The 112056-nt window shown below is 43.3% G+C and overlaps 1 protein-coding gene and 2 pseudogenes across 2 annotated transcripts; all 3 read left to right on the forward strand.

Annotated features, from left to right (window-relative positions):
- The first annotated feature begins 1588 nt into the window (after positions 1 to 1588).
- On the forward strand, positions 1589 to 61886 carry PPA2 (inorganic pyrophosphatase 2). 2 transcript variants are annotated; one of them, XM_090036766.1, is made up of 12 exons: positions 1600 to 1814; positions 3774 to 3838; positions 7112 to 7156; positions 19855 to 19908; positions 23831 to 23950; positions 27818 to 27904; positions 29435 to 29561; positions 40857 to 40984; positions 42855 to 42940; positions 48195 to 48264; positions 60478 to 60517; positions 61690 to 61886. In XM_090036766.1, exons 1-12 carry the CDS (start codon positions 1652 to 1654, stop codon positions 61716 to 61718), a joined length of 1014 nt encoding a protein of 337 aa, XP_089892892.1. In that variant the 5' UTR covers positions 1600 to 1651; the 3' UTR covers positions 61719 to 61886. The 2 variants fall into 2 exon arrangements, with proteins under 2 accessions (XP_089892893.1, XP_089892892.1); XM_090036767.1 differs by lacking the exon at positions 48195 to 48264 and having other exon boundaries at positions 1589 to 1814.
- LOC149870744 (U2 spliceosomal RNA) lies at positions 44991 to 45119 on the forward strand (annotated as a pseudogene).
- On the forward strand, positions 45186 to 45344 carry LOC149870745 (U2 spliceosomal RNA; annotated as a pseudogene).
- Positions 61887 to 112056: the final 50170 nt, after the last annotated feature.

Raw genomic sequence — 112056 nt, forward strand, 5'->3', positions numbered from 1 at the left:
CTCTGTGGGAGGAAGTAAGCAAGCACTGGGTACTTCCATCACCACAATCCCACCCCCTGCTGCTTTCCAGCACTTGGCACCCAGGGTGCCAAAATGCCTAGTGATGACTCTGCTTTTCTTGAAGCCCCAGTTCCTGTAGTCCTGGGATTAAAGGAGACTCTGGGCTCTTATTGCAAAGGACCATTGGCTAGGCCAGGGCTGTTGGAGTGGCTGGAGGCCACAGGCCCCATGACCATGTGCCACCTGCTCCCCTCCCCTCCATGTCTTACTGTGGGCAACTCCACTGCACTACATCGGCACCCCACATCCCACTGGCCCCAGCTGTGGGTTCCCTCAGCAGGGGCAGGCCTATTTGTCATGCATGCAATCTAAGGGCTAGGCCCACACAGAAACTACAGGCCCTTCCCTCTTTCTAGAGGAGGGGCACTAAGTATGTAACAACAAGGGATTTTGTAGGACAAAAAAAGTGAAAACAGGGATGGGCCTGGGGGTCATATGCTCATAAGGAGTGCTCCAGCTGGAGGGTGGGGGACACCACAGGGGCAAGGACAGGGGCAGGCCTACTTGATGCACATGGAGTTGCGGGCAAGAAATTGTTATGAGCCCTCTTTCGGGGGGCGGGGGGAAGGGGAGGCTATTAAATGTGAACCAACAGTCCTTGGGACAGCTAAGCAAAAGGGGGATAGGAGTGCAGTACCATAGCAAAGAAGTTTGGTGCTTGGGGCAAGTCCACAGTGGCAGCCCACCCTTGCCCTGTGCACAGATCTTGGGGGCCATGCGGCTCCCCCCCATGCTTGCCTGGGAGTGCATGTAGTGATGGGACTTCCCCGTCCCCCCAGACAAGTCAGTCATGGCTCTGTCCTGTGTCTGCCCTGGCTGGGTAGAGCCTTTTGGCACCCCTTTGCTTCAGTGCCCGGGGCAGTCGCTCCACAAATGAAAAGCAAAACAGGGACAGGAACGAGGTCCTAGGTTGAAAACAAGTGCTCTAAAGGGGGATACTGAGCAGAGCATACCAGGCGTTGCCCACCAGTCTTGGCACGAGTCTAAGGAGCTGGTGGACACTGTTCACAGGACCAGGGACAGGCTTATTGCCATTGCCTACCAAGCAGGCCCCCTAATGTGCCGCTGCAAATCACCTAGGGACCAGTAGGAGCACCTCAAGTGATTACAGGGGACGACTAAAGAAAACAGTGACAGGAGTATGGGCCAAAGGCTCAACAGCGACCAAGGAGGGACAGAGCAGAGCTCCTGCTGGACCAGAAGCAAGCACAAAGACCCAGCGGGCACTGCCCAGTGAAACCCTTCCCGGCAGGCCTCGGGGGCCCCCAAGACAGAGCCTCCTTCCTACTTAGGTGTATCGCCCTACTGGCCACAGGGGCAGGATGCGGAAGCGGGAGGGGAGCCCAGGACCCCAGAGCCGTGGGGTGCGTGGGGCGGGGGAGCAGCGGCCCTGGGAGCATGTGGGGGGTGCAGGGGACCCCTGGCGGGTCCGAGTGGAAGGGCCACGTGCCGCCCCCAGGCAGCAGCGGCACGGGAAGGAGCCGCAGGCGCCCCCAGTATCCCGGCTGCTCGGCCCCAGCACAAGGCAGGGCAGTGAGGGCAGCGGCTTCAGGGGCTCGCAGTGCGCACGCTCGGCCGGGCCGGAGGCAGCATGCGCGCGGGGCTGGGGCTGGCGCCGCGGCTGCTGGTGCTGCTGGCGCGGGCGAGCGGGGGTCGCCCCGCAGCACTGCGCTGCCGCCGCCTCGGCGCCCTGGCGGGATACGGCTCGGAGCCGCGGGGGCCGCCCCGCTCGGCCCAGCACCGCCTTTACTTCAGTGAGTAGCAGGGGCCCGGGGGGGGGGCGGCTGGGCCGGGCTGGGCACCGCCCCACGCCATCGCCGCTCTGGTTTCTGCTTCTCTGCTCTATCCGCGGCTCTGCTTTCTGCTCCCTGCCCTGTGCTCCTTGTCCAATCCATTGCTCTGTTTTCTGCTTCTTGCCCTGTGCTTCCTGCCCGATGAGGTGCTCTGCTAACTGCTTTTTGGAGCTGAGCAGCTGCTTTGCTTACTGCTCACCTGCCTTGCACTCCCTTCCTCATTGGCTGCCCTGCTGTCTGCTTCCCTGCCTGATCTGAGTGGGTGTCAGCCACTGGAGTACTCCTTAACTTTTGACCCACTCCCATCCCTGTTTTCACATTTGTTGACCCCTAGAATTGCTCATGCCTTCAGTAGCCTCCCGAATTAAGAGAGGATTAAAGTTTTCCCAGTGAACCCTGCCCTTCAATCTGCTGCTCTGCTTTCTGCTTTCCTACCCTGTCCAATCTGCAGCTGTATTTCTGCCCTGCCTGCCACTTCAATGCTTGCCCCCTCCCTGATCTGCTGGGTTGCACACAGAGGATGCCGTGCTGCTTGAAACACATGTATGTCACAGGTTGGTCACCCCTGTTCTAGCAGACATACCAGGGACTAGAATCTGCCTTGTGCAGTCACGCTTGTGCTCATTAGTGTTTCAGATATGCCTGTAGCAAAGGGAAATTTGCAACTAAAATGAGGATGTCCATCCAAAGGCGAGCCCGTTGAGAAGCCCGCAGTGAGTGTGAATGTGTGAACAGAGCTCAAAAAGACCTGTCAAAGCTGAGAAAAAGCTCTAGGTGTTTTGATTCAGAATTACACATTTTAATAGTAGCAAAGATACAAAAAAAACATTTCCACGTGTTTCTTGTCTTGCGCTGGTTTCATATCAGTATGATTCCAGTGACTTCAGGGGAGTTGCATCTGATTTACATTGGGATGAGGAAAATGGGCAGGTTATGTAAATTGTTAGTAATACATCATCATGAGGCTGTTGGCAAGAGGGCTGATCTAGGGAAAGTCAGTTCAGTTGGAGCAGTGAGTGACCTATGACTAAACTTTGTCTTTCTTTGCTGAGAGAGAGGCAGTGTTGCGTTTGGAAGACTTCCAGGAGTGGTGAAAAACTCCATTGTTCTTTCCTCATTCCAGGAGTGACGAGTGTAATTCTCAGTGGAAATAGGCCTATGTCTATACTTACGTTAAGTATGAATATAGGTAGCTGGATCAGGGACGTATGCAGGCATTCGTGGTCTCTGAGTACCGAATATCTGTTTTATCTGTGGTTTCTCTTTATGCGAGCTTGGCATGATCCTTGAGTTACCTGGAGAGTATCTTTGCAGGATTCATTTTGCTGATTGCATTTAGGAGAATGGGTAGGCAGAAGAGACGAAGGACATAGTGCAGCTGTCTGGTAGACCAGTGGTTCTCAACCTTTTTTCACACCTGTTAGCATAATTGTCAGCTTGCTGCGACCCACAGCCCCCTGATCCCGACCCACACAATCTTTCTCCCTCTCCCTCCCTCCTCTGGCTGCTGCCTCCGCCCACTCGCTCCCTCTTTGGGTCTTGGGGCTGCTCTCAAAATGCCGAGTGATTCCCATGCCCCAGGCTGTGAGCTGGCTCCATGTGGGCTGCCAGCGTTGCAGCTTCCACAGGAAAACCAGGCACTTCCCTGGGACCTCCCCATGACCCTTTACAATGTTTTCACAACCCACTTTTGGGTCTCAACCCATGGATTGAGAAATGCTGTGATAAACAGTATCAAGGGAAGATGTCCCTTTTTTGTAGTTAAGTTTGGAATTTGGAAAAAAAACCCTTAAAAATGGAATTGCAACATAAACCCCAGAAAATCTGTATTTAGATTGCTAACTTATTGTTTGTTAGTAAAGTGCTTGATTGATGCTTGCTTGTTTAGTTAAGATTTGTAACGCTTTTTTTGTCTTGCAGAGAGTGGAGAGGGCAAATATATTTCTCCATTTCATGACATCCCTCTGTTTGCTGCATCTGAAGAGGTATTTATTTATGAGTCTAACAATTACTTCTTAAAATGATGGTAATTTTTTTTCCATTTCAGTTGAAAACTTTTTAAAAAAACTAAATAGTACTGTAGATTTATATATGTTAGACCAGAAGAGTTATTGTGATATTAATAACTGTAAGTGGTTATTATAAGTGGTTATTAGGGTTTTCATAGACATCAGGGCTGGAAGGGACCTCGGGAGATCATCGAGTCCAGCCCCCTGCCCAAAGGGCAGGAAGTCAGCTGGGGTCATAGGATCCCAGCAAGATAAGCATCCAATTTACTCTTGAAGGTGTTCAGTGTAGGTGCTTGAACCACCTCCGCTGGCAGACTGTTCCAGACCTTGGGGGCTCGGACAGTAAAGAAATTCTTCCTTATGTCCATCCTGAAACAGGAGTTTGTGACCGTTCGACCTAGTCGTAGGATGCACTGATAAAGATTTTTTTGGCTGATACTGATAGTCTGTTATTAACCAGGCATATTGGCCAGTATTGATCCGATAGCCAGTTTTACAGGAATGCAGCCCAGCAGCTTGCAGGTCAATGCCCTGCAGTAAGTCTGTGGAGGGGAAAGGGCATGGGGGGTGTAGATTGAGGCCCCCACGGTGTGAGAGGGAGTGGGGCACGGGCAGGGGCAGGTGCTGCCCAGCCAGGATCATGAATGGGACCCTGGGGCTGGGAGCAGGATGGAGATGGAGATGTGGGCAGCTTGTCCAGGCAGTATGGTGGAGCTGAGAAAGGGCAGCTCCCTGCTGCTGCATGCACCCCTGGGGGAAGTATGTGCCCCATCCCCCAGATGTGTGTGGGGCAGAGGTAGGATGCCTGCTGTGGGTTTGGGACCAGGGGCAGTGCCAGACTTCCTGGTGGGGGTACTGGACGGGGCGGACTCAGCTGCATGGGGCAGGCGATGGAGGTGGTGCTGGGAGGGATGGCTGGGTGGGGAAGCTAGGGCAAATTTTGGAGTAGCTATAGCACCCCCCAGCACGGCTCCTGCTCGGGGCGGGGCATTCCACTTTTCTGACTTTCTCTCTGGAGCCCTGCACTGTCTGTGCGTACCCTGTCTGTCCTGCAGTGGGGGGCTCCCAAGGGAAAGGCAGCAGAGCAGAGCCCCAAGCCCGCTGAGGGCAGCCCGTCTGTGTCCCATGCACAAGTCCAGGGTGGGGAGACACAGACATGCCCCCCACCTCCCCCAGGGGCGTGCGCAACGGTTGGTATCCGCCTCCCCTTCCCACCTGCTGTGCCGCCTGGATAAGTTGCCCATGGCTCTGTCCTGCTTTTGGCCCTGGGGTCCCATTCACTGCCTTGGTGGGCAGTCCCTGCCCCACTCCTTTCCTCACTGTTGGGGCCTCAATCTGCTACCCCACACCCCTTCCCTTCTCCCACCCCACCATTGCCTTACCTGCAGGAAGGACATTGCTGGGCTGCATTCTTGGCTGCGTGCATTCATGTGGCATTTATCAGTGACATTATCAGCTACACTAGCCAGAAAAAGCTGATAGTTGATAATGTTAATTTTCCTTTTATTATTGCCGATCCAATATCAATCGATATATCGGTGCATCTCTAGTTATTATGATAATAATTAATTTCCTGTGTGGTACAGGACATAGAATGTCAGTATTTTTTCATAGGGCTTATTTGTATTAGAATTAGATTATAATGTGTAGAATGCTAGCCTTAATTTAAAGGATCTAAATGATGAGAAAGCTAACCATGTCTTTTGGCAAGATGTTCTGGTAGTTAATTAACTTCATTCTTAGGAGTTTGAGGTTATATGCTTCTAGAATACGAAGTTGTTATTCCTAAATCACATTTTATTTTGCAGAGCCCATATAATACAATATCTTTCTATATGTGCAATTAAATATATGCATTTCCTTGTACCTTCCAAAACTTCTGGCAGATTTGCTGAGGAGAAAGCATATATAATCTTTTTAAGAGGGTGGTATAGATTTATTTAATTCTCAAAAGGAGTGTTATAATTTGAAGCTGGCGATAATGCCCAAGAAAATCATGGTAAGCGCACCTTAGGACAATTACAAGGCAAGAGGTGTAGCTGAGCACTTACATGTCTTGTTAGACACGCTTCCTGGAGTTTCATTATGACCATAATGAAATGCCTGTTTCATGTGTCATTGGGAACTGCCAGTCTTTGGTTTAGTTTGAAGTTTGTTTATGGCAGACTTCCTAACCTGTTTATGTAAGAAGTGTTTGTCCATTTTTTATCATTTGTTGCCTGGGCCAGTTGGATGACCTGGATGCTGAGAGAAATCTACAACTTTAACACATGCTGTCATCAAGTCTATAGAAAATATCCCTGATGCCTTCCAGCAGGCAGACTAAACCTGCTAGTGAGAAGTAATGGAGAACACTTAGAATTGGGGGAATAAACTTGCCTGTGAAGTTCAGAGGTCATGCCCTGGTGAGATGCACAACATTCTTGCCATCCGTAGCTGCTACAAGAGAAGTAGCTGTTGCTGTTTCTGCTAGGATTCTGCTCCTGGATCCTCCATGCAAAGCTATTTTTATTTTAATTTATCTTCAAGTGCCCTTCCCAGTCTGACTGCTAAATGTGAGGAACAAGCTTTCTAATTTTAGTTTCCCAGTGGAGTATCTGAGTTGCTGGAATAGGTATGGGTTTCAATATTACCCTTACCCTCTCTCAGCATCCTGGAAGCTGCAAAAGGAAGAGCTAAGGAAGAGGTTGGTATTCCTTTTCTTTCCTCCAGGCTCTGCCTCCTGAGGTCTTCCTTTCCTGTAAATAACTCTTTTGCCTGCTGGCCTTTACGGTACTATTTTCAGCCTTCTCAGGCAGCAGTATTATGAAGTTGTCATGGTTTTTGGTTGTTTTGTGATTGTAGGAGGGAATTAAAACTCACCCTTTTAAATTTTACGTAGCTGCTGCCTAGCACTTGTCGAGCAGCAGCAAGGAGAAACTAGATTTTTTTCCTGTCTTGACTTGGGAAGACAAAAACCCATATGTGAGCTTTTGGAAGATTTTGGCTCTGAGAACTGTAAGATCTGGAAACTTTATGTGCAACTTTAAATCTATTCAACATAAATTTAATAGCTTAAGCTCTTACACTTACAAAGTCAAGCATTTTACTTTCTACCCCGTGACAGGATTTTTCAGACCTGCTTAAAATTAATAGTCTAGTCTGTATTTACATAAACATTGTAGTATTATCTTTTTTAGCAGGAGTATATTTGTGATTTGACTCATGTAAGTGAGCATTCTAAATTGCAATTTTCCTTTTTCTTTATAGGACAAAGAGATTCCAGCAAAGAGATCAAAGATTAATGGAAGTGAGGTACAGTTAGAAATTATTCTTTATTAAACATCACTTGCTAATACTCTGCTTGCAATGGTTAGGTTGTTATGGAACTTCCAGGCAAAAGCTGTTCAGTACTATGCATCTTTCATTGAATACAACTGACAAGCATTCAAGTGAAAAAAAAAATACTAAGGGAAGAGGGAGCTGAGTGTGATCTTAATGTTTTCTTCTTCAAATGGGTAATAAATGTTAGGTTTTTCTATTCATCAAGATGTTCTAAAAGACAAACATTTTTATCTTTCTGTAGAAGCTTCGTTATGACATTTGCAAAGTTGATCCATTAGCTTTTCTCCTATTACATTCAGAAGTATGCACAAGCCTACTTAATGAAATATTCGTTGTACCTTCTGACTGCAGAATGAACACACACAAAATATAAACTTTTTATTTTAAATGGGTCTTGAGTATGATGGGCTAAACCCCAGACCTACAGGTGTGTTTGGGATTTCAGGACACATGCTTTCTGGGTTGTGCAGATGGGCACAGGAATGGAAAGTGACACATTATCAGGTAGGCAGTGTTGTTGCTAGTGGCAGAGTTAACCGATGCCCGAGACTTTTATGTAAATATGTGTACAAGAGTCTTTATTATTGTTTCCTTCTGAAATTATAGCATTTCTTAAATAATGACTCGAAGAATAAAAAAGAATTAGTCTTTGTTCTGGAGCCAATTTTTTTTTGTTTTTGTTTCCACCAACCCCCCTGCTCCCCTCCCCCATATATATGAAAATATGGATTCTCATATACCATGGATCCTCGGTAAAGCTTCAAAGTAGCTGTTGAGCACCCAGCAATCTGCAGTCAGGAAGACAATACCAAATAACTATACTTCAAAACTCTCTGGCCCTTCTAAGCTGGCAAAGTGTCACAGATAGTTTAGTTTCAGGAAATGTCACAGTTGGTGTGTGACATTAGTTTGTGCATCTTGTTGAAGTCCAGTGCACTACCCCCGATACCTGCCCACTCACCCATACGCGGTAATTCTGTAGCTCATAATTAATTTAACCCACAGTGCCCAGTTACATTTCCTTTGATTCACTGCATTTTGTTAATGTAAATTTAATTGCTGAGGTAGGGGCAAACTTGTGCATGAACCTGCATGAAAACTGAAATGTTTCAGAGGAGCAGTATGATTGTTGGGAAGGGTGGTGAGCATGCTCTCTCAATGTGCATTCTTGTGCTAGAACAGGGGTTTTCAACCTTTTTTGGTTGGGGTACCCCCCAGTGGCCAGTCAAGAACTGAAGAGTCCCCTGACAGCTGATCGACAAGGGTGGGGGGGAACCCATGTGTAGCAGCGAAACTGGAAGTGCCACTGTCTGGGACCTTTCCAAGTACCTCCAGAGCTGAAAAGTACCCCCAAAATGTCTGAAACTGTGAAACTTCTAAGCAGTAATAAAGTTTTGTTTAGTGGAAGTCTTGTTAATTTTGAATAAAACAGTGTTGTTTTTTCCACATATGATGTATTGTCTGTGTCCCTGGTCCAGCAAGGATTTCCACAGGTAGGGGCCCATTTATGTAGGTGTCCTAACAAAATTGGAGCCTAACATAATGCCATCACTGGTTGGTTTGACCTCCTTTAGGTGAACATACATCAGGCTACTGTGTTGGGGCCCAATTCACTGGGTACGTGTTTTTTAAACATCTCTTGGTCTCAGTTAGCTGCAGCACTGTTTCCTTTCTGGGACTGCCTGGCACATTTCCTAGGCACAGGCTTTTTGGCTGTTAGCCCTTCACGGAAATAGAGCTATGCAGCCCAGCTTCCTCCAAGATAAGTTGGTAGCTTAGGCCTGCCTTCTTCCACAACGCAAGTTGTGTGGGCAACAAGTTGTATCTTCAGGGGCCTGTGATAGAGGTAAGCAACTAGAAACACCCAGACAATGCACAGGACTCTTAAAATACTATTGGGTTTTGCCTAAAACGAAAGCACAAGTGAATACAGATAACTTAGACAAATATCCTGAATGTAATGCTCCACACTCTAGTTTACTTTTCCTTTGTGGGGCTCTGTCTTTCCAGGACAGGAGAGTTTTCCCTGCTTCAGCAGCTCCTGCAGCACCTCTCCTCATCTCAAATGGTGAAAAACACGTCCCTTTCTCTGTAGCCCAGTAGAGCAACACTTGCACTTTTGTAAGCTTTCAGTCCCCTATGTTGTTATCTGTTACAGTATATGATAACAAACCCCTGTCAGGATGGCTTGGTCATGAGTAGGCTTGGAAGAATTTGCTTATAATTTTTTAATACTTTTGATGGATAATATCAATGCTTATCTTTAGGCATTTATTTTTTATTTTTATCAATCTAAATTTTATGGGATTGTGCAAAATAGGGATGTGAGGGGCAGTCAGTTTATTAAAGAAAAAGGTAACTACTGTAGGACTGCTGCCAGCTGAGCGGCAGAGCTGCCGTCAGTCCTGGCTCTGCTTGCCTATAGCTTTTTTGTCCACTTTGTCACTTCCTCTTCCTTTGTTCACTCACAGTCCCCTAAGGTTTTTGGGAGTTGTAGTCCAAAGTACTGCTCCCTCTGTCATCAAAGAATCTGTCAGCCATCATTTTTCTTACCTTTCTATAAATTTTGATTATTAACAATAGAAATTTTTTTGTCAGACTGTGAGTGTGAGGTGAAATCAACATTTATCTATGTTTACTGATAAAAATCAAATCTTGCCAAGCCTAGTCACGAGGAAACATTTCCCTTATAAACCATTTATCTTAGAACGGAGCCAGCCTGTTGTTTACAGCATGGGTATTAAGTTCACATTGTGCCACAGGCTAGATCTGGACTACGGGGTTCCTTAGGCTGGATCTGGCCCAGGGCATACAGCATCGGTGGCCAATGCAGCAGCAGTGGGGTAGGCAGTGGCAAGTCAGGTGGCCACGGGCCCTGCAGAGGTTTGTAAGCAATAGTGGTCCGAGTGGCCGAAGGTCGACTGAAGGCAGTGTTGCACAGCTGTCACTTGCCCACTTGCTGCTGCTGGCAGTGTCCACTGGGGCCCCAGATTCTGCAGGAAGTCGCACCCACTGCTAGCCATGTCCCCAAATTCCCTGGTCCATTGGTAGGCCAAAGGGCCAATTCTGACCTGTGGGTCCTTTGTTTGACACTCCTGGTTTAGAGTCATTACTTTTCAGTAGAGGAGCAATTAAGCAGACAGCTCTCTATTGCCAGCTCTGTGAAGCTAACCTTTGGAATTCCATTTTAGTTTAGAGGTTAAAAGGCACCTGGGAAAGCAAGTGAGGTGCACATTCAGAGTGCGGTTAATAGTTTTATAAAGCTGCAGCCAAGTTAATAATCTCAGAGAGGGTTTATGAATTGCACATAAGATTCCCCAAATTTTGTTGCAGTTATTGCTTATTGCATATTGAATGTTGTAGCACCTTTTGTTTTCTTTCATTGAAAGGGATCTGGGAATGGGAGTATGTAATAAATCACCTCAGATATATGTAGAGGGAAAAATTTTTTCAGCAACGAAACACAGCCATTTCGGGTGAAGCAGGGTGATGCTTTACCACCGCACCGTAATACATGAGCAGGATGGTATGGAGTGAAGAGGAACACATCCATTTGAAAGTGCAAGGGATGTGATGGACGTGACAAGTGCCATTGGTGCTCAAACTGGAATTCGGGTAGAATTTACTGGTCATGTCTCTTTAATCTTGTGAAAAGTGACGTGACATTTTTAATGGCCAGAGGTTCCCAAGTCCTTGGCTATACGGTGTTTCTGAAAGCCAGTTTTACATTAGGCTTACTCAGTCCTTATCTATTTAATTTTGTGTCTTTGATAACAGTTTAGATATGGAAAATAGACTGAGTAGACTTGCGCCAAATTTTCTCTATCTAATCTATTTCAAATTGTTCAGAGCCCTTGTGACATTGGAGAGGAAATTAAAAACGTTAGTATTCTGCCTCTCAGTGTACTTAATTTGCTTTTTGATTGAATGCATGCAAGACCATGACCACACTAACTGCTTTTTTCCAATGTCTGACGTCTACAAATCACTTGTAGTGTGGACAAAGCTGTGCTGCCTTTGCATTGGTATAGAGAAACCACCCTACCTAGGTGAAACAAGCTGTACTGGCAAAAGGGAAGTTTCACTGGTCTAGCTGAATCTACCTTAGGGACTTCTACTGCCTTGTCCATCACTAAGTGGTGTGAAGAGTTGTGATTCCTGGCTGATCTGTCTGTGCCAGCAGAAGTTTGTAGTGTTGCCGTGGCACAAGCTTGGGTGATACACATCTGGGTGATTAGAAAACTCAACTTGTTTAAGGGTATGGCCAGGGGCAGGTGCAGTGGTGAGGACACACACCCCTTTCAGTTGATCACAGAGGGAAGTAAGCAAGCAGGGACAGTTTTTTATGTCCCTTTTCTTCCATGCTCATCGATACATCCCCCCCTTCCCTCCTTCCACCTTGACTGCTCTTGCCCCTCAGGCTGTCCTGGGGGCAAAGAGAGCTCCAGAGCCACTCTTGTCTACTGCATCTGGGTTCTGCCAGGGACAGGAGCAGTGATAAGAGGGTGCCTTCTTTCTGCCTGGTCCCCCTAGGTGATCCTTCCCAGTGAGGGAACCGCCACACTTTCTCTATCCAAGCCTGGCTCATGCAGCTTGGCTGGAGTGGGGCAGGAGCTGCTCTGCGCCTGCCCCCCCCCCCCCCCCCGCAGTGCTGGCAGAGGAGAGGAGAGCAGGGGAGGGGAAGGAACATGCTGCTGAGCACAGAGGGGGAGGGAAGATACTTACCTGCTTGAGGGACTTTAAAAAAATAGTCTCCCACTCCTGCTCCTTCAGCACTGTCTGCCTGTCCTGGTGTGTATGTACTGGGTGAGAAGGGGCAGTGTGTACCCACCCCTGCTTCAGCACAGGTCACTGCTCCTGTACCTCCTTTATGAAATCCTGGATCTGTTTATGGGCATGGCTTCAGGAGCAATCTAAGGTAAGCTGAAGTATGGGAGGTAGCAAGAGCGATAAGCTACCACTCTTGCCATGGTGTAAAGTGTGTGCCCAGGGAGTGCATAGTAAATAAGTTCCTGGCTTTTCCTGCTGTGGATCACACCTGAGTGATGAAGCTATCCCTTGAACAGTCTCAGATTACAGACACTAAATTATGCTTGGCTCTGCAATCATGTTATCTTGGTGGCAGCTGCTGGAATTGCTTCCTTGGTTGTGGGGGTGGGGAGAAAGGAATAAAGGAAGCTATGTATTTTAACTGTTTAAGGAGTTCAGTGTAACTACTTAGCAGGGGGAAATTATACTTCTCTTTGGTCTTAAGTCATTATCGTTTGAATCTGTGCTTTGTTTTAAGCATTAGGAGCACTGAGAACTCGTTCTCGCCTCGGTAAATTACTGTGAAAGGCATCAAAAGTTTCAAATCTCCATCTGTGCTGGATGTTTCCCCCTGTAGCTGCAGTCAGAACTCCGTGAGGGGCTGATTATTGAGTATGGTCTGCAGTGTCTTGTGGTAGGAAGTTCCTTGAGGTCATAGTCTTCTTTTAAAGACAAATCTGAAATGTCGCTCCCTGCTGCACTGAAAGGATTTCTAATCCACTTATCATTGTACGTGTCTTTTGTGAAGTACTCACAGATCTACTCTGTGAGAGGAGTCACGTATTTTTGAAAACAGCATTTTACTTCAAATGAAAAGGTGTTTATTGGCGTTGGCAAGGAAATTATCCAAGCATGTCAAGTTTATCCTCATTTACTTGCACAGCTTTGCAAGGTCAGCTCTTTTAAATCAGGGCTTCCGTCAAGTGTGTTGCACGTGTCAGAGTGCCCTTGCAAATTCAAGTTGAATTGACTCTATTAAGTGAAAATTTCAGATAAGCTAGCTGTGTGAGCTGTAAGGGGTCATCTAAGTAGGCAGACAATGCAAATGAGTGATTTGACAAAGGGCTGGCACTTTGGGACAGTGTTAAAAAATAAAAAAGTGCATCAGTTTATCTTTCCTGTGATAAAACTAAGGCATTTCTGTTTGTAGAAAAAACTAATAGTGCTCATTCTTCAGCACGGTCCAAACAAAAAAGAAAAAAGTTATGAAATGAACTATTTTAACAGTTTCCATTGTGCAGGTCTTTCCCTTGTGGTCAGGCGCCCTAGTTTATTCTGACAGCCCATGGTGCTAAAAAGCAGCTTCTGGGATTGCTCACGTGCCATCTGTGGAGAATCCATTACAACGTTTCTACTCTTCCCACTTTCCTGGAAGGATCTGGCTAATATTTAAAGATCTTCCATTGCAGTGGTGCACATTAACAAAGGCTGAGAACAAAGGAAGTTGTCTTGGCGTTCATCAGGTTAATATCTACCAGAAGGAGATTGTTTGCAAAGGCAGCTACATCAACGAATCAATCAATCTTAGTTTCAAAGAAGCCATTTTCAAAACCCATGAATGTCGGTATTTTATTTTAACCCACATCAGAGGCTTTGTCTTGATACAGGATCTTTCAGTAATGTTCATGTGACCAGTTTACTTCTTTGGCTTGCCAAAGAACATCACTTGTACAATAATCATGAAACCTTTTCTTCAGTATTGTCAGAATTCCTCACTTCACAGCGCAAAGAAATGTAAGATAAGAAGCCAGTAAATCTTTAGAGTTTATAGAGTGGACATTGTATCTTCCTTTTGGCCATACACCTCTGTTAATTTATACTGAAAAAATTCCACTGTCTTTCAGGCCACAATATTTTGTTCCTGTGTCATTTTAGTACAAAGCTTTACTGAGGAGCATCAGCAACTCCAGAATGCTGTTCAAAAAATGCTGTTAAAAATGCATGGTTTTTGTTTTTTTTAAGCACTTTGCTATACAGGCGGCTAAAGTAATTGCAAGCTGCAGCATGTCTCTTCTGTCCTCTGGGTTACTGGTAATAAAGACACAAAAGCAGCACTGTATTTTTATCGTCTGCGGAAAACCATGCCATTCCCTTCTGTTCCTCTTTCTCTCTCCTTTCTCCCCCATCTATTCTGTTCTCTTCCTTACTAAGCTCCTGTTTCTCCCTTCCTAGTCAAAATCAGTTCACTCCTCCAATGTTCTTCATTAGCCCCAAACTCTCAGGTTCCCAGTCCACAATTGTCTTTGCACCTTCAGTCTCCATCCCCTGCCTCACAGTCATGGAGTATGGGGTTGGAGCTCAGCAGGACTAGGAAAGGAAGTAGCTTGGCAAGGTAGGGGCAGTTTACTGCCTGTTTATGAGAGGGAGCAAGGAAAGGAGTCAGTTATTACTGTTTGGGATATTTTATACTATGTTTAAGTAGAATGTTTTCAGTCCTGTTACCTTCCCCTGATTTCGTGAACCTAGCTCTGTGCATCTTTGTCAAAAAAAAATTAAGAGATACTTTTAAATATTGTTAAAATTATGTTCTGGCTCTCTTTACATTCCATCTTAGAAACTAGGGGTGTTTATAGATGTGCTCCAGGAGGTGTGTGTGGGGGTGGGGGGGTGCGCTTTAATTAGTGCAGCTTTGAGGGCCACGCTAATTAAAGTGCCCGGAGCATCATGTGTATCAGCGCTGAAAAATGACGGCTATGTGTTTTGAATTAAAGCATATTGAATGAGCTTTCAAGTGCCCCGCTGCCATTTGTAGTGCAGGGAAGCTGATGCACATGATGCTGGAGTCTGCTGGAGTGAGGTAATTACTTGAGATTAATAGAGTCTACTTTGACATGATATAATTACAGTTCATCAGAGCAGCCTCCCTGCATGTGTATAGGAACCCTATGGAATCAGTAGCATAACTAAGGTGGGACAACCAGGGCAGTAGCCCTGGGCATTGATTTGGGGGCAGGGTGGACTGATTTTAAAATGAGGTTGATTTAAATTATGTTTTAAGTCAGCAAGCAAGCCTGATTGAAATAATGGATTTTTATCAACTTTCTTGTTGTGTATTTTCATTTGTTTTTAAAATAAAGGTGTGTTTTCATTGATTGCTATAACAGAACATGTTGATTTACAACTAAATACAGTTTTTACAGCAGATCTGTTACATATGTTTCTTCGATACACAAACTAGATTGTGTGTGTGTATATATAGCTTAACATATTTTGATCGTTAGAAATCCTACGTTTTAGAATGCTATAAAGTGGTGAAATATGTATTTCTTATTCACTAGATGATTAACTTTTTGCCTATAATGTATCAAGTTGCACTATAATTAAACACACAAACTTGAATTTAATTAAAAGCACAAAACCACAACTTCAAATTTATGAAACAAAACTTTACGGTTTTGGATACAGAAACTTTTTTTATCAAAACATGGTGCACATTTGCAATTAATTTATTAAACACTAGTATTAACTGTTATAGTATTAGAAATATGAACTGTGGGTAGTTAATTAAACCATTTATTTCAGGTTAAATTAAACCACTTATTTCACCCTGGGGAAAAATTTCTAAAATGCCTAGGTGAAAGTCATTCGAACTTCCTAGTTGCCTAATTCTCTTCAAAGTGAGAGAGTCATTTTTTTACCTAGGCTGTGTTGAAATTTTTTACCCCTCTTCTTTCAAGTTTTTAGAAATCATAAATCTCATTCCCTTCCCTCTTTTTATTCACAGGCTAGAAAGAAAAATAAGTTTTCCTGCTTTTTCAACTCTCATTAGATGTATCAGCTTTGAATGAGCCAGTTCAGATGAAGAAAATGTTCTTTCTGCACCTGCTGCTAAAAGCTGTTTTAGCACTTCCACAAACTCTGCTTCTAGGTGCTTGGGTAGGGACTTCCACCAGTTCAGTGGTGTGACTCTCTTTAAAACATGCTCAGCAAATATGTACTGCTTGAATGGTTTACCTCTAGCCCTGAAATTTATTATGGTTGGCACGATTGATGGGTGATTTAGATGCCCGTATCATAACAACAGTTTTCTCTTTGGCAGTTAAGCCCTGGTACTTTGTTAAGAATATCAGCAAGAAAATGAGGTGGAGTAAGTGCTTGATCCATCCGTTTCATTACTTCCTGCAGTTTAACTTTGCTGTTGGGTATTTCTGGTATTAATGTTTCTTGAAGTTCTTTCCAAATTTCTAAACCATCTGCAGTACAGCAGCAATCTTTCTGTAGTTTGTCCAAGGCTATGGAAATAGGTTTTAGTGTATTCAGCATGCCTTCTACATTTCTCTTTAGTCCAATATTGACAACTCTAAGCTGTGATGCTTCCATCAGTTTTGTCAATTTTTGTTCACAGATGGTCATCAGAATAGGCCAGTTGTTAGTCAACCACTGAATTCCATCATGCATCTTGTGGGAGAGTTAGCTTGGATTTCCCAGGTCTTGTCAGTGTAGCTGAAGCAAATTGGTTGTTACAGAAGTATTTTGCAATTTCAGCAACACTTTCCTTTATACCTGAAGTACTTAAATCTTTGGGTAACGGAGGCAGAAAATAAGCATTGCACCCATATGCTACAAGTTACAGGTTTGCTTCATTATCTTCTGCTAAGTTTCTTCTCATCTTTGCTGCTTTTCCAGCATTAGGTTCCAACATTTGTGATGACTTTGCTGATCCTTTGCATCCACTAATAGAGACCCTGTATCCCCTGCAGGGTCAGGTCCCTAATACATGAAATATTGTGCCATGTTTTTAAAGCTCGTCATAAAAAATTAAGTGTTTTCTCCCTTGTTCCCATAAGAAGAAAATCAGCCTTTTATTCCACAGTTTTCATTGACTCAATGTATTTTATTTAAATTATTTTAGTAGATTGTACCGTATCCTATGCTGTATTAAATTTGGATTTCATTTTAAGATTAAGTATATTTTTAGAAAGAAAAACTTCATTATCACGTAAAATATTTGAATTAAAAATTGATTTTTTTTAAATGTAAAAAATAATCTTTTTTTTTAATCCACTGTGCTTGGGGTGAGGGGGAAAGGTGGAAAAGTAACAGCTGCAGCCATGCAACCATGCTGGTGGCACTGGCAGCTAGAAATCGTCATTGCCTCTGTATATTGCCCCTGCCTCAGGTGCTCAGTTAGCTTGTTATGTTTCTGCAGGGAATGTTATTTAGCTTTTCTTCACTTGACAAACTTCTTTCTTTCCTCTCTGCCTAGAGAGTACATCAGGGGTGGGCAATTATTTGGGCTCAAGGGCTGTTTAATGAGTTTTGGCAAGCTGTTGAGGGTTGCACACATATGTGCACTCGTGCACATACGTGCATGAGACCAGCATCCCCCACAGTGCCTGGGGGATGGAGTCTGGCCCCACAGGCCTTGTGCCGGCCAGACTCCATCTCCCAGGGCGCTGTGCAGTGCTGGGCAGGCAGGTGGGGCTGCTTCCACCCAGCATCCCCTGAGGTACCAGCAGAGGCTGGAGCTGGAGGCACTGACCACCAGTGAAGGCAGGGGTCCAAGCAGGGTCTTCAGGGCCTGCCATGTGCTGCCACTGCCCACACCACCTGCCCATGAGCCAGATAAAATGAATTGGCAGACTGAATCTGGCCCATGGGGCATATTTGTCCACCTCTGGCATAAGTAAAAATGGATGTCTCTGTGCTGTGGATTCATGTGAACAAGGAACACAATCTTGGTTTGTGTATCTGTGTAGAGCAGGGATTCTCCTCCCCCTGCCCACAGGCCAGATCTGGCTTACCTAGTCATGTCATCCGGTCCACAGAGCTGTCATCCAGCCCAGGGGGGCTCCTGGAAATGTGCTAGAGAGGGAACAGTGGCAGTGTTAATTCCTGCTGTCCTGCTGCCAAGTTTCTTGACCTCAGGGAAGCCCTGTAGGCTGGATAATGTTGCCCTGTGCAGCAGATTGGGCCCATGGACTGTCTCTGCAGAGGATCTGGCCCAGAAACTGACCCCGTGCCACTCACTCAGCTTGTGGGGCCAGGAGGTTCAGGAGGTTGGGCAGAACTGTTTTAGAGGATTATGTGCCCAATAGAGCTGCGCCCTCACCTACAATACACACCTCTAATTTCCACCCCACTTTGAATCCTGTGTCCATAGGGCAAGTGTCCTGGCTCTTCAATGCAAAGATTGACAATTTTTTGTTACTTATAAACATCAGCCCTGAGTGAAGAATTAAACTTGTCAATCCTTGTAGCACTAAGCTTTAGAGAGAGGCCTTTCCTCCCCACCATATGAATTAATCTGTCAGGCTGTCATATTTAAAGCTCTTGGTAATTCATGTTTGACTGATGCTACAAATTCTGAGGGCCAGAACCCCAGCTGGGATAAATCAGTGCCATTTATTGAAGTCTTTGGTACTGCACTGATTTACCCTATCTGAGAATTTGGCCCTCAGAGTCCTTATTGAGTCACTGAAGATTTCTGTAGTGCTTGCTCTATTTAATTTTAAAACCAAATCTATATTTTGCAGAAGGTGCACTCATAGATACATAGTCAGGAAAATGCATAGATGCAACACTACAAATCTGCAATCTCCTTTACAACAAAAATTAATTTCCAGTGGTGATGAAGGCATTGTCTGGCTCATTTCAGGAAAACTTTGTAAATCCTTTATCTGACCCTGAGCATCCACATCTGAGTGAATATTAATTTGGTCTTCTGTAGCCATTTTCACTTTTCCAGCCAAGGTTTATATACCCTTACCAAACTAACCCTGCTTCCTTGAGACAGGATCTGTCACATTGTGGACATGACAGTTAGAGAAATTAAAGTTAAAAAGGTTTTGGAATCTTTTTCTGGGAGAGGAATGTGAATAAGTTAAGACCTTTAGGAAGAAATCAGTGAGAGTGACATCACAGATTCTCCTTTTCTCCACTTACCTTGTTACTTACCCCACTTGGAAGTAGAGCTGAGCATGGCACTGCAAGAGCTGGGTTTGATCAGTCCATTATGCTAAACAGTATTTTCTTAGTTCAGGTACTATAGTGAGGGATCTTCTGGGGTCCAACATAAGGTGAGATTTAGTGATAAATCCAGTGCCTGATGCAATTGTGCTGAAGTTAGTAAAAACCTATTTTTGTAGAAAGATTGTCTTGAAATGAGTTGTTGCTCATCTTGTCTTGAGGGCATCAATGGTGATGTGACACAACATAAACATGAGATTTGCTGGGGTTGTTAAAGTATTTTAATCAGTAATACAACATATTTTCCTTTTTTCCTTTTGTTTTATATTTTCTGACTTATTTCAGTTACACAGTAGAAAATAATACACAGGAATTGCCATTTGGTCTATTTTGTTCCAAGTAGCCCGTACTAAGTACTTTAGAGGCTGGCACAAACAACAATTGCATTAGGGCAGTTATAAGATGACTTGCCTCCAAGGAAAAAAATTAACTTCCTTTCACTGGTTAGATTTTTGTCTGAGAGCATGAAGCAAAAATTCTCTTATTTCTTCCAAAAATCTTCCTTTTTTGTTATTGGGTATTCTTTATACATATCCTACATATCCAGTCTTTTTTGAATGCTGCAAAACTATTGGCTTCAATGGTATTTTGTGAGAATGAGTTCCATAGGCTTATTGAGCTGTTGGTGAAGAAGTGTCAGAGAACAAACTGAAAAGCATCATGCAGGTATCTCAGTCTTACCTAGCTAGCTGTTACTCTCTCTTTTACCACTGGAAAAGTAGAATTATGTGAAAAGTTTCAGGTTTGTGAACATGTTGTACGCAGTCAGAGTTGACATATATTGTTGTATCCATGTATAGGTTATGGGAGGAATAACTTGTATTGCCTCATGCACTGTTTTTAGCCGACCTACTTTTATTTAAAAATTTTTTTCTTTTCTTTTGTTTTAGGTCGTGTTTAATATGGTTGTAGAAGTGCCTCGTTGGACAAATGCGAAAATGGAGGTAATTCAATCAAGGAGATAAATTGCCTTGATTATGTAGATATTTGCAAAACTTGATGATGTTTCCCAAAACTTACAAAAAGTTATATCTTTTCATACAACATTTTTACTGCTGCGACATTTTTCAAGGTATGCTTAGTAGCGTTTAATTGCAAGAAATATAACTATTAAAGGGGGAATTTTCTATCCCTTGAGGTAGTACCTTTTCAATAGTCAGATGGATTTCAAGGTGTAGAGTATGATGTTGAGCAACATGAATGAGAGAGAAAACACAACCTAAAAACATTAGATTGCAGGATGATGTCCTGGGCTCGCTTCTACTGTCAGTAATTCATTTAATTTAGGATTTAATGCCTCCCTATGGGCTTTTCTAGTGAGGAAATGACAGCTTGCCAGTCCAGTTTTTGACTTTCTTGCATTTGCAAATGGCAAACATTGCCTTCTGCCCTGAACTGTTTAGTGGCACTTTGTTTCTTCTCAAGAAAAACGAGCTTTTGAAGTGTTAAATGCAGAGCCCAACTGGAGTGGTCCTCTGCTGTGTCACAATACAGAGGCTTGGGAATGCTTCATTTGTAGTCTAGGTAAAATGACTGTTAGATCTCGCAATAATTTACTTGATCCCTAGGTTTTATATTAATTTCAGGACTGCCTTCCATAATGTCTTGAGAACAGGGACAGGCTATTAATGGTTGTGGCAATGCCTCATCCAGAGCTTTAACATTTTTTTTTCCCTGATGCTGAAATAACAGTGAAGGTCATGTAAACTGTTTGCACTACCACAACTCATACATCTGGGAATCATAGCCCTGTTTTATTCCTCTTGGGTAATCTGCTTACATATTATGAGGGTATTGGGTGAAGGCTAAGTGTCCTCTTCCCCACAGCCCTAATTCATCTCCATTCTTCAAAGGTTTAACTGGTTGTCTAGGTTACCTTTACATTTATTTTCTTGTTTGACACCTTTAAGGCACTCTGCTGTCCCACTGGGAGCATGCCCTGATGTACTTCTTTTGACAGCCTTATGTGGTTTCTTTATACCTTGCTTCTTGCAAGGATGCAAGCAGTGGCTGCTTTTAGTTGACCCAGTAACTTAGCGGCATGCAGAAGCTCTTGAGATACCGCTGAGGTAGGGGTCGCCTTGCATCCTGCCAGAATTCTGACAGCATAAATAGTAAGAAGAAAACATACAAATATTTTGGCCCCAAAATATTTATTACACCCTACAAGTTAAAGCAGCTCAACAGTCTTGATTTTAAAGACAGAAATGAACATCAACAGGAAAACATTAACAGCAATATCAACATGCGGCTCTCCCAAGTGACATTGACCATTGTGCAGTTTGCACAATGCAAATTGCCGGTATCTCTCACTCCTGACTCGCAGCTTCCTGGGGCCCTGCCAGTGCCCCTCATTTCCAGCCTACAGCCCCCCACACCCTGAACCCTCCTGATACCCCTTACATACAAACGCTGTCCCACGCTCCCAGGCCACAGCCGCCCAATGTGTGGGGCTGCAGGTAGGTGTGTGGGGCAGGGGGTATGTGTGGGGGGGGTGCGTACCCCTCCCCTCCATTTGTACACCTACAGCAGGCAAGGGATTCTCCTAGCATGGGCATGAGCCACCTCTGCGGCCCAGTGGGTGGGACCTGGCACAGGGTGGTGAGACTCATTGCTGCTGCTGGGACCCCCACACCAGCTGTACCACCCGCAGTGTGAGAAGTAACAGACTGGGGGGATGAGGCTGCACTGCCCTCATCTTATCTCATTGCCAGCTGCTCACGCACTGGGCCATGGTTCTACTCTGGCACCCTGGTCTGGCCACTTTTGCCACCACTCCCTTCAGGCTGCCTGTGCTGCTTGCCACCCCCCCCCCCCCCCCTCCAGGATAGAGGCACAGTGTGAGGGGAGCGGCAGTGGCTAGGCCATGGCACGTGGCTGTGGCCTGGCATGCTGGTGGCAGGAGCAGGTGAAGGAAGTGTGACCCCCCTCCCATCTGTTTATTTTTCATGCTTCTGGCAGCACAGCTGGTGCAGGGCTTACGATAGTGGCAGCAGTGGCGGTAGCAATGAATTTTGGTCCTCCTTCCCATGCCGGCACCTGGCCACTCGATCATGGAGGCAGCTCCTGCCTGTGCCAGTCCAGCTAGGCTTCAGCCCTGTGTCCACTATAAGCACACAAATTTTGGGGTGCACGTGGCTCCCTGTCCCTCCAGTGTGTTGTCTGTTCCCCCTGCCTCCCTGATGCACTGTCTATGCCTTCCTCACCCCCACCACCAGGGACTTACCTGCGGGGAGCTGCTCTCCATCCTGCCTGCCACGTGCATGTGTATATGCACACATGCACGTAGTGCCCTCTGCCTGATCACCCTCCTCTTCTCCCTTAGCCCCAAGCAGCCCCTTGCAGGTTGCAACTCTGGCAGTCTGCAAAGGGAAACCAGTGCTTTCTTGTGTTTTTCTCCTTTAAAGTAGAAAATCCACGATTTCACATATTTTTTCCTTGTTTTTCTGTGATTATTTGTGACCCTTTCATATATTTTTGTGACTCACTTTTGGGTTATAACCCATGGGCTGAGAAACGCTCTAGATGAGGCCTCTCTGTATGAAGTTTTTCTTGTGTGGTTCTGAAGTTCTTTATACCAAAGTCACTGAAATCTGTCTTAAGACAATTTCTTCCCTGTTCTGTCCTCTCAGACCACATTTCTTTTATATTACTGGTTTTCAACCTGTGGTTGGGTCTGCAGACTGTCTAAGGGGTCCACAAAAGATGATTGTGATAAATTCAAAGTCTCTGAATACTCACACTTACCATTCAAAGGGGTCTGGACCTCCATGGAAATTTTTTAGGGGTCTGCAAATGAAAAAAGGTTTCAAACCCACTGTTTTATGTCATTCTGCCCTTTGAGCCTGCTCAGGCTCCTTGGACCTCACCCAGATTTTCCTAAAATAATTTTTTCTGAAGCCAGACTCTGCCCGTAGCTGGCAGGAGCCCAGCTATGTTCATTTTTGCACATCTGGAGCAGCATCAGTTATCTCTATGAAGCTCTTCCAGATTTCTAATGTCAGGATATGGTTAACAGTTGGTATAATCCTGACTGAAATGAGAGTTGTACAAATAATAATATCAACTTGTGGAGAAGGTTTTGCAGTTAAGTAATATACAAAACTGACTGCAGGCACAATATCCCGTTCAAATATTTTGTGAGAGGATGGAACTTCTTTAGGCCAGTTTCACTGTTGGTGTTAGAGGTGGTTTCAGGCAAGCACTGAGTATAATTTACTCAGAAAACAGATGTGGAAAGTAGCATAATGCTTGTCTGTATGGGTAAGCTGACTGGAACAGCTACTGTGGGATAAGATATTCTGCAGTAAATCTGACTAGGTCCCTGCAAAGTTTTTGTACTCCTTTTTCCTTGATTTACTTACAGATTTCTCATCTGTTTGCTGTTAAGTGGCAATGCACGAGAAGCTTCGCATGCATGTGGAAGCATACGTAGCAGGATGGCGATTAACAGTGGTATGATGCAGAAATTTCCAATTGCTGGCAGAGCTCCTGCTCTCTGATCAACTTGTGCCATCATTTATCTCACTGTTGAACTTGACTCATTAAGTGCAGAGGCTTCCAATTTAAATTTCTTTCAGTATTTATGACAAAACTCCTTATAATATGACTTTCCTTGTTTGGATCCAGGTTTTTTTGTCTCCTTCAATACTTCACGCCAGTGTTTAAAACATTAATAACAAGCCTGTTTTTGAACATGACCCTTGAGATTTACAGTGAGGCTATTGCACTTTTTTTAAAGCTCTACAAACCGCAGGTATACAGTTTCTGCTGCCCAGAAGGCAACTTTTTAACTAGTTGGGTCCAGGATTAATTGCCATCCATTTTAGAATTCTCTTCTCTCTTTCTCTTTCACGATCTGATTAGATTGCCACCAAGGAGCCGTTGAATCCCATTAAACAAGATATAAAGAACGGCAAGCTTCGATATGTAGCAAATATCTTCCCTCACAAGGGTTATATATGGAATTATGGTGCCTTCCCTCAGGTAACATTTTTGTTATAATGGTGAAACTTTTCTGTCTTCTGAGTAAATTGCCTTATAAATCCTGAGCACTGCCTGAATGCAAATCAGTTGCAAGAAGGATGTTTCTGTTTGATAGATTTGTAAATTAGGATTTTCTTTATGCATAGCTTTATTGTATCCATAAATTTTTATCAGAATTGCGGTGTGTGCGCGTAAATAAATATGCACTATTTCAGGAAGGAGTTAAATATTTAAGGAACCTTGAGCTTATACTTTATGAATCTCTGTGCTGTGTATGACAGGATTATATTGTCATCCGTGTATCATTCAAAAGTACTTAAGCCGAGTTGTATTAACATTTTTCCCTTAAACAAGATGGTTATAATAAATTCATATAGCTATTCATATATGACAGTGTAAATAGTAATTGGAATCTCTTAAAGTCTTTGGCAATGGGGAAAATATAAGGATAGTTCTTTTTCAGATTGATTCTACTTGTCTTTTTTTAACCTTTTAGATTTTTTCTGGTTCTATTGTATTTTTAAAAATTTCCATTATTAGTGTTAATCAGTGGCTGAAATTCAAAACTTGATAAAAATAAAGAATAAAATGAATGGTAATTTAACACAATAAGAGAATAAGAGTAGCAATACAAAATGTGTATTTGTGTGTACCCAGACTTAGTACTGAAAGATTTCAAACTAACTTCTTCAGAGAATGGTATCCTCTTGTTTACCCAGAGGACATCCACTGCATAAGCATTAACATGTCAACCCTGACCTGGAGATGCCTCCTCCAGTAATAGAGGATAGTAGTTCTATCTTTGTCCTATCTTCAGAGATAGCTGACAAGTTTCCAGTGAGTTAGGTGACAACCAACTCCATTTCATGAAAGATTTGGAAGTTTTAAAACTTGTTTTCACTCAAGTACAGAACGAAAAATGAGACCTTTTAAATCTTTTCATGGAAAAAATCATACACAACCAATGGCCTAGTGATCAAGGCATTCACAAGAAATGAGGGAGACCCAAGTTCAAGCCTCTTCTCTGGATGTTTGGCACAGGGATTTAAACTTGCGTTTTCAACAACCCCAGCATATTTTGATGAAATGGCAATTTTTGACATACATATACAAAATGGTTTCAATTAAAAAGTTTAGTCCTGCTCTACAACTAGTTCCCATTGCAAGATGAAGACTTATTGGGAATGTTCTTGGGAGCAAGTGTGAGGTTAAGAAAATGTTTCATAGAGCCCACCAAAGAGAAATTGCTAAATACTTGTTTTGTCCCTAATGGCCCAGACTGAGTATCAAGCAGTGATCTACTAATAAAAGATGTGTGTGAATGGGTAATAACTGTATTTTATCATATATAACATGTAACTTTCCCCGCAAATATCAGCCCCCGCCCCAGAAGGACTATGAGTATTAGGCAGGCAAGTTGATTTTCTGCTTGGGGTTGGAAGCAACATGGTTTGATTCCTCCTTTGCAGTACAACAACTATGGTGTTGCTGTTTAGGTAGCTGAGGGAATCAGTTGTCTTAATGGCTCATTTGTTCTTCACTCTGCAGGTGTTAGGGATAGTCTCTTATTTTTTAATGGTCATAATGTTCCACTAATCAAGCTAAACTTTTTAAGGGAAATTTTGCTAATTTTGCTGTCTGTTACATGCTCTCAGTTTCAAAGCCTCTTCAGCTCTTTTCAAAACCATAGATCCATCCATGGAGGTCAGTCTTCATCAGCAGACAGGGACTGAGCTTTAGTTATGCAGGAAAGGGAGCACCCTCAGACAGTTGAAGATTAGGCTCTGTCCCTAATCTATACAGCCATAACTCTGGAAAAATCTTTTTTCTTCTGCCTTTCAAAAACAAAGTATGTATTATATTTGGGAGCATCTTATTTGTGAGAAAATCTGGTAATACTTAAATGTTAGTGACTACAAAAACAAATACTGATGGTATGTGGGTAACAGTATATTCAATGGAAAAGCAGCAGTGGATTCAAGAGAGGCCCTCCATTTCAAAGTGGAAGTTTATTTTCCATTGTTCTTACCTGGAACAAATTAAGGTTTGCCCGAGTTTAAAATTCTGGATTAACACTAGCGCCATCACCATTAGCCGGTATAGGTAGAACAATGGCAACTCCACTAATGAATCTTATCCTTCAGACAGTAGTCTTCAGCGGGATGTGAGAAAAGTAAGTCTTGTGGTAGCATTGTCTGGATAGTAAAGGAGCTCCTGCAATGATGAATAGTCCTGCTGTCATTTTCCTTTCTCTGCTTCATCAGCATGAAATGGTGGCCTTAATAAATCAGTAAAATGTGCAGCAAATACATTTTATTTAGCAAGTGCATGAGTTTAACTTTTTGAAAGTTCACTAAATGCAAACCCCACTAGAGACAATGGAAAGACTCTGATTTGGTCAGGCCCGTAGCCTGAAACTGCTCTTTACAAGAAAATGTCACATTATTTACCTTTTGTAGTTCAGAGGCAGAAACATCCAGATTTGAGGCATTGTAGCAAAAAATCTTTTAAATGATCTTAGAGCTATTTTACTAACAGAGAGGAGGCAGTACATGAGAATGCCTTGGAAAAAATTTGATATCTGGGTCTTTTCTTTCTCATCCAGATGGGCTGACCTAAATAACAAGCCCTTGCTTTGGGGCTATGTTTTGCTCCGTGATTTCTAGTACGTTCATTATTTGAAAGAGAGAATGGAAAAATCCCCAAGTTGAAACAATTACCTACTTTGAAAGGCTAAAAAAGCTACAAAATGAGTGTCACTAATAGCAGTGAAATAACTTCTGATGATAAGCACTTACTAGCAGTGGAATGATTAAAACAATGCTGTTGTTAGTTTTAAAGATGACAAAACCTTTCCTTTTAACTATCCTGACAAAGTGACGGTAACTTCATGGTCAGAGACAGGAGCAGCACTGGAGCAGAGGAGCCAGCATTTGAAAAATTCCCATCCTGCTTGGGACAGTGACATCTTTTGAAAGTGCCACTTGGTTATAATATGGCTTTGTGACAATATCAGGAGTGCAAGCCATAAATAAATAGTGGGTTTCCAGTTGTAAAAGAGGTTGGGTTTTTTTTTGTTTTAATATCATATTTAAAGGAAATTGTACTCCTTTCATTGTACCCAGCCCTCTGAAAGATCATAGGATCATAGGCATTTGTCAGCAGGGATTTGTAGCTTGCACCCAGGGTCTGTGATGGGCTCTGACCCTAATTTTTAGCAAAAATTGGATTTCTTACCACTGCATCTTGACTGCCATGGTGACATATGCTAGCAGAGGTATTCTAGCAGGTACTACAGTCAAATCTTCATTTTGCAGTTTAGAGACATAGAAATTAAGTGGTATGTTATGGATTGAGCAACAAAGAAAAACAGTCACATAAGCGTTTAAATAGGCGAAGTTTAAACATGGATCATACTTGGTTGAAAATCAGATCAAGAAGTAGTGTCCAAACAAATGGTTTGTAGACTATAAAATCTTTGATGATTCTGACAGCACACACAAGTTCATAACTTCTAAAGTCAGAAGAGAGCATTTTGCCGACCTAATCTGATGTGCTAGGTAATGTAGTCCATAGTCTTTTCATCCAGTAATTTCTATATCAAGTTCAGTAATTTCTGTGTGATTTTGAGCATATATTTTAAAAACAATCCCAGTCTCCCGTTAGCATTTTTACCTGAAGAGGGTGTTGCTTGGTTAGGTGTGTTATCCAAGTTCATGAGATTTCCTATCTTCTTTGACTAATCGCATCTTTTGCAAGAACGCGGGCGAACTATGATTTTTATTAATCTGCATAACTTGATGGCAAGAAAAAAGAATTGTAACTGAAGTTTAATAATTAAACTTGTGTTTCTCATTCTTTTAACAGACTTGGGAAGATCCAAACCATACAGATAATAGCACAGGATGCTGTGGGGATAATGATCCTATTGATGTTTGTGAAATAGGCTCAAAGGTTTGTCTTAATTGCGAAAGTTATTTTTAATATTTTGGCAGCAGCTTTTTTTAATAGAGGGGAAGAAGGGGAGCAGTCAGTGAGAAGAAGAGATTGCAGTAGTCAGGGCTGGAGGATGATGAAACATGGGAAAAATTCTCCTATAAAGCAGAAATGGGTGTTTTAGAGAGAAAGCAAGAACCCCTATTATGTAGAAGAGCCTGGCTACTGAGTAAGGGAGAAAAGCAGAGTTGACAAAAACAACTTTTAAGGCTAAGTAACTGGCAAGAGAAACCTAGTTTCTGATGGTATTAGAGGAAGGAGAAAGAAGGAAAGAGAGAGTGCAAGGCTTTGGCAAGATAAATATAAAGAATTCATTTTTTTAACTCATGTACGATTGGGAAAAGTTGTCTGAAAAACAATGGAATTATGCTGGACTGCCATGGGAGTTAACTACTGAGAGATAAAATTGATGCTGTGAAAGTGGTTAATATCACCCAGAGATAAGAAAGGCTAGAGATGGCAATCTGATAGAGTTTATGGCATACTGCTGACTGAGATGGGTATAAGAAGTGATATGAAATGTTATGTGAAGTAGTAAGAAGGGGAGTTTATGATCTGCAGGGAGCATACATTAACATGTTACTTCTCTGTCAGTGCTGTGCTAGGGCATTGGCAAGGCTCTCATTTCTGCTTTTTACTTATGTGTTGTACAATGTTGTTGATGTTTCTGGTTTTGTGCGTGAGGGTCTGACGTGGTGATACTGGGGAATCTTGGGTACACAGTTGCCTACGAACTGAGGGGATTGGACTGTGTAGTCCAGGAGGCTCTTTTCATTTTAAGAAGGAGAGAAGTCATCCAAAGGCGATGGCCCTTGAGATCCTGGAGAAGCCCCTTGGAGCATCCATCTGAGAGGGAGATTGCTACGGTTAAAAGCTGTTTCAGTGAAGGGGAAGGGTATATATTTGAATTCCTGGGGATCCAGAAGAGAGTTGGAGGAGAAGAAGTGACTACAGCTAGAATAAACACTGGCACTCTTGGGGCTTGCGGGGAAAGGAGAAGATCAAGTTGGGGTTGTATTGGGGAAGTCAGTAGGTTCCATGTAGTTGTGGCTAGGTTCCATGTAGCTTCTATAGATGTAAGTTCACAGAAAGAAGCTGAGAGAGAGAGAGAGGAGGGATTAGAAAACGAACAAGTGATGTCTGAGTCGTGGAGCGGGGTGAAGATTTACAGGATGTGGGGGGGTGAGTGGGGAGGAGCTGTGATGCAAAATAGGATAAGGGAAGAAAATTCTTGTTAGAATATGTCAGTTTTCTTTTTGATTAAATTTCTGAGATCCTTGATCAACTGTTAGAAATGGAGGGGAGAGAATGGCAGATAGGCATAGGAATCAACCAGGGATAGTATTAAAAAAACCACATTTTTCCCTTGCCAACTCTGGAATATATATTCTTGGCAGAGCAACAAACCACTTTGTCTATGATAATACAAAGAGGTTGTGAATGTGTATCCTTTCTATATCTTTCTGAGACTGTGGTGCTATAATTCAGGTTCGATCTTCTGGTGAGATTGTTCAGGTGAAAGTTCTGGGAGTTCTGGCTCTTATCGATGAAGGAGAGACAGATTGGAAGATTATTGCCATCAGTATGGATGACCCAGAAGCTGAGAAAATCCATGGCAAGTATCTTTATGTCTCTTTACTTGATGCATGTTTCAGTAAATGAACTGTGAATCAGGGGATAACCCTGGAATTCAAAATGATTTATGTCAGAAAGTGGGTCTCATTACCTGATGTCCAGCTCCAGATTTAAATATGTGCACTTTGCTTTTGATTGTATGCCCAGGAGAGCACTATTTGACTCTAACACGTGGACAGAAAGAGGCAGCTAGCCAAAAAACAATGGTGTGTGTATTCATTTATTCTCTTTGGCATGAATTCAGATGCCTTCTTCAAAGAGTGCGTGCCTGGATCTTACACTAACCCTCGGGGGGGTAGTGCGTAGCTCAAGATTCCCTCAGAAGATCTGTCGTGCAGAGCGCCTTATGAGAGAAAACTTAAGTAATAGTAGTTGGAAAGCAATATAAAGTTTCATCCCTTGCCACATCAGCACTCTTGCAAATGAGTTTTACTTAGAGCACCTTCTGCATGAGGATTTTTAGTTCATGTTAATATCAGAGGTACCTCTTTGCACAATGAGGATGTCCCTAAATTTTCAGTGCCCTGCAGTCTTTGGCTCTGGTTCCCATGCCACTGAGAAGTATCACCATATGAAATTGGTTGGTGGTCCCCTCTTAGCTTGAGCTTGAGCTTGGCATTGCAAATATGTTAGGGCCATTTGTGGTAGCAGTAGCTTTCTTTGTTGGTAGTGTCATCAAAGAAGACAGATGTTAAAAGACAACTCGGTGCTGGCAGACATGCAGGTCCCTGCGCTAACCCATGGGACTTTGCATAAAGTACCTCCCTAGACATTTACCTGTTGGGTGGGGGGTGTGGTTCGGGGAGGTGGGTATCAAGCCTGCCTGCCTGTCCCACCATCAGCTGGGCTGATGCAGCCCCACCACCCACTCCAAGCTGGGGTGCTGTCTGCAGGAAGGGATGGGAAATGGGGAAGGGAGAGGGAGAGCTGCTGGCTGGGGTTTACGTGGGCTGAACTGAAGGAGGGGGGCGGGAGAGAGGCCATGAGGTGGGGGACTCCAATACATGTGTCCCCCTACTTCCAGCTCGGGTCTGGCAAACCTCAGCCTGCAGCTCCCGCTCCCTTCCTGCAGACAGCACCAGGGGTGGGACTGGGCTGCATCACGCTGACAGATTGACCGTAGAGAACACAAGTTCGACTCAGAGGTCGTGTAGGTGGGACTTCGGCTCATTGCCTGACTGAAAAAAATCAGTTGTTTGCACTTCAGATAGATGAATCAGCAGATATCTCAAACAGTGCAATTTTGTGGGGTTTTGTTTTTATCATGGTGGGACCAGGGTTTTTTGATGAAATGGATGGTGGGATGTAAGGTGCAAATGGTTGAGAATCACTGCCCTAAGGCATTCCACTTTAGAGAGGGCTTCATCTGATCCTTCATTAGATGAGGGTTAATTTGTTGCGTGATCAGTCACTTTTTAAAGTACTCTGCAGTTGTGCATGCGTGGCACGGCATGGCTGTAGAGTGCCAGTCACACGACAAATGTAACTGCTGTCTGTACTGTCTATGCTAGACACCTCTAGCCTTTTAACATAGTCTTTAGGGGCTATCTTAAAAAAAATGTTATTCATCTGAAAAGCACTTACCTACAGGAGTGAAAAATGGTAATGCTGGTATGTCCTAATCCTGAAAGAAATGAAAAGAAACTAGTTTTTTCAGTGCTTATTTTATAAATACTTTTTCCTGTATATAGCTGGTCTTCTATTTTCCCCTGTTTTGATTGGATTTTTTGCCAAACAACAAGAGAAAAAACCAGTTAAAAGATAACAAAATATATTTCTAAGGATAAACGTGGGATCATATAAATTACTGAAATTACTATACTTCAGATGGGCAGTGTCCCCTTCAGTTGCCATGGATGACTGAGGGTTTGTACACTGCATACTGCAGTATAGTATAGAGATACCCACATTAGATCAGGTACCAGAAGCAGTCTAGCTGCAGTAAGACAGAACTTTTTGTTTCTTGGTAAATTATTCCATGTGCAAATCTGTTCCTGCTTCTTGTACATATGGTACCTTGAATACCTCTGCTGTACACTGCAGACTATAGTGAAGACATGCCCCGAGCTACCTTTCTGTACTTCCTGCAAACAATACTTTCAGAACAGCCCTGAGATATCTTAAGGTAGAGGAAGGGATGTTTTCACTTTGCTTGTATTATACCTATTCTTTGGCTAAACAGAACTTCGCTTTTAATAAATCAAATCATTGAAAATGATGGGACTAAATATTGAGCAATGATTTGCAAGTTTAATTAATATGTTTTGAGACCAAACGCTCTATTTGTTTGCAAGTATGTAAGGAATTGTTCTGATAAGCTACTGAGCCATTTTCCTGGTGGCTGAGTGCAGTGAGAAAGCAAGTTGTTCCCCACAGCACTGGGCTGCTGTTACTTAGATGGCCTTCCCCTTATTGTTGTTGAAGATCACCATGACTTTGAGAGCACCTGTTAGTGATGAAAGGGAAGGAACCTTTTGGGTTAGTGTTGGTTAAAATTACTGGGGCAGATTAATTGCAGCATCGTGTTTCTGCTGGCCTGTACTTCTGGCTGTGGCTGAAACTAAGACGTTTAACTTAAGGAAAGAGGATTCTCTCAGTATTTGAATCGAATATACTCACACTTTCCGTAATTCACAGTGCAATGGGTGCCATCATAAATTTTAAATAAAAATTGATATCCCTGCTAAGTGATCTTGACAATTAATCAGTGTCATGTTTAAAAATATTTCTTTTTTTAACTTCTCATCCTTTCTTGCACCGTAACTGAATCTGGTTGAGGAAGCTCTTGGCAAGACACAAGTAGAATATATGCAAGAGTGAAATGCTAATGTTTGGTGCAGTAGCTCCAAATCTGTTTTTAGTTTGATGAATATTTTTGCCCTAAAGGATTTGGCAGGGCTATGACAGAGCTGCAGTCCCCTTGGAACTGTAACATGGAATATTTAAAAACGGTTCAAAAAACCAAAAAAATACAAGCTGTTGCCTGTCATCTGTATATGCACACACTTGTTTTCTCAAGGAGAATATTTACCTAGCTATCCAGAATATTTTGGGTTTTTTTGTAACCCTGAAATTTGATCATGTTCCTCCACTGTCTCTTTCCAGTAAGAAAGAATCTGAACTTGAAGCATAATCAGTCATTTGAATAAAAAATTACGAGAAAAATGTACTCTCTATTAATCAGATGCAGAATGTTCCTTATATTTAAGATAATTTCACTTCAGAGCCTGTCTTGCACACTCAGCTCTTTTCTTTAAAAAGTTCTCCATCTGCTTCAAAAAAACTTGACTGTAGCTTTCAGTGTTAAGCAGTGATCCCTCTGCAAACAAACAAATCTGTTGGCATGTTCAGTACAAGATGTCCCATTATACTAGACTTCTCTCTCTTCTGAGACATGATTTTTTAATTTAAATGGACAGTAGCTGTAGATAAAACTGAGACATTTCTCTCAATAATAGTTATGCTGTTGCCTTATGGTATATCTACTGCCTTACAGGGATAGATGAGACTAGGAATTGCTTTCTAAACCTCTCTCTAGTCATTTTATACCATTTACTAAATGTCTGCAATTGGGTTGAGAATTCTCATATCTGGTCTCTGCCTGGCAGGTTCATAGTCTCCAGTGATGACTGGGGGGAAAAATTCTCAGACACCCAAGTGGTATGTGCTTGGAAATCATATGGTGTGTGTTAACTTTCTTGCTGATTTAAACACACACCAGGTAGTCCATATATTCCTGTTGTGGGATTTTGATCATTCTCATGACACCAATTGATTTCTGAAGACTTGACAGAATTTAAAATGGAGCAATCCCAGTTTTCTGAGCATTTCTCACTGTTCATTTACAGTTCTCTAAAGGACTCCAATCCTGCAGGCATTTACTGATAAATGCTGGTTTAAATTGGAAAGCCTGCCTAGGACTCTCTCTCACACAGAGTAGAGAAAAACCTGGAGTTTACAACTGCAGTACCTATGACTGACAAGAGGAGCTTAGCATCTCTTATAAGTGGTGTTTGGGAGCATGGGTCTAAGTACTTTGGACTGCACCTTGTAATATTTTATGTTACATATTACAACTTAAATTGGAAGAGGCATGGACAAGCTCTATGTCAGTCAAGCTGTACATCATACACAACAACATTTCTCTTTGGGAGGGAGAGATGTAACAGATCAATATCAAAGGATAACGGTAAAAATTGATATGATTCAGATCTGTATGAATCTGTAGCAATGCAGGTATAGCAAAACTGCATCAATTTTAACCCTACTTCAGGGTCCAGGTTACGGTGATTTTAGCTGATGTGTGTCACTACAGCATCATGTAGACATAACAGTAAACAGCTGCAGCCCTGGGCAACTGGTGCTTCCTGAGTCTGGAGGGGTACCCAGAGAAGCCAGTGACAGGGATGGGGCTGGTGAGCACCCACAGAAGCTGGGGACAAGGTTGGCAAGCACCTGCAGAAGCTGCTGATGGCAGTGGTGGTAGGGGATGGGCTTGTCAGGGGGGTCATGTGCACCCCGCTACCAGCTGCCTATGGCTGCAGCACAGACCTGAGCAACAGCTCCCCTGCTACCTTGAAAGTGCTAAAATGTAAGTTTATCCATAACTACTAGGGCTATACGAAGCTTTGGTAGCCGATTTCAATTTGGAGGAGGTTTGGCCCAATTCAGGCCTGAATCTTCAAATCTGAATCAAGTCAGGAGATCCATTAAAAGGTCCAAATCAAATTGGAAATCTCTGAATTGATTTGGATATTCAGGCGGTTCCTGCTTGCCACCACAGGGAGCTGTACCTGGGCTCCATGCTGATAAGTGGGGAGGGGACCATGGGGGACCCCTGCCCAGACCCATTCCCCACTGGCTCCCCCAGCCCCCCGCCTATGGCTGCCCCACCTGGCCCCAGTGTCCAGGCACTTAAAAAAAACCAAAACAAATAAAACCCCAAAACCCAGCAGCGCTCAGTGGCTGTAGCAGCAGCAATCAGTGCCTATGAGGGCTCATGGCAAAGCCCCTGCATGCAGCATGGGGCAGTGGGAGGCAGCAGGGACCTTCGCCACCCGCCCCCCCCGCCCAACACCTGGTACCTGCATGGCAGCTGTAGTGGTGGAGTGTGGCTTGGCAGGGTGCCACGGGGCTCTGCATGCTATCTGGGAGCTGGGCCTGCTCTGGCTGAGCGTTGCCGGGCTCCAGGTGATTGCTGGAGCCGCCCCAGCTCTGGGACACTGCGCTGTGCCCTGCCGAGCCGCACTGCACTTGCGCGATGTGACAGCTGCCACGCGGGTGCCAGGGGGGTGGGGGGCAATCCCCGCTGCCCTGTGCTGTGCGGGGGGGGTTCTGCCATGAGCTCCCAGAGGCCCCAATTGCTGCTGCTGCAGCCAGTGAATGCAGAGCTTTTTTTTTTTAAGATGATGGGGCGAGTTGGGGCAGCCATGGGGGCCCAGGGGAGTAGGCAGGGGGCGGGGCCCTGCTCACCGCTGCCACATCCCTTCTGCCAACACTGCTGCCACCTGTTTGATTCAGAGGAGGATCGACTTGATTCAGCAGCCGAATCAAAACAGGATGTGATGATTCAAATCACCTAATCGAATCACTGTCTCTCCGAATCTGCTGAATCCAAAGCTGAATCAAATACTTGCTGCTTCTGCAGAGAGGGAGGTAAATGTGGAAGTTTCCATTTGTGTGTGTGAAGAACCTGTTTCATAAAATGTGTGTGTATCTATATGAGTGGTCCATTTTCCAACCAAGCAGCTGCTACCCAGATGACCATTGCTGGATGCAGTGAAGTAATTTAAGGATGAGGAAATGGGTTGGATGTATGTCTAAAACCTCTCTTCCACTCTGAAATTTTAAATCTTAAAAAGCATTACAGCTCTTGGTTTTTGTATAATGTTTTGGCCAAAAGGAGAGGCAAATTCTTGGAGTAGAGATGCTTCCTGTCTGCTTGCCTCATAGTTGGACTTTTTCATATACTGAAATTCACACATATATCAGGTTCAATTTACTTTTCCTGAAAATTGAGAGCTGAATATTCGGGCATGGTTTTTTTTCTGCAAATGAAAAGCCGCAAAATGATGAAACATTTATATTGGCCAGGTTTGTTTTTTTCCCCAGAGTGGGTGATTTGAAAAGCTGCTTCTGAGAGGTCTTACAAATGCCTATTTTTTTTGTAAAGTAATTGAGCCCCTTTCCTCAGGAAATCAGGCTATTTTAAGGTTTTTCAAGTTTTAAGTGCCAAAGATCCGTAAATTAATGGGATCTGAAAATCTTTGCAAATTGGTTATTGGAACAATACCTGTGAATAATCCTATCTGTAAGTGAGTTCTACCAACATAGGTATATTTATAATTTAGAGTATTGCCATAGTTATTGCATAGTATCAAGATCCCTTTCTCCACAAATAAGATACACTTTGCTGTTCATAAACGGATTACAGGCCAGTGGGCAGTGTTTGCTGTTCTTCATTGTTTTTTATTCATTGTAGGTAGTGACCATACATGGCCTAGTAACATCTCTTAAATTTTAAGCTATGTGGCTGATCCTTAACTGAAAATAAAGCATATTGCCTTATTTGGCCTCGCATACTCCATATATCCTTCTGTGTGGGATTACATTTAGAGGCAGATCACGAAAGCCTTTGTTGTGAATTTGTGTAAGCATTCAACATAAAGAAATGAATTATCTGTACTGGGGCTCTTTTCTCGCAACCTCTCTCCCATTCTGGAGAAAATTCAAATGCCTTTATATGGAGTGTAGCCGCTGCTTCCTGTAAATGTTTATAAGATGTTATTAAAAACATATGTCCTCTCTTCCCACAGACCTTGTTTAGAAAGCTTGCTGCAAGCATGTTGTTTTAGCTTTGCTTGCAAGAAACAGCATCTGTTGTACTAAAAATGGTAGTTTTATACAAATGTTTTTATCACTTCCTTTTGTAAGACCCGATAGAATTGGAAGCTGTGTTTGCGTTGGCTCTTTCCTTTGACAAAGAGTTAGCAGTAGTTGTCCGTGCCAACCTCTAGAGACTTTCCTTATTGAAACCAAACTGCTTACAGTTAATGTAATAACAACTAGTTTTGCCATGTACTTTTTTTAAGTCTTGGATTTAGTTAGGTGTTTATGAAAGTACAGACAGGGAAGATGAAGAAACCACCCCTAAACATCTCTCAATATATGTGGATGCTTTATTATCTAAGGAGGACTCTTGTCATTCCCATCCTTGGCCTCTCTGAGCAGATTTTGACAACAGAGATAAACAAAGACAAATTTTACTAGGCCACACATTTGCTGTTCACACACAAGCATAGTTTTTTAAAATTTCAGTCTCACTGTGCACATCTCTAAGGCCAGCATGTTGTCCCTGTGACTGATGTGGAGGAGGCTGAGTTCATCCAACTCGTGTTTGCTTCTGTCCTCATGCAGGTGTGAAACCAGACTTCTCTGGAATTAGTGTTTTAAATCACTGCACCTCCTACCAATACCTATTCTTTCCTTTTGAGAGCTCTTGAGGATTCTTCCTCCTCCTTTTCCATGTTTTCCATCCACTCTCCACATGGCTAGTGTTCTCTTAGCTTTGGATACGGTATGTGAACTTTTTGGAAGTGGTACACACGAGTATAGTGGTCTGTTCCCTTTAAGGAATAATGGGATCGAGGAAGTAGCCAAAATCTGTTCTGTGATGTGTTCCTCTTTAAGGGAAACTGGTATTTTCAGTATCAGCAGAAGCAAGGGGTGGGAAGGAGGGTGAGGGGGGAACAGGGAATGGAGCCAAGTACTGTTCAGGTATCTCCCTTCCTAATATGCAGTCGTTTACCTGTTACATTACTCCTAAAGGAGAGGAGAGAAGAAAAGTGCAAATAGCTGGATTGGAGAATTTAATGGGAATGTAGAGTCAAGAAAGGGTTCCCAAATACGGGAACTGGAAACAAAAGGGAAACTTAGTGACCTGGGAACCTGTTTTGGATCATGATACAGATGCAGCTAAGATATCTAAGGACCCTTGAACCAGGGGAAAGGAGTGAGTGAATTCAAGAACTAGAATTCACTCAGAACTAGAATTTCTGTGTCCTTGGAGGACATAGAAAGCTTACACGAATTGTAGGACACTGCCAAGAAGGAGGGCTTTAGAGTTTCTTCCCTAAGTGGGAGGGGGTGCAGGGGGGAGCACAGGAAGGTAAGTATTGTGAGTTCAGGGACTCTTTGGAGAGTCTCCAGGGGTAGTAGTGCTTGCTGTCTCAGAGGGAGCTAGTGACAAATATGGGAGACTAGGAGCTGAAGCTGTCTGGTGCTCTGAAAAAGACTCATTTTCTAGTAAGACTCCCCCATCTTTTTTCCCTTCTTTGCCCTTTAACACACATACACTTGTCTGTTCCCAAAGCCTCTCTACATTTTATCCAGAATGTCTGCTTTCAACCTAAATTAGCAGCTTCTGACTTTAAGGCCCCTGCTACATGTTATATATATTACAGAATTAACTAGTTAATTCACATTCAAAGTAATTATCACATGATAAAAATGACTATTTAGGTATAAAAAGAGCCAACCCACTATAAAGCTAGCATTTGAAGATGTCTAAGAACTCTTACTGCTGGTTTCTCTCCAGCTTAAATTTGAACATGTAGCAGGGCCCTATAGACTGCCCCTGCCAAACTCCATCTTCCCATTATTTTCACCCAGGCAGATGTCCAGCAGTCAGATTAGAACATGATTTCACTCGGAGTCCATAAACACTGAGGCCTGTTAAGACCTAAAATATGCCGGCAGAAAAAAGCAGAACTATGTGGTACTTGTATCTTCCTCTTAAAAAAAAGTTCAAGAGCCAGTCAAGTTTAGAAACTGGTGATACAGTCTTTCGGATACAAGCTAGTGAAACATCACTGTTGCCTGTAAAATAACTGCAAGCATTTAGTCTCCTAAACTAGGTCTGCTCTGATGCTGTCATTCATGGGCTATTGGGTGGTAGTCTGTGTATGGAGAGCTACACAGTCACATAGTGTTAGCATTCCTTCTCCTCTGCAGCTTGTTAGTGGAGCTTGAAATAGCAGGAGACCAGTCTAGAGCCTCATGCTAAAGGTTAGGTCAATTTTACAAAGATACTTAGGCAAGAGATTAGGTACCTGACCTCTTTAAGCTCTGCAAGAAGCCTGTACCCATCTGTAGGTTCCTAAATAACTGTAATTGCATCCCACAGTTCCAAAAGGGAGAGAGGAGATGATGCAGGGGGTGAATCCAGAATCATTGTTGGGGCTGCAGTTCTACCAATACTGGATGAGATATGTACAAACAAGAAGGGAATGAAGAAGGTAGGCAATGCACCCTGGAAATGGTGGGGGAGGGAAAACAATAAGGTGGCCTGGAAACAGGAGGAGAAAAGGAAGCAAGTAACAGTAAAGTATGTGCATAGGGGGAGAATGATAAGGCTGCAGAGAATGGGGAGGAAAATGGGATCAAACAGTAGGGAGTCATACGTTAGGAGGCTATATAGCCACAGGAGCCAGTGACATGCAGCTCCTTATTCTATTGGGTGAGCGCAGAATAAGCAAAAGTAGAGTATACAATATGAATATCTTTTTAAAAAAAATCCTGATTGTTACAGATGGTTCAAATGTAATAGTTCTCCATATAAACAGCGGGTTGTAGTGTTCAGAGGTAAAATGCCATGAAAGGCCGCATAATATGAAACGAGTGCAGGTGGGCCCTATGTAGTCCACACTGTGCACAAGTGTGGGACACACAAATTAAGTTTTGAAATCCTCTTTGCCTTTGTGCATAGTAAATCACTATGACAGTGTCACAAAGAAAATAGTTGAATGTAGGTACATAGCACTTTCCTTGCCATTGAAGACTTGTATGTAAGCATGTAATGTGAATCAGGATGCCATTGCAGGTGCAAAGCTAATGACACCATAAGAGGAAGCATTCTGGAAACAAACCAAATTTCTGTGTTGTTACGACTTTTTAGATTTTCCTTTTCCTATATTTTGAACTACAGGAAAAAACAAAATAAAGCAAGAAACCACACACACAAACCAGTCAAAACACAGTCTGCAGCATGCCTTCCCTTATAAAGAACTGTAATTCTTAAAAAAAATTACCCTCAGAGCTTGGTCTGTATTAAATTTAATGACACAGGTATATATTTTTTTTAAACAAACACTGGTGTTTGCAACTTATTTTTGATTCCTTTATTTTGGACTTGTTGCTGAAAGGCATATACCACAGGAAGAAAATATTGCCTGAAAAAATATTTTCAGTTTATGGTAAAATCCATCTCAAATCTTTGTTTGCATTGTGGTTCTGGAAAGGGATTTCAGGTCAGGCTAAGTTAAGAAACATCATGCTAATGATTTCGTTTGTGAGAAAATGTTAAATTTATTGTGTGACGATAAGCGTGTCTGTGCCATTGAGTCCAGAGGTGATTCTAAGAGGTGGCTGGCAGGAGAGCAGTGACAAAACATCCATGGTCCTAGTATACCCCTTAGCAAAGAGGATGAAAGTTGACAGGATTGAAGGATCCAAACAGAGGTGGGCTGTTCATTTCTGGCTTGCCTTCATTTCCTTCTGAAACCCATCATCACATACTCTTCCATGAAAGGATGCCCTGCAGAATTCATGCATTCTGCTTCGTGCTCTGCCTCTTTCTTGCACAGTGGGATCTCATTAATTCTGCTGCCAGGTGGTCTGCACCTGCGGAGGAAGTGGTAGAATTTGCTCATCATTGCAAAGAAATAGTACCCCTTTTGAGAATACTTGACACTTACTGCTTATCACATTTACCCTTCTTGTACCTAATGGGCCAAATCCAGAGGTAATGTGTGCTATGATCCTTATTTACTTTTTTTTAGGTTTTCTTTCCTACATCAAGCATGTCCCTTTAAGATGCTAATTTAGTTATATTTCTTAATCAGAAAGGCCTGATGCAGTTGCTGGAAAATAAATCTTACAAAGAAATCTGTGTATCATATGAGGTACCTACTAAAATGGGAGAGGCTATAAATACAGATTTTTCTTCTCCTTTTGTCATTAAGGCAGTCTTTTTATTTATTGGCCTTTTGGGTCTTAATTATTAAAGACCAGGAGGCAACTGGTTTACTTATTTAGTGTGGTGGTGAAAGCATAAAATAGCAACTATGAGTAGCTGATATAAGAATACGAGATTCCCTGATGAGTTTGAAAATACTGAATTAAATCAAATTGCTTACAAATATTTTACAAGCCTTAAAAACAGATGTGACCAAAATTATGAGCAAAAATGTGATACTTTTTTTTTAAATACCTACAGATATTGATGATGTCCGGAAGCACAAGCCAGGTTATCTTGAAGCTACAGTTGACTGGTTCCGATTATATAAGGTCCCAGACGGGAAACCGGAAAATCAGTTTGCTTTTAATGGAGAGTTTAAGGACAAGGTGACTTAAAGATGCATCTTGGTAGCCTTTGTGTTTTATGAATGATATATCATAGAATGTTTGGAGTTGCCTACCAGGAAGTGAGAATACTGTACATGGAGTCCATAATGGAATAATGCTGTGTCAGTGCTCTTTAAATACAGTAGGGATTTATCATCAAACTTTGTAACTGTATTTGCTTACTTTTTTCTTATTTTTGCAAGATAAGAGCAAACAGGGAGAATTTTGAAAAGCTCTATCTTCTATAAATGTAGGTGACTAAGCAATGTTGCAAATTTCATTATAACCCAAGGAAATATTTTTTAAACACGTGTAAAACATTAAGTTACACTGTAAGGGCTTGTATACACGCATATTATTTTGGAGGATTGGAACCATATTTTTCATTATTGTTGTCATAGTAAACAAGATGGTGAATACATTTTTTCTTTTAAATCTAGGCTGTTATTTTTTCTTGACATATTTGCAAGGCTGTATATTTCAAAAGAAATATGTTACATGTTTTTTCATACTTGGTAGCTGCCCAAAGTTTAATTTATTTATTTTTTGTTAATTTTGAGTAAAAATATTTCAGCATTTTTTTTTACTTGAAGGCTGAAAAAATATTCCTGTTTTTAGGGGGGGAAGTTCCCATGAGTTAACTCTTTGTTTTTAAAATGGCCAGTATTTGAAAGGATGACAAGCTGGGAAATAGTACACTCTAAAGATGCTGCATGAACTTTTCCAGAAGAAATATGGTTTTACTTGATATTTTAAAAATTACTTGTCTTATTAGACTTAATTTTGGAAAATTCTAGCTCTTAGTTTTCATGTGTTTTTTACTACAGACAAATAATAGAGCAATACTTCTGTTGCAAAGAACTCAGACAAACCACAGCAGGTCAAAATGTTTTTATGGTATAAATTCCTATTTGAAATCGCTGGCTTTACCTTGTGCATCATGTTTGCACACCTCTCATCACTGGCATTGTGTAGCACCCATGAAAGGATCTCAAGGCACCTGAGGGTGGGCACCCTGGTTAAGAATCACAGTTGTAGAATTTTTTGGCTAAGAATTATATACACTGGCCTCTATGTAAGTTGGTTAGTTTAGTTTTGCAACAAGCTATGTAGCTCTAAAATTCCTTTAACTGATACAGACAACTTCCCAGGTTCCTGTGGTTAAAACGTCTCCTTCTCCTGTTCTTCTCACTAAAAATATATTTTAGCTTAGTGAATATGTTTAGAGAGCTGCAAGGCTCAATCAAAAGTTCTACTCCAAGCTCTCCCGTTGACTGCCCTTCTGAATATTCTGCATTTTGCTGTTCTTACCTGGTGAGTCATGAACAGAGCTGTGGCCAAAATTACTGGGGACCAGGGTTATAATATTCCCTAAATACCTTAGCCTACACACAGTATTTTGAAGCAGCATGGATACTTCAGGCAGTCAAGTGGGGAAGTGGCAATTTAATGCTAAACATGCAACCTTAACTCTGACCTTTTTATGCATACATTACAAAACAGTCTTTCATTACAGGCTCATGTATTATTTCTCATGTGACATGCAGCATTTCTTCTACTGTAGGCCCACATGTAGCATCCAGAACTTTAAAAAAATTTTGTAGATGCACACAGATTCCATTTTTTTCATAGATTCTCCTGATTGTTTCTAGCTGCTTATCAAAAAAAGGAATTTGGATATAATTGATGGGTAGTGAGGATTATTTTCTGCTGTTGCGATGTATTATTTTAGGAGTCTCCTCTGAGGCCTCATTAAAGTTCTGGAAGTTGTAGCATATGAAATTGCATTTTTAATAAACTAGTTCTTTGGGATTTTTAAAAATTTAATATCCTTTTAAATCATAAAACTTTTTTTCTTGATATAAACTAGGAGTTTGCTATTGAAATTATTAAATCTACCCATGAATACTGGAAAGCTTTGCTTCATAAAAAGGCGGATGGAGGTGCTATAAAATGGTAAGTATCCAGTATAAACTATCTTGGTTTATACTGTTTTCATTCTGATGGTATCCTCTATGTAGCATCTGTGAATGAACACTTAGATTTTTGTTTTGAAGTGACAGTTGCATTTTTGTTTTTGCAGAACTCAAATGCATAATTGTTTGTATAGTAACCACATAAAAAAGATATTGATTACAGAAGTTCTGTGAATGAGTTATAACGTAACTTTAGTGATAGTGTCAAAAAACTTTTTGTGGTCTGTTTGTGTTTTAGTTTCTGCAAAATACTAATAATTTTGAATTACTTTTAATGTATGTTTCATAAATTTGCATTAATCTCGGTGTAATTGCTGAGTACATTGCTAAAAAGACCTTTGTTCACTTTAAGTAAAAAGATAATTGGCATAGTGATAGCCATTTCTAATTATATAAAGCTGTACAGTGAAATTAACAAAAAACAATTTAAAAACAAGGAATTTAGTTACAAAAACCAAGGAAATATATACTGTATTTACTCAAAAATAAGACAGGTTTTTCCCCTAAATCAGCAAGGCAGAGAAACGCCCCTCATCTTACATTTGCATACAAGGGAACCACATTAAATACATTCTCTGTCTTTGAACTGCTGCTAAAAGGAGCGTGTACTCAGTAATGGGAACCAACTATGAAGTTAATTAAATGTACCCAGTGCTGAGCATGACTATAAAGTATATGACCTATACTGGGCAAACATGCCGATGGGAACCTACCACAAGGATAGGTTAGTGCAGCCTATATGAATAAGCCATATGGTACTGTCCATTTAGCACAGTCTCCCTTAGTGCCAAGCCTTTTCCAAGTCATGGTGAGCTACTACACTGCATACATTGCTAATTCTCCATCACTCCCACAGCTAAGCTGTGCCTTTTCTTTCACATTTCCAATGATTCCTGTTTCTTCACTAGCTTGAAATGTGTGTCAGACCTCATCAAATGGAGCCTCAAAGTTTACCCAGAATCCCTCTGTCAGGCCATCTCTCAGCTTGTCACATATGATTAGTGTGGCTCTGCCCTCCATGAGGTGAAACCAGACTAGATTGTCCTGCACCTCATCTGCATATAAAGTTTTGGAGGAACCGAGGACTCATGACAAGAATACCTGGTGCTAGTCATGAGGTGGGAGCTAATTAACACATGGATCCTTTGTGGAGGCTTTTTGGAGTACACACACATAATAAAAAGTGCTAAGCTGGGGCGTCACCATGACTTGAGATCCTGTTGACTGGTGAGCCCCATCCCAATGTACTATATAGTAAATCATGAGCTTTTTGCCTTTAGATTATGCATAGTTGTACTTACCTGGCAGGGGAGACACCATGATCTGGAAGGTACTTACCTGGCAGGGGAGACACCATGATCTGGAAGGTGGTTTTCCCAGGGTAATTGTCTCTGATATGTCCTCCATAGGAGGTCTATATTGAACAGATTCTTTTTGATATTGGTTGGTGGACCTGGAGCGTGCTTCATCCACTCCATGCATTGACCTGGTATTGCAGTGCTTCCAGGACCGGTGCAAAAAAAAACAAAAAAAAAAACAACTTATCTGGCAGGGCAGGGGAAGCAGCGTGACCACGTAGGCGAGCTCCCCAGGGTAATTGTCTCTGATATGTCCTCCGTAGGAGGTCTATATTGAGCAGATTCTTTTTGGTATTGGGTGGTGGAACCGGAGCGTGCTCCATCCACTCCATGCATTGACCTGGTATTACAGTGCTTCCAGGACCGGTGCAAAAAAAAACAAAAAAAAAAACAACTTATCTGGCAGGGCAGGGGAAGCAGCGTGACCACGTAGGCGAGCTCCCCAGGGTAATTGTCTCTGATATGTCCTCCGTAGGAGGTCTATATTGAGCAGATTCTTTTTGATATTGGTTGGTGGACCTGGAGCGTGCTCCATCCACTCCATGCATTGACCTGGTATTCCAGTGCTTCCAGGACCGGTGCAAAAAAAAACAAAAAAAAAAACAACTTATCTGGCAGGGCAGGGGAAGCAGCGTGACCACGTAGGCGAGCTCCCCAGGGTAATTGTCTCTGATATGTCCTCCGTAGGAGGTCTATATTGAGCAGATTCTTTTTGGTATTGGGTGGTGGAACCGGAGCGTGCTCCATCCACTCCATGCATTGACCTGGTATTGCAGTGCTTCCAGGACCGGTGCAAAAAAACAGAAAAAAAACAAAAACCAAAAAAAAAACACTTATCTGGCAGGGGAAGCAGCGTGACCACGTAGGCGAGCTCCCCAGGGCAGGTGATTGTCTCTGATATGTCCTCCATAGGAGGTCTATATTGAGCAGATTCTTTTTGGTATTGGGTGGTGGAACTGGAGCGTGCTCCATCCACTCCATGCATTGACCTGGTATTGCAGTGCTTCCAGGACCGGTGCAAAAAAACAGAAAAAAAAACAAAAACAAAACTTTATATAAATAGGTGCCAAACTGCTGCTGCTTAATGTATTCATGGAGTATCTGTGCTAAAACCTGCAGCAGTTTCAAGAAAGATAAAATAGATAATTTCTGAGTGAACTTTAAGTCAATGGGTACTACGTGCAAATTGCTACAGCTAAGTTTATTTCAAGGTCATTTTTTTTTCAAATTTGTTCCCTACTTCCATGTGTTCTGGGAGAGCAGGGTCTGATAGTAAGGGAGGGGAAAGAAGTTAGGGTGCGGGAGGATGGAGGGCAAAGGGACTACCTGACTCCCCAGATTTCTTTTCCCTGCTGTAGCAATGAGAGGGGGACAAATGGAAGACGAACCTCTAACAATTAGATTCTTTACGTGGAAAATTATATCACAATTATAAATTTTCCATAAATAGAATCTATTTGTTATGGGGGTTGTCATACAATCACGGTCATATTATATTTGAATAAATATAGTATTACTCACATCTCTTATTCTGTCATTAAACTCCCATTGTGTACTTATGATCAGCTGCTGTTCTGAAATGTCAACAAGCTGTTGCATAGATTCATACCTTTGAAATCCTTATTTTTCTGTACTCAAAATATTTTTTGGTTTGGGAATATGTCTGAGAGGGTCTCTATGACATAGTTCTAACAAATCATCTGCCCATTATTTATTCATTATCTTTAGTACTGTTATTATGTGCAGATGTTTCAATAATACCTCAGGTCTTTACTTGCATGTAGTAGGTGCCTGTTCATCTATACTGTAAAACAGTTCCTACTGCAAAGAGCTTATTGGCTAATTTAAGGATGGCCTTTTTAAGTATTACCTCCCTTTTAGGGACAGGGTGACTGAGCTGCCTAAAGTCACACTGAAAGTCTATGACAGAGCCTGGAAATTAACCCAGTTCTTCCAGCCTCTGCCCTTCCTACCCTACCCTTGTATAGGCCTCCCTTAAGAGGAAGCTGGGCTTAATTTTGTCTGGAGGTGATTTCCTTAAGAGTTGGTCATTATCCAGATGTGATCCTTGTTAAGTGACATTTTTTTTCACAATGGGAGTTTTGTTTAACATCCTTTGTTTAAATACAGACTAAAAAATTGGTAAAACTAAAAACAAAAGCAAACAAAAAAGATTTATTGCTTTTTTATAATAGGTTGACTCTGTAGCTATATCTGATGGTTTACATTGCAAATGCACGCCTCCCATTAACTTTGTAAAGAAAACTCAAGTGGAAAGGTGTAGTGTACAGCTCAGCGTAACTGTGTTATTGCTTATTGGTCCATACTTTGACTTAAAGCAATGGGCATCAAACCAGTATGCAATCAACCCTTTATAATACCATATTTACTCAATTCCAGAGCAAGGGTAAGTGGTGGGTGTGGGAGGGTGTCTTAAGGGAGAGAAGTTGCAGGGACAGGGGTTCAAGGCTGCAGGGGGGCAGAAGATGGAGGGGGGGGCAGGCGCAAGGATAAGCGGGTGGGGGGACAGGGCAGGGGACAAGCTGCATCCTCTCTTTCCCACTGCCTCCACACTACCTGCACCCTGCCCCCTTCTTGCCTTCTACTGTTTTCTCACTGCCTGCCCCCTTATTGCTTTCCCCACCACTTAATCCCCATAGCCCGGTCCCCTTCTACTGCTTCCCTGCTGCAGTGGTGGTGGGGATGAATTTAAGACAATCATCCAATAATTAAATTCTGTACATGGAAAATGATAAAATTTATAAAATTTCCATGTATAGAATCTAATTATGGGGAGGGTCATCATAAATTCATGGTTGTCTTGGTTTTGGGTAAATACAGTATGCTAAATGTCCCGCTATTAAATAAAATCAACACAATAAAACAGAATGAAAGCATAGGCATAATGAATTGTTCAGCTCTTTGCCAGGACGTTGCATGGGATATACCCAGTCCTATGATGTGGCAGAGGGAGCTGGTACAACATAAATCACGGAGTGCAAAGATTCAGTTGGAATCCATGAAGTGTGGATAGCGGCTGTAGTTTAGGCAAGTATTAAGCAGACGTTGCAGTGGAATACGGGCAGCACTGTACCTATGTATGAGTTTTGGCAGTGCTTTTTTAGTACTGCTTTAACCAAATATGCTGTGCAAAAGCATAGGCAGAAGACCTGTTTAGATACCCATAGTCTTCTCTCACGTTTCCCTGAGAGACCAGACATTCTCTCCCTTCTGTAGGGCTGATTGTACAGCTTTGCTTAGCAGCTGGACAACTTGGTAGCTGTACTGTTGCACTATGAGAATACAAGATGGTATCCTGGCTCACTTTAATCATTTACGGCATCTAAACTACATATTCACATACTTGAAAAATAATTAAAATCACAGCTTCAGCTTGAGGAATTGAATTACATGTAGATGACAGTATATAATTCAGATAAGACCTTAACAGCACAATTCAGTCTCAGTGAAGGATGCGTCTCCATTGAACTTTGGTGGAATATCATCCATTTATACCATCAGAGACCTTGGCCCGTATTTTCTGTCCTGTCTGTGTAAACAGTTTTGTAAGGGCAGAGGCTTGTCCTCTGTCTTCAGTCAAATTTTCTCCTCTGCAGCCAGTATGTTGCACCCTCTGTCCCACAGTTGTCTGTGTGATGTGTCTGTCTCTTTCAAAACTTTGGGATCCTTTAAGGGCAGAAGCAATGTAGAATACTAAACGAATGAAGCAATAGCTATCCACTTCATCTTTGACTGCCTCATTTCTTGGTAGCCAGAAACTGTTGGGTTCTTTGCAGACCACAGTTATCACAGGCATGTTTTAGTTTTTGAATGTTTCCAGTAGTTAATAACCACCTTATTAATTTTATTTTCCAGCACAAATGTTCTGGTGTGTGGCAGTCCCTTTTGTTGCAGCGAAGAGGATGCCAGATTAATTGTACAATCAGTAAGGGCAACAAGCTTTGGATGCAAGTTTTTTATTTTTTTTGAAGTGTAAGGCAAGCAAAGGATCCAGAAATGCGGAATGAAAATAACATGGGCAAACAAGGTCGCTGCATGCTTCAATATAAAAGGAAGAGTACAAAGATTATGGGAGAAATGTTACCATTATAATATAAACCTTTTCACTGCAGTGTTCGAATTGTGTTTTCTGGCAGGTTCATTACCGTTTCGCTGATTTTTTTCTATGGTGCTGTTTCTTTTGATACTGAATAGCAAGATGGACTGCTATTTGTATCTTAGCCTGCTGTCTTCCCAGTCTGCCCTGTTGCCATGAGTTACCACCCAGTGCTAAAACTCATTGACTAGCCTGACTGTACTCCCATAATCACTAAGGGGATCCTTTGTTTGCCTACTTGCATAATTAAATAGATCGCTGTACAAGAAAGGGGGAAGTGCTTTTTTATTCATGCTTTTTTAAAGAATGGCTGTCTTATTCTGCAAATTAATGTAAGATTCAAACACAGAGGTTCCCTATTTGAACTAGAAGAATGTCTTGCAGGTTTGATGTTACCATGTGCAAAAGCCATTAGAGGAGAATTTATTCCATGTAAATAGTTTGTTTTTGAGACTAGAACCAAACCAGAGAAAAGGAAATATGAAGTGCCTAATTTTTTAAGTACACTTTTGCTGACACTTGTTTGTGCTGTTGCCATGGCTGCAGGAACACATTGAGTATTTTACACATGCACACAGCTGTGTAGGTGGCTGGCTAGTCATTAATGCATTCACTTGCCTCATTTTCACAATTAATGGCAATTGTGCAAGTGCAGGTGTCAGATGAGACCTTGGGCTTCTTTAAATACTCTCCTTTGTACTTTCAGCAGCTTCTTCCTCAGCTAACTCTATCTTTATTATTACTGTTCACTTTGAAGAAACAGGCTTAAATCATCAATGGCTTATACCAGTAATGAGATATCAATGAAGCATAAACTAGTGTCCTTGTATTATATTGAGGTTCTGTTCAAATACTCCTATTTTGTTCGGCTACTGTGGTCTAACAGATTTTCCTGTAATGGGGGTCCGTGGTAAGGCACCTGAGATAAGCAATTAAAAATTAAATCAGTGTTATCTGAGGATTAAATATAACAAGGTGCCAGTTTGTTATATGGCTGTGTTTCCCCTATAGTCTATGGGAAACACAACATGGAACTTAGTTTTTGTGCATCTAAAATTAAACTAATATCATCTTAGGAATTTTGTATACCAAGTAAATAAACCTTTGTTACTCACAAGAAAGTAAGCTAAAACTTAAAGACATTTCAGAATCCAACTTTTTGCTAATCTGTTTGGTTACTTTTTGCATTCCAGATTTGAGTGTTTAGATGTATTTTAGTGCATGTTAATTAGCAGGATTGTAAATTTTAGTGCAGACACTAAAGGAATGTTTATTTTAGTACTTACATGATTAATCCCTAGTCGTGTTTGCTGATAGTCACGTTTAACCATGGGAACATGTGGGTCCTATGTGTCCGAGAAACTACAGTAATTTTTATTAACACATATTTAAAGTACAACTAGAAATTCAGGTTGTGACGCACACTGATTTTGGACTTGAAAGACTGAGATCTTTTATATGATACTGTTTGAATTTGAAAGATTCCAGGAAAATATTTGTTTAAAAATAACTCATTCTAGGTTTGGTTATTTGTTTTTACATTTCACTGAAAATCCTTCTCCTGGTTTTAAGATTTGTAAAACCTGGTGATTTCAAAAGCTACAATTTGAATTGGCTTTCCATCATAGTATCGTTATCAGTAATTTTTCCTATTCTCATTTTTATCTTTCTTTTTATTGCAGGCTCTCACTATTTCTTTATGGAATTTCATTCTGTCAGAATAACCTAAAACTTTCCACAGATCCTGTTTCTTTGAATTTCTTTTTCTTTTAACATTTTTGTTTATCTAGGCTAGATCAGTTATTCCATGTGTATTTATCCCTAAGTAAAATTCACAGTATATTTTAAGTAGTATTTTTAATGTGCACAATTTCTAATCAAATACAACTTGAAATTTAAAAACAGTATTGCTTTTAAGACTCTAGAAAGAAAAAATGGAATTCTAGATGTGACGCAGGTACTGTTTTCCAGTGTGCTCCGTGGCCTAATTAATTTCTCAACCATTCAGCTCTGGCAAGTTGAAACTTTATTTAGGGGTTGGCTGCAAAATCTTAATGTCTGTAGTGTTTCAAGCATTAGCTACGTGTACCTGATAATTTTTTAAAAAGTTAGAACTGCAAAGAATCATTTTCCTTATTATTTTTCTTTCTTTTCATTTGCTTCCAGATAGGAACACAGATACTATATGATAGAGTGGAGGGGATCTCAACCCCCAGCCTGCAGGCTATATCCAATCTCCAGGGTTGTGTCCTGCAGTGCGCGGGGCTCCCCATAGGTCTGAAAATTTAGCTGCAGTAGAGAAGTGGTGGCGCTACTCCCCTTCTGACAAATTTTCAGATCTTTGGGGAGCCCTGTGGGCTAGACAGTGTGGCCCTGGGTGCTAGATTAGCCACATGGGGCCAGGTAGGGGTGGCATGAAGCTTGATCCCAGTTTATGGGGCCCCACCGCCCAATCTTGGCATGTGGGGCCAGGTAGGGATGACATGGGACCTCAGGGCCCAATCCTGGCACATAGGGCTGTGAAGGGTTGGCATCCCAGGGCCCGATTTGGTGTGTGGAGACAGCCCCTCAAGGACCAGTCCTAGGATATGGGGCCATGTGTGGGAGATATGGGTCCTAAGACTTGATTCAGGCACATAGTGCTGGATGGTGAGATGGGCCCCAAGGCCCAGTCCAGCACAAGGGGCCAGATTCCAGAACTCAGGGCTGAGCAGGGGCAGCCGGGGGCTGTAGAGCCTGAGTCAGTGCCAAGGCTTTGTGGGGTCCATTCCTGGCACACAGGGTCCTCCTATCCATCCTGTGAACTGGCCCTGACACACGTATCTGGCTCCTAGGGCCAGTAGCTTGAGCGTCACTGATGCAGTGGAATCTTGACTTAGAGGTCGAATGAGTTGTGCTTCAGAAGAACTTGTCATATTGAGTTCACTCTCCCTTTCAGCACCTACTCTCTGCCCCTTTGTGGCACAGGATACTTGGCAAGGTGGACCTATGGACTGATGCAGTAAATGGCAGTTCTTATGTTTTTATTCCTGAGTCACTCGCACTAGTTTTGAGTGTCTGCCTATATTCCTGGTCCCTAACCCATACCTATGGGTTTTTGTATTGTGTCTTGTATTCTCATGAGGTAGGCTGAGTACACAAATACAGGGCATGCACTACTGCTATAAGTCTTGAGGTGTTTTTTTTCAAATATCGTCACCTACTCCATGCCTCAGAACAAATGTTAAAGTCCTTACCATTGGTGAGGTCCTGGATATACAGTTGTTTATACATAGATTAGTTTCCAGTATCCTTAATCCTTACTGGGTACCCTCTAATAGCATGAGTAGTCTCAATGACCTTCAACATTGTTTAGGCCAGAATTGTCAAAGATCCAACCTGCAGAGCAATGGCATCCAGTCCACAGGGCTTGGAGTGGTGTAAATGAGGGCAAGGCCTGTCATTGAAATCTGGGGTATAGGACCTTGTTAGGGACACTGGTAGTAGGGCAAATGGTGGTTGTGTTAACCCCCACTGCTCCCTAATGATGCTTGCCTTACTACTGGAGGTAGATCTTGCAGCCCAAGAGCACCATGGTCCAGGGATCCAGCAAGTTTGACCCTCCTGATTTAGGGTTTTGGATTCTAGCAACTTCTTGAGTTTTTGTAAAAGCTGTGTTTGGGAACCAAACAACTAGTTAATGTTGGGGAATTTTTGTACTGCGATTACCCTTTAGGGTGCATTCTTAAATGGTTTCTGTCCACCTCTGAAGTAGCAGACATGAACTACCAGGAACAGGTATGTTTCTAGTTTCCGTTGAGGGGTTTTTTGTCGTTGAACATGTCTTCAGACTCAGCATCACCCTTCTCTGTTGTGTCTCCTTAGTTTCAGGACAGTTCCACTTGTGTTAATATAAATCAGGAGTAATTTTACTGCTGTTGATAAGGTTCTGAATCTAAAATTGGTACAGTGCAATCAGCAGAGGTCCTCTGTAGAACCATAGAACATTTGAAATACCTAGCATTACCCTGGCATCCAGTAGCGAGACCAGAGTTGTTAACACTGCATAACAGTGGAAGTTGCTGGTGCTTCCTGATTTCTTAAAATTATAGTATCTTTGTCTCAGCTCCTGTGTTGGTTCATGCTGAGAATTAGACTGGGTTGGAATGGAACTTGTAGCTGACTGTCAGGGCTAAAGCGTACTGTTTACTTCAGCCTTTTTAAGTGTTGCCATCTGTTAGACTGACGAGGACAGCCAAACCTTTGTTTGACATTAATCCCAAGAACCGATTGCTCATTCACTCTACAAGGAAGCTGCTTAAAAACTTTTTTTTTGCAGCTGGAAAACCTCCAAGAAGAACTATATATGTTTTGTAGAGCAGTGTTTCTCAGACATATTGCATCTTTCTTCCCCTATAGTGCTGGAAAGAAAATGTGCAAGAAAAGACTTTGTTGGTAGACATATCTTTTGAAAGAGAGGAAAATGATTTATCATCCTCCTGAGAATGTGTAAAAAGCAAGGAAATGGTGCATTTTCTATCATGTTTATAATAATGCAAAGTTGGACTGAGAAACTCTTTAACAGGCTTTTTTTTTTTTTTTAATGAGACATTTCCACTTAGGCAGGATTGTCTCTTTGGTAGCTAGCATGAAACAAAAGGTTCTTTTTTCTCAGTCTCCAGTGAAAAGGATTATGTAGTAAGGAGAGCTTCCATTTCTTTGCATTTGGCTTGCTTTTACTGTTCCTGGGTAAAGTGGCATTTTTGCTACCAGGCCCAAATTCAGTTTCTTTCTGAGACACTGGGTTCCAGAGCAGAACTGTTAGATGCCCAGCCTGCTGTAACATATTTATGTGGCTGGCATGGTACTAACACAGATTTGGAAAAAAAAAAAAAAGTCTTCAACACTTGTTGAAAAGGGAAGGGAAGGGAAGTGAAGACTCTGCTGCAGACTAGGTTCTTTGGGTAAATCTGATATCTTTTATTAGACAAACTCAAATAGTTTAAAATTTTTTCCAACTATTGGAGTTGGTCTACTAAAAGATATTGGATTTACTCAAAGAACCCAGTCTGCCTATGTCCTTAGACCAACACGGCTACAACCTACACCCCTGACTGCTGCAGGCTTTCTGCGTGACCTTGGGCAAGTCAGTGTCTCTGAATTCTCCCTGTATAATGGAAATAACAATACTGCTTTTCCCTGTTCCAGCCTGCTTTATCCCTTTAGATCATTGATTCTCAACCAGGGTGCTAGGGCACCTTGGAGTGTCGCAAGATCTTTTGAAGGGTGTCATGAGGTGCAAGAAGATAAGCAGGTATGAGGAGGTAAATGCAGGCTCAGGCTCTTTCCTGCCTGGCTTTTCCTCCATTCCCAATACCTGGCCTCTACAAGGAGATTAGCACTGTAATAAATAAATTAACTTTTGAAATAGGGTGCTGATCAATTCACAAAAGTTATGGAGGGGTGCCTTGAGTCTGAAATGACTGAGAACTACTGCTTTTAGATGGCAATAACTGTCTCTTGCTGTGTATTTGCATAGCATCTAGTACCATGGGATTCTGACCTTAGTACCCCTAGAGCAGTGCTTCTCAACCTTTTGAGGCTCAAAGTACCCCTGGATGGTTTTGAAGCAACTCTTGGAAAATGCCACCTCTTAACTTTTACTCCTTTTTGACTACAGAAAAATAACAGCAGTTTTTCTTTTGCAAAGAATTCAGAAAGACCACAACTATGGATTTCTATTCAAAATTTCTTAGTTTATCATGTGAATCATGTTTGTAAACCTAACAGTGCCAACATAGTGTGGTATCCCGTGGCACCCTTGAAAGGATCTTGAGGCACCCAGGCTGCTATGACACTGTGGTTTAGAATCACTGTTCTACAGAGTTACTACAATATTAATAACAGGTAAGGCTTCCTAACCCTTACAATCGGAAAGAAACATTTCAAATTTGAATGGAGTGTGAATGATGTAGTTCTGTCTTTTTGTGGCTGCTGATAGCTGTAAGCCCTGTCTCTAAGGCTGTGTCTTCTCTGCAGTTAGCCCAAACAATCGCCACCTGCTTCCAGGCCCTCCGTTTAGCCTAGTCTGACAGTGAGCATTACAGTAGTGTTGTAGCCATGATGGTCCAGGAATTATGCGAGAGGTAAAGATTTTTTGGGTTGATAACTTTTATTGGGCCAATTTGGGATAAAATTAGACAAGATTTCGAATGCAAGACCTTCTTCAGGTCTGAGAAAGAAAGCAAGTGCAGTGACTTTTAAGAACAGTGGGTTGAGCTGTGGAATTGAAGGGGGGACAAATTCCCAGAGGTAGCAGACAAGCAATTTATCACAACACCCCCTCATCCCACTCTGAAGGATCTGTATTCTCTAAAGGCCTGACCTTCTGCCCAGAGAAAATAAACTGACAAGATACTAATATTTGAAGAATTAGAAGAATTCTTTTCCAGACTTTGCCTGAAAGAATACTTCCAGAACCAGGACACAACTACCTCTGAAAACCCTTGCCAACAACTGAAAAAACAGACCATAATAAAACATCAGACTGGATGCATCTCAGCAGATGCAGCCACACGCTGAACAATTGTTTCAGGACGCTAACAGCAAATTTCTTGACAAATGCCAAGACCACAACAACCTCTCTCCCACACCAGGATTTGCTGTGGAACTGAAAAATATTGTTGAATCTTTTTCACACCAGCTTCAGGAAAATCTACTTTCACTTATCCTCAACTCACCTATCCCCAGGAACTTTTTCTGTATGCTCCCAAAAATTCACAAGGTAATGCTGGTACTCCCATCATATTCAACTGTGGTACCCTCAAAAAGCAAGATCCTAGAAACACAAGAGAGTTCCTCAGCAGAACCCAGAACATCAATTACCTCCCTGGGAAGGTCAGATTTTCATCCACATCCCACACCATGAAGGTACAGTTGCCTGCCTGAAATATCTACAAGAATATGGAATATGCTTGGATATGTAACAATATGTTGCACAAATCATCCACTGCACCCTCACCCATAACAGCTTCACTTGCAACGATCTACTTCCTCCAAACCATGGGTGCAGCTGTGGACAGAAAGATGGCCTTCAATATATCAGTCTCTTCATAAGCCACCTGGAGGAAGAATTTCTGGAAAACCACACTGTCAAACCTGCACTTTATCTGAATTACATAGATGATATTTATCATCTCAACTGAATACGTGGACTCACTTATTGACTTCCACAGTTTTCACTCCTCCATCAAACTTTGTCTGGAATACTCCTACACGAGCATCATATTTCTAGACACCACGATTCGCATTCAGGATGGCATCCTACAGACTACCATATACAAAAACCCACAGACCACCATACTTACGCCACAAAACCAGGAATCATTCCAAATGTGCCAGAAAAGCTGTAATCTACAGTCGGGCCCTCAGATACCACTGCATTTGCTCTGATGAGAACACTTGAGTTTTCCGCTTGACCTGCCTTTAATCTGCCTTCATATAACAAGGGCACTCTGGTAGAGAAATAGACTGAATCTTTGAAAGTCACCCAAATACCCCGCAGTAACCTGTTACAATAAAAAAAGAAACCCCCTTGTGACTTGTGTACCTGATGGTTACCAACCACCCAACACTGCAACCAATTAGAAGAATCATCAAACAGCTACACAAAAATACTTCACAAAAATCAGACCTTGAGATAAATATTTCCAGCTGCTCTGCTTCTGGCTTTCAGACAGCCCCCTAACCTTGACTATTTGGTCATCTTAAAGCTCAACAAACATCAACTGGGACACAGCCTTGCCTTAACAATAGATAGTTAATCTGTCAACACACCTCCACTGCTACTACAGTCAACACCTCTGACAATGAACCCATCGGAATCTGTGGATCCTGCCATGCCTTTCCTAATACCTGATGCAGTGCACCAAATGCCTTTGTGATAACTACATGAGTGAAGCTAAACAGCAATACACATTTGAAAGAACTATCACAGAAAAAAAATATAAAGGTCGGAGATGCAGATGTACCAGTACATTTTTCACCAAACAGCTGCTCCCTTTCTGACCTCTCTATCCTCATTTTAAAGGGAAATCTACTAAATACTTTTACAAGGTGAGCTAAGGAACAAAAATCCATAAACTGACTGGGCCCTAGGCACCAAGGACTGAACATTGATGTTGATTTTGACACACTATAATCTACCTTGTTCCTGAAATTCTTCCTACGAAGTACAAGTTACAATGACCCTCCTCCTTTTTGATAGGTCTTGATCTCTCGGTAATCAAGCTTTTTTTCTTCTAATTGCTTGTCTGCTGCCCCTGGGAATTTCTCTCCTCCAATTTCACAGCTCTGCCCATCATTCTTAACAATTACTGTGTTTGTTTTCTTCCACAGACCTGAAGAAGAACGCTTTGTATTCAGAAGCTTGTCTAACTTTATTCCAGCTGTACAGTTGGTCCAATAGAAGATATCGCCCCCTAAAAATCCCTGCCCTATGAACATTATGAAAGCAAGCTTTTTATATGTTGTGTCCTCCCTGTTTCTATACTAGCTTGTATACATGTCCAGAGACCTATCCCTTGGTTCTCTGTATTGTGCTGAAACACTCTTAAGATTCCACCCCTGTCAGTATTATCAGTTGCAAGAGCACTTATCTGTTCTTGAGGTGAAGTAGGGGAGGATGGTAGGAAGGGCATTGGAGGAATGTTGATACTTCATTAATTTAGCTTGAATACTGTTTGGCTAGGGATAGGCATTACACATAAACCAGTTTAAATGATCAGAAGCTGGTTTAAACCTGTAACAGAACAGATGTTTAGTGCACATAAACTAGTTTGAACATGGCTGAAACTGGTTTGAGATAAACCTGGTTGAATGTAGTATCAGACTTAACTGATCTGACTCAAACTTCAGAAGGATGATAGTTTATGCAACGTCTGTCCCAGATACCTTGCTGGTTTAAGATCAACCAGACTCCCCCAGCATCCCGGTGTGCTCTCTGGGCTGGGTGGGGCTATCTGCTCCACAGCAGAGCTGGCCCCGCCTCCCTGTTCCCTATCTGCAGCTCCAGCAGAGACTTGCTCCCCTGCCCCATCCTTCACTCCCTGCTAAATAGGAATTCCCCCCTCCTCTCTGCCTTGCGGAGAGGTATCTGTGTATTAGCTAGCGGACCACATGCTGGCTATGGTCCATGCTGAATCAACAGGTAGCTGGTAATGTCCCTCTGTTGTTTTCTTAATGGGGCGATAAACATTGAGTTAAGGGTGATAAACACTGTTATCAATTCCCTGCTGGGCTAATCAGAGCATTCTGCAAGGCTTAGGCCCACGCACTGCCCCCACCACCCAGGTCAGTACTATAGAAGGGAAGGGAGGACTGCTTTAGTGTCCCCCACCTTCTAGCCTGAGCCACTCACTGCAGAAATGTGCCTGCATGTCTGTGCAGTTACAAAGTGATTGAGCTAAACCAGGTTAGACTAACCTGCAAAGATTGAATCAATTCAGGCTCAGGCTTTTTGAATGTCTCTCCCTAGCCTTTATGATGTTAGTAGGCTCCAGTCACAATGGAAGCAGAGCCCAGGGGTGGCCAAACTATGGTTTATGGCCGTGTGCGGCTCCCAGGTAATTTAAATGGATCTCCTAAAGAAAGATAAATATTATTTCAATAAAAATATTCTTTTTCTATCAAGCTCCTGTCAGATGTGCAGTCAAAGGCACAATGAGAGCTGATGTGCAGTTGCCAAAATCACACTTCTTGCCACGTCACACATGCAGGGCTTCTGGGCTGCATGATCAGGATTTCAGGCTCCTTGCCCCAGCAAGTAGCAAGCTTCTGCTTAGATCTACTCCAAGCCACTGCTCTTTTTCAAGGGCTCCAGTGCAACTCTGTAACTGGGAGCAGCAGCTGATCATGACTCCCAGTCTTGGGGGCCCACTGGGGCCCTTGATTCCAGCGGGCCCCTGAAGCTGGGAGCCCCAATCAGCCTGGACACTCATTTAGTTAATGATGTGATAGGAGCCAGCCATAAAGTTATTACACATGTTTTATATAGTAACATTGTGGCTTAGTCCTTGTTATATCACACCATTAATTGGATTAACATGTGACTGGGTAGCTACTTAAGATGTGATTAACTGGTTAATCATGTCTTATTTTCTATGTTTGACTTTTCTCAATTCTTTCTTATTGCTTATTCTGAGAAGGTGCAAATCTACCCTGCCATATTCTACAGAGTCATTCAATGACAATTTTTTATTTAACCTGAGGTGCTATGAACTGAACAGTGATTCTGGGCATGCACATCAAAACCTTGTGTCTGTTGGCTTTGTAAGGATTTTGGTTTGCAGCTAGAAGAGTTGTGGAGTTCAGCCACTCCTGTTCCAGTGTATACTCCCAGATCAAATCAAATAAAATTCCTCCATTTTTATTCCTTTTTTCTATTGGATATTGTTTCATGTATTAATTTTTTTCAGTATCTATTATGTTCTTTAAGTTAAACAAAGTTTAACTTAAACATTGTTTAACTTGAGTTAAACAGTGGCTAGGAAACTGACTCTGAGGCAGGAGTCAGAGAATAATATAATAGATGGAACTGAGTCAACATGGCACGTGATGACCAGTGGCATCCGCCAGGGTTCAGTACTCAGAGTGATGTTTTTTAACATATTCATTAATTATTTGGATTTGGGTGTTGAAAGCAGACTGGCAAAATTCACAGATGACACCAAATTATGGAGGACTGTGGTCACACTGGAGGATAGTCTGGGGATACAGGCTGGACAGGCTCGTAGGGTAGGCAGATCAAAACCTGGTGATGTTCAACACCAAGAAGTGTAAGGTGCTCCACCTGGGGAGAAACAACCTGCAACATACCGACAGACTCAGCAGTGCTACACTTACTAGCACCACAACCGAAAGAGACCTGCGGGTCTTGATAGACTGTAGAATGAACATGAGCCACCAATGCAATGCCTTAGCTGGCAAAGCAAGCAAAATACTGGCATGGACCTACCAATGCATCTCAAACAAGACTAAGGATGTCATCCTCTTGCTTTACTCAGCCTTGGTGAGGCCACAGTTGGCGTGCTGCACCTAGTTCTGGGCTCCACACTTCAGGAAGGATGTGGAGAGGCTTGAGAGAATCCAAAGGAGGGCTAGGTTTATGGTTAGAGGTATGGAGAGCAAGCCATATGATGAGAGGCTGAGAGACATGGGTCTGTTCAGTGTGGAGAAGAGAAGACTCAGAGGGGACTTGGTGGCAGCTTATCAATATATAAAGGGCACATATCACAGACTGGGAGAACATCTGTTCACCAGGGCTCCCCAGGGAAAGACTAGAACTAACGGTAAAAAATTGCTAGAAGACCGCTTTAGATTAGACATAAGGAAAAGCTTCTTTACAACTCAAGTGACCATAGACTCCCGCCAAAGGTGGTACAATCACCTACTCTGGATATCTTCAGAAAACATCTGATCACTCACCTTGCTGGGGTCATCTGACCCCAGCAGTCTTTCCTCCCCAAGAGCAGGGGGACTGGACCTGATGATCTCGAGAGGTCCTGTCCAGCCGCTAACATCTGTTAATTTAAATTGGTAGAACTTGTAATCTTATTGCATGTAGTTACCAATAACCATAATATATATAATTTAGTATATAAAATTTGTCAGCTTAACTATATAGTTTTATTGGAAGCTGTAAATAAATGATCAGTACTGCTACAAGGAAACTTAAATAACATAGTAATATTATTATAAAGATATTTTTGGTATGAGTGTTTGCAAACCAAAAGATCCTTTTCACCGAAGAAAAAGAAATCATTTTTATTCTCTGCAGGTATTCTTTGTTACTGGTATGTCTGTGCCTAGTTTTCTTAGAGCAAGAGAAACTTGCATAGATAGCAAGAAAGATCAAAGTGTATGAGGGTAGAATGTCACTTTTTCAGTGGTATGTTTCTTTTGTGCTAACAAAGATGACTTTCATAAGATAAAATAGCTTAGTATTTGGGCACTCCATATATGAAGCCTTAATTAAAATTAATGTTTTGTGTTTTGTTTTTGTAGGCACCACCACCTGTAAATGGAGATCCTATTTCCACAGAAGGTACAGATTGATTGCTTTTTCTCCAATCAGCTATGTGAATTTCATAGTCATAGAAAATGAGGGTTGGAAGGGACCTCAGGAGATTATCTAGTCCAACCCCCTGCTCAAAGCAGGACCATCCCCAACTAGATCATCCCAGCCAAGGCTTTGTCTAGCCAGAAATTTGGCTTTCATTTTAAACAAAATGACAATGTGGATCAGTTAAGAACTTTTTTTTCATTAGAGCAATGGTAGCAGTTAAACAGTGAGAGATCCTAAGGTTCTTACTCCTATTGAATAATAAATTAGAGAAACTGAGTAATTTCACAGAAATCAAAAGGACATCTTATGGACTATCCTACCGCTCATTGAGGGGAAAGAGAGTGTAGCAGAGCGCATGTAAGTCCCAATGAGCAGTTTTATTAATTGTTTTCTCACACTCGATAAAAAGTGACATATTACTTTTAGATTAAGAGATGTGGCTTTGGTGGGTTTGGGTTTTTTCCAAATAGTTCCCTACTGTGACTTGTGAAAAAGTGACCAAAGCCAGATTTACTTATTCATTATCATTTAAATCAAAATGATCTCCTGTCCTATTCTTTATGTAGTGGAGGAAGAAGACTCCATCTTTGGTTTGTTCAGTAAGCTTAATTTCCTTAGAAAAGGTCTTGGAGCTGGGGTTTCTAATGCCAAGAGTACTGCATTGAAAGAAGCATGTGCCCTCTTATAACTGTGGGGTTGGGGAAAGACAACAAGCAACTGAAAATGATGAGTTAAGTTCCAAATTGCTTGCAAAGTAACATCTGCAGAATCAATTTCATGGGAAAGAAAGTTTCATTCCTTCTGTCCTTATATGGTGTGCCAATAAATAGCATTTATTTACTAAACTATTCCATCTCAGACATCTGAGAGACAACTGCACAGAGCCTGCCTTTGAAGTTTGCAAGAGATTGCAGCCTCAAGGCTGTGCAGTGTTGCATGCAATTTTCAACAGAGTTGTATCACAAAATAAAATATGATTGCACGGGTGCACATTTCAAATGGATTGTTGATACGTTGTGTGGAGTTTTGTGTTTGGGAGAGCAGGGAGCTGAAGGGAGAAAGCTAAAAGTACAGTGCATCATTTTAAAGTAATTTTGCATCTTGTTAGGAAAGCAGCATTAATACCATTTTGATGTGTATCTTTGTTTTAGTTAATTCATGGCATTTTCTTATCAAGTGATTGTTGGAATGTTCTGAAGTCACATCATCAAATCCCAAACCATCTTTTCTCCCTGACTTTGAAGACAGGCAAGCAAATGCACTAATTGCTGGATTTCTGTTGAAACAATTTTTTCAAGAAGCATAAACCTTCTATCTTATAAATAAACACTGCCATTTTTAAATTGTTTCCTTTCTGGGTCTTTCTTTGTGCAAGTATTTTGTTTGCTTGTCTCTATATTTGAAAACTTTTTGATTCCTCTGATCCACCCCAACTGTGTTCAGTGTCATAGAGGAGATGAGACACAAAGGTAACTTGAGGGCATCTTTGTCTCCTGGTGTACATTAGAACAGTCTGAGTGCTGCACTAATTTATGTCAACTGCTCCAGGTCCCAGGGGGCTCCTCTTGTTTTTACGAGTCACAAGATGTAGTAATGCCCTTTCCATGCTCCCTTTCAAGCAGGTAATAACCCTCTAATTCTTTCAGTTGAATGTATATGCAAATATGTAACTATATATACATCTTCATGAATTGTGTTGTTATGCATTTATTCTGCAGTTATCCATTTGCAGATTTTATATAATTGTGGGTGGCACCTATTTGCTTTAAAAAATGACAACATTATGGTAAGTAAGTGAACTGGGAAGTACAAATTCCATGATGATTAAAATAAGGATGTGGATGTGTTCCTTAGATAACTCTATCCCTGTGACTTTGATCCTACAGGAAGGGGGATTTTTTTACCCCTTGAAAATCATTCATTTTTAGAATTGTGTGGAGCTGGAAGGCTTTTGCTGTTATCTCACCAGTGAGGAAAAATTGATGAAATATATAGAATTAAGCCTTGTGACTCCAAGGTAAAAATGTCTGCCAGACCTGCTTAATTAATTGCTAAGCATTGACTTGTCTACCAACATTTCCCAAAAATATTTTCCCTCAGTATAACTCCACTCCTAGTACATAAACTGCTGGTGTTTTAACACTGTCACTGAGATGTATTGTGAGTGGGGTTACAGTGTATGGTGATTGAAATAGGGCAGTGTGATATTAGTGTTCGTCCCTGATACAACTCTCCTGGTACTGGTGCACGAATAGGGAATTTAAAACGCTTGTTTAATCACATCTCAGGGGACTGTAGTTCTGAAATGAGATACCTCTACCTGACAAAACACTGGTTCCTTGCAATCGCAGTTTGTTGATCTCATTTTAGTGACAAAGGACAGTTTTACTGGTTAAAAAACCACCAAACACTAGTGGGGTGGGTTTTAGTTCCCAGTTTGCCACTATCCTGCTGGGTAACTTTGATCTAGGCTATGTAAGGTATTACCTGCCCGGAGAATTATAGCTTTCCGGGTAGAAGCCGTGAGTGTACAGGTGTTTGCGCAGTTTCTCTCATAACAAAAGTGGCTGTGCGGGGGGGCAGGCCAGGAGCTGAGATATGTGGGCATGCGGAAGGGGGAGAGGCACCTGGCACTGGGGGGGGGGGGGGCATCAGGCATGGGGGATGCCCTACTAGGGGTGGGAGCACTAGGCACGGGGCGTACCCCAAAGGGTGAGGGAGAGCATACTGGACATGGGGGTGCTGTCAGGGGTGCCCCAGAGGGGTCACCAGGCATGAGTTGCCCAGGGTGCAGCGGGGCAGGGGTGCTGTCCCTGCTGAGGCCCTCCCCCAGTCGAATGGCCCGTGAGGCGAGGGCGCTGTGGGGCGCAAGGTGCGGGCAGCGATCGTGCCAGTCTCCTCACGCCGCTCGGGCCTCACCTGGAGCTCCCCGTGCGCCACTCTGGGCTCCAGGTCGTGGGAAGGGAGGTTAGACGAGGTCCCGAAATATAACTTATCTCCCACCTGGTAGAAGTCACTCTTGGGAGAGCAAAAAGCTGTACACTTCCCCTAGCAACCTCGCATATTCAGCTGGAGGTCTAATCTTCAGCCTATTGGGTAAACAGGCTCCATCCTGTGTTCAAGAGTAAGTGGTTTAAGCTGTGTTTTTTGTTGGGGTCAAACACTATTGTCAGTTTGGAATAATGGCAGGCACCACTAATAAACCAGTATGACCTGGAAACCAGTAGGAGTCACGTGGCAGAAAAGGCCCTTGTGCCTTCCAGAAACCGGAGTCACCCCATTATAGAGAAGGTGAGGGGGGCAGCTGCCTATTGCTCCCTCCCAGTTTTTCAAACCAAGGTCCCCAGTGAGGGTGGGGGCTTTTCCCTGCTGCTCAGTCCTTTCAGCTCTGGGACACTAGGAGCTGAGGGAGTGAGCATCACAAGTCCCTGTCTGTTCCTTGCACTGGAGTCCCCAGTGTGAGGAGTGGGCAAGGGCTTTGACTGCTCTTGCCCCCCTCGGTATTGGAGTACTAGAGCAGCTGCTGCTCCCCATGCTTTCTCTTGATGGAGTCAGTCCAATCTCAGGAAGGTGCAAGGATCAGGGGAGAGGGGGGAAAGTTGCAAGCTGAACACCTGTACTGCTCCCTCTCTCAGAATCATTTCTAGTATTGAAATTTTCCACTACTAGAAGTAAACACCTGTATGTGGCTCAAGACCTTGCCTCGGTCTGTGCCTCAGTTTCCCCATCTGTAAAGTATTATATAACACCTTTATGAAGCACCTTAAAATTTACTGAGGAAAGATGCAGCATGACAGCTACACGGTATTTAGAGCTTGCATGGTTTTTCTCCCATCTTTATGGCATGTTTCTTGTGATCCATACTTAGCAAGTTCAGTATAGATATTTATAGCTATAGCAGAGAGTATTAGATCTATAAATCTAATGGCAAATTTTCAAAAATAGTAAAGTGTTCCCTGTAGTGTCCTGATTCCATGTTGTCCCTCTCAACATAAAACTAACTCGGGTTACTTGTGCACTAATCAGATCAGGTAACAGCTTCCATGTTTGCCTGCATGGTGATTGTATCTAATACAGGGGTGGGTGTTTATTTCGGCTGGAGGCTTACTGAATGAGTTCTGGTGAGTTGTCAAGGGCCGCACACACACAATCTTTTAGATGAAATCACTTTCACAAATTACAGATAAAAAAAAAAATATTAAAAATTTAAAAAATCTACTGTCACATTTTCATTTTATTTAAAAAATGGTTTTTGTCTTGCTTTATGTTTTTTTGAGTAGTGTATATAAAGGCAATTACACAATAGTGGAAAATAAAGTTTTATTCTTGTTTATTGTATGGGAGGGGTGTGGGGGCTGTGTGTGGGGGGTGCTGTCTGTGTGCAAGGTCCCAGGAGCTGGCCGGGGGCAAAGAAGTGGGGCCGGTAGGGGTCTTGTGCAGCAGGGTTTGCCCAGGCAATGCAGGTTCAGGTGCGGTTTGACCACCCCCATCTGACCTGCAGCTGCCTCTGTGGTGTTCCTCATGGGGCTGGACCTTACCCAGGGCAGCCCACACTGCATTCCCAGCCAGCGTGCACAGCTTCCTGCTGTGGCTGCAGCCTCCTGGGTACTGTTCAGCTGCTCTGGCCTCCAGTGGCTCCTTCTCTGGCCCCTGCTGTGTCACTCCAGGCGGAGGGAAAGCTGCAGCTGGGTAGGTGCTGGCCCAGCATGGGGGACTCCAGCTACCAGCCGCCTTCCACCTACTCAGCCACCTGCAGGTCATTGCGGCAGGCAGGCAGAGGGTGGAAGGTGGCCTGGGGCTGTAGCATGCTGGGGCAGGAGCTGACTGGCTGCAGCTTCTCCCCTGCCTGGAGCAGTGCAGCAGGGGCAGGAGAAGGAACCAAGCAGCACCAGGAGTAGTCCCCCTGGGAAGCTGTGCATGCTGGCCAGGGCCAGAGACAGTGGGCAGGGCATCTGCCCCAGGCAGGAGTTGGCAGGCACTCGTCCATGGGTCGAGTCTCACCAGTTTGCTGGTGGGGCAAATCCAGCTCGTGGGCCGTCTGATCTAATATGATGACTGCCCTGAAAAGCTTTTAGGCTGCAAATGGACATTGTCCTTTTTCTGCTGGAAAAATGTTTGGCAGCACAAAGCCCATTTCTTGCCCCTTGTTGTGTCCCAGATACCCCAAAAATGTTTGTGGTGATTCCTGGTGACAGTTTGTTGCACCTTTATCATGAAGGATGTCTGTTCACTTATGGTGTAATCCCTGCAGCCTGGGACTGCCTGTGCTCTCCAGCTTCCTCAGGTAAGTGATTCTGGGGCACGTGTTTCACACTGCAGAGCAAAGTACCCTGGGAGGTTACCTGAGCCAGGCAGCCAGGACTATTGCCCTGCAGTATTGGGCTTCTGAAGCCCTGGGAGTGGCAGAGTCCCAGGTGGCATCTGTATCTGCCAGTCAATCAGATCCACTGTGCTAGGACGCATCCTGGCACGGCTAATTCTGAGACAAAAATGACATCTGTTTGTAGCCTTAGAGACAGCTGGGAAATGAAAGGCAGTGTACACAAATCTAACTTTATGTTGTATTCATTGGTCACTGGTGGAATTTATTTTTCAACAAAAGGTGAAGTCTTGAGTACAAATGAGTATTTGTGACCAATCTATCAAAAATAGATCACCCATTCAGCATAAATGGAATGTATGTTAGAACTGTATTTTCAAACCCATTAATGGTTTGAGTAGGGTTTGTTAGTGACAACATTTTCACAATGTGAACCAGATAATACAGATTTCAGTGGCGACACTGTTAGGGGAGGAGAATAAGAGATTATCTAATTCTCTTTGCAAGTAAATAGTACTAAATGATGTCTTTGCTGCAAAACTAAAATTATCTCATGTGCCCAGTACTGTCATATATGCATTAAACTAAAATATTTCATGAAGTGTAATATAAATCATAGAAAATACAATATTGCCTTCAAATGACATTCAGTATCTCTTACTTTCTAAATACAGAGGCAGGCAGTAAATTGTAAGAAAGTTAAAACACAGTTAACTGTATCACAACAGAATTGAGTGAAATAGTTTAAGAAAAAATAAGATAGGGTAAAGGAGATGGGTGAGAAGCCTGGAAATATATTTTCAGTTCTTCTTGTCATATAGACTCACAGTTTTTCTTCTAGGCAAGGACTTCGGCAACTTTTGAATTGGTGCTTATATGTTGTATGTGAAACTGAAATTGTAGTGAGAAGCACAGCTACTGTACAGCAGCAGCCACTGTTCAACAGCCACAAGGTAAGAAAACAGCCTGTTAGTAGCTGAAATGAAAGACAAACTTAGACTATTTCCTGGAAATAAATCTTTAAAAGAAATACAGTATTTACTCAAATATAAAATTAGGTTTTTTTTCCCCTCAATCAGCATGGGGAAAAAAGCTCCTTGTCCTACATTTGCATATGAAAAAAACCTCATTAAATACATTGTCTACCATTTAACTGCTGCCAAAAGCAGCATGTACTCAGTAATGGAAACCAGCTATGAAGCTGATTAAATGCAGCCAATACTGCACCTCCTTTTTTAATTTTGTGTCTCAGGCCAAATTAGCCAAATCAGTTCCAAAGTCCATTGAACAGAGCTCATTCATTCAGGTCCATGTGGGGCTTCAGATACCAGGCATCCTACATGCAAACTCCAGGCCTGGAGGACTTGGGGTTCAGATGCCCCTGAGTCTTCCATGTCCTTAGCCACAAGGCCAAAGGAGCAAGCTAGGGAGAAATCACCCATCTTTATAAAATAGTGTGTAGCCAAGATTCTCCCATTGGGAGGCTATAGTAGACTTGTAGGGAGGCTGCCTGCAGTGCGATGGATAGATCTCCACCCTCAACTACACAAAGTCATACAAGGTCAGGGAGAAGGGCAACAAAACCACCTGGTGAATATACCATCTCCTCTAAAAGATGCTACCTTCCACTGTGGTGGTGATCATGCCATCTCCCCTAAAACACATGGCCCATCTAAATAAGATACATGGTAGTGCCCCTTCCTCTCTTTTCGAAGTTATTGTGAGCCACAATATTTAATATATTCCGACTTCCTTTTCACTCCCACAGATGAGCTGTGCCTTTCTTTCCCATTTCCTGTGATTCCTGTTTCTTTACCAGCCTTAAATGTCTGGCAGATACCACAAACAGAGCCCCAAAATTTACCCAGAATCCCTCAATCAGGCACTCTCTCAGCCTGTCACACATTGATTAGTGTGGGCCTGTCCTCCATGAGGTGGAGCTGGACATTTTGGAGGATCCCAGGACTCATAACAAGAACACTTGGTTCCAGTCACGTAGGTACACAACTGTTGATCCTCTGAATCATGGTGTGCACATAAGAGGTCTAGTCAGATGTTTGATGAATTTGTTTGTGGCTGACAAGCCTGGTTCGAGTGACACAACTTGTTACAAATTTCATAGATCCCTGTGTTATTTCAGTTGGAGTCCAGATTTACAACATGCTGCTTTCTTCTTTCTTGCTTTGCTTCCATCCTCTGAATCAAAGCTGCTTGATGTTGAACTGCACCCAATGCCAGATGTTCCCTCCAGACCAAATAGGATTCTGTCCTCTTCTACCAGCTTTGTACTTTGATGCTGAACATCTTCCTATCATTTTTTGCACACATTGTGGTACAACCATAGCAGGCAACCGCACTTTCTAGAGCCATCTCGAATCTCACTAGACAAAATATTTTTGGGGATACACTCTTCTCCCATTCTCCTGATGTGGCCAATCCATCACAACCTTTTCTTCTTGAGAATGATTTCTACATGCTCCAGTACCTGTGTGTTTGGTATTCTGTCTTCCCACTTTATTTTCAGGATCTTATGCCAATGTCTCATAAGAAGCTGTTTAGTCTCTTGATGTGCCTAACGTATGTAGTTCATGTTTCTGAACCATAAAGCAGGGATGACAGCACACACATCTCGTAGATTCATATCTTCACCTTAGCTGATAGTTTGCTGTTATTCCATGCATTAGTGTTCTTGAATGCATGAAGAACCAGGAATGAAAAGTAGATCTTAAAAAGCACATGCATTAAGTCACACCTCTGTTTAGCCCCATTATTGAAGGTGTTTGATTCTTTGTTTTCATAAACTACAGTTGCCTTCATCCCTTGATACGAGTGAATGATGTTCAGCACTTTGAGGGAACAGCCCAGTTTCTTTAGAACAGTAAAAAGGCCCTGTCTGCTGACAGTATGAAAGGCGTTCATCAGATTGATGAAGGCTATGTACAGAGGTCTTCGTTTTTCTCTACACTTCTCTTGCAGTTGCTCGAACTAAAATACATCAATGGAGTGGAGTGTCCTAAGTGAAAACTGCATTGACTTTCAGATCCTTGCACCTAGAGATTGCAGCCTAGGGAACATGATGCGAGTGACATTTTTTCTGATGATGTTCCTCTGTAGGTGTCACAGTTGCTTCTGTCCCCTTAGTTTTGTATAATTGTACAAACCTTTGAAATAGTGCGGTACCACTTTCTCTTTCCACCTGATCAGTGTACCTTCATAAAGCTTTACAAGTAATTTGTCATTGGCATATCTGTAGATATCAGCAGGCAAACAGTCGTTGCCAGATGCCTTGTACTCAGGAATCGAATGGGTTGCTGCAAATCTAATGTTGGCTCATTGTCTACATCCAGGGCTCTCAATCTTTTTCTTCTGGAGCACCCCACCTCCCCCTACCATGCTTTAAAAACTCCACAGCCCACCTGTGCCACAACAGCTGTTTTTCTGGATATCCATAGGTGACATGGGGGGGCATAGGCAATGTGTTAGAGGGCATGTGCCCCCCCAGATTTATGTGCCTACAGCAGACACAGGGCTGCAACCTGGCTGGACTGGCATGGGCAGGAGCTGAAGCGACTTGTTGCTGCTGCCACTGGGACCCGCACACCAGTTGTGCTGCCAGCAGCATGAGGAGTAATGGACTGGGGGCTGGGGGGGTGGGCTATGCTACTCTCACTTTTTCCCCTGCTGCCAGCCACTCATCTACTGGGATATGGCTCTAACCTAATGCGATGGCCCAGACACTGCCACGGCTCTCCTCAGGCCACAGCACTCCCCCAGTGGGGACATGGGGTGGGGGATAGTGCAGAACCCTGAAACCTGCTTGCGTCCCCCCACGGGACTGTGGCCCCCCATGTTGAGAACTGCTGGTCTACATTGTAACTTCAAACTGTAGTAGTCCTTTGAGCTCTGTGTTTGATTTCAGTCTTGCTGGCGTATGTAATTCCAGTGTGTTCAACACTCGAGTTGTTTTTGTTTATCAGTAATGTCATTTCTGTTTAAGTCTTTCATAGAGCTGTTTTCTTCTTGATTGCACCAATTGTTCATTTGATGCCTTTGTACATTCATTTCCAGTCATGAGTGGGGGCTAATTAGCACCTGGATCCTTTGTAGGGGATATCTGGAGTCCACACGTATACTAAGCAGTGCTGAGCTGTGGGGTCACCACGGCTTGAAATGGTGTTGATTCTTCTGGGGCCCAGGCCGATGAACTGTGGTGAATCATGAGTCTTTTGGCTTGGGGCTAATATCATTTATAGTTTGTATTATATGTAAGTAGGTATAAAAGTGTTGCTTAGAAGTGTGTTAATGGAGTACCTGTGCTAAAACTTGCAGCAGTTTCAAAAAAGGCAAAATACAACAATTCTGCATGAACTAAGTCTATGGGTACCCGTAGTAGTATTTTGCTTGTATGCAAATTACAGGCATGTTGATACTAAGTCAATGTTTTGAAATTTGCCCCTTGCTTTTATGTGCTCAGGGAGGGTAGGGTCTGACAGTAAGGGCCTGCAGGGGAAAGAAGTTGGGGAGGCAGAGGGCCAGGAAGCCACCTGACCCCCCAGATTTATTTTCCCTGCTGTAGCAGGGAAGGGGGACAAATTCAAGGCAAACCTCCAATAATTAGATTCTGTACCTGGAAAATTATAACTTTTATAAATTTTCCATATATTGAATCTAATTACTGGGGGGTTGTCTTTTATTCAGGTTCATCTTCTATTTGAGTACATATAGCACATATATATGGGGCACAATGAACTGATTAGAAATAAGACTGCTGTAGTTGTACTGGACTTTGTGTAAATTACATATAGGTGCAGAATATTTTTAAGGGTAACTTTCCAGGAAATACCAAGTTTCATTTAAGTTTTTTGAGGTCTGTTTTTGTGCTAAGGTGGTGTGTACTCCCTTTACAAATAGAAAGCAGTAGCTGCTCCTCTAAGTAGCTGCTAAGCTTCTAATGATACTGAATCCAAACCTCAGTTCCACAATTGAAAATAGGGTGTGAGTTTTACTTAAGTGGAAATAAGTGTCCAATAAAACCATTATTTCCTTTACAGTGTGAAAATAATAGGATTGTGAAAATAACATGCTATTGTCACAGTTAGGATGTTATTTTCACTGCTGTTACTAGCAGCAGACATTCTTTAAGAAAAAAACAAAAAGAAAAATCATGCTATCTCTGAAGTGATTTTTGGAAAATTGTTCGTAGATGATACATGTAGAAAGTGTAAGGTAGCTTTTATTCTTCATTCATTTGGGACGATTTATCATAACTTGCCTATAGTGACTGGGATGTTGTCTCCTGGGAGCTTACGGCATCTAAGCATTCTAAATTTAAGAAGGTATTATTCCACACTTTCCCTTCCTTTCTTGAGACAGCACCTTAATAATAGGATGTATTTCAGTTTTACAAAGGAGGAATAATGCTTCTCTAAGATAGTGTAAAGGAAGACATCCTGTCCTTCTCATCTACACTGTGTAGTTTACAATGATTTCTTAGAGCATAAAGGCCTACTGCCAGCCTGTAAAGAATAAGTAGGGGTGAGATCTAGAGAGCAAAGGAGTGGTAAAATTAATTGTGGGAAACAGAATGGTTGGAAAACATACTAAGGAGATTCAAACAAATATGAAAATGAGAGGACAGCATAAAGCAGGAGGATAAAATGAGGTGTTTCATAGTAATTTTGTTCAGATATTATGGCAATACATACAAATGTTTGATATATTGTTGGGAGATGTCAAGGGGCATGTTTGTCCAGTAAGATATGCATTTGGACATTAGGGATGGATCCAGGGTGGGTACAGTGGTACAGCTGCACCCCTTTTTCTGACAATGCAGCAGAAGCAGCATCGGGGGTCTTTAAGTCCCTAAAGAAAATAAGAATCCCCATTTTCTCTTCTTCTCCCTGCTTAGAGACATGCCCCCTCCCTCCCCCTCTCCCAGCTGTTGCTGTCCCCACTGTCCTCAGCCCAGGCCCAGCCCAGGACAGCGGCAGCGGTGGAAATGGGCAGGCACCCTCCCTGTCTGATCCTCCTAGGTGTTTTCTGGCAGAACAAGAGCAGGTGTGGTGAGAAGGTGTAGCAAAACCCCCATTTTTTTTCTTTTTTAAAATATATATATGATAGATATACATTTCCTTCCCTTCCCCAATTATTTCTGGCTTTTCTTTCTGGCTTTTCTTTCTCTCCCTATAGACAAGCATAAGCGAGCTCAGACTTAGGATAAGCTTTAACATTTTTATTTTGGTAGCAAGTTTTTGGTTTTGGATATTCACTTTTTTATATTGTATTATTATTAGGTTTGTATTGTTTCTTACTGTTGTATATTGTATTCTGTGTAATAAAACTATTATTTGGACCCCTGAGTTGGGTTTTGCTTTACTATGTTTTGGCCCTGCTCCAGTCTCTGCTCCTCGCCCCTCTAACTTCTGTCTCATTTCTCCCTCTCCTGCTTCTGGCTCACTGCCACCTCCAATACCTGTCCTGAGCTCTTCTCTGCCTCCAACCCCCCTGTTTCTTTGCCACTGTCTTATCCCCACTGCCTTCTCCTTTTCCCCTGAGCAACCAGGTTTCTGCCTGTTTCTTTCCTGGCTGCCCTCTGCTTGTCACCACATCTGCCCCCCCACAATATCTCAGCTGTCTGCCTCAGTTTCCAGCCTCAGTCTACCATAAGTAAACCCAAGCCTCAGTTCCTCAGCCAGCTTCTCTGTAGTCCACCGGTTCAAATCCCGGTTCTGGCAACTTTAACTCCCTATACTTTAACTCTCTCTCTCACCTGACCCTTCCCCCAAGTATCCCAGGTACCCCAAGCACACACATACACACTGTACCATCCAAGTTAGGAACTTACCTGTGTGTATGTGTAGGTGGGTTGTATGTGTGTGAACTGGTGTGTCCAGCCCCCATACAGCCCAGTTGGAGTGGTTCTGGAGCTCCCCTTGCTCCTGGGACAGTGGCAGCGGCAGGCAGGGGAAGGGGGAAAAGGGAGAGAGAGGAGACAGGATAGGAAGGAGGGGGGAATTCTCATCTATTTTTGGTGACCTAAAAAAAGTCCCCAGCTGTTGCTCCCATGATGTGGTTTGACCTCCTCAGGCTTTGGTTTTCTATGGCTTGTGTCTGTAGCTGAATCAAAACAACTGAGAAATAAAAATGACATCCACTTCACCCCAGTGGAGTGCCAATTTGTGGTTATGTAAACAGCATCAATATTAATGATTTCGTTTGATTATTGTAGCAGAAGCATCCCGACATTCAGGAGTTGTGTGCACAACTTGTGTGACATACATCACTTTGTCTTCCATGTCCAACCTGACAGTACCACATGCTTGAATATTTTTTTCTTAAAACAGCAATTCATTGAGATTTGTCAGTAGTTAGGTGGTTCTTTTTGTCTTTTACGAAGGGCCAAATATTTTATTTGAAAATGAGATGACTATTCAGATGAAATAGCTCAGTGCCTAGTATGTTGTACTAATAGGGTGCTATCACCTTCCACTTTTCTGTCTAGGGCAGAGGTGTCAAGCTCCCTGGGTCCCCTGGCTCACATCCAGACCATGAGGAGCCTCACAGACCAGATCCCGGTGCACCTTTGGTAGTGGGGTGAGCCACAGCAGTGATCCTAAGCAATACATAATTCAGTAGTGGGCCTTACCCCCTGAATTCCTGGCCCTTTTAAGAGCCTTGTGGCTGGATGATACGGCTTGCAGGCTGGATCTTTGACACTCTTGCCCTAGGGCATACTACTGTGATCCTAGATTCTTTATAGATGCCACCACATTCAGTACTAATTCTTATTTGGCTATTATCTTTGAAAGAGACCTTATCAGTACTACTGTTTGCAGTCCCAGACTGTGCTACACACAAGCAAATTCATTTCTCTAATTGCATGCCTTGTCTTGCATAGCTGATATATCTGTGCTATTAATGCTTGCCAGGGAATTAAGAAGTCTGTCTGTCTATAGATGAAACTGTTTTAAACAGAAGTCCCTAATTTTTGGTGTAATGTTCATTATTAGTAGATCCCTAGGTAGTCTCTAGGGCTTGTCTTTCAGTGTAAAAAGAGTAAGTGCAGCCATTACATTGGCTGCATTTCACAGGAAGCAAGGTATTATCAAGATGTGCTCTTTTAAAGGGACTTAAGTCAGGGTAAGCATATATAAGCATAAAGAAACAGATGTGAATCCAGCTGAATCTGCCCTTTGTTGCTGCAGTGCTGAGTAGTTAAAGCACTTTCCTATATTATATTTTTCTTATGATGAGTAGTCAAAGGATTTGTTTGTAGCTAAAGCACTGGATTGGAACTCAGAAGATGTGGGCTCAATTCCCAACTCTTCTATAATCATATGTGCCTTTGGGCTAGTCACTGGGACCCTGCTACATGTTCAAATTAAAGCCAAATAGAAGCTAGCTATAAAATTGTTACACAATTCCAAACATTAACTTTATAGCTGGGTGGTTCTTTATATAACTGGATAGTCATTTTTATCATGTAATTATTACTTTGCATATGTGGCTGGTCTAAATTTATTGTGTGATTAACTATTTAATTACATAGTATGTGTAACATGTAGCAGGGGCCTTAATTTCTCAATACCTTCCATGAAATGGGACACCCGAGGAGTTGCCTGTGTGGTTTGTCTACAATGGAAAGAGTTTGTCACTCTAGCTATGGGAAACCCTCTTAGTAGAGCTACAGCTTCATGCTTGCAATTTTTTTTTTGCCAGTGGCTTATCTGGTTCTCCAGAGCTAAACTTCTATAACAACTGTTTTCGTGGGTATAACTGATGTATAATAGGGCTTTTGCAGGCATGGATATTTCTTCTCACCATAGGTGTGTCAGTAAACTTTTTAGTTTATATTGGGCCTTGGTTCCTGTATCTTCTCTACAGCACATTATACTGAACTGTTAAGTAGACCTTTTAAAGTCTCCTGCTGGCCTGTTTATGATTTCAAGAGTGCAGGATAACGAGTTATAAAGTGGAAAGTTAGGTCATGTGGAAGTTCTGAACATTTTAATGTTAAATCACAGCAGACCTAGAGGCAAAGCTGTTTTAGGGCATAAGTGGAAAATCTCTTCCTAGTTCCTGCTGTGTAGGAGACATCCTACATCACAGAACTGCATTCCAGTAGAGCTCAGTTGGTAGGCTGCCTTCCAGTGTGACCTGGGATTTGATGGATATTGCAGAACAGGATAGAATTCCACTGACAGCTGTGCATGAAAGCTGTCTTGTTGCCTTTGGTTAATCCCTGGTTCTAGCTACACTTAGTAACTGGATTGAGAATCAAGAACTTCTGAAAATCTTATTGTTGGCTCTGACAATAAATTGCTTTGTGCTTAGGGCAGTCACTAACAAGGTCTCCTGTTTTTCTGTTTTTAAAATTGGGGTCATACCTGCTTATTTTACAGGGATGCTGTGGACAGTATTTGTTTGAAAAAAACTAAACCTCAATGAGTATTGCCACAAGCAACAGACTGCTCTCTAGGTCCATAATCAAGGTGTCACACAACTTACAATGCCGAGAAGTGGTTAATCATGCTAGTTTGAAGTCGGGCAGAAGGTAGGCCAGGGTAGCACCTTAGGATTTAGGTAAGTTCATTAGTTTGTCTGTGTAACAGGATGGTGGCTAAGGACAGGTGTGAAGCCCCCCAGTGACCACCTTAATCTTGTATGGCTCTGACTACAGCTGTTTCCATGGTTTGGTATTAAAGGAGATGAGGGGAGGCTGTCCTCAGAGGCTGGGGAACCCAGGGTCCCTCTGTACTCTGTTCTTTTCTTAGATCCAGCTTGGTCCACTGGACTTGGGGCTTAGACCCCAGCACATAGTGTGTGTCTGTCTCTCTCGGCCTGGGGCTCTTTGGGTCTTAACTGCCTTAAGAGCTGAATTCATGGCCTCCTTCTGCGCCTACTGCTGTACCCATGTTTTGCGGTTGTTATTCGATCCGCAGTTTGGTCCTTCTGTAGAGACCTCAGCTCTCTTGGGTTTAGCCCTGCTTTATTCTAGCTGCAGGCTTCCAGTCACAGCCCACTGGTTTGGGCCCAGCTCTCTGTCTCAGATCTCTATGTGTCTCTAGTCTCTGGGCCCCTCAGCTCCATCTTGTGCCTTGTCCCAGCCCGTCCAGCTTCCCTGACACAGGGTAAAGCTGCTCCTACTTCAGCCTACCCCCTCAGCATCCCCTATGACCCTCTACCCACTTCTATCAGCCACATTTTGTCCTCCAGTGTTACTCTGCCAGCTATAGATAGAACATTTCTGGATATTCCCAAGGTCTTATCCATCTCCTACCCTTTGGTTGCTGGTTCAGCATCTGGTTGGTTGGGTTCCCCTGTGTTATCTCTCTGCCCAGCAGAAGCTTTTCTTGCAGTGGGAGCCAAGGCCAGACTGCCATTCCTGGCTCAGGAGTCTGGCTTTTAATGGGCTGGAGCTCTGTCTCTTCTAGTCACATGGCTCAGCCCTCAGCCTACTCTTGGGTATTAGAATCATAGAAAATTAGGGCTGGAAGGCACCTCAGGAGGTCATCTAGTCCAACCCCAGCTCAAAAAAGGAGCAGCCCCAGCTAGATCAACCCAGCCAGGGCTTTCTTGACTTGGGCCTTAAAAACTTCCAAGGATGGAGATTCCACCACCTCTCTAGGTAACCTGTTGTAGTGCTTCACCACCCTCCTATCAAGAAAGTTTTTCCTCATATCTAAACTAAACCTCTTAAGACCACTGCTCCTTGTTTTGTCATCTGTCACCTATCGCTGTGCGTAGACAAAACAAGAGGCATGTGTGCACAACACTTTAAAGTGGGCTAAATGCTTTTGTACCACTTTAATGGTGTGGGTGTTTGCAGGCCTCAGCGGTGTATTGTGTATTAATTCCAGTCACTATAGGAAATTTGGTGGTGTAATGCTCCTTAAATGACTTGTGGTGCAGAAGAAGTTTTAGTTTGCTGCCCTACAGCCGCGGAGTGAAGCACCAGGCACTGTGCAGCTCTGCAGCAAGCCCTACAGGCAGCCTGGAAGCAGCCCGGGAAAGCAGGCTCTGCTCAAGAAAAGTGGCGAGTCTGATCTTCACCCCCCCAGCCCCAGAGCCTGCCTGCCTGAGCTGTGCAGGGGCCCAGTGCTTCCCTCCGTGGCTGCAGTGCCCCCTGGGACCGCCCGAGCCAGGTGCCAGCAGGTGGGTGCTGCCCGAGGTGGGAGGGGGGCACCACCGCTGCTGTGGAGGGAAGCACCAGCCCCACCCCCCATTCCAGGGACCGTTCCACCTGGCGGCAGCTCGCCCTCTCCTCCCTGCCAGAGAGGCAGGTAAGTCAGCAGAGTGTGTGCATGACACATGGGTTTAATCAGCCCTAAACTGAAGCCGTGTTTTTTAACACACACCCACTGAGAACAGTGTAGCTCCATCCTCTTTGGAACCACCCTTCAGGGAGTTAAAGGCTGCTATTAAATCCCCTCTCAGTCTTCTCTTCTCTAGACTAAATAAACCCAGTTCCCTCAGTCTTTCCTCATAAGTCTTGTGTCCCAGCCCCCTCACCATTCTTGTTGCTTTCTGCTGGACTTTCTAAAACTTGTCCACATCCTTTCTATAGTGGGGGGCCCAAAACTGGACACAGTACTGCAGATGTGGCCTCACCAGTGCTGAATAGAGCAGAATAATCACTTCCCTCAATCTGCTGGCAGCAATTCTACTAATGCTGCCCAGTATGCCGTTAGCCTTCTTGGCAACAAAGGCTGACTCATATCCATCTTGTTGTCCACTATAACCCCCAGGTCCTTTTTTGCGGAGCTGCTACTTAACAAGTTAGTCCCCACCTTGTTTCCATGCATAGGATTGGTCCATCCTAAGTGCAGGACTTTGCACTTGTCCTTGTTGACCCTTATGAGATTTCTTTTGGCCCAATTTGTCTAGAGCACTCTGAATCCTAGCCCTACCCTCCAGTGTCTCTATTACACCCCACTGCTTGGTGTCATCTGCAAACTTGCTGAGTGCAATCCATCCCATCTTCCAGATGGTTATCAAACAAAACTGGCCCCAGGACTGACCCTTGGGGCTCCACTTGATACCAGCTGCCAACTAGACATTGAGCCATTGATTACTACCCATTGAGCCTGACAATCCAGCCAGCTGTCTACCCACCTTATAGTCCATTCTTCCAGCCCATACTTCCTCAGCTTGCTTGCAAGAATGCTGTGGGAGATGGTATCAAAAGCCTTGCTAAAGTCAAGTTATATTATGTCCACTGCTTTCCCTGCATCCATAGAGCCAGTTATCTCATCATAGAAGGCAGCCAGGTTGGTCAGGCATGACTTGCCCTTGGTGAATCCATGCTGACTCTTCCAAATCATCTTCTTCTCCAAGTGCTTAGAAATTGATTCTTTGAGGATCTGCTGCATGATTTTTCCAGGGACTGAGGTGAGGTTGACTAGCCTGTAGTTCCCTGAATTCTTCTTGTAGTTTTAAGCCCTGAACTGCACGTTTGCCTTCTCCTCTGCTGCCCTTTACCCCTTGTGGGTTTCCCTGGCTGCACACAGTTCCACAGCTGGCCCTTGCCCAGCTGCCTACTTAATTGCAGCCCTTTGGTGCTGGCTCCCTACTTCTCAGCTAGCCTGGGTTAGGGGTTCCTGCTATAGTCTACACATATTTAGGCATCAAAATCCTTGCAAAAGGTTCTGTGGACTCCAATAAGATGAAGTTTCTATTGCTGAGCCTGCACGAACAAAAGAAGTCCTGTAAGACAAGGAGGCAACTTTGTGTGTTGTGCAACACAATGCAGTGAAGATCAGTAAAAAGTAGAAATGGAAGTGCTGGACAATAGTGGAAAATGAGAAGGAACATGATAAGAGGTCCCAGGAAGACAAGAAATAGTGCGTATACATATATATACCCCCCTTCTTTTTTATCTCTCTAAGACGCAGTCTCTGATATCTTTTGTATATCTATATCTATACCTATATTGTTATAGATATAAAGAATATGACATAATATATCCCTGCCAGAGGTGTGAAGGGGTTAAGCCTCCAGGCATTCCAAAGAAGAGTTGACCCAAGATCAAGAAAAATCTCTCTCTGGGTTTTGTCAATACCAGGATATATGCAGGCATCAAATTCCTGTGGTTTATGATGTCCTCAGAAGTCAGAAAGCCAAAGTCACTGGTCAGCTCTCAGCTAGGCAGCCCATTGGGCTACTGTGATTAAAGCACACCATGTTCTGCAGCCAATGACATCCCTAGGAGTGATGTGATGGGCGTTATGCCTGTTTACCTGTGGCTCCTCATCTCAAATGATCAGTTACTTATAATTGGGCTGACTGGGGATTGTTTTTTGCACAAGTTCAAGTTGCAAGCTCCAAACTTTTGCCTTTGGTGTCACAATGTGGTTCCTCTCTGACACTGTGTCCTTTATCATCAGAAGACCTTGATCTCTTTCCTTATGAATCCTGTTTAATTATCATTTGTTTTAATGGGACTATTTGACTTTATGGTTACACTGAGGGAAAGATGAAGCTCCTGACACCATTCCATATTATGTCTTGTCTTTTGGTGACTGAAAAATAGCTCTGTATTTGAGTCACTCAATTCCCTATCCTGAACCAGAATAATCTGGGATACTGCTGTAACTCTAATGCACCAATATTATGCTTCTCTCTCCCTTTTTTTTTAAAAAGAAAATCTTCCTAGTTCATGCTTCCTGCATGGAATGTTACAGTTAATGATTCTATTAGGTTACCCAGAGAATCTCCATCCTTGGAGGTTTTTAATAGGGCTGTGCAAAGCTTTGGGTGCTGATTTGATTCGGAGGAGATTCAGCCCAATTCCGCGGCCAAATCTCCAAATCCAGATTGAATTGGGAGACCAATAAAAAGGTCCAAGTCGATTCAAAGCTCTCCGAATCGATCTGGAAAAGATTTGGAGAGCTTTGGGGATTCAAGTAGTCCCTACTCGCTGCCACAGAGAGCTGAACCCAAACTCCATGCCGGGAAGTAGGGGGTAGGGGGTGCTGGGGGAGAGGAGAGGAGACTCCTGCCTGGCCCCATCCTCTGCCTGCTCCCCTAGTCCTGCTGAGTACTCCTCAACCCCTGCCTGGTCTCTCAGCCCCGTCAATGGCTTCCCAGCTCCCTGCTCTTAAAAAAAAAATTTTTTTAAAAGCCATGCCCATACTTACCAGCTCCTGCCAGGTGGGGGGGCAATCCCTCCGGCTCCCGCATTGTCCTGTGCTGCGTGAGGGGCTCTGCCACAAGCCCCCAGCTCCCCCCATTGCTGCCTTGCCCAGCCCCAGCATCCTAGCTCTTAAAAAAAAAAAAAAAAAAAAAAAAGTCCCGCATATCTATATATAGAGATATAGATGATAACCAGCAATAAAAGTTTCAATTTTTCAAGATTATTTTTGAAATGTTTGCATAACTATTTGCTATATTTATTATAATTTGTATTATTGATGGTAATCAAAATCAGAGGTCATCATAAGTGTTCTGTAGGTTTCTTGAAAAGCCAATGAAAAGAACATCCAAAATAGCATAAAGGAAATATTCTTTCCTTTTCATGGATGGAAAATATGATGCAGTGAAAACAAGTTATATACTCAAGGTTCCTCCAAGAAGTCTGACAGGTTGAACTCAATTTTCCTGAAATTTTCTTCCAATGCCTTAAGCTCTATGCAATCCTTCTTCTCTAAGTATACAAGTGACTGGTTCTGTACAAATCCCAGGGTCAATAGTAAACAAGTCCCCGTTTGCAATTTAAGCAAGAATAACGTTTAAATATTAAACATCACCTTCAAATAATAGGAATACATTATACTACTATAGAGGCCTAGCTTAGAGAAAAAGTATCTTCCATTATTCTGATCCATATTCCTACATCTGTGTAGTGTTCTTTCTTTAAATTAATGCTGATGTCTAAAATAGTGAAGTCCTGCCTTTGCAAGAATGATAAAGTGCATGGAATACTGTTCAGCTCAGAAACAGAATTTTCCTCTCGCTGGTTTAAAAGCTGATAATTGTGTCCTTTTGCCACCTGAGTCCAACAGCTTCTCTGAATAAGAACATCAATTTTTTCTCTTATGTGTAGCCAAATTGTGATAAATTACTGTCCTCTGGGGATTAAGCTGCTATCATTTCAATCATTTTCATTAACCCCAAAGGTCTAGTATTTGGAATTTATTGACATGCTGTGGTAATGCGGAAATGCTTGCACTACTGGCAGGGAGCTGTCAACCCAGGGCTGGTGCCAAAGAGACAAGATTAAAGTTGTTCCTCAGGCAAAGGAATAGCACAGCTAATCCGCTCATGAGATAAGACACCTCTGAAAGAGAGTGCCTAGTGAGGGGCAAGTGATGAAGGGGAGGAGGAAGGATAGGGGTATGCTAGTGTGTTTTTTTTCTGTTTACTCCCAATCCGTCACGCATGTGGAAATAATTCCTTTGGTGCAGTGATTGAACAGCACTAGAAAGGTCTTGGTGAGCTAGAAACTGCTCAGAAAACACTACTGCTCCGGTCTCGATAACTACCTACATGTGTTGATTTTCCATTAACAGGAATTCTAGTGAGCCAAGTCAGCATGTGTTTTCAGCTTTATCCAAGCTGATGACGTTTGTTTCATAAAAAGTGTCATGTTTGACCATATGTTCAAATGCTAACATGTCTGTGCCAGGAGCAGCAGAATGTTTACATTGAAGGACCTGAGGCCAAGTTAAACTCAGAGGATTTTGGTTGCAGCTGTATTAACTGGATTATAGTATTATCAGCAAAAGCAGCTGTGATAATCGATCGAATGATCTCTTGCTTTTTTCACTCTTCAAAACAGGCTCAGGCAAAACAACACTCATCCCAAATATTATTTGACCTACTAGCTCAGTTAAACAGGTCTATTGTTGCAAGATGAATTCCAAATGGAACTGAAGTCTATAAGGAAAAAAAGGCAAATCAATTTATGCTTTTACTCCTTCATTTTCCCTTTTGCCTTTGATTAGGATTTTACTCACACAAAACTTTCCAGGATGTTTGGGAGATGGGTTTTACAGATGGGCCAACCATGGCATGAAGAGGTTAAATACTTTGTCCTAGGTCAGGCAAAAACTGAATAACAGAGTTGGGAATAGAAACCAGGAGACATGATGCTCAGTCCTTCTAAGCTATATCCAATGCTATTTTTATCTCTCTAGTAGGCTAACAAGTAGTAGTGGGTTAGTTACCTCAAGGGTCTGAAAAAAAACATCCACTCTTCTGAAGAACCAGATGCTTAATTAAATCATTTTTGGTTGGTGCCAATCAGGAAAGAGCATGAAAACAGCTCTTTTTGCAATGTTCTCTTTTCCATCTCAAGCCAAGAACCAGCCACGTGAAAAGGGTGAACAGGAGGAGTTTAAAGATTTACTGTTACTTGTTCGTGTGTTGGAGAAACATTCTGGGGGGCTTTTTTCATCCAAATGTGTTCACCCATATCACATTATATCAAAGAAAGGGCAGCTGGAAACTCAAGGCTGGTGTGGTAAAATCTAATGTTGTTATAACTGTTCAAATTTGGCCGCACTGAAGAGGGGATATCATCTTTTGCCTCTGAGAGATTTCTAGTGAAGATGGAACTTCTCCAACTCCATGAAAGATACCTTGCTGTCATTAGTAGACTTCTGCCCCAGAGGGACAAAATGTAACAGAGGAAGGGTCCTGCATAGAGGTTGTTGAATTATTTTGAAATGCAAAATATGGTGTTCCTTAAATAAAAGGGACAGAGCATTTTAAGAAACAACAAGTCCTTCTCTAGTTTGATCAGCTGTTGAGCTGATGGTGAGACACATAATTTTTTGGAAAAAAAACCTTTTTTTTTTTTTTTAACCTATAGTTCTTGCACCAAACAGGAACTAAAGGCTAATCCAGGTCACATGCAACGTACCCATTTCCTTCCCTCTTAGTTTACAGGTCTAGTAACAGGTAGGGTTTTTCTCTGAGGTAGATTTCTTAGGTTGGTTGTGTTGATTGATTTCTTAGGTTGGTTGTGTTGATTGATCAGGAATGAAAGTTCTCTGAGCCCATGTTTTCATTTTCTGCATCTCTGAGGTTGTATGCAAAACATTTCAAATCTGCAGTGACAGAGGAGAAAGCAGTCAGAGCTGAAGGGAATGATTCTGAATTGTGGAAAGATGAGGTAGGAGGATAGAGATTCTCAACCAAAGGAACAAGGGGATGAGTGTGTGGGCTTGTGAGCTAGGCTTGGGAGAAGAAGTTGGGTTGAGAGCAGTTGGGGGAGGTAAGGAAAGGTCAGGCTGTGAGGCGAATGGAGTTAATTATTACTAGCCAATGGCAGCATCCTGAGGGATAGCCAGCATGGGTTTGTTGCAGGTAGGTCTTGCTTGACCAATCTCATCTCCTTTTACGACCAGGTGACCTATCACTTGGACAAGGGAGAAGAGATTGATGTTGTATATCTTGACTTTAAAAAAAGCCTTCAATCTGGTATCCTATGATCACCTCCTAGCAAAACTGGCCAACTGTGGCCTCGGCTTCACCACGATCTGCTGCCTGGGGAATTGGTGCCATGGTCAGGCCCAGAGGGTGGTGGTTGACAGAAGTCAATTGTCGTGGTGCACTGTGACCAGTGGGGTCCCTCAAAGCTCTGTCCTTGGGCCAACACTATTCAACATCTTAATTAATGATGTTGACATTGGCATCAGAAGTGGACTGGCCAAGTTTGCTGACAACACCAAACTCTGGGGTAAAGCATCCACACCTGAGGACAGGAGGGCTGACCTTGACAGGCTCAGGAATGGGCGGACGAGAACCTGATGGTGTTTAACACCAAAAAATGCAAGGTTCTCTACCTTGGGAAGAAAAACCCACAGCATCCTTATAGGCTCGGCAGTACTATGCTGGCTAGCACTATGGATGAAAAGGACTTGGAGGTCACGATTGACCACAAGCTGAACATGAGCCTGCAATGCGATGTTGCAGCTAGTAAAGTGAGCAAAACACTGGCTTGCATCTATAGATGCTTTTCAGGCAAATCCCAGGATGTCATTCTCCTCTTGTATTTGGCCCTGGTGAGGCCGCAGCTGGAGCACTGCGTCCAGTTTTGGGCTCCACAATTCAAAAAGGATGTGGAGAAGCTTGAGAGAGTCCAGAGGAGAGTCACGCACATGATCAGAGGTCTTGATGATCTTCCAAAGTCCCTTTCAGCCCTAATGTCTATGAAATCTATGAAATTAAATCAGGAGTTGGTAACTTGTGATGTGTTTCTTGTAGGTACATGTGAAGGGAAAGAAGTAGATTTAAAGGCAGAAGATTGGAATAATGAATGCATGATGGAAGGAAAAATATGTTCTCTTTCTCTCTCACCTTCTCCATGACAGTAAACTACCCTAGTTTTATATTCTGAAGGGGAGAGGGAATAGGACATAATTCCTTTTTTTTTTCTTCCCCAACCTCCCTTTTACACTCAGTAAAATCCTGTAGTTTGACCCCAATGTCCAGTTTTCACTTTGAAATCATGATCAGCCTGTGATGAGGTTGGAGAGATGATGGTGTAGAAAATTGTTACTGACTGTCCATCAATTATTTTGGGCATCAATTACCAATCACCTCTGGAAGGAGGATCAAAACTGGGGGAACAGTTTTCTTGATTAATTTATCTGTCATAATCTGAAAGTCCTTCTTTATGCTGTCTTTGTATTCACATGCTTTCCCTCCTTTTCTCCAGAAAAGAACCAATAACAACAACAACAACAACCAATAACAATAATAACAATGACAATAATAGTATGGGCACATGTTTAAAGAAAACAAGAACAGAAAAGAGAACAGGGTGGTATAACAAGGAGCTTCTGTTACTTTGAGAGGACTGGCAGCATGTAGGTCCCCGGGCAGATGCAGACAGCTGAATATGGGCTAGCTGCAGGACAGCAGGCAGGCAGGGAACTATAGAGTTGCAAGTGCCTACTGCATGGCTGGCTGCATAGCAATAAGACAATAGGGCAGAGCCCTGGGTAGGCAGGAGAGGATTAATTGCAGCTTAGCCAGAGAAACATCAGTAGGCTACTAATTAAGATGAGAGGACACATCTGTGGCTGGTCAGGAGAAATGTGATTGAAAGAAGAGGAGCTCAAGGGGTATAAGCCTGGGTTCCTGAGCTTGACAAGGAGTAGAAGCTGCAGGCCAGTCCAAGCTAGGTACTCCCTGGGGCTGATAGAGCTAGTGAGTGGGGAGGTAACTTTGGCAGCAGGTTGGTGACCCTGAGGAGGGCTTTGAGTTTTTTTGTTTGAAGTGATTGCTTGCATTTCTGTTTCAGCTTAAACCAGATAATTGGGTTGGGACTGTAGGGGTGGTTAGACAGCCACACATGGGTGCCTGAGAGGTGCTTCAGGTTTTGAGCCCCGCCGGGGCAGGGACACAATGGGGAATGAGAGTGAGATGGGCTGAGGCCGAGAGGGCCAGAGCCTGAGCCCCAAGTTTGAGATAGCGGTTGGCTGAGGCTGAAAGGGCTAGAGTCTGAGCTGAGAGAGACACAGGCAGGTTGAGGCTGAGAGGGCAGAGAGCCTTGAACTTGGCCTGACCAGAGGAGAGGCTGAAACTGAAGAGCTGGACCAAAGCAAGTTGGCCTAGGCTAGAAGTCTGCAGCCAGATTAACCAGTGTGCTAAGGCCAAGAGAGCTGACGCCTATACAGGCTGGTGAATAAGCCAAGAGTAAGACCCACAAGGTGTGGGTATAGCTATGGGGGCAGCTGAAGGCTACAATTAAAAACCCTTAAGGCTTATTTAGGACCAATCGGGTCATAGCCAGTGACCGCAGACTTGGAGTAGTGCCAGCAGGGGCCACAAGTAGTTCCACCCGGGCAAGAGAGATACCTGTGGAGAATGGAGGAGATTCAGTCAGTGCACAGAGGGTCCAGGAACCTTTGTTTAAGTTGGTTAAACACCAGTGAAATCACTCCAGGACTCAGGGGCAGCCTCTCAATTGATACAGAAAGAACATCAAGGTGTGGCAGGAAAGATAGAGTCTTATATGGAGGATCTGGATGCCGGCAGGATTATACTGGCCTCTAGTGGGTGGCACAGCCACTCTCAAGGCCTGTCCCGTCACAAATGGGATAGGTGTGTCAAGAAAAGTAAGAAACAGGTTTGTAGAAAGAGAACAGCTGGATATGAATTGCTTACCTGTATCTTTGCTTTCTTCCTGGCTTTGGTTCAGTTCCCCTCAATAAGGTGCAAAATTTATAGCTCACAAGTTTTCATGAACAAGATCATATTTGGAAATGTACTGAAAAGCCTGTGTTGGTGGTGCTGGAAAACAAATTTAAATTAAGTCCTTGAACAAAAGTAAAGCTTAACTGAGTAGCTGAAATGTTTCATCCGAAGTAAGTGGCAGGCCTATTTTCCTGTTGATTTTTTCCTCCTGGAATACCTGTAAAGTGACCAGAAAAAATACCCTAATAAAATACTACAATGTGGAGAACTAGATGAATTCTTCTGATGCCTCCACCTCAAGGAATATTTCCACAACAAAAATGAATCCACTTCTAACAACACTTCATCCTTTGATAACATCAAGGAAAATATTAACCCCCCCAAAATATCAGATTGGACGCCTCACAGTGGACGAAATTCTAACTTTGACCACTATATTGACTGCTTCAGGGAAAAAACAAACAATGAAATAATCAACAATACATGCCACCATAACAACCTATCCCTCTCAGAGAGAAAGGCCATGGAATCTCTAAGATCTAACCACCAAATAGTAATAAAATCAGCAGATAAAGGAGAAGCTATAATTATCTTTAACCATGAAGACTACATAAAAGAAGCCAAAAGACATCTCTCTGACACCGCCTACTACAAAAAACTAGAGGAAGATCTCCCCTTTTTACCTTAAAACTCAAAACTGCCATTAAATCATTTCCATCTGAACTACAAGAGAAACTACAGAACTTGATCCTCCCTGCTACTTAACCCAGGGACTTTTTAGATGCTCCCTAAAATCCACAATCAGGGGAAACCTGGCAGAGCTATCATATCCAACCATGGAACCCTAACTGAGGAAATATCAGGTTTCATTGAATCAATCCTAAAACCTCTTGTTACCAAAGAAACGAGTTTTGTCCAAGACGCAACAAACTTTCTATGAAAACATAGACCACCTTCCCAGCAATACCTTCCCAGCCTCTATGGATGTTACCAGCTTATACACCAACATCCCACACCAGGATGGCATCCAAGCCTGCCTTACATATCTAGAAGAGCAAGATTACAACTCAGAGTACAGCCTTAAGATACTACTGAACTTATATACTTCATCCTCACACACAACAACTTCACTTTCAATAACCAACACTTCCTCTGGAACACAGGCACAATTATGGGTACCAAAATGGCCCCACAATATGCCAACTTTTTTATAAGCTAACTGGAAGAAGAATTTCTCAAGGACTGCATCAAACCCTTGCTATACTTAAGATATATTGATGACATCATCATTTGGACTGAAAACCTGCCATCTCTGATTGATTTTCAGCAGAAATTCAACAATCCTCACCCCTCTCTTGAATGCTCCAGCACCAGTATTTCCCTTTTAGATACCATGATCACTATCCAGAATGTTAAAATACAGACCACCATAGACAAGAAACCCATGGACCAACATACGTATGTGCACAGAACCAGCAATCACCCTAAATGCACTAATAAAGCTATAATGTACATTCAAGCCCTCTTTTACAACTGAATTTGCACTAAGCATACCCGCAATCATCACCTCACAAATCTCAAAAGGGCTTTCACCCAACCAGGACACTCCTCCAGAGATAGATCACACTTTTGTAAGACCTACTTGGATACCCCATGAAGAATTGCTGCAATACAAAAAGAAAACCCCAACGAATCGCACACCATTAGTTATGACATACCATCCTTCCCTGGAACCTATAGGGAAAATTGTCACACAGTTGCAGCCCATACTAAGAAGACCCAATTCTTAAAGAGATCTTCTCCAAACGGCCCATCCTAGCCTTTAAACAAGCACCGAACCTCACTAACCTCATCACCAGAAAAAAACTTCCTGTGGCCCTAAACGCATCAAATGAATCCTGGATCTTACACCTGCACCTCCAGAAATGTTATATATCTCATCCAGTGTACCAGATGCCCTGATGGAAAGTATGTAGGAGAAAACAAACAACAACTGCATACCAGAATTAAAGCACACAGAAAATCTATCAAACACAATTGCCAGTTACCCCAATTACCTGTGGGGGCACATTTTTCACAAGAAAACCACTCTCTCCCCAGTCTCTCAATTTTAATCCTCAAAGGAAATTTATAAAACACCTTTCACAGATGAGCCTGTGAACTTCACTTCATCAACCTAGTAGATACAAAAAAAATCATAAACTAAATACGGACATTGGATTTATGATGTGTTATAACCTGCCTAACATCTGACACCTTAGGTAACCTCTCTACTATTTACCAGCTATATTTTTATCACCAGGTCTACATTTCCCTTCCTTCCATGTGCCCCACCTGTCTCTCACCCATTGACCACCCCAGTTTACATTTTCACTGACTGGCGTTTTTGCATGCATACGAGCCTCTGGCTTCTTTACTATTCCATCCAGGAAGAGCATAGACTAATTGCAGATGCTTCCTTAGCCTGATGAAGGGTATTTGTATCTGAAAGCTTGCAAAGAAGAATTTTTCCAACTAATTTAGTTGATCTAATAAAAGATAACAGATTAACCTGCAGAACCTTGTCTGCCTATGTTCTTAGACCAACACAGCTACAACCTATACCCCTATAAAGTGACAATGCATTATTCCGTTCAGAATTTAGAGTACAGCCCCATGCTATAAATCTTGACTCTTGGACCTACCATGTATGTTGTTTTCTGTATGTCAGGCTGTCAAATTCGTCAGGCTGTCAGATTCATCAGGCTGTCAAATTCTGTACATCAGGCTGGCACTATGGTCCAGATGAGTAGTGCAAAGCTGGTCCCTGCAGGCCAGATTCAGAAATTGGGCAGTGGGGTTAGCAGCAGCAGTGTTAATTGCTGCAGCCCTCAGAGCAATGGAAGCCACCACTCACTCTGATGCCAAACTTCCAGTCCATAAGCAGTCCTGCAGGCCAGATGACATGTCTCCATGCTCTGGATCCAGCCTGCAGGGCCAGAAATTTGGCAGTGGGGCTAGCCAGGCAATTACTGCTGATGCTCATTCTGCTGCCAAATTTCTGGAGCTGTAGGTCAGCTACGGCTCCTCAGGCCAAATCCAGCCTTCAGGCTATATCTTTAGTATCCCTGCTATGCCTGGTTCAGTGGTTATAGGGAGGCAGATTACTGAGAGATCAAAATGTCAGAATCCAAACTTTGAACCACATGGGAGCTTTGAGTGAGCCACTAATGTCAAACTTTTCAAAACCAGGGGTTTAAGGTTAAGCATATTGAACATCTATATAACTGGTTGGTCCTTCACTTGTGTTGAACATCTACACAGCTTCTATTAATTTGAAGGGATGCTGAGTAAATGGCAATTTACCTTTGTCAGCCTATTATGAGAATGAGGCACACGTGGCTTTCCCTTGGTGCATCTTTTAAACTCTGAAACAATCATCCTGCATTGGTACAGGTAACTGGAGATCACCCTTCTCCTGTGTTCATATAGCAGCAGCCTCCTCTGTCTTTACCCTGTTCTTCATCCTTTCTGATCATTGCACTGCAGAAGGAGACAAGGCATGAAGGACGTTCAGGAGAGGAGGAGGGAAGAGAATCATGAGCTTTATGATTGCTTTTATATTTGTTGAGAGAGAGAGAACTCACAATTCATAGACTTTACTCTTACCACTAATTCTGCCCCATAGTGAATGTAAATTGATAAATTAACACCACTTTGCCACAGTTGGCTGTCCAAGTACTGGGTCTTACCTTATGACATAAGGTCCACTGGCCTCTTTGTTCTTTGGTTTAGCTGCCTAAAATGTTTGTAATGCTACGTACCTCACCAGCATATCCTCGTGCTTATTTAACACTTGTGAAGAACTTTGAAAGATACAACAGTGTAAATGAAAGCCAGTAATATTTTACCAGTGTTTAGTCTTTTAAATGACTTTGTACTCCTTTGTCTGGTTGTCTGTATATTTAGGCAGCAGTCTCCTGTGATTCCAGTCCAGCTTGGACAACTGAGGAATTATTAAAACTACTTCTTTGTGTTCATGAGAACATGTGCTCATATGATCAGAATATATATATTTTTTTCATAAACTAGTTTCAACTTGAAAAAAAAAGAATTTTCAAGCATTTAGCTGCTAGCTTGGTACCATGAAAATGAATTAATGATGCCCTAGAAGAAAGAGGAAGGGAAACCACTGAAATACACCTTGTTACTTTTACAGCTTGTTACTGTTTCAAATTGCACAGCATCAGAAACTTACACTGCTTCTAACAAAATAAGAAATGAAAGGCCGTTATTACCAACGAAAACTTTAAAATACAGTGGGCCAAATACCCATATGGTATTACTCCATTGGTGATCACCAGAGTTCTATCAGATTAATTAAACCTACTGTGAGAGCATCTACACGTTCATTAATGTGTCTTTGCTACTGTGCATTAAGTTTAGTATCTCTAATATGAAGTACTGCCTAAAGGCGCATTAGCCTGCTGTAATGTGCAGTAGCAAAGATGAGCAGTTATTTTTGTGATGCTTAATGTGCAGTAGAGTAATTCTACTGCGCATTAGTGCATTAGCACGGTTTTTGCCATGACACGCTAATGTGCCGTAGAATAGGTTACTGTGCATTATGACTTCTTGTTTAGATGTGCCTTGTATGTATTTTAAAAGCACACTATAATGCCAGGAGCAAACAAGAGGAGGAAGAGTAGAAAGGAAATGGAAGCCTTGATACCTGACTTAACTCTGTTGTCATAATTTTATTGCCTAAATAGAAGCTGCTTATAAGGCAGCAGTTGAGTAGGGGAAAAACAGAAGTCAATGGACAGAGTGGGAAGTGAACCATTCATGGACCTCCTGGGACAAAGCATGAGAATGTGAATTGGAAAGCTTTGCGTCATTGCAACCTCAGGCTACTTCCATGTAATTAGAGGGAGGGATGGAACTGTGACAAGGGAAAGAGTATGGCACAGGGCCAGTCCAGCATCAATTAAAGTCATTGGGAGGCCTTCCTTTTATTTCTGTGGGAATTGGATCAGGCCCAGGGTGACTGCGATGTTGGGGCTGTCCAACAAAAAGCATTAGTGCCCTCCCACTGTTCTTTATGTGTGCCAGAGGCCTGTGTCTTTGGCATTAAAGGCTCTGAGTTTCAGTTCTTTTGGGGTGGGGAAATGTTACAGATTCTGTTTTCTGCTACGTGTCTTTCCTTGAAGGAGAAATAGAGATGCTCCAAGGTTTTCCCTTAAATATCCTTAAGTGGTAGCAGTTATTTGACTGACAACTATAGTGCGACTCCTTGTCCACCTCTCATCAAAACCAGTGAAATGCAGCTAGCTGTCGGTATACCATATGCATGCTCACGTGTGTGTGTGCGTGCATGCGGTTTCAAAAATGCTGAATAGGTGAGCCGTGTTCACAATTCACTCTCTATTTGTTTTAACCTGTTACTTTTTCATTGGGGAATTCTTGACTGTTCGGCTAATGGATATTTTTCAAATGTTGTTGTCATTAAAAAAAAAAATACAACCACCAAAAAACCTCTAGTATGAGCAGGCACAAGAAATAAACCTTTTTCAGTCAAGATGAGTGCACTCATCACTTTCCCTGCAACAATAATGCTCAACTTTTCACTTGTCACCTGCACAATGGTTTATAACATTTTTAAGCTAATGGCATAAAAAGCTGAAATACTAATATTGCAGATGTTTAAATGCATTCCTGGATTCATAAATTATGGGAGTTACAGTCAGTTGCAGCTGGAAGTGGATAGATGTTTGGAAGTGACCTACTTTGAATAGGTTTTATCTCTTCAGGTTTCCTTTTTCTTTATTTCTTTCTTTATTTTTGATAAGTACTGAATACTTTTGGGCTTTGTTCTAAGCAATATTTGGGCGACCACCTCCTAATAATGCTTTATGTTTATTGCTTCATTGTGTTAGCAAATTATTTTTTAATGCAAGGTTACATTTGAAATCTGAATTATAGATACCTTTTAGCTAAGAGGCTCTCTGTCTGAAAATTCTGTCATGTCATTTAGTACTCTGAAAATAAAAAGGAAATAACTAACAATTAAGATTGCAGACACACTTCTAGCATCTGGGGTAATACTATAATGAAAGGCCCTGTTGTAATGCTTAAGCTATATAGAAAAGTTGCTGTGCAATTAAAATCATTATCTGAAATGAGCCTGTTTTAACATTAATTAACAGATCTTAAAGAAATCAATCCCGAAAACATTAAGGTGTGAAAATCACATACATTTTTGTGCATGGAAACGCACGTGTCTGTTCCTGGTCAAACCTGTTTACTGTTCCAGTGAAAATTAATTTCCTCCGTAGGACTAGATGCATGACAAATAGATCCAAGGGGGTGATACTTCTTCTCTGTGGCCTTGGTCAGACCGCAGTTGGTGTACTGCATCCAGTTTTGGGCACTATACTTCAAGACAGATATTGATAGACTTGAGAAGGTCCAGAGGAGGGCCACTCACTCATATGGTTAAGGAGGAGAGACTGACAGACCTGGACCTCTTCAGCCTCTGCAAGAGAAGACTGAGAGGTGATCTTCTGGCCACCTACAAATTCATTAGGGGGACGCAGCACGGGATCGGAGATGCTCTGTTTACCAGGGCGCCTTGTTGGGGTAACAAGGAACAATGGTCACCAACTGACAGCGGATTTAGGCTAGATATCAGGAAAAACTTCTTCATGGTAAGAGTGGCCAAAATTTGGAATGGGTTTCCAAGGGAGGTGGTACTCTCCCCTACCTTGGGGGTCTTTAAGAGAGGGCTGGATAGGCATCTGGCTGGGGTCATTTGACCCCAGTACTCTTTCCTGCCTAGGCAGGGGGTCGGACTCGATGATCCGTTGGAGTCCCTTCCGAACCTAGCATCTATGAATCTTTGACCAATGCAGCTGAGAGAGAGTGAGCTGGACTTCCGTTCTAACTCCTGCACTGTCAACAAGGAAGTAGTACTTATAATCTCACAGAAGAGAGCAAGAAATGCCATGAGAAAGAATCAGAAAAGAATAATTTTAGTTTTCAGCTTCTAATTTGAGTTCTCAAGGTCAGCCTTTCCCAAAACAAAAAGAAGACACACCCATTTGTCTTGAAAACCAAGTAGATCTGGACTTGCTGAGCCACAAGAAATCATGGATCCTTACAAGGCTAACTTTGGGTTTACTTCTCTGAGTAGAAGTGCACTTGAGTCCTGACTTGATCTGACCTTTAAATAAGATGTGGGAGTAAAGACATGTGAACTTTTTGTGCCAATAAAGTCACATTGGTCCAAACCAAGTCACTCCTGGACTTCAGATAAACTCTGATTCTGGTTAGCACCTTGAGGCTTGGGCCTACTTCTGAGCAATGAAAGCAAGGCAGATATATTTCAATTGTGTGATCACACATAGTGCTCCCGTATCTGAAATGTGATGTTCAGAGTAGCAGGGACAAGAGGACTGACTGAGGATGTTGCTTTTGTGCTGTCACCTCCAGTGCTTCCTTATAGCCACTATGTTGCCCCAGGCACCACAGCTACAAGCCCCTGTCAGTGCCCTGCTTAGCTGCCTGCTTTGGTCATTCAAGGAAAAAAAAGAAGAGACTCCATATACCTGCAAGGAGCTGACAGATAAAAAAAAGAAGCCAGAAGGGCAGTTTTCCTCTTTGTGTGTGCAGACCTGCTACTTGAACCATTCCAAAAATGCCAGTGATTGGTTCACAGTTGTCCCACTTTAGAGGTATCTGCATGCACACTGACAAGGGTTGGAAGTAAAAGTAACCTTCTAAGCATTGCACTGCTGTCAAACCACCACTAGGAGTTGGTAGTGGGTACTTGTCCCAGCAGTGGCACTTGCCTCCATTTTCCCAGTATTCTCTGAGCAGGGGAGGCAGACTCTGGCTGGCAGGACACCAGGGAACCAGAAGAAGACATCATCAATTGCCTGCAGTTACAATTTTCTGCTCCCCCTTTTCACTGAGTTCAATAAAGACCATTCCTGCCCTTTCCCAAAATCTGGATGGTGGTCCCTGAATGAAGGTATGCAGGGATGTGTGTGGAAGGGAGGGGCTGCCTAGACCCTTGCTTCCGGGTTCCTGAGAGCTGGATGCTCTAGAGTTATCAGAAGGAATCAGGACTCGTGGTAGATATAGAGCTTTTGAAGACCAATTTGCTTCAATTCCTGGCAATGTACTATGGTTTGGTGCGTCACAGGCTGATTTGGGGGTGAAGGTGTAGCCAGCTGGTTGTGCTGACTACCTGGATCCCTGCTTCTCTTTTCCTAGGGCACTGGGTGCTTCAGTGAGCTACCCAGGGTCTCCATTCAGGCTACTGCCTTAAGATGTGACATTACTGTCACAGAAGGTTCCCGTGCTTTTACTTCCATACTGTATCCAAGGGCTCAAGTCAGGGCACAAGTGCACTTCTACTCAGAGAAGTAATCCCCAAATTAGCATTATGGGGATCCATGATTTCTTGAGGCCCAGCAAGTCCAGATCTAGTTTAAAGACAAAAATGGGTGTGCCTTCTTTTTGTTTTGGTAACAGCTGACCTTGAGGACTCAAATGGGAAGCTGAAAGTATTCTTTTCTGATCTTTTCTCATGGCATTTCTTGCTGTCTTCTGTGCGATTATAACTACTACTTGCATGTTGATGATGCAGGAGTCAGAATGCAACTCCAGCTCACTCATTCTCAATTGCATTGGACTTACAGGGAAAATTTACTTCTCTTTGTGGGGGGGGGTGTTCCTGGCCTTCTGCTTCTGGTTTTTGGGGGTGCTGGATATTTGGGGGCTGCACAAAGTCTTCACCACTTTTGGACAACATTTCCCCCCAAACCGCTTATCCGTTTTATTCAGTTTGTGGCAGGTGACCAGGCTTTGAAACATCCCAGGGTGCTTGGGAGTAGGGGATAAAATGAACTAGTGGCTTGGAGAAATGCTGTTTAAAAGCTGCAGAGACCTTGGGCAGCTCCCCCGAGAATGTAGAAGCAGAGATCCCCCCATCTACTCACCTGACCACCCTCCCAGCCTAGAGCAGCCTGGATGCCCTGGAGCCTGGTCAGGTGCCACCAATGAAATGAAACTGATAAGCAGCTTGGGTGAAAGTGCCTTTAAAAGCTGCAAAGATAAGTATCCCCTCCAGACCACCCACCATTCCAGGAACCCAGAAGCAGGAGTACCCCCTCTATGCACCTGATCACCTGCCCCCTCACCCCAACCCAAATCTCAGCCTCCGATGGCATAGACTAGATTGGATGCAGGCCATATAGGTAAGGGCAGTTGACTTCAGGCTGCATACCAGAGTTACCAGTTCCTGTGCAGGGGTGTAGAGGTACTGTGTGGGATGCCTAGAGGACTGACCAGACATTATTGATGGAAAACTTAGTGTCTGCACATAACGCTGGTCAGGATCAAGGAGGAGCATTTCAAAATAATACCTGATTAACCAGGTATACTTTTGAAATGTTCCACGAGGCTTAAAACATTCTAACTTTTCTTGTATGTCTGGATGCTTGTGGTTTAAAACAGCATTTGAAATGGCTTAAATGTTATGTCTGTCCACACCTTCAGAAGTGTATCAAGCCAGCGCAGCTGTCATTGCATTTGTGCAGCTGCTATTCACCCCACCTTAGTTATGCAGCTACTGCTGCTTCTTACCAGGAGGAGTTGGGGGTTAGTTTCAGAAGGGAACTGGGTTCGAGGAAGGTGATTTGGAATAATGAAAGTAGAAAAGGGGGAAGTAGGACTCATCGTGTTCCCAAAACCATGAAGTAGTCATCAACTGTAAAGTAGCTGTATAACTGGTTGGATAATCATGCTCCAAGAATAGTCATTGATGGCTCAACATATAACTGGGGGAGATATAAAATGGGGTCTGTTGCTCTCTGTCGCAGGTTTGGTATCGTTCACTGTATTTATGCCATGGAGGATGGAATTAAGTATACGTATAAGGAAGTCAATTGTCGTGGTGCCCTGTGACCAGTGGAGTCCCCCAAGGCTCTGTCCTTGGACCCATATTGTTCAACATCTTCATTAATGATGTGGACATCGGAGTCAGAAGTGGACTGGATAAGTTCACCAATGACACCAAACTTTGGGGCAAAGCATCCACACCTGTAGACAGGACAGCGATCCAGGCTGACCTGGACAGGCTCCGCAAATGGGCAGACGAGAACCTGATGGTGTTTAACACTGAAAAATGCAAGGTTCTCCACCTTGGGAAGAAAAACCTGCAGCATCCTTATAGGCTAGCAGTGCTACGCTGGATAGCACTATGGAAGCAAGAGACTTGGGGGTCATCATTGACCACAAGATGAACATGAGCCTGCAATGCGATGCTGTGGCTAGTAAAGCGAGCAAAATGCTGGCTTGCATCCATAGATGCTTCTCAAGCAAATCCCAGGATGTCATTCTCCCATTGTACTCGGCCTTGGTGAGGCCACAGCTGGAGTACTGCGTCCAGTTTTGGGCTCCACAATTCAAAAAGGATGTGGAGAAGCTTGAGAGAGTCCAGAGGAGAGCCACGCGCATGATCAGAGGTCAGGAAAACAGACCTTATGACGACAGGCTAAGAGCAATGGGGCTCTTTAGCCTGGAAAACCGAAGGCTCAGGGGTGATCTGATGGCCACCTATAAGTTTATCAAGAGTTACCACCAGTGGGAACGTTTGTTCACCAGAGCGCCCCAAGGGATGACTAGGTCAAACAGTTATAAACTACTACAAGACCATTTCAGGCTGGACATAAGGAAGAATTTCTTTACTGTCCGAGGCCCCAAGGTCTGGACTAGCCTGCCAGTGGAGGTGGTTCAAGCACCTACACTGAACACCTTCAAGATAAATTTGGATGCTTATCTTGCTGGGATCCTATGACCCCAGCTGACTTCTTGCCCCTGGGGCTGGGGGCTGGACTCGATCTTCCGAGGTCCTTTCCAGCCCTAACGTCTATGAAATCTATGAAATACACTTAGTAAATTTGAAGATGACCCAAAACTGGATGGCTAGGGTTAGGATATGGATTCAATTTATCTTGATTAATTGGAAAAAAAGATCTAAAATAGGATGGAATTCACTAAGGACAAAAGCAATGATGTGCACTCAGGATGGAACAATCAAAGTTGGTGAGTTGGCCACCAAAAATGCCTGAGGGTAATAGTGAGCTGCTAAACTCCACTCTGTATAGCATCATTGTGAGTTCACAGTGTAGTAGTGTTGAAAAAATATCTGACATTAACAGGAGTGTTGCACAAAAGTCACAGAAGGTGATTTTTCTATTTTGTTCAGTGTTGCTGAGGTCTCAGCTGGAGTACAGCTTTGGGTATCACATGTCAAGGAAGATGTAGATAAATTAGAGTTGGGAGGAGAGCAGCAACACCAAATGATTACAGATCTACAACACACAACATAAAGAGGAAAGGCTTGAAGAACTTGGATTATTTAGTCTGAGAAGAGATGACTTGGGGGGAGGGTGGATTTGATAACAATCTTAAAAAATAGAAAGGGCCATTAGAAAGATCAATGCTTCTGTGTGTCTGTAGGACAGTACAGCAGAAATAAGCTTAAATTAAAACAAGGGAAATGCAGGATATTAGGAAGAACTGCCCTCTAGCAATAGGAATAATTATGTACTGGGATAGATTACTATGAAATGCTGTGGAATCTCTATTGTTTGAAGTTTTAAGTGTAGATTGGACGAACATTTGTTTAAGACGGTTTAGAGAAAGGTAATCCTGCCTTGAGCAGATGACCTTTTGAGGTCACTTCCAGCCCTGTTTTTCTGTGCTTTTATGACAGACAGAGTTAATATATAAAAGCCATTTCTGTGAAAATAGGTACACATCTACCTGCAAGATCACTGATTAACCCATTGCAATATTAGTTAAGTGATTTGTCACTGCTTTCTGCATATCAAGCTGGGGAAGATGGCATGTTTTCTGTAAACTAGTGTGAGCTGGTTTATTCTTCTTCCAATGCATGTTGGTTTCCTTGTTCATGATGTTGGATAGTTCCACAGCAGCTCTTTTTCTTATTTCCCAGCGGACACTTAATTATGATTGTAAACACAGCAATAATGACCTCTTTATCCTTTGACATACCACAGGAAGGCTTTTCTTTATATAAGAATGGGAGTGTTGCCCTGTCTGGAAAGGCTGTTTTCCACTGCCTTTAGAAGTGTACATTTTTTTCAGATGCTACAGTAGCATCTGAACTGCTTTCATGATTTCATGACTTGAGTGCTTCTGGTACCCAGGAGGTGTACTTCCTGTCCCCTCTTCATGCTTTTGAATTCTGGTATCTTAAACTGAGATCTGCAGGGGATATGAAGTTTGTAAAACAGGAGGTATGTGAGATTTAGGTCACTATATTCAAAATGTAGGCCCCTTAAACCAGGCTCAGCTGGTATCTAAACTTAGAAATACCTAGTCTGTAGGTTTTCAACATCAAAGTGCCCCAAGCTTCTAAAGTTCTATAATAATAAGCCACAAAATTGATATCATCTGCTTATCTTCCTTGAAGGCTTGATATGGTAGGTATTTTTTTAAGCCCTTCCTTACTCAGTGTGATTACAGTAGTCATCCAGCACGTGTGGTACATCAAATCCACAGTTATCACCTCATATGTAGGTCAGTGCCTTAATTATCGGGCTGGTCTAGGCTGCGCGTAATCTCATCCCCTCCTGTTAAAGCCATTCCACTTTGGCTCGGAGGACCACGAAGAGGGAAAACAGGGTTTGGGCATTCATCTGGGATAGGAGTCCACAGACGAGATCTGTCCTGTAAAGATCTGACCCAAGATGGGGGATCCGTGACATGAAGCTGTACTGTGCCACTCTTCCCCTCCACAGTAGCCCCCACCAAAACCATGAAGACTGTTTGTCCACTGTGTCTGTGCTTCACTCGCTGCAGGGGGGCTGGGAATTTGCAGCAATAGTGAGTGCAGGCGGCCAGCTGTGTTGGGGAGAGGAGACCTCGGACCCGCAGCTATGGCCAGGTCACAAGCTCCGGCCCATACTGGCAAAAGGCTGCTGACCCCTGGCCCAGGAGGCTAGAATCCTGGGTTCCTGTCCCCACTCCAGGGCAACTGATGCATGTTTTGCAGTGGTTTTAAAGTAAAATACATGGATAGCCTTTGAGCAAGGCCCTAGAAGTCAGGTAATTTCTTTGACCACTTAGGTAAAGACTCATGTTCACTCTTAATCTCTCTCATTGAGGGAATCTTCATTTTATCTATGCACTTTGGAACAACTTCAGCAGGGGGAAGTGAGATTGTTTCCCACCTTGCCCAGAAGGTAGCATGATAGTGATGGTACTCTCATATGAGGCTTAGGTCCCTATGTTCAGAAGACAGTTCAAATCTTAAATTGCAGGAAGCACCTCCTTGCAAGCCTGTGTAAGGCATCTAAACCCTGGAGAGAGGCAGGGTTTTAAATACAGCCCCATCCTCAGCATTTCCCGTTTGATACTTTGAAGAGCTCCCATGTCCACAAGCTGGTTTCCATGGATCCCATTTCAAGGTGCATAGGACTTTCCATGTGTAACCTTTCTGCCAGGGATAGGTAGCAGTGAGAAGGGCTGGTTCACATTTTGGGGTACACAATGAGTTATCCCAGTGGTTTATGCCCCCATGCAGAGATCTGGGAGCACAAAATTTGACTGGGGTATCCCACACATACATACCCTCTCTCACAAACTGTATAAACCAACAAATGCAAATTTATTACCAAAACACGAACAAAAAACAAGCAAGACCAACAAAACCTTAAACACAAAATTAACATCTCTGTGACTACAGTTCATAGGTTGAACTCCTTTGGAATCATAGAAAGTGAGGGTAGGAAGGGATCCCAGGTGGTCATCTAGTCCAACCCCTGCTCAAAGCAGGACCATCCCCAACTAGATCATCCCAGCCAAAGCTCTGTCTAGCCGGGTCTTGAAAAACTCCAAGGATGGAGCTTCCACAGCCTCTCTGGGTAACCTGTTCCAGTGTTTTGCTACCCTTCTAGTGAGAAAACTTTCCTAATATCTCACCTAAGCTTCCCTTGCTGCAATCTGAGAACATTGCTGCTTGTTCTGTTATCTGCCACCACTGAAAACAGTCTAGGTCCATCCTCTTTTGAACCTCCTTCAGGTAGTTGAAGGCTGCTTTTAAACCTCCTCTCAGTCTCCTCTTCTCTTGACTAAATAAGCCCAGTTCCCTCAGTCTTTCCTCACAAGTCATGCCCCCCAGCCTCCTCACCATTTTTGTTGCCCTCTACTGGACTTTCTCCAATTTGTCCACATCCTTTCTGTAGTTGGGGGCCCAAAACTGAACACAGTACTCCAGATGTGGCCTCACCAGTGCTGAATCGAGGGGATGAATCACTTAACTTAATCTTCTGGCAACACTCCTACCAATACAGCCCAGTATGCCTGTTAGCCTTTTTTGTAACAAGGGCACAAATTCAGCTTATTGTCCACTGTAACCCCCAGGTCCTTTTCTGCGGAGCTGCTGCCCAGCCAGGCAGCCCCCAGCCTGTACTGGTACATGGGATTGTTCCATCTTTTAGAAAGACATCACCCCAGCCCAGGCCAGTCTGAGACCTGGGGCTCCCCAAAGGGTTAGTTTGAGAGTCCATGCCAGAGCTATTTTATGATTGGGGTTCACCACACATCAGGAAGCTGCTTGTGGTTGGTGATTTGCTTGTGGAGCAAGGGGAAGTGCCAATCTTTGCTTCCCTGTAGAGGCGGTATGAGGGGGGGTGACTGAGGCTCCAGCTAGCATACACCCCCCCAAAAAAAACTTCTGGGCTGGATTATATGGCCTGCTGAAACAGACTGAGTTTTCCCTTTCTCTAGCTGTAGATTCCTTCTCCCCTTGACGGTGACTTCTCTCTTTAGCAGCCAATAGCAACTTCTTCCCCCTCCCAGCCAGCCTAGCTGAATTTATATCTCTTAACATGGCATCACCTTAGCTTTGTCCGGTTAGGGAGTGCCACTCCTCAGTCTCTCTTAACCAATCTGCCTGGAGACTCTTCTGCTCCCCCTGGCCAGAGGATTTTACGTATCTTACCCAAATACAAGGCCTTAGCCTTCCATGTGCAGAGCACATAGCCAGAACAACAGGGGCCATCTTGCCCACATGGCCAGACCACACATTTTCTCCTTAAAGCAACATACCAGAGGAGAAAAAGGTAAATATAGAAAAAAAAGGTAGATATAGAAAAAAACCCCACCGTATGATACACAGCAACAAAGGCACACATTCTGCCATACACAGCACAAGCATGTGTTGGTGTTATGTGTGCATTGTACAGGGAACCTAGTCACCTAACTCTGGGCATTGCATTTCCTTGTTTTATTGTGCCTAAATCTTTTTTTGTGTATCTGGGTATTAATGCTTTAGGTTAAGTACAGAGGTTCAAAAAGCCCAAAGCAAAATCGATTCAGTCTTCACAGGTTTTTCTAAGCTGTGTAGATTGAACCAATGACAAACTGAACTGATAGTCCATATTTGGGTGGCTGAGACAAGCAGAAGCCTGCAGTGGCCCAGGTCAGGGCCCTGGGGGTGCCCATGCATACAGTGAACTCAGCAGATTGGCAGCCCATGCTGGATCAGCTGCTGGACCCAAGCCCCCACATCCTGCTATCGACTACAGGGATGGGGAGAGCAGTAATCTCTCCCCAGCTCCACCACCTCTTCAGCTGCCCACCTCTCTGAGAAGTGGGGGCACAAGGAAAATAATGCACCACCTCAGAGAGGTGGGCGGCTGGTGAGGGGGACAGGGCTGGGACCGATGCCAGCCCAGTTCACCTGGCTAGTGGGGGACAAGCCCCCATTTGGGGGGTGGGCTTTCCCTCCCTTCATGTTTTGCAGACCTGGGCTGGGAGGGCCTGGGGGTCTGTTCCCCTGCCCCCCCATTCAGGACACAGGCTAGGGAGCAGCACCTTTACTGCCTCAGCCCTGTGACAGCTGGGGATGGGGCCAGCCCTGCTCCACTGGAGCAGACAGTACAGCTCAGGGCTGCAAGGCATCCTGGGATGCTGGGAGACTGAAGTAACTTGAGTCAGAAGGGGATCTGGGGCAGAAGTTCATTAGACCAGTGTAACTTAAATCAGTTGTCTGACACTACTTCCATTCAGGTTTTGGCCATTTTGAAACTGGTTTATGTGCACTGAGTTCTGTTCTGTTACAAGTTTAAACCAGTTTCTGATCAGACAAACCAGTTTATACCTAATTTCCATCCTTAGCCATAATGTTTGCCTCAGAATGTTACCTGGCGAAGACAGGATTAATGTCCAAGACTGTACATCAGTGAGTCTTAACCAGGGTGCCGCAGCACTTTTGAAAAGGGCCTCATGGCACCCAGGGTGCCACACACACACACCAAAAAAAACACCCATACCAGAAAAAAGTGGGGTGACGCATGTGGCGGCAGCATGAGCCACCTGAAACCAGAGCCTGGCTAGCCAGAGCCATGCTCCAGCTACTAACCAGGTTCCATGCTCTTGTATCACTGGTGCTGCAGCCCCAGGCAGCCCCCAGGACCCCCGGTCAGGCTGCTGGGGCCAGCACAGTCTCCCCTACCCGACCTGGGGCTACTTGCTGCAGGCCAGAGGGTGCATGCAGGGTCATTCCCCAGGGACAAGTAACAGGGACACAAATATGTTCCTCTGCTATTTGTCCCTGGAGAAATGCATGTTCCCAGTCATGGGGATGCACCCAGAGATTTCAAATAGGAACCCATAGCTTCAAAAATATTTTGCCTTGCTGTGGTCTTTCTGAGTTCCATAGTCAAAAAAATGAGTAAAAACCAAGAGCTAGCATCATCTGAGGAGAGCCTTGAGTCTAAGAGAACCACTGCCATGCTTCATACCACCACCACAGTACTTTGCAGAGGAAAGTTGAGTTTGTTTTCCTCTTCGGGAAAATTCAGTTTAAGGGAAGGGAATTGAGATATTTGTCTCAATGGTCCCTTTGTTTCCTAGTTTTACTGGAAAATGAAAACTGTAAAGCAAAAGTGTAGTGCTACTGAAGACAGGATGGAGGGAAGCTGTATGTGTCATACAGTCTGGTGAAAGCTATTAATGCAGCAGTGTAATATCATCAGTTAACAGGATTGTGGGATCTTGAGAACATCCGTGGAATATGCATATTATAATAGCATGGTAATGCTTACCCTTCCTGATCATGTCTACATTAGAGTTTTGTCTGAAAAATTCCTCATACTTGGCTGCCACGTATTCAAATCCATTAGTAATGAAGACAATAAGAACGTAGCATAGATAAGAGTGCTCTGTGGCCCTGGATTGTTTACCACCATCCTTTATTAACTTATCTTAGTATGGTTAGATGATATGACATCAAAAAGAAGTTAGTCCCTGAAAATTTGTTTACACAAATGCCTTCCACTGCTGGGAAAATTTCACCAAAGCTAGCAACTACCATTCAAATGTCTGTTCTGTCCAAAATGAATACTAGAATTATAGGAATACCCAGATTCAGATTTGTCACTTTAAAGCAAGATGCACAACTTGTAAATAAGATTTCTAATCCAAGGTTAGCATAAGAAAAATCAGACTAATATCACCAGAATGTATACAGTTGCCCAAGGTGATCTAGCAACCAGAGTCCTATCTGCCCAGATAATACCATAATTTAGGAACAGACTGTGTTATCCTGACTAAGCAATATGCATAAGAGGAGAGACTGGAAGAAAATAACTTTCCAACTCTGGCTAGCAAAATTTTTCATATTCCTGTACATACAATATATGAGAAGGGAGTTAATCATAGATCATCAGTGACAAAATACTAAAGGTTTTGTATATTATATGCACAGGCTTTGCATAGGATGTGTGTTCCCATTTTCTGAGCTAAGGTCAAGCTATTTTTGCTAGCTCCAAGTGAATGGAAGTACCTTGCTGCAGCCCTGAATATAAAGCATCTAAATCCTGGAGAGATGTAAGAATTTACACATGCTGGGCACGTCATGTGTGCAATTAATGCAGCTGAATTTTTGTGCTGGAAATTTGGGTGCGTTAAACTGCACCCAGGAGGGCATCTACATATGCATCCAGGTTGGGAGCAAACTAAGACTGATGGGACCAACTTAATCCAGGGCTGCTCCTGCCCTTCTCTGCCCCCTTGCAGCAGCCAGGGGAAACTACAGGCTACCCTGGGTGCCAGGCCTAGGCTGGCAGGGGGCACTGAGGGCAGTCCTGGACTGGCAGGGGACATGACAGGTCAGCTCTGAGCTCTGAGGAGTAGGGGAGGAGCAGTCACCTGCTTTTGGGACAGCTCAGGGCTGGGTGGGAAGGGTAGGGCAGTGACAGCCTGGTGTCCCAGGATGGCAGTGGGGAACCATGCCCCCTTCTCCATGCCTCTGGGGAGCTTGCCCTCATGATGTCCCAGGTGCCTTGGAGCATTGTGGAAAGGAAAGGGAATATTGGGGGAAAGTGTGTTGCAGGCAGCCTGTGCAAAGGGAGGGTAAAGTTTGCTTGGCTTTCCTCCCTCAATCCCTGGAGCTGGGCAGCTGCTTGTCCCACGGCTGGAGGAGGAGGAAGGGAAGGCATGATGCCTGACAGGCATGGTAAAAGCAATCATGGCTCCTGACAGGGTGGGGCAGGGAATGCGTTCCCATGCAATAGAGCTGACTTTGGGGGAGGAACCCCTATGGAATGGAACTGCCTGGGAAGGCGTAGACCATGAGCTCCATCTGAGGGTACTGAAGGCACTGGCTGATGTCATTGCACAGCCACTGGCAAGAATATTTGAGCACTCATGGCACACAGGCTAGGTCCTGGAAGACTGGAAAATGGCCAGTGTGGTCCCTATTTTCCAGAAGAGGAGGGAGGAGGATCCAGGCAACTACAGGCCAGTCAGTTTCACCTCCATCCTTGGCAAAGTCTTTGAAAAGATTATTAAGGCTCATATATGTGAGAGCACAGCAGGAAAAATTATGCTGAGGGGAAACCAGCACGGGTTCGTAGCAGGCAGATCATGCTTGACTAATCCAGGCTCTTTTTATGACCAGGTTACAAAACACCTTGACACAAGAGTAGGGGTTGACATTGTTTACTTAGACTTCAGGAAGGTCTTTGATACGGTATCCCACCCCATACTGGTGAACAAGTTAAGAGCCTGTGACTTGGATGATTACATTGTCCGGTGGGTGGCAAATTGGCTAGAGGGTCATACCCAGAGAGTGGTAGTGGATGGGTCAGTATCGACCTAGAAGGGTGTGGGTAGCAGGGTCCCACAGGGCTTGGTCCTAGGACTGATGCCCTTCAGTGTCTTCATCACTGACTTGGACGAGGGAGTGAAGTTTACTCTGTCCAAGCTTGTGGATGATACAAAACTGTGGGGAGAAGTGGACACACCAGAGGGCAGGGAACAACTACAGGCAGACCTGGACAAGTTGGACAAATGGACAGAAAACAATAGAATGCGATTTAACAAGGAGAAATGCAAAGTGCTGCCTAGGAAATGACCTGCTTGGTAGCATGGAAGTGGGAAGGGATCTCGGAGTCCTAGTGGACTCCAAGATGAACATGAGTCGTCAGTGTGACGAAGTCATCAGCAAAGCTAACTGCACTTTATCATGCATCAGCAGATGCATAACAAACAGAACCAAGGAGGTGATACTTCCCCTCTTATTGGACACTGGTCAGACCGCAGTTGGAGTGCTGTGTGCAGTTTTGGGAGCTACACTTCAAGAGGGATGTGGATAACCTGGAGAGGGTCCAAAGAAGGGCCACTTGTGTGGTTAAGGGCTTGCAGGCCACACCCTATAAGGAGAGACTAGTGCACCTGGACCTCTTCAGCCTCCGCAAGAGATGGTTGAGAGGTGACCTTGTGGTTGCCTATAAATTCATCATGGGGGTGCAGAAGGGAATTGGTGAGGCTCTACTCACCAAGGAGCCCCTGGGGGTCACAAGAAATAATGGCCATAAGCTAGCAGATTGCAGATTTAGACTGGACATTAGGAGGAATGTCTTCATAGTTAGAGTGGCCAAAATCTGGAATAGGCTCTCAATGGAGGTGGTGCTCTCTCCTACACTGGGGGTCTTCAAGAGGAGGTTGGATGGGCATCTGGCTGGGGTCATCTGAACTCAGCACTCTTTCCTGCCTATGCAGGGGATCGGACTTGATGATCTATTGAAGTCCCTTCTGACCCTAACATCTATGTCTCTATGGGGCATAGGCAGATTAGCACATGGGCCAGCTGGGTCTATGCCCAGGGATCCCTGCCAAACAGGGGCCGCTGGATGCCTGGGAGGCAACTTGGCATGGATAAAACCAGCAGGCAGGCTGGGCACGTATAATGTGGTGGGCTGTGGCTCCCAAGTACTGGGCATGGCATAGGGTGTGACTGTGCTGGAGCCCTGGGAGCCGCTGAAGCTGCCAGCAACGGAGCAGAGCTGGGTGTGATGCGTGGCCAGGACCTGCCAGTGGCAGGGCAGTCCCAGCACATAGCCAGGTTGCAGCCCAGCTCAGCTGCAATCCTGCATGTTTTCCAGGGGCCACTGCAGCCAGACTGAACTGCAGCAAGGTGCGGGGCCACCCCTGGGGCTTGTTCTGTGTTGCACGTGCCCAGCAAGCCATGGCTCCATATGCCCCAGCGCTGTCTGGCTGAGAGGCAATGTTGTGCAGGGTCCTGCACCACTGTCCCTGGGCTCCAGCTCCAGCATGGGCTTGTGGGTGGGGGAAACTGCAGCTCCTGCCCCAGGCCTGTGTGGAAGTGCATCTCACTCTGGCCACTGCTCCTACTGTGCCAGCTGGGGATGGAGCCCACAGCTGTGGGGCAGGTTCTGGGTCAGGGGGAAAGCCAGGCCATGGCAGGGGCCCTGGGCCTCAATGAATCTTAATGCACCTCTGCCAGGGGGGTGCACCCCACTTTCCCCAACAGGTAGAGGCGCTCTGACCCATGTGTGGTGTTGCAGCAGCCAGTGCCTGCATAGCATGTGGGTCAGGGTGCCTCTACCTCCTGGGGTGCACCCCCCAACCTGCATCCCACCCCAGGCAGCTCTACTGCATGGGTGCATCTTGCCTAAGGAAGCTCTATTGCACGGGAATGCATCTTCTACCCCTGCCTGTCAGGAACCATGACTGCCTTCACTAGCCACACTTCCGCCAGGATCTTTTTGCCTTCCTCACCTCCCCTCCCTCCTCCTCCAGCTGTGGGACAAGAAGAACCCCCAGCAGGGACCCCCTCACCCCTTTGGGGTGCAGAGCAAAAGAAAATAGCTGGGCAGAGGTGGAGGCAGGCCTCTAGCAGCTGCGGCTGCCCAGCTCCCCAGGATTGAGCAAGGAAAGCCAGGCAAACTTTGCCCTCTCTTTGCACTGGCCACCTGCAACACACTCCCTTCCCCTGCTGCAATGCTCTAAGACACCTGGGGCAGCATGAGGACAAGACCTGCAAAGACACAGAGCAGGGGAAACAGCTTTCTGCTACTATCCTGGGACACCAGGCTGTCACTGCTTTCCGCACCTGGCCCTGAGCTTCCTGCTGCTCAGAGCTGCACCCATTGCAGGGAACTGCTCCTCCCCTGCACCTGCCAAGCTTGGGGTTAAGTCAAGCAGCAACCAAACAGGCCCCCTGCTGCCTGGGCTGACCAAGAGCAATTTGCTCCCGGGTCAGCATCTACACGTGCATTCAGGCACATTAATGTAAAGCGCTGTAGGCTAGTACCCATATCTGTTGGTACTAGCAAACAGCACTTTAATCGCAGTAATTGGTGTGCATGTGTAGATGGTGTTGCCTTACTGTATATTAGATTAGTCTAATGTGCAGTAAAGCATACGTGTACATGCGCCCACCCTGTACTCACCATTTTCCATTGAATAGTTTAAGGAGTTCCCTTTCCAACTTACTGTTTTCTGTAAATGCCATTCTGAAGCACTTAACTCTTTCCGTGCATTTTACAAGGATCTTATTCATCTAACTCCATCCTGTAGATTTTGCTGTGGAAGAAAGTGCCTAAGAATTAGGCATCTCTGTGCACAGTACTGTTGTGCCCCAGTCCCTTTGTGGGTCTAACTCTTTGCTCTCAACCTTTAAGCCTGGCAGTGCATGTCACTACCCACTGGAATGAGTGGAAAATGAGCAAAATACAAAACAAATATGATAGAATATAATGCGTTTCCTCATCCCTATAAAAATGTTTTACGGATACTTTATCACATGATGAATTAAATAATAAAGGCGAGGATTTCTTAGGGTGATACTTTTTATTGGACCAACTATATAGTTAGCATAAAGACAAGCTTTTGAGTGCAAGACATTCTTCCTCTGAGAATATTTTTCCTCTAAGGAAGACTGTTTTGCATTAAAGATTGTCTCATTTATGCCAACTACATAGTCCAATAATAGATATCACCCTAAGAAATCTTTGCCCCTTGTAATTTCTAAACCATCACAGCTACAACATCTCTTATGTTACCAAATTAAATAAACTAATTAAAAACAATCTGGAGTTTCTATTGTTCTCCCTCTTCAAATATGTTTACTCTTTCTGCTCTCCCACACATCATAAAAGAATGAAGGTGGTGGGGATCTATCATCACTTTTCCATGACCCCAACCTAAAGAAATTACGTCACTGAACTTCATTGGAAAGGGTTTAAAGCTGGGGGAATGTGACACAGATGTAGAAGCTATGTGGGTGGTATGTTATGTTTTTATGGGGGAAGCATGAGGTTACGATTAAGGCTTGTGATACGCTGTGAGGAAGGTTAATGTGTTGTGTGTAAAGCATTTCCTTATCAGCTGGAGACAGAAGGAACTTCCCTGTGATGAGGCAAAATCTGTCACTGTCAGTGGAAACATGCTGTGTTGGCTTCAGGGCACAGCTAAAAGATAGCCCCTAGCTTCTTGGTGCCTTTCGTTGTAATGTGTAGTACTGTACCTTGAGAGGATTCTCTTCCTAATCCTGGAAATTAATCCATGTACTGGATCCTTGAGCCCACAGACAACCCAGGGCCACTTCCAGAGGCGTGTGGCCATGCGGCATGTCATGTCTGAGGTGCCACATACTGCACATTCAGCTGTTCTCTGTACTGCAAGGGAGCAGCGCCGGGGGGTTGACCTCTGGGTACACTAGGGTAAAAAAAAACTGCAAGAAAAGTGGAGTGGCGCATCCAGGGGCAGCATGTGCTGCTCAAAACCGGAGCCTAGCTGGCTGGAGCCAGGCTTTGGCTGCTGACCAGGCATAGAGCAGCAGGATCACTGCTGCTGCAGCCCTGCAAAGTCCGCAGTGCTGGCCCCAGCCTCCCCTAGTCCATCCAGTATAACCTGCCCGCACACCGGGGCGTGTGGCACAGGTGTTCCCTGGGAACAACTAACAGCAGCACAAGAAGTGCTGCCACTAGTTGTCCCTGAGAAACAAAATGTCTGTGTTCATGTGGATGCAAACCAGGAGTTGACTTCACTAGGATTTCATATAAAAACTAAAATTCATACTTGTAGATCAGCAGGCAGAGCCAGCTCCCCCCCCCAAAAAAAAAACAAAACAACAAAACAAACAGCTTGTGTCAGGAGGATTATGAGTCTTGGTAATTTTTAATTGTAGCTTGTTTTGCAGCAAGGTTAACTTTGAAACACTGAGCAAAGGGAAAAGGAGTAGTTGGACAACTTCTGACTGGAGACAGCTAGATAATTTCTGTTTTTGAGAGATTCAGTTCTGCTTCAGCAAAGAGCATAAATCAATTTGTCAACTTACCACCACTGACTTTTATTCTATGTTTACTATTTATATAAGCAAGGAGTTGTCCTTTCAGTTCTCTTTTGCAACTGGGTACTTGTACACAAATCTTTTTTGTAAAATTTGCTGGAGTAGGAAGTGTTTTCATTCAGTTAATGTTGTGTTTAGCTTTATAAGACCAGCGTCGGATGCCAGTGGCTGCATCTACACATGAACTTTACTGTCAGGGATAGTACTATCTTATGCCGTGTTAATTTACTGTGGTTAAATGCATGTGTAGATGCTGACCATGGGTGTAAATTGCACCTGGTCAGCCCAGCCAGCCAGAGCCCAGACTCCTGCCTGCCACCTAGCCATGCAGCTCCTCAGTTTCAGCACCCTCAGGCCCGGTGAGCTCCTCCACTGCCCAAAACTGCGACCCAGAGCCCAGGGTTGACCTCCTCCACCCCATGTACCCCCTGGCAGCTTTGACCTGCTTTGCCCTGGCTCAAATTGCTGCTGTCCCTGGCACACATGTAGACACTGTGCCTGGGAGTAGTTTACTTTAGCTCAAACTGCTCTGGGGTTTATTGCTTTGCAATAATTGCACATATAGATGCATTCAGTGTGACTTCTCAGAAAGTAAGATGCTACGTAATGAGTGCATCTACATGTGCACTTTACTGCGGAGTAGACTAATTAGCTCCGCAGTAAAGCTTCACAGTCTGCACATGTGCTGATATTAGGGCTCGGTAAATTAATGGAGTATTTTACTTCACTGAAACACATGTGCAGATGATGACTGCAGGAATACATTGTGCCTGGTCAGCCCAGTCAGCTAGAGGCCTACTCTGCCCCAGCTCAAATTGCTGCTGTCCCAGGCACATGTGTAGATGCTGTACCTGGCAGCAGCTAAATCTAGCTTGAACTGCTCTGGAGCTTATTGTGTTGCATTAAATGCACATGTAGATGTACCCAATGAGTTAATTGTGTCAGCTTGTTAGCGGTGTTAAAACACAGGTTAAAAGAGAGTCAAATATCCTAGTGCAGGCAAACCTAGTATAAGTAAGGCTTGCAGAATGTAACCCAGGGAGAACATAAAGTGAAATTTATACTATCCTCATTAGATTGTCTCCTGTGTTACAACCAGTTCAGAAATTCCAAAATAGTCTTAGTGCAGATTTCAGTCATGTTTACTGGAAGGCTTTTCTGTTATATAATCATTTCTTGTTCACAAATTTTCTTTTTAAGAAAGTGTGGAGTTCTTTCTTCCTTTGACACGTAAAGAAGGCCTATATCTCTTTTTTTAGGTTCCCACTATCATCTTACTATTTTGATAGCTTCAAAATAACAGGAGTAACACATCTGTTCTTCTCAGGTCCTACAACATGGTCTCTGGATAGTCTTAGGGATGTTTTTATAAATCAGACCACCTGGACTGAAGATGAAATATTATGGAATCTTCAGAAAAACCTTCCATTCTCAAAAACTGTATAAAATTGAAATTAAACAGGTTAAACACACACTTGTTTTTAAAGTGTCTAGCTAATGATACATTCCTCCCTCCATTATTTTCCAGTCTGTTGGCTCTCTCAATGTCATCTTTATACTAGACATACAGTAGTCATAAAATCTGCCAGTGGAGATGGATGTAGCCTTCTTTTTCTCATTTGCTTAATTATTTTTTATACTTAGGTGAAGTATAACAATTTGAGGGCTGCATGTGCCATGTTTAATAATGGCTTTGAAGACTATTTGATTTATTGGTTATTAACCTTCCCCTAACTAAACTATCACCCGTAGTGCCCTCAAAGTTCCCATTTTTATGGTTTTTGTGATAATGGACTATCAAAAGTTGTCAGGAAGAATGTTTGAAAGGAGCATTCTTCCTGACAACTCCATGTTGACCTCCATGTATAACCTAGGTCTATAAAGAGGGGAAAAAACCTAAAGGACAACAAAAAAGTACCCTTTGAAGAATGACTTTGTGGGAATTTCTCTACATGTTGAGATTATTTATTTTCACTAATATGGAGTTGCAGTTTGAGCTAAATATAGTTATAAACATGAGTTACTGAGTTTGTACTGAGGTGGTGGTTCAGTAAATGGAAAAAAAAATACACTGAGAAAGGTCAATAGCACTTCTGATTCTTTAGCAGTGTCCTAGTCGCTAGCCTCTCAGTTACTGTTTCTACAATGATGTTAAAGTTTCCGTGTAGCGATCCTTAGCTCATATGCATTCTTCCAACTCTCCCCTACCTTCACAAGCAAGCGCAAACTAAAAACAGGAGGTTTTTCTTAGCTTTCCTGAATTAATGCAGGTGATCATGGTAATGCATGTTCCTGATGCGTTGGGTCCAGAGCTAACAGTAGGTGTTGTTCTTGATTGATAGGAAGCAGCAGACAAGCATGCAGGGGAGT

The sequence above is a fragment of the Crocodylus siamensis genome, chromosome 2 (assembly GCF_052110815.1).
Source record: "Crocodylus siamensis isolate JL-2025a chromosome 2, ASM5211081v1, whole genome shotgun sequence".
Taxonomy (NCBI): domain Eukaryota; kingdom Metazoa; phylum Chordata; order Crocodylia; family Crocodylidae; genus Crocodylus; species Crocodylus siamensis.

Coding starts and splice junctions, on each gene's coding strand:
- PPA2 (XM_090036766.1), top strand. CDS start 1,652: ATGCGCGCGGGGCTGGGGCTGGCGCCGCGGCTGCTGGTGCTGCTGGCG. Junction 40,985..42,854: donor ATGGAGAGTTTAAGGACAAG/GTGACTTAAAGA, acceptor GATATAAACTAG/GAGTTTGCTATTGAAATTAT. Junction 42,941..48,194: donor GATGGAGGTGCTATAAAATG/GTAAGTATCCAG, acceptor TTTATTTTCCAG/CACAAATGTTCTGGTGTGTG.